The sequence below is a fragment of the Convolutriloba macropyga genome, chromosome 2 (genome assembly GCF_964194025.1).
Source record: "Convolutriloba macropyga chromosome 2, txConMacr16.3, whole genome shotgun sequence".
Classification (NCBI taxonomy): domain Eukaryota; kingdom Metazoa; phylum Xenacoelomorpha; order Acoela; family Convolutidae; genus Convolutriloba; species Convolutriloba macropyga.
This window is the reverse complement of record NC_134469.1, coordinates 7,174,750-7,318,928: the sequence shown is the minus strand read 5'-3', so window position 1 is coordinate 7,318,928 and position 144,179 is coordinate 7,174,750. Positions and strand designations below refer to the sequence as shown.

General features: G+C 35.7%; 2 protein-coding genes across 2 annotated transcripts in view; both read right to left on the bottom strand.

Moving 5' to 3' along the window:
• The window catches only part of LOC142355367 (uncharacterized), a 91,155-nt gene extending 68,462 nt beyond the window's left edge, over positions 1–22,693 (bottom strand). The window contains exons 1-5 of the mRNA XM_075407568.1: positions 22,672–22,693; positions 20,656–20,874; positions 8,508–8,672; positions 5,731–5,841; positions 4,284–4,458 (exon numbers count right to left, since the gene is read on the bottom strand). Coding sequence (XP_075263683.1) covers positions 4,284–4,458; positions 5,731–5,841; positions 8,508–8,672; positions 20,656–20,874; positions 22,672–22,693 — 692 coding nt within the window. The remainder of the gene's footprint in view (positions 1–4,283; positions 4,459–5,730; positions 5,842–8,507; positions 8,673–20,655; positions 20,875–22,671) is intronic.
• Positions 22,694–62,562: 39,869 nt separating this feature from the next.
• On the bottom strand, positions 62,563–113,311 carry LOC142355357 (uncharacterized). The gene is made up of 6 exons (XM_075407561.1): positions 113,294–113,311; positions 98,885–99,077; positions 98,123–98,276; positions 86,097–86,156; positions 63,931–63,987; positions 62,563–62,927 (listed from the first exon to the last, which is right to left on the bottom strand). The coding sequence occupies exons 1-6, from the start codon at positions 113,309–113,311 to the stop codon at positions 62,732–62,734; spliced, it is 678 nt and encodes a 225-aa protein (XP_075263676.1). The 3' UTR covers positions 62,563–62,731.
• Between the last annotated feature and the right edge of the window lie 30,868 nt (positions 113,312–144,179).

Sequence of the window (144,179 nt, the reverse complement as noted above, 5' to 3'; positions counted from 1 at the left end):
AATAGCTAAAACTTTTTACAAAAATCTGTTCTTAAAATGGCTTGATCTTTTCGATTATCCAGTGACTTACCCGAGTTTACAGATTGTTACAGAATTGGTTCGAAAGTTTTGTTTCGGATGTGTGTTTATTCAGTTTTCTTTTTTAATACACATTTCGAACGTTGACTTCACGAAATAGAGTTAAATATAGTTCCTCTCTATTCAGAAAAACAAGAAGAGAGCTCTGTGCTTGATGGAAGTTAAGCATATTTTACGTTGGATGATCCTTGTATGTGTTGACAAAGCCCACCGTGTGATGCCATTTGTTCAGTTGTGCTTCATTTTTTATTTACCGAACAAACGTTTACTGAAACAACATTTATGGTATGGCCAAAATTGTTGTTATATTAATGTAGGGAATAATGCAGGGTATCAATTTTAAATCCTATGGTGTAGAATTTTTACTTCTTTTATGCATTGCTTTTCCATTTCGGAGTTTTTTGACTTTTTTATGCAATGTTTTGCATTTCAGAATGTTTCCTAATTCTATTTGTTTGTTCGGCGAAGCTTTGATTGTCTCTGTTGTAATCAAATCACTTTTCATAACATAAGGACATCCAAAGTCTTTCGAGATTTGGAAATCAAAATTTTGTACGTTTTCAAAAACAAAACTAAAATATTTTATCAAAGAATCAATAAAAGCAATTATGGTTTTCTGGCCATAAAGAAAGCAACTTTATTTTTTACCCAGCCAAAAACAAATATCTAAAAAGAAAAAGGTTTATTCTTTTTAATAAACATTTTGAGAATAACCAACAGATACTGCCTTAAGGTAAGCACTTGCGTATGAAAACCGCAACAGAAAAAGATACCCTGCTACTCTACCGAAATAAGCAATCAGCTCGTCCGGTACCACTTGGTAGCTAAATTAAATTCAATTTGAGAAAATATGTCTCAAGAATGTTTTTCTAAACTGCACTCTACAAAAATTATACTATTCATAATTTATAAGTTTTTGCAGACAAAATAAAATAGAAAGGATATCCTCACTCTTACATTTAAGTAAAGAAGTCGAATAAGAGTTAAAACATCTTGAATCGATAAACAAGGTAACCCAAAAAAACTCAACAACAGACAAAAATTCTCGAAAGAAGCAATGCATAGATTGTACATAATTTAACATCAGAAATTTGCAAAAAACTGTTGCCATCAACCTAGTTGGTTATTGTATTATAAATCCCGGAAACATTATTTACATATTAATAATAATTATTAACATCTTAAAATTATTAACATAATATATATCAATATATATTAAACATATAAATCAAAGGCAATGACGACTCGAATCGATTTTTTGTCGAGTATTTTTGTTAGTCCACATATTTTTTGAAATAGAGTGGCTTTATTAATGGTTTAAGGAGTCAAGCGTTTTTAATTTTTTCAGAGGAGTTTTTTGGTAATTGAATTTTTCCTCTGAAAAAAATTAGGGTGCCGTTATATTTAAGGCTCACTTTTTTTTCTATGAATTATTTTAATGAAAAACTGAGATGGAGATAACTAATGAGGATATAACTCATATAGCTCTAGAGGATATAACGCAATTGTTGGCCTTAATTTCATTTTAGGGACTTGTGATAAACGAAACCTCCGTTAAAAAATAAATTATATCGATTGTATTAGTAGATAGAAATGAATTCCATATACAAAAGTTAAAAGCAGGTAAAGTAATCAAAATACGGTACTCCTATCAAGTAAAACTGAAAATTTGAATGTGCGTTTTTTTGTTTTGAGTTTATGTTTTATTTTTTTTGTCTCTTTCAAATTTGCAAAACTTTCATTTAAAACGAGTAAGGCTTCTAAAAAATTTTGGCATTTGAGATTTTTTGGCATGTAAAACACGATTCAAAGAGTTTATTCTTTTTTAAAGTTTGTTCTTAAAATAAAACTGTTCAAGATTAGCCCTCAAAACCTAGCGAAGTAATTAAGTTTCTGCAAGTCGAAACTGCCTGAGAATTTAAACTCATATCGTTTGCCAATTTGATTTGAGCTATCATGCGTAATGGATTTTCAAATATTTCACGAAGAGGAACTTTTGCCATGCTCTGAAAAACCAACGGTGTGGTGTTAAGAGGAGCTGATTTTTCGTAAATTTAACGAAGGAACATTTTAGCTCAATTTTTTTGCGGAGGGATCCAGCAGGTACTATTTACAAAATCGTCAAAAGCCATCTCAAATCCCCACGAACTCAAAAAGTTAGCTGCTAAATCAAACCAAAAACTGAAGTGTGGAAATGCATGACAGAAAAAAAATTTTTTGCAAGCCATGTGTTTTTGTTCATTTCAGACTCTTTTTGTATGTTTGTTTGTTCAAAGATGCTTCGATTGTCGTCATTGTTATTAACTCCTGATGAAAAACGAAGAAATTCTTTTAGAGCATAAAAATCCAAAAACTTATACGATATCGAAGAAAAACCAAAAAACAATAGAAAATATGTAAAACAAATTTTACTTCTTCGTCTGATATGAAACAAAGCGAAAAAAACCCACTAAATTAATTACCCAGCCAACACTAAGCTCCAGGGACAAATTGATTCAATCATTTCAATTTTTTAAAAAAAAGTTGATGTAATGACGAGCACACGAAAGAACAACTGAAAACGTTATATTCCTAACTTACAAAAAGCAATCAGCTCTTTCCGGTACAACTTGTTAGCTCTACTATACTAGACTTTTTACACTTTCATCAAACTAAAAAAGTCGAATAAGGTAATAAACATCTTGAGTGCATGAACAAGGTAATCCAAAAAACCCAACAACACAAAATGTGCTCAAAAGAAGAAATGCATAGCGTGTATTTGATTTAGCATCAAAAATAGCAAAATTAGTGCCACCAATCTTCTTAGACCTTGAATTTAATGTCCTTGAATTTAATGTCCTTGAATTTAATGTCCTTGAATTTATTGTCCTTGAAATTAATGTCCTTGAATTTAATGTCATTGAATTTAATGTCCTTGAATTTAATGTCCTTGAATTTAATGTCCTTGAATTTAATGTCCCTTGAATTTTAGTGTCCCTGAATTTAATGTCCTTGAATTTAATGTCCTTGAATTTAATGTCCTTGAACTTAATGCAGAACAAAATAGAAAAACGTTTGAATAAGGTTTCTACCTTATTCAAACATTTTTCTATTTTGTTCTGCATCCCATAGTGCCATCAAAACCATCGGTGTTTTTTGGTTTCGCAAATGATCTACAGAGTTATGAATCAAAATTGTTCTTCAGCCGCATGATTAGAAACAAATTGGAACCGTAAATTTGGAACCAAGCACACAAATCAAACGCAAAGAATTCTAATCTATTTTAATCCAGTTCTGTTTTTAGTTGAGAACAAAATCTCTTGCGTAATGACTTTCAAAATTAGGCAAAAAAATGTAGGGCTATTATTTTAAAACTTAAATACAATGAGCAGTCGCAACGGCAATACCAACTTTTCCTGTTGCCTCCTGTCAGATGCGCTGACATTTTTGGCTATGTCGGACACGTGATTAGCAAATCTCATCAAAAATTTCGTAGCCAGACTTGTGGAAAAATGGATTAGAGACAACTGATTGATTTGTTGGTTGAAACTCCTTGATTAGTTTTCCTATCAAACCAAATACTCCTTTGGTTTAACAAGCAGTTATAAAAAGAAGAAATCCAGCTACCTTTTAACGACTAATTGAAAAAAAATGAAAATCAAAGCAGTTATCTTTAAAAAATACTTGGATTCAATTTTATTAAAAAAAGTAAATGAAAGTTAATTTTTATATTTGATGCTCGGATTCATAAAAATTACAAAAATAAAAATTACAAAATATTTCAAAACTATAAAATTGCAAAATATAAAGAACATAAATTTATTTTTTCATGATAACAAAGTGGCGGCAGCTCCACTTTTGATCTCGGATCACTTTTGTTGCAAATTACCCATTCTTGCAACTCTCAGAAAAATGACTAGATCGTGTTCTCATAATAAGGAAAACACATTACTGATGAATATCCTGCCACTACAAAGCTGCTTCAATGCAATTGTGATTTTTGGTTTTCTGTTAGCCCAACGTTTTCGTTATGATTGGACCTCGACTAGGAAAAATTTTTTCAAATTGAAAGTTTACATATATTTTCATTGCAATATTTTCTTTTCTTTTTAAATTTATTGAATTGACCTGGACTGATTGCTGCGCATGCTTAACCAAATTTTTGTACCCTGAAAACGTAAAATGAAAAATATAATTTGAAAACAATTCGATATTTCAATACTCACAGCAGAAGTCGGCCTTTTTCGTTGCATTCAATGCTTTGTCCATTCGAATTGAGACAGAATAGATCTGCCGGTCCAATTGGCTTCAATGCACACTTGGAGTAAACTTCACCTCCAAAATTGAAAGGGAATGAACACATGTCGGCTAAGTTGTCACTCGGACAAATGTCACACTCATCTAATTGATCAAATTGGTCAGAAAATTATATCATATTGGTTAAACATTAAAAAAATGGTTTTAACTTTCTCACCAAAAGCTTGCGGGAAGGCAGCTAAAAATAAAATATTTTTTGAAGATGAGAAGAGAAGAATTGAGAATGGAGAACTGTCCCCCCCCCCCCCCCCTCCTCCCCTCACTGAATAAAAATTTTCGTTTTCATTTTAATGTGTGAACAAACTAGTGATTGATGAACTTGCGCTAATACAATGATTCGCATTACCCAATAAGAAACGGAACTAGCCATAAAAATTGATATGAGGCATTGAAAATTGTACATCGTAAAGGTATAAAAATATCATTCTATATTCTACGGGGGGGGGGGGGGGGGGGGGGTACTTTAGAGAATTGCATCGAACTTACTGTATATATTGGCGACTGTACCAGGATCGTGCCCTAAAAAATTCATCTAAGTTTGCTTATGAAACAAGTAATGGACAGACCACCGCTGCCATGAGCTTTTATTAAATTTTGAAATTTTAAGAAGACCAGACATAAAATAGAAAATAATATTGGTGGCAAGCGAGGACATCAAAGATCTTTGGAAACCAGGAGTTGACTTAAAAAGATCTTGCCAAGATCTTGAAAATCTTTCTAATTTTCTTGGAAAATCCATGACGTAGTAGGACATGGTGTGGGTGACGTCCCTTGACCGGACCTCTGGGTTTGGTCCTCGAGCGACTTTAGTGGCTCCGGGTCTGAACTCTTTTTTAAAATTTAAGTTTGGCGCGGTCTTGAATTATTTTTCTCTTAAACGACAATTAAGTTAACGAAATATTCACAACCAATGTCAATATTATCAGTTCAGTTCGAATCATAACTCTTTTTTATGATTATGATTATAGCAAACTGACAATTATGACTCAGTGTCGGGGATTCTAATTACGGCTCGTAGAACCGTGCTCAGAAAAAATACACCACATGAATGTCCTTGTGATCACGCTAATTTTTTCACGTGCAAAGCCCAAATGGGGTTTTGAAACACCCAAGACACATTTTATCTGACTTTTCCCTATTATCACAGAATCATTCCTTACTTTCTTGACATTGTACAGACCACTCATGCAACCCATTTTTGGGTCACATAGCATGTATTTTTTGAGTTGGTCCCTAAATGGTCCTAAGACGTCAAAGTCTGCAAAAACCTCAGCCTGGGCAGCATTTTGAAATATAGCATTTGAAATCGAGTTGGATACGTAATATTTAACAAAGAATAGGAAGTTAATGGCTTACAGTTTCTTAATTGCATTGACGTGGCATCAAAGTTCTCGTCACCTGAAGATGGCTGAATAGTTACATTGTATGATGCGCAGAGATCTAGATTGCTCAATGTCACACTCAGGTCTAAACAATAAACACAGATTACAGGACAATTAGGCCGGTTGTCGAATTATATTTAACTAAGTGGAAGTGACCAACCCGGGTCCAGGCTTGAGGGTGAATTTTCGTAAGAAATGCGGCGAAAGAAATTTTTCACCGCGTATTTCTTACATCATTTTGCGGTGAATCGCGGTGAATTATTTATTTTCACCGGGTTCTCAGTATTCTTGCAAAAAAAAGCTTCAAGACACGGGTTCGAACCTTTGCCCTCCTCCATGCTTTCAACTTCTTATTCCACTGCGCCAACTGTCACAGTATTCTTTGATATTTCTGGTGAAGTTAAATCAAGTTGAGTAAACGTTGGAAAGCAAATGCTGTGAATTTAATACGAAATGCGGTGAAATTCGGTGAAATATTTTTTTCACCGCATTCACCGTTTTCACTGCATTTCTTACATTAGTTTTCCACAAAAGTCGATGCAGTGAATTTTTGTAAGAAATTCGATTAAATGCGGTGAAATATTTATTTTCACCGCATTCACCGCAATCACCGCATTTCTTACAAAAATTCACCGCATTCACCGAATTTCTTACAAAAATTTACCCATAAACATCGACACGGGAATATACATCTATGAAAGTTATAAACGATAGTTAGGACTGAGACACCTTTACAGGCGATCATAAACTATAAGTTTCAGAGGCAGGAATTTCAAGTGCGCGCTACAATCAGCACAATCAGAATTTTATATTTACTACGGTACCTTCTTTTTAAATCGATGTAAGTCTCAAGCTTACTCGCTATAGACTTGCTAGTTACAATACTATTTAGATATCTTAGACGAATAAAAATAAACAGATTGTATAGAAATAATTTCGAAAGGTCGGAAAAAAGCACAATTTTAGGATGTATTTTTGTAAAATAAACAATGGTGAGTATAAAGTTGAGTCTTTCCCATTATAGCCCCCAGCTTAGGGGTCAGAGAACCTATAGACCCCATCATGCTAAGTTTATCATAATGGGAGGCTATAAATTCATGGGGGTGGCTATAACAGGAAAGAGCCTAAAATTGCTGATATTAATAGCAAAAAAAGCACAGTTATTTTCTATCGAATTGTCTCTATTGGTGGATACTAAAAATAGTGTCGGCTTAGCGTAAAAAGGTTAGAGAGCCACTTAGTTTGTGCATATTAGATGGTGGTTCTGTTTTTTCTATCCTAGGCACATCCGTGCTCGTAGGAGTTCTTAGATAACTCTACGCATTAATTAATCAGCAGTCCTATGATTAATTCAGATTTAGTTCTAAAATCCTTCCTGAAGATGGCTAGTATTTGTAATTAGTAAATAGGTAAGAACAATTTGAGAACGGCTTATATGGCTTTTGCATCTATCATCAAAAGAACGTAATAAACAGGGTAATGAATCGGTCCTCATAGCCTAGTCAATAGTGTATAAAATAGTACACTGTTGTATTGTCAATAAACAAATATGCTGCACAGCTCTCAATTTTTGCTGAACAAATTCTCTGCGCAACAATACTGCATTCGGGAAGTTTGAGGAAAACATGACTTAAGTATAATGAAACGTTTTATGCTGAAGATGATATCTTTTAAGTGCTTTGTTTTCAAGATTATCTATTTCCCAAGCTTGGATGAAAAAATATTGTTTTTCAACAAAACATTAACGAACAAACTCGTCATCGTTTTCATCGGAAACATCTAAGTTAAGCGCAACAAGAGTCGGGATTACTGACAAAGTTTAAACATCATGCAAATTTAAATACAATTTTTCAAATCTGAGAACCTTTGCATATGATGGTGAAATTCAGAACTGAACAGTGTTTTTGTCACAAGAATGTGGTTGAACAAAAGAGCACCATTTTTCTGCAAACAAATTTTTTCCTGTGCTGTCCACAGATGGGATAAACTAATTCGACAAAAATCACGGAAGCATCAAAAAAAATCTCAAGTTGTTTCGACTACAAAATCAAATAGGCGAAACGTGGTGACTTCTCAAACACACATTGTGTTATGTAACGTCTACGGAAATGAAGTGGAAAGAAAAACCATCACAAAACGTCAACGAATTTTCAGCAAAACAGGATTAAAAACTATTTTTCTATTGCTTATCACTTGCAGGGTATATTTCATCCACTAAAAAGTCAAAACACCACAAACCGTTCCAAATAAAAATGTCGTCATCATTTAATAGTAAATAAAACTATACAGCTTTTAGGTTATTGCCAACAAATTTGTATTAACTCCGTAAATCATCAGTTGTTGACACTAGTCAACACCAATACTTCATTTAATGATTCTTAAACGGTTAAGCATTTTTATATACATAATTATTACTGTGTGATTTTTTTTAAAATGAAACTTTTTCTACTTAGCAATTTTTTTGGTATCAAAATAATTTCGATACAATTCTGAAAGTTTTAAGTTTTTGAAAAGAAGTCAATTGAAAATTATTAAAAAATTTACACATCTTTCGTTGAAAACCAAACATACCAAAGATTTCTTTCGTTGTTTTCGTTCGGACGTCTGGATTAGGGCTATATCATACTTTAGCACTCATAATATTTCTTATAGAGGTGGGAGCTAGGCATTAGAATTTATTAACAAATATAACTGTTTGAAAATATTACCAAGAAATGGAAAACTTGGGATAATATTAAAAAGGCAATTAACCTTGTTTGTCAGCTGCCGTCTTAGTCGCCAATTGTCCATTGAGGAATATATTGTATCCGTCTTCAGGTGCAGAACTGATGAAATATGGATTGGCAGTCCATTGAACTCTGCACACTGATGACGTCACAAAAGAGAAGCGAACATTCGAGGGAGACGTAGGTCTGACTGAAATCATTTATTAATTCATTATTTTCTAAGTGCAATAAGTTTCTTACATTATTTTTCGCAAATGGGATAAGTTTACCTTTAGTTATGGACCACATCAGAGCATATAATTGCCTGGCAAGACCCCAGACCCCCCCCCCCCCCCCAAAAGTTTAGAAGGCATATAACAATTATCTTCTTCTTCTTCTTTGTGTGCCATCAATCGCCATCGGCGACCAATTCTCTCGTATAACAATTATACTCCCAAGCTAACGTGCTGTATAACAGCATATGTTTTGTAAATGGGGCATAAAAACACGAAGGGCCGAATTCAATTTCACTGTATAATATTTATTATTTTTTGAACTGCCTATTGAAATTCAACATCAGGTCATTTTTCATAGAAGTTTTTTTTAGTTATTTTGCACCATTCTGTAAATAAACTCTCAAATTCAAATTTTCGAAAAATATTTGAGCTTCAAATTTTTTTTTCTTCTATATTTGGAGTAAGACATTTTAAACTGGAAATTCGAAGTTTCTTACTCGTTTTTTGTAGAATTGTCTTTGAAGAGCTGACGGTTCCTGGAGTGCAAGAGCGAGAAACAGGATCTAAACATAAAATGAGTATCTTAACAAAAACAAAATCTACATCATATGATAATTGAGACTCAGCCGAAGAAAACATATAAGTGCTCGAACCCACGACATTACGCAAGAGCCCACGCAAGATCTTAGATTCCCACGACATCTTTTCAAAAATCGATCAATTCAAAAATTAAAAAAACGCTGATGAAATGAGAGTCATAAACTGTTGATCTGTTTTATTGCTAACCACCGTTATGTTATCCAAGTTAATTGTCAAGTTGAAAGATAACCTCAAAAAAATCAAAAATTCAAGATTTTGAACTTTCCATGAACCGCGCTAACGGATCCAATATCATGCAAAAGTATATCCAAATATCGAAATATTTGCATGCATCATTAGCCAGCTGTTATCATTACTGGCTAGTGTGATACCGGCAGGGGGTGAAATTCGACGCCATGACAGAGTCTGGAGCTCAAGATTTATAGGACCAGTTTACCTGTTAATGAGAACTCTATCAATTAATTTAGTATTAACACTGAACAGAATTAATTCTAGCAATGTTAATTGAAGCATGGATCTTGAAATGACGGTATCTTTTCGAACCTATTAGAAAATCAATTGTATAGACTTTTAGATGAAAAACACCGTAGTAGGTTTTCAAAGACTGAAAGTTAATTGAGCAAACTTCATTCCCACCTATTGTTGAAATATAGTATTTTTCGTAAATGGTACTTGCTTTATTTTTTTTGCAAAACTTCCAAAAATTTCGCATTTCTTTCGCTAAACAGAAGTGCTAAACGTTATTGTCATTCGCATTGCAATTTACCTTACCATCTAATCGCATTAAACACAAGTCAAATATGTCAAAATCAACGCAATTGCCCTTCTTAAAATCATACAACAATTTGCACTAAATACTAAGCATTCAAATAAATCACACTCCAGTAACTAATTCACAACAATTGCCCTGCAAAAGTCAAACAGCAATTAGTGTGAACAATCTGATCAATTGAGCCCAATAAGTCTATATATTTGACAACAAATCAATTAATCACAACAAAATATTTAATTTGAGCGCTGAAACGGAAACTCCAACTAAAATTAACAAGCGCCCAAAAATACCTCGTTTCTTGCCCATAAATTTTTCTCAAGTAATTACACAAAATCAAAAGTGAAAACGTTATAGTCAAAAGTGCCTCATGGAAAACCATCAAAAATTACGACTCCGACCAAATCACGAGCTACGTTCTCCGACAACTCCCCGTATGAATAATACATAAAATATGAACACCATCCCCTCAACCATCACATTGGACAATGCAAAAAAATCACCGATTTTCGGATACAACGAACAAAGAATCAGCAAAAACTTGTGGCAATATTGACAGGGAAGAACGCAAAACATAAAAAAGTTCGTGACTGTGTACTACGAATTGACGAAACCAGATTAAAGGAAGACAAAACCTCACACTCACTGTAGTGGAGATATATGCGTGTAAAAAACGGCTGCCGCTGCCTGGACGAAAGAACTGCCATTCCAAAGACAATTAATTATGCAGTTCTCGAGGACATCCACTTTAAACATCCGGGGAGTTTCGCGCAGCCGAGAACATTTGGTGGCCTTATATCCATTGCGATATACTAGCAAAAGCTAATGAAAGTAAAGTCTGCACAGATATTGGTAATTACATAAAACCAGTGATTTTGCTAATCAAATGGTCACCATTAAGTAATTGTACTGAACGGAACGAAGTAATACCAACAGGTTTTGGTGGCACCATTCACTATGAAAACGGACTAGAACAATACATTTTAGTAGTCATTGATAGATTCTCTAAATACCCCACAAAAGAAACAAAAAAAAGCATCCAGCACAAATGTGTATATATATATATATATATATATATATATATATATACATATATATATGATAATGGAGACCCACGATCCATTATATTAGATCGAGCTAGGTGCTTAACAGGCAAAAAATTTGAAGAATTTCGTTCAGAAAAGATGTTGAATCAAGTTATGCGCCTGCACACGACGATTGGGCTATCGAACTTGATGAACGTCTCATTCTAACTAAAAAAACTCCATTATCACGCAAGAAAATTCTTTTAATAAAAGAAAATTCTTTTTTAAAAAAATTTAATTTACAAAATGCACTACTTACAATTGAACAATCATTAAGAGTAACAAAACAAAAATCAACTAACACAACACCATTGGGGATAATTTTGGCAGAAACTGTAACACAACAGGATCTAAATTTACAACTAAACCAAAACTTAAAAGTAAAAATCTTAAATATAGTTAAATAGTTAACTGTTGTTTAGACGAGGATACATTTCCCGGGCGATCATACTTATCAGACACACAGAGGGCAGACACAGCTATGCGAGCTATGTGCAATGACTTAGAAGTGGAATTTGCGCCGCGAATGACAAAGCGCTCGCCCAGCAACAGAAAATGCAAGACAATGAGAGCCAATTGATGTTGTCGGAAGGAATTTCGAGACCAATTCCCAGGAGAGAGCGCAGTGTGCAAACCACATTAGCTCGAAAGGTCCAGGCTACGGTGAGACAAAAACGAAACCTCGACGGACTTTATGATGTCCTAGCACCTGGTAACACTGTGGGAAAACTTAGCCCCACCACAAGTGATATTAAAGAGCCGAATAGACCAGAGGTCAGGGTTCAAAATTCTGATATAGCAAAAATTGGCACAAAACACGAGCGAGCAACAGGTTTGGCATCATATTTGGAACAAAGACTGCCAAAGATAAATGGAAAAACGTTGGAGCAGAAAATTCAGAACCATAAAAAAGACTTACTGCGAACATAATCTTGGAAGCAAAAAGATAGCAAGCAAGAAAGCAAGCAGACGTTGTAAGTGTTGTTTCTTCCGCTGGATCCTGTATATCCACAACAAGCACCGTAGCACAAGCCTAAATGCGCATACCAAAACACAATCCCAAATACAATGATGCATTTAAAGATAGACACGACTTAACGAAAATTGCAGCGCCTCCAGTCCAATCAACTACTTGAGCGTCATCTGCAACGCAACTGACGCCAATCTTACGAAAAGAAAAGAGCAATTCAAAAAACTAACGACACATTGGACTCTGAAAACTCTTAGATTAGAAGAATTAATCGCCAAAAGGAAAAAACCAACCAAAAATCACAGATTCAGCAAACTCAATTAATTGTTGAAAACATACTATCTACACAAGGTTATTCAACAGAAAAGCCAATTACTGACACAACATTGTACATTGTTACCACGTCATTCGATCGAAAAATGGATTTGTTACCCCCATCTGAATATACCTATGGAAAGAGAAATGACCGTGTTTGAGGCAGAACAATGCCGAGATGGTGAATCTGATTAAAACTTTATTAGAATCTGACATAGACTATATGTTTAAAAAAAGATTCGAAAATTGTTTTAGCGGCGAATAGTTGCTAGTTTTCTAATTTTTGTAACTATATATTTTATCATTTCTTCACAAAGGGGGAAATACCATACGGACTGAAAATTGGTATCAAAATTCATTACAGTGTTTAGTTCAGTTCCTTTTAATTCACTTCAGGTTTTAGTTAAATTTCCCTTTCAATTATTTTAGTTGAAGAAACTGATTTGATCTTCAGTTTGTTCATGTATTAAACAAGAAACTGTCTGTTCACGTTATAAACAAATTCGAAATTCTTGTCGATCTGCGTGATTCGAAAATCGTTTTAGCGTCGAATAGTTGCTAGTTTCATCCTATTTTTCTTTTGTGATGATCATCCTATTTTTCCTACATCATCCTACATGATCATACTATTTTTCTGTTGTGAATAAAACTGTTAAAATTATTTCATTCTCTCACCTGTACTGCTAACTTTCAGTTGTAATTACACATTGCAAACCGCTCTTCAAAAGTGAATTAAGAAACTCAAAAAGTCAATGGTGGCGTGAAATCCCGATACCAAAATTAAAGCTCAAAGTTTCACTTAAGTAAACTAGCAAACGTGACTCAATCTCCTCTTTCTGAGGAGTAAACGTCAGACGCGACGCAATTGGATCAAGTATGAAGTCAAGCAGTACAGCAGAGTTAATGCCAAAAATCGCTAATTGATGTTGCAAATGGACTCACCTGCTTCCGGTTGTTTTTGTATCACATCATTTTTTGGCCGGTTTGTTTTTCGTACTATATGAAAAATAACAAAAGCAGAGAATTGGTTCGGAGAACAAAATTTCATTATTATAGTGTTTTTGGGAATTTTAAGGAGGTAATGGTTTCGAAAAATATTGAACTTCTTTGTTTTTCAACAAAAGTATGATATAAGTCTCTGAAAAACAGCGCTTAAAATTGAGTTTTCTCTTCATAAATTTTTACGATAGTATTTTAAATCGACCACCAAGTGGCTAATGCAGAACAGATGCATTTTTTAAGAACTCTAAAAAGAAATCTAGGTCGTTATTTTTGGAAGATTATAAAAATGGTGTAGATTTGCAAAAAATTGGTTATTTTTCTGTACAAATTCGATAATGAAAGTCAGCATACGTTTTGTAGCATTAATCCAACAAAACGAAAGTAGCGATAAAAGAAAAAAGTGAATCAGTCTATATCTGCATCTGATATGTAAGTTATTTGACTTTGAAAATAAAGAGTTTTCACCATGCCACTGTTTTACTTCTCCATCGATAAAAATATCTCCTCTGTAAAAACCTATCAACGGTTTTTAACTTACACTTAAAAGAATTTAAGAAAACGCATTGAATTCCCATTATGTTATTAACAGCTAACAACTAAATGGGCTATGTAGGTCAAAGTATAAATGAAATAAACTAAATATTTTACGGTTTAAATAGAGACAGTGGTACTATGAAAACTTAAAATTTTTCAATGATGACTTGCCGTACGACGAATTATTCCAGTTTTCCTTAAATAAATGAAAAAAAAAACGTTTCCAGATGCTTCTTTAGAGCTATTGGTCTTGCATCCATTTCAATTATATTTTTTAAAAAAACTCACCTTAAGAAATTTATTATGAAGGAATAAGCCGACATTCAGGATAGAGTTTTCTAGTGCAGATGTGTTTATTTTGTGATTGAAGCAGTATTTTTTGGTTCGCTGGCTGTAGCGTAGATTTGACGTTGGTAAGTGTAGATTTTTGAAAATCGGCAGCTGGTTACTGGTTAATTTCATAAAATAATTTAGTACTTTGTATTCCAAGAAAAATTTCATTGGCAGAATTTGATGTTTTAGTTTCAGATAAGAAGAACTGTAGTATTTTTTGCGATTGAAGCACGTCTTTACAGCCCAGCTTAATTGTTTCTCCAAAGTAATAAAGCAATAGTTTTTTGAGCTGGCCAGTAAAAAGCCTGAGTAGTGTAAATGAATTATCACTAAGGCACTCAGAAGTAGTAGTCTTGTCTGGTCAGGGAACGGGAGTGATATAAGTTTTAATGTTTTTTGCTGTAGCCATTTTGCGTAATACGTGTTTTAGTTCTTCTTGAAAATTTATTGCAATCAAGGTATTTTCCGAGGTATTTCACGCAATTGGCGTTTGGTATTTTGTAATTACCAATTAACAGATTGTTTCTTTTCGTTTCTTCTAGTTTTGATTTTGTTGAGAATGTAATTAATTCAGTTTTTGAGTGGTTGAGCATTAGACGGTGTTTTTCGTAATATTCAGATATATTTCTTAAAGATTGTTCAAGATTATATGTTGTTACTTGTAAGTCCGTATTGTATGCAAGAATGATAGTATCATCGGAGTAATAAATTATTTCTGTATTAGCAGGTATTTGTTTTTTCAAGTCATTAATGTACAGGTTGAAAAGAAGGGATCTAATATTGCTCCCTGTGGGACACCTTGGTATAACCCAATCAAATCGGATTCCACATGATTCACTATGGTTTTTTGTAGCCTGTGTGATAGATAACTTTCTATTGGGTTTAAGTCATTTTTGGAAAATCCTAACTCATACAGTTTATGAAGAAGGATCTTGTGATTTATCCAATCGAAAGCTTTAGACAGATCTAGTAGAGCTGCAGTGATAAAATTAATATTATTTACATGGTACCTTATAGTTTTAGTACAATAAACGAGGGCGTCAATAGTTGAGACTTTGTTACAGAAACCAAATTGAGTATTGGGAAGCAGCCCAAACTTTTCAAGATATTCTAAAGTTTGCTGACGAAGCAAACGCTCAACAACTTTTGCTAGTGAGCTTGTAATTGATATTGGTCTGTAGTTCTCAGGCAAAGAGTTTTCTCTTTTTTAAAAAATTGTAGTAACAATAGCTTTTTAAGATCTTCAGGAAATTTCTCTTCAGCTAAAAATTGGTTAAAAAGCAATTGAATTGGATCAGCTAAAAAGAGAAACCCATCTTAAAGAAACCATGATAGGATATCTGAAGGACCTGATGGCTTGTTTGAGTTTAAATTTTTTAGAGTCAGTAAGACTTCTTTTGTGGATACGAATCAAAAATCGAAACTGTTTTTAGATGATCTATGGTTGGTGGGAAAAAGTTGCAAGCGCTTCCAATGTAATCACCTAATTTAGAATATTAATAATTGAGTAATTGAGCCATTTTGTAGTTATCAGTAATGACATCATTAAAACAGTTTTTGAGGTGGAAGATTTTTTGTGAGAACTTCGTACAGTTTCTTGAGTCCTTTGTAATATTCCGTTTTGTCTTTTCCGAATCTGCTTTTTTAAAGATGCTCTTTATGAAATCATTGCTCTCTAGTTTAATTTTGGATTTTTCATTCCGTATGAAGACAGTTTTTAGAGGGGCGTGATAGCGGATTACTTCAGTAAAAATTTTTTTAAAGATACGACACATGTCTTCAGCGTCAGGTGCCGTGAAAAGAATACCGCGTCATCCCAATCAATTTGTTTCAGGTCTTTTAGGTAAAAACTTTTACACTATTTTGATTTGTCGAAGATTGTTTTTCTTCTTGGAGGCTGCTTTTCATTCAAAGTTACATTCGTTATCATTGCCATAGCTTTTTGATCCGATGTAATGGGCGATTCAAAAGTAAAATCATTGGAATGAGGCAGCTCATCATCTTTGATTAATAAATCAATCAGATGTTTTCTCCTTGCAGGTGTTTTGTTGACTACTGATAGACTATAGGGTACAGAATTGTGTCCATTTTGTTTCTTTCGTTGGGGTGAATGTAATATTTATTGAAATCGTAAAAGTAATAGAATTTTTTGCTTTTTGGTTATTCCATAATCTATTTGCATTGCTAATTCTTCGAGAAAGATGTCAGTTTTAGATTTTTCAGGATTGTATGAAACATTCACGAGCAGCGAAGGAAATTTTTTGTAGGATAGAGTGAGCTCAACCCAGAGTGTTTCGAAGTCTTTGTTCATTTTTGGAAAAATCATTACGGTTTTTTGGGTTGAAAATTTTGGGGATTAGCAGCATTACGCCATCCCCCTTTGACATTTCAGATATTCGGTCACATCTGAAGCAAGAATAGTAATTGCTGTCTATGCACCATAGGTTAATATCATCTTTATTAGTCAACCACGTTTCCGTAAAAAGCAAATACAGTATTGTTTGAGCATTATTTTAACATCTTTTTCAGTTGTTCTCTTTTATTGACTAAACTCCGACAATTTAGTTGAAAGAAGCATAATGGATCCTAAGTTTTTTTTAATTTTTGGAAAGGAAACTGTCATAGGTTAGCAGTGGCCCAGGATTACGTTGAAAATCACCACAAATTAGCAGGTAAATGAATAATCCAAATAGACCATAACTACTTAAAAATTTCTTAAACATAATCAAAGCGCTACGTCGTAGAGCAAGGCATTTAGTTTTTAATGAATAGAAAAACGGTTTACAATTCAGATATGCCCGTAGTGGTCGCCCCACTGCTGTCAGAGACGCAGGAAGAAGAAAAGCCTCAAACAGCAGCAAGGAAACCAGAATGAACAAATATTGTTTATTGTTGATCATAAGGAGGATTTCACGTTTTTCTACTCATTTCGGACCTCAACATAGCTCACGTTAGTAAGGTGAATATCTACAGAAAACAATGTTGTTGTATGGAAATACATATGAGGTGTTAGGGTACTGACTGTTTACAAGAGGGTTTCTCGACGAAATTTTTTTAATAGCTTGAAGTGTTACAGATGAATGTGTTTGTCGTATTGGCATAAGTAGGATGTGTCTCTCGAGTTCTCGAGATTAGACCATCGGACGTGTCGATTAGACTTCGCACTAGATGGTTTTTTAGAAAAGGAGTCCCAATTCGATAATTTAGGAGAACGTTGTCGTGATACAAATTGTTGTATTTGCTGTTCTCGTAGTCCGTTAAATCAATTTCACGACCAATCTTATCTGTTTTCGCCCCAATCTTTTTAATCATTTAACTGAAATCCAAAATATTGAAATCAGGATCATTTTCGTAGTAAGTTTTGATTAAGTCATTGAACTCATCATACATCCTGTTTTCTGCCATAATCACGCTTGTATTTTACATCAGGTTTACTGTCATCAGGTAAAATTTGTCTGGATTGAATTTTTCCCGACATAATTTGACCAGCTGTTTGTGTTGTTCAAATATATCTCTGGGTTTGCTTTCGAATTTGAGAAAACTGTTTGTTCCATCTTGCAATATTACTGATTTCATTTTGTGTCCGTGAAATTCTTCAGTTATTCCAATTTGTCTATTGTCGTCGTGTCCTTATATGCATGAAATGTTATATCGGTTGGAACAGTTTTGTCGGTTTCTAATTTTCCGATAATGCTACTCCCCAAAATAATATTTTTTGCCTCCGGGGGTTTCTATTATTGGGAACGTTCTAACCATTTGCTCCTCTTTTGATACTTGTGTGGTGCTACTAAAGCTTGCCTCGTTACTCCCGAGGCTGGATAACTTTTGGTGGACAGAATTAGTGTAATCTTCTATAAACTTTTCTTTCTGTTCTTATTTTTTCATGGACTTGCTTGTATAAATCATACCTTTGCTCTCGATTGAGCTTCATGAAGGCTTCTTGAGGGAGTTTCATTTCTGATGGGACTTAAATTTGATTATGGATAGAACAAACGATGGTAGAATTTGAGAATAAATCAGAAAGAATAAATAAAATTGGGAAAAAATCAAAAAGAAGCTATGTTTAAGTCAGAGTATGAATGCAGAAAAACAATGAAATTAGAAGGTCATTTTAGATGTGAAGAGATCAACTAATCAATAGAAAAGCGCAACTGTCTGTGAATTGTTAATGATTAATTTTAGTTAAGGTTATATTGCTTGGTTATTTGATTGCAACTGTTTTGTGTGAGTTCAGTTTCAGTTATGTTTATATTCGGCTGCAAAGTCATCAAATTTTTTAAGAGTTTCGTATTCGAAACATTTCAGCGAGACAGTTGTTTTTTGAGCGCTGTTTTTCTAAGAACATGTTTGTGCGATACAAAAATAATGTGTCCGTTTGTGAACAAAATAAATTTTCACTTGCTCTTTGATATAAAAAATTATTTCTGAAGAGGCAAATACATATACTGGACGATAAAAAACTATTTTTTAATTTTTTATTTAGAATTTTTAGTTTTGTAAACTATTTACAATTTTCTTTTACATAATTTTCTATTAATTTTTGTTCTCAAACTGAGTAGTTCGAAGCTCGAGCTACGCATTTGATGCCAAATGTCTTTTTTTGTGGTTCTTGAAATACTTCATCAGTTTGAAATAAATATTTCTCTCTCCAGCGGCACTCACAAACAACAGAGCAAGAGACACCTGGAATTTTCCAATAAAAGCGTTGTGCAACTTCATGATCAAATGGCAACTAGATTGTAAAATATTGAATTCTTGGTCCAACCGATAATTAGATAGGTAACAGAGAATTCACACGTAAACCCAAGCACACTCACAGCACACTCATAGACGTAGCGCACATACAGACACACACACAAACAAACACACCATCTAAAATAAACCCAAACACACACACACACACACACACACACACCTTATACGTGATGTGTGTATGTGTGTGTTGTACGCATGTATATGTGTGGTATGTGTGTATGGATGTGTTATATGTGATTTATGTGTGGTGTTTATCTGTGTGTGTTTGTATGGTATGTGTGACGTCTACTGTATGTATGTGTTATGTGAAATCTAAGTGTGTGTGGTGTGTGTGGTGTGTGTATTTGATGTGTGTGTGTGTGTGTGTTGTGTGTGTGTGTGGGTATGTGCGTTGCATGAGTAGCGTGTGCGGTGTGGTGCAGGTTGTGTGTGGTATGAGCCGTATTTGTGCGTTTGTATGTCTGTGTGGTGTTTTTGATGTGTGTGTGTGTCTTTGTGCTTGTTTGTGTGTTCAATTGTTGCGTGGTGTAAGTTTGCGGTGTGTGTGTCAGATATTTGCGTGTGTGTGTTCGATGGGTGATGGGTGTATGTTGTGTATATATGTTATGAGTGGTGTTTGTTGTGGGTGGTGTGTGTTTGGTGCTTGTGCTTTATGAGTAGTGTTTATGCTATGCTTATTTGTAGTGTGTTTTCGTGTCCGTAATTTATGTGGTTCGTTAGTTGTGTGTGTGTGTGTGTGTTTGACATGTGCGTTTTTTTGTGTGGTGTGTGTGGAGTGCGTGCATTTCGTGTGTGTATTGTATGAGTGGCCCGTGTGACGTTTTGTGTTGTCTGTTCTATGGTTTGTGTGGTATTTGAGGTTTGTGTGTATCTGTAGTGTGCGCAATGTGTGTGTTTGTGTTTGTATGGTTTGTTTAATATATATATATATATATATATATATATATATATATATATATATATATATATATGTATGTATGTATATGTGTAATGTGTTGTGTGGTTTGTGTAAGTATGTATAGTGTGTGTTTTGTATGTGTGGCGTGTATGGTACTTTTTGTGGTGTGTGTATATGGCATGAGTGCTGTATGTAGTGTGTAGTGTCTGTGTGTGTGTGTGTGTTTGTGTTTTGCGTGGTGTATGGTGTTTGTTTGTGTATGTATGTTCGGGTGTGATATGTGCGTATGATGGTATGTGTCGTGTGCAGGGTCATTTCGTATGTGTGAGTGGTGACCGTGTGGTATATGTGGTTTTTGGTGTGTGTGTGTGTGTGTGTGTGTGTGTGTGTGTGTGTGTGTGTGTGTGTGTGTGTACGGTATGTGAGGAGTGTGTGTGTGTGCGTATTTGTGTGTGTGTGTGTGTGTGTATGTGTGTGTGTGTTGTGTTTGTCTGTGTGCTGGCATGATATGTGTTTGTAAGGTGTGTGTATATGTGGTATGTGTAGTGTCTGTGTTTGTGTTTGGGGTATCTCATGGTGCCTGTGGGGTGTGTGCGTGTGCGTGGTAAGTGAGGTGTATGTGCGTGGTATGTGTTGTTTGTGTGTTGTGTGTATGTATGTGTTTGAATGTATATTTATATATGCTTGTTCAACATACCGATAGATAGAGTAACAGTAATAATGTATGCCGTGTTTGGAGTCAAAGTATTCCAAGTCGTTGATTGGTAAGGAGAACTGAAGATTTGATTGGAAGAGAATCCATCCTCTCCACTCATCTGCAGTTGAACAGAATCATATAGACTTGCACCTGTCTGCAAACTCAAACTGATTTCGGTTGCTGACAGAGACACCACTGAAACCGTGGCAGCAGGTGGAGCTGAAATTTACTTTAATATACATCAATTGACTCAACAATTTAGGAATAAGATCATGCACTATCATACTAAATATTTTTTAGAAAAACTGAGCAAAATTTGACATGATAGAAAAAAGGCCCCTAGTTTAGACCTCGACCTATGAAAAGACCAAGCTCGACCAAAATTGAGTATGATTAGACATTGCAGGACCCAAAAGGGCTATGAAAAGAACTTCGCTAGCTTTTATTATCACCGTGACTAAATTTGTCACTCTGGACATATTCTTGACTCAAAAAAGTTACGCTGGAATATTGCTCGACCCAGGTTGTGTCACCCTGGACATTGAATTGACCCCAAAAAGTTATGCTGGAGATTTGCTTGACCAAATTTGGGCACTGGAGTTTTCCTTCACCAATTTTTTGAGCAAAACTTGGTCGAGCAAAAGGCAAATCATAAATCAAGAAAAAGTCTTTTTATGTTTCCTTTTTTGACCAGAGCATATCTATTGACAAATAATTGGTCGAGCAAAAGTCTTCATGAGTCTACATTTTTTCCAAAATGTTTTACGCGCGTTTTTGATGTTTTCTATTGCTTATAATGTAGTCAGCATGAATGCTCTTTCGTCTTTTGCGATTCTGAAGAACCATCCATCTGTCGAAAATAGGCACTTTTTAAAAAAAACTATAATTCAAAAATTTAGGAAGGAAACAACTGAATAACGCCATATTTTCATCATTTCTAAAGCAAAGAAGATCATTATAATTAAACTACCTAGTTTCATTCAGGCAAGTAATGTGATAATATAATACAGCTGAGAAAAAGCTTTATCTTAAGAAATGCAGATTTTCTTAAGAGCCTAGGCAACTTTGCAACTACGTCTCAAGTTGGACTGCAGTGGAGCAATGCTGTTGGAACGCAGTTTTGCTCCGTACCTGCTTCATTGTGTGCAGAAGCAACAAAATAAATTTTTTTCCAAAATTGCAAAAAAGGAGACTAATGGAAAGATATTTACTCAATCCATGAAAAGACCATATTGACCATTAATTCCTATGAAAAGATTTTCACTAGATTCATGAAAAGACTTTTACTGGACCTTAACTAAGAACCTCGAATGTGTAATTTTGGTCAATATTGACCCCCTACTAGACTATTTGGGTCTTTTCATAAGTCACGGTCTGGACTAGGGGCTTTTCAAGTACATTGCGATCAGTTTCCATGCACTGGTTTCCATACAACAGAACGTTACACCTGCAACTGAATTTCAAGAAAAAGCTTAATAAACAGTTAAAAAGTAATTTCAAAATTTTTGATGCAAATATCAGCTTTTCAAAAATAGAAAAAAAACATTAGTTTCTTAATTGAAAGTGTAGCTTCGGAAATGCGGCATTGGCCCATTAAAAAAGTGGAACGAAACAAAAACTTAGGCTAGAAAGTTTAGCATAGTCATTGACATCTGTAGGCCTAATACAGAGTGAACAACACTAATTAACCAACACTAATTAAGCGAGGGAACCAGCCACACTTTTGCGTCAAACCGATTTTGACAAACAGATATCTTCATTGAAGAGATAAAAATGAGGTAGCTTTCGCAACACCTTGAAACTATTGATCGATTACTGAGAAGACTTTTTCAATCTCTTAGTTCTCTTAGCAGAAATTGTTTGGTTTAAATTTAACAAAACGTCTCAGTTTGATCAAAAATCTGCGCTGATGAGCTTCGGAATTACAAGGAAAACAGAAGTGCTTTTTGTTCCAGAGTGTGCATCTGAGGTGCCTTGTTCGTGGCATGTTCCTCCACTATCCGCTTATCTAACTACCTCCGACTAAGCAGCTACTCATGGGAAAATCGAGGTAGCGGATCACGTCTTAATATCCATCCTCCAAACAATTAGTCTCATTATGGCACTTCCATGTCCCCCAGGATAAAAAATTAACCGTTCACAAACCCAAATGACCCATATCAATTATTTACCGTAAATTATTTTACTGATTTTGTGTTCTAAGTTTTTGAACCGTTTCAAAATTTTATTGAAACTCAAAAAACGTACCAAATCTCTTCAAAATTTTTTTTAAAATGCAATTTTTAGAAATTTATCAAACAAATAATTCTTTTTTTACTTTATTAACTCAAACTTGTTTCAATTGCAAAAGATCGCCCTGGCCCATAATATAAGCAGCAATTTTTTTGGAGGAATTTCACACCAAATCATCACAGATTGGGCTAATCCGGTCAAAAATACATGATTAAAACACTAAAACACTAGGGCGAATGAAACAAAGCAGTGTTTAAAAAGTTTGTTCTTGTCTGCTCTAAAATTCTGCGAACTGGTTATATAGAAAAACAGGATTTATTTTAGTTGAATAAAGTAAATCCTGTTTCTCTATCATTTAGAAGACACTATATCATTACGACTCAATAGACAATTTTTTAAGACAATTTTTGTTGCCTGTATGTAGAAGTAAAAAGACATAAGGTGTTCAGCTGATATGCACAAAATCAAGGAAATACTGGAAAAACTGCTTTCGATTAAAAAGACTCAAATATGAAATGGTTTAGAAAGGTGACTAACAGGGCTGAAAACTACACTTTTATCCTCGTGAAATAATGGTTCTATGTGAAATACAATGGCAGATGTTTTTATATATCAAAACTCCCTAGAATACACTGTTTATACCAATGAGGTGAAAAATGGTTAACAAGTCCCGCCATCTTAGTTGGGGTTACCTCCAATTTCAACTATTAAAAAGACATTCTTAATCTTTTTCTCCGTTTAAAACAGACGACTTGCAAGTTGTCTCTTCTTTTTTTTACTTCTCTTTGGGCAAAATTATTGGTTGAGATTTTTCATACGAGAATGTATATAAGATAACCAACGTCTTTAGTTGATTGCTCAGGGACATTTAATTCCCAACATTGATGTCGACATTGATGACATAAAAACGTGATTTTTCCGAGATTGCAACTACCAATATCAATGCGGGGCGAGAATAAATACTAGTGCTACAATTAAACTTTTTGAAAGCACTTGCACACTAATTCTGTAGTGAAGTTCAACATTTCAAAAAAATTTCAAGGAGATGATATTTTGTGATAATTTCCAAGATTTGATATTTTGAGCAGCGTGCCCCTTCTTTTCATAAAATCTGTGCAATTTGGGCATTTTCCTGCCTTTTTAAACGAGTAACTTTTTAGCTGGGGCATTGTTTTTTTTACCTTGTTCCCATAATTTTCTCATTGTTCTGACAAATCTCAGCCCAATTTTAGCAATTTTCCGACTTTTTTATAGTTTTTCTGGTAGTTTCTGGGCGGTCTTTTGAACGTTGGGCCTGCCAAATATTGTCTATGACAGCAATTGGGCTCATTGGTGTTTTTAAGAAAGAGATTACGAATTGTCTTTTTTGGGGTCAATTTCGTACAGTTTAGATTATTCTCAGTCAGATTTTGTGTACTAATTATCTAGTTTATTGACTAATCCCAGGAACCCTTTCGCCATTTTTGATTCCACTCTACAGTCTAGAAAAGACATCAAAAGATGCAACGGACTCACACACATGGTAGTTTTAGAGTTAGGTAGAATTCAACTTAATTTTACCTAACTCTAGCCCCCCTCCCCCGGCACGCGACCCAAGTTGGTCTGATCAGGGTTTTGCTTGGGTTGCGCTCCTTGTCTTGGAACTGGCAGCAGTTCACAGAGTCTGACACCATTACCTACGGTCTTGATAGTCTGACCAGAAACCAATCCAAAGTCTGCGTGGTCTGCTCAGGGCACTACCTTTGGTCTAGACAGTCTAATCAGAGCCCCTCCCAGAGTCTGGAGAGTCTATTCAGAGCCCCACCAAGAGTCTGGATAGTTGGACCATAGAATGTTCTAGGGTCTGGATAGTTTTGTGAGAATGATATGGGTAATCTGAACAGAGCCTTTTCCGGAGTCTGTACAGTCTGATCAGAAACCTTTTCAGAGTTTTGAAAGTTTGCTCAGAACTAAGAGGTCTAACCGATGAAACGACCAATTCCCCGTAAAAACGAAGAGATAGTTGACCCATGAGGCAACTGTTTTTTGAAGAGCACTTTGCATTTCATTTGATTAACATCAAATACCACGCCAAAAATAAGTTTTGATCAGTGCCGTGAAGCTAAAAAATTTTTAGGAACTTACATTATTTCCTGAGAAAACCGTATAAAGTGGGTCCTATTTTTCCGAAAATAAAATATTATACCAAAGATCAGTGCTGCTTCAAGAGTTAAAAAATGTTATTCGGGGTACCCCAAGTTCCCAACCGAACGGGTCAGGGAAACCCCAATGCGCAAATCAAGCTGATATGGCACCCCAGTGCACGACTGAAATCTGTCTGATCAGAGCAGATTTTGGTCTGGATGGCATGATCAGAAGTGGCTTGGGTCGCGCACCTGATCCTGGGTAGGTCTGCTTTGGGTAAAAAAATTGTGGAAATGGTATTAGATAGAAACGGCAGTCAGGTACTGTTTGTCTTATGAGTTTGGAGGCCGTTTTGGTGTAGAATGTGCATAAATGGCAGGCACCGAATCAATGCAATTTTTGGCGCTAAAAAAGTATACACACATATATATATATATATATATATATATATATATATATATATATATATTATATATATATATATATATATATATATATATATTCTTTTTTAAAGAAGATTTTTTGACATTTAATTTTTTTGATGTCAGCATCAGTTCATCAAAGTCGTCTGTAAAGAAGAAAAACACTAACTTTTTAGAAGAAATTTAATTGAGAAGATAATTTTTATAGAAAAATTTTGCTGAAATTTTAAATAACTTAAAATTGCCTCATCTTAAACATCTGCGACTTTTGACTTCATTGAGAAGCTATTGATAGTTGCTTTTTCCTAAAAATTTAAGCCTAAAAGTCAATAATTTAGCGTGAGTTCAGTATAGCGCTCGACAACATAGTCAACATTGATAGCAACTAATTTAAGGCTAAATATTGAAATATGAAAAAATATGCAAAATTAAAATGCTGTTCTTTCTTTTTGAGCTTAAAAGGCAGACAAAAGATTGAATTTTCTTATATTGTTTTTATGGAATAAAATTGGCTTTAAAACTTTATCGCATCATTAATCTTTAAGAAAACCTAAAAGTTTTTCGAGGATTTTTTAAAAATCTGCTTAGCTATTATGATAAAAGCCGATATTTATTTTAATTGAGATGCATTTTGCTTCGGATGCATCATTTGTTAAACTTTTGGCTAAAAGGATTTTGATTCATCAAGTTTGAATAAATGTTTATTCATTCAAAAGTTTATTTGGTTTCTTTTCTGATTTTTGAGATATTTTAGTAATTGCATTTACTTCTTCAACATCTTTAGTAGCAGAACAAATAGGAGCTTAGTAGCAGAACAAATAAGCGCTAATCATTCAGAAGAAACTCTGATTTCCTGGATGGCTAGCCAATATATACTGTCTAGTCTATTTTCGGTTAAAATAACTGAGCTAAAGAAAGACTTTGCTTCCGTCATCAGTCCAATTCTATTTTGCATTCCTTTGCTAATTTTAATCAGTTTTTTGTTTTTCAGGTCTTCATGCATGCTTCCTAATTTTTATGCCATAGAGATAGGAAAAAAATCACTAAACATTAAAAACCAGGAAATAGCCAAAATAAAAAAAGAGCACCGCAAATTAGTAAAAACAATGGAACTCATAGAATCAGTTGCTTAACAGAAAAATCCCAATTTTTGGTTGTTTTGCAAATATAAGTGCAAAAACTGACAAATTTCGTTTTACTTGATGATAGATTTCAATACATAGTAAACCTACACGTTTACCAAGAAAGATTATCATTTTGATTATTTGTATTTTGATTTATATTTTGCGTCAATATGACAAGAAAACGCGCGGATTTGAGGAGATAAAAGACGGTCATGAGCAATAAAAAAGGATTTATTCGAGCAATCAATTTCACATGAAAAAAATGGCAGAGAAATATCAGAGAAGAGGCTTGTAGTTTCGCTATTCGAAAAAATCACTGCCAAAAATTAACAACAGAGGCACAAGCAGAAGGAAAGTAATTCGTTGCAATTTTTTTTCAATAATCAATATCGCTAAGTTTTTTGCTTTCAGTTTAAGAAATTGTTCAAATCAATGGTTTGCCAACCAAGAAACCCCTTAAGAAGAATACGCTCTCAGCAACATTTTTAAAAAGTAGGTAGCTCAGTAGAAATCATGTTTCTGTCGATTTGCAACTTTTATTATGAAAAGTCTGAGTTCACCTTAAAGCGTACACCAAGTTAACTTCGCTTGAAAATTTCCTACTGATTTTAATTTTTGGCCGTTAATGCATTGGGAATAATTTTGAAAGTGCAAAATCTCACCAGAACATATCTGGACAGGGGTCTGTGTTATTGGTAAGGGCAAAGTTGTTGTTGTTGTTGTTTCTGTCCAATGGGTCGTTATTTGGTCTGGGTGTTTAGTCGTAGATAGTGGTGTAGTTGTTTCTGTCCAATTCGTCGTTATTTGGTCTGGGTGCTGAGTCGTAGATAGTGGTGTAGTTGTTTCTGTCCAACTGGTCGTTATTTGATCTGGGCGCTGAGTCGTGGATAGTGGGGTAGTTGTTTCTGTCCAATTGGTCGTTATTTGGTCTGCATGCTGAGTCGTAGATACTGGTGTAGTTGTTTCTGTCCAATTGGTCGTTATTTTGTCTGGTTGCTGAGTCGTAGATAGTTGTGTAGTTGTTTCTGTCCAATTAGTCGTTATTTGGTCTGGTTGCTGAGTCGTAGATAGTGGTGTAGTTGTGTCTGTCCAATTGGTCGTTATTTGGTCTGGGTGTTGAGTCGTATATACTGGTGTAGTTGTTTCTGTCCAATTGGTCGTTATTTTGTCTGGTTGCTGAGTCGTAGATAGTGGTGTAGTTTTTTCTGTCCAATTCGTCGTTATTTGGTCTGGGTGCTGAGTCGTAGATAGTGGTGTAGTTGTGTCTGTCCAATTGGTCGTTATTTGGTCTGGGTGTTGAGTCGTATATACTGGTGTAGTTGTTTCTGTCCAATTGGTCGTTATTTGGTCTGGGTGTTTAGTCGTAGATAGTGGTGTAGTTTTTTCTGTCCAATTCGTCGTTATTTGGTCTGGGTGCTGAGTCGTAGATAGTGGTGTAGTTGTTTCTGTCCAATTGGTCGTTATTTGATCTGGGCGCTGAGTGCTGGTTAGTGGGGTAGTTGTTTCTGTCCAATTGGTCGTTATTTGGTCTGGGTGTTGAGTCGTATATACTGGTGTAGTTGTTTCTGTCCAATTGGTCGTTATTTGGTCTGGTTGCTGAGTCGTAGATAGTGGTGTTGTTGTTTCTGTCCAATTCGTCGTTATTTGGTCTGGGTTTTGAGTCGTAGATAGTGGTGTAGTTGTTTCTGTCCAATTCGTCGTTATTTGATCCGGGCGCAGAGTCGTGGATAGAGGGGTAGTTGTTTCTGTCCAATTGGTCACTATTTGGTCTGGGTGCTGAGTCGTAGATAGCGGTGTAGTTGTTTCTGTCCTGTTGGTTGTTATCTGATCAGTGCGCTGAGATGTAAATACAGGTGGGGTTGACACTGTCCATGAATTAGTCGGGAAACAAGGATTGGGTAAAGGCCAAAAGGCCGCTGAACTTTCGTACAAATTCACTGGCTGGTGACTAGTTTGATGTAAATCCTTGGTTGTAGATAACGAAGGTGTCGGAATCGACTGAGAACTTGGTAGCCAGTGGATTGTGGGATTTTGATAAGTTGTCAGCCAAGGAGACGTTGGATCTGAATAACCAGTTGTTGGATAGGAAGAAGTGGGATCTGAAAGACCAGTGGTTGGATAGGGAGAAGTAGGATCTGAGTGACCAGTTGTTGTATAGGTCGATGTAGGATCTGAAGGTCCAGTTCTTGGATACTGAGGTGTAGGATCTGAGTGACCAGTTGTTGTTGGATAGGGAGAAGTAGGATCTGAACGACCAGTTGTTGCATAGGGAAAATTAGGATCTAAAAGACCAGTTGTTGGATAGGGAGAAGTAGGATCTGATTGACCAGTTGTTGGATAGGTCGATGTAGTCTCTGAATGACCAGATGTTAGATAGGGAGATGTACGAACGGAGTGACTAGTTGTTGGATAGGGAGATGAAGGATCTGAGTGACCAGTTGTTGGATAGGGAGATGAAGGATCTGAGTGGCCAGTTGTTGGATAGGGAGACGAAGGATCTGAGTGACCAGTTGTTGGAAAGGGAGAGGTAGGATCTGAATGATCAGTTGTTGGATAGGGCAATGTAGGATCTGAATGACCAGTTGTCGGATAGGGAGATGAAGGATCTGAGTGACCAGTTGTTGGATAGGGAGAGGAAGGATCTAAGTGACCAGTTGTTGTAGATGGAGATGATGGATCTGAATGACCAGTTGTTGGATAGGGAGATGAAGGTTCTGGGTGACCAGTTGTTGGATAGGGAAATGAAGGATCTGAGTGACCAGTTGTTGGATAGGGAGATGAAGGATCTGAGTGACCAGTTGTTGGATAGGGAGACGAAGGATCTGAGTGACCAGTTGTTGGAAAGGGAGAGGTAGGATCTGAATGATCAGTTGTTGGATAGGGCAATGTAGGATCTGAATGACCAGATGTTGGGTAGGGAGAGGAAGGATATAAGTAACCAGTTGTTGGATAGGGAAATGAAGGTTCTGAGTGACCAGTTGTTGGATAGGGAGATGAACGATCTGAGTGACCAGTTGTTGGATAAGGAGATGAAGGATCTGAGTGACCAGTTGTTGGATAGGGAGACGAAGGATCTGAGTGACCAGTTGTTGGAAAGGGAGAGGTAGGATCTGAATGATCAGTTGTTGGATAGGGCAATGTAGGATCTGAATGACCAGTTGTCGGATAGGGAGATGAAGGATCTGAGTGACCAGTTGTTGGATAGGGAGAGGAAGGATATAAGTAACCAGTTGTTGGATAGGGAAATGAAGGTTCTGAGTGACCAGTTGTTGGATAGGGAGATGAAGGATCTGAGTGACCAGTTGTTGGATAGGGAGACGAAGGATCTGAGTGACCAGTTGTTGGAAAGGGAGAGGTAGGATCTGAATGATCAGTTGTTGGATAGGGCAATGTAGGATCTGAATGACCAGTTGTCGGATAGGGAGATGAAGGATCTGAGTGACCAGTTGTTGGATAGGGAGAGGAAGGATATAAGTAACCAGTTGTTGGATAGGGAAATGAAGGTTCTGAGTGACCAGTTGTTGGATAGGGAGATGAAGGATCTGAGTGACCAGTTGTTGGATAGGGAGACGAAGGATCTGAGTGACCAGTTGTTGGAAAGGGAGAGGTAGGATCTGAATGATCAGTTGTTGGATAGGGCAATGTAGGATCTGAATGACCAGTTGTCGGATAGGGAGATGAAGGATCTGAGTGACCAGTTGTTGGATAGGGAGAGGAAGGATCTAAGTGACCAGTTGTTGTAGATGGAGATGATGGATCTGAATGACCAGTTGTTGGATAGGGAGATGAAGGTTCTGGGTGACCAGTTGTTGGATAGGGAAATGAAGGATCTGAGTGACCAGTTGTTGGATAGGGAGATGAAGGATTTGAGTGACCAGTTGTTGGATAGGGAGATGAAGGATCTGAATGACCAGTTGTTGTAAAGGGAGAGGTAGGATCTGAACGATCAGTTGTTGGATAGGGCGATGTAGGATCTGAATGACCAGATGTTGGGTAGGGAGATGTAGGATCTATGTGACTAGTTGTTGGATAGGGAGATGAAGGATCTGAGTGACCAGTTGTTGGATAGGAAGATGAACGATCTGAGTGACCAGTTGTTGGATAAGGAGATGAAGGATCTGAGTGACCAGTTGTTGGATAGGGAGATGAAGCATCTGAGTGACCAGTTGTTGGATAGGGAGATGAACGATCTGAGTGACCAGTTGTTGGATAAGGAGATGAAGGATCTGAGTGACCTCTTGTTGGATAGGGAGATGAAGCATCTGAGTGACCAGTTGTTGGAAAGGGAGAAGTAGGATCTGAATGACCAGTTTTTGGATAGGGAGATGAAGGATATGAGTGACCAGTTGTTGGATAGGGAGATGAAGGATCTGAGTGACCAGTTGTTGGATAGGGAGATGAAGGATCTGAGTGACCAGTTGTTGGATAGGGAGATGAACGATCTGAGTGACCAGTTGTTGGATAAGGAGATGAAGGATCTGAGTGACCAGTTGTTGGATAGGGAGATGAAGCATCTGAGTGACCAGTTGTTGGAAAAGGAGAAGTAGGATCTGAATGATCAGTTTTTGGATAGGGAGATGAAGGATCTGAGTGACCAGTTGTTGGATAGGGAGATGAAGGATCTGAGTGACCAGTTGTTGGATAGGGAGATGAAGGATCTGAATGATCAGTTGTTGGATAGGTCGATGTAGGATCTGAATGACGAGATGTTGGGTAGGGAGATTTAGGATCTGTGTGACTAGTTGTTGGATAGGGAGATGAAAGATCTGAGTGACCAGTTGTTAGATAGGGAGATGAAGGATCTAAGTGATCAGTTGTTGGATAGGGAGATGATGGATCTGAATGACCAGTTGTTGGATAGGGAAATGTAGGATCTGAGTGACCAGTTGTTGGGTAGGGAGATGTAGGAACTGAGTGACTAGTTGTTGGATAGGGAGATGAAGGATCTGATTGACCAGTTGTTGGATAGGGAGATGAAGGATCTGAATGATCAGTTGTTGGATAGGTCGATGTAGGATCTGAATGACGAGATGTTGGGTAGGGAGATGTAGGATCTGTGTGACTAGTTGTTGGATAGGGAGATGAAGCATCTGAGTGACCAGTTGTTGGAAAAGGAGAAGTAAGATCTGAATGATCAGTTTTTGGATAGGGAGATGAAGGATCTGAGTGACCAGTTGTTGGATAGGGAGATGAAGGATCTGAGTGACCAGTTGTTGGGTAGGGAGATGTAGGAACTGAGTGACTAGTTGTTGGATAAGGAGATGAAGGATCTGATTGACCAGTTGTTGGATAGGGAGATGAAGGATCTGAGTGACCAGTTGTTGGATAGAGAGAGGAAGGATCTAAGTGACCACTTGTTGGATAGGGAGATGATGGATCTGAATGACCAGTTGTTGGATAGGGAAATGTAGGATCTGAATGACCAGTTGTTGGATAGGGAGAAGTAGGATCTGAGTGACCAGTTTTTGGATAGGGAGATGAAGGATCTGAGTGACCAGTTGTTGGATAGGGAGATGAAGGATCTGAGTGACCAGTTGTTGTATAAGGAGATGAAGGATCTGAATGACCATTTGTTGGATAGGGTGATGAAGGATCTGAATGACCAGTTGTTGGATAGGTAGATGAAGGATCTGAATGACCAGTTGTTGGATAGGGAGATGAAGGATCTGAGTGACCAGTTGTTGTATAAGGAGATGAAGGATCTGAATGACCATTTGTTGGATAGGGTGATGAAGGATCTGAATGACCAGTTGTTGGATAGGTAGATGAAGGATCTGAATGACCAGTTATTGGATAGGGAAATGTAGAATCTGAATGACCAGTTGCTGGATAGGGAGATGAAGGTTCTGGGTGACCAGTTGTTGGATAGGGAAATGAAGGATCTGAGTGACCAGTTGTTGGATAGGGAGATGAAGGATCTGAGTGACCAGTTGTTGGATAGGGAGATGAAGGATCTGAGTGACCAGTTGTTGGAAAGGGAGAGGTAGAATCTGAATGATCAGTTGTTGGATAGGGCGATGCAGGATCTGAATGACGAGATGTTGGGTAGGGAGATGTAGGATCTGTGTGACTAGTTGTTGGATAGGGAGATGAAAAATCTGAGTGACCAGTTGTTAGATAGGGAGATGAAGGATCTGAGTGACCAGTTGTTGGATAGGGAGATGAAGGATCTGAGTGACCAGTTGTTGGAAAGGGAGAGGTAGAATCTGAATGATCAGTTGTTGGATAGGGCGATGCAGGATCTGAATGACGAGATGTTGGGTAGGGAGATGTAGGATCTGTGTGACCAGTTGTTGGATAGCGAGATGAAAGATCTGAGTGACCAATTGTTGGATAGGGAGATGGACGATCTGAGTGACCAGTTGTTGGATAAGGAGATGAAGGATCTGAGTGACCAGTTGTTGGATAGTGAGATGAAGGATCTGAGTGACCAGTTGTTGGAAAGGGAGAAGTAGGATCTGAGTGACCAGTTTTTGGATAGGGAGATGAAGGATCTGAGTGACCAGTTGTTGGATAGGGAGATGAAGGATCTGAGTGACCAGTTGTTGGATAGGGAGATGAAGCGTCTGAATGATCAGTCTTTGGATAGGGAAATGTAGGATCTGAATGACCAGTTGTTGGATAGGGAGATGAAGGATCTGAGTGAGCAGTTGTTGGATTGGGAGATGAAGGATCTGATTGACCGGTTGTTGGATAGGGAGATGGAGGATCTGAGTGACCAGTTGTTGGATAATGAGATGAAGGATCTGAGTGACCAGTTGTTGGATAGGGAGATGAAGCATCTGAGTGACCAGTTGTTGGAAAGGGAGAAGTAGGATCTGAATGACCAGTTGTTTGATAGAGAAATGTAGGATCTGAATGACCAGTTGTTGGATAGGGAAATGAAGGTTCTGAGTGACCAGTTGTTGGATAGGGAGATGAAGGATCTGAGTGGCCAGTTGTTGGATATGGAGATGAAGGATTTGAGTGACCAGTTGTTGGATAGGGAGATGAAGGATCTGAATGACCGGTTGTTGGATAGGGAGATGTAGGACCTGAATGACCAGTTGTTGGATAGGGAGATGTAGGATCTGAGTGACCAGTTGTTGGATAGGGAGATGAAGGATCTGAGTCACCAGCTGTTGAATAGGGAGATGTAAGATCTGAGTTACCAGTTGTTGGATAGGGAGATGAAGGATCTGAGTGACCAGTTGTTGGATAGGGAGATGAAGGTTCTGAATGACCAGTTGTTGGATAGGGAGATGTAGAATCTGAATGACTAGTTGTTGGATAGGGCGATCTGTGGTATGAATGACCAGTTGTTGGATAGGGAGATGAAGGATCGGAATGACCATTTGTTGGATAGGTAGATGAAGGATCTGAATGACCAGTTGTTGGATAGGGAGATGAAGGATCTGAATGACCAGTTGTTGGATAGAGATATGTAGGATCTGAGTGACCAGTTGTTGGATAGGGAGATGAAGGATCTGAGTGAACAGTTGTTGGATAGGGAAATGTAGAATCTGAATGACCAGGTGTTGGGTAAGGAGATTTTGAGCCTCTATGACGAGTTGCTGGATTAGGAGTTGCTGAACCTGGATGTGGAAGTGTAGGCCAAGAAGTTGCGGTAGCCGATGACCACTGTTGCAAAAAAGTTGCACAATCAATTGATGCCACAGTAGGGTATCTAACAGTTGTTGATGAAGAATTTCCTGCAAACGAAATTTTGTCGCCATGGCAGTGTTGTTTTTTAACTGATTGCTCAAAATAAGAACGATCGAGAATTCAGATCTATAGTTTTGGCGTCTTCATCTTTCAAAAATTTGAATTCAAATTATAATTGACCTTACATAAATTCGTCGCTTAGCTCTTCGAGTTGATCTTACATACATTAGTGCGTAAGTTAGCGTTGACATTATATAATTTCAAATCGTAGTACTAGCGTTATGTTCGTGCTTACATACTGCCGGTTGTTGAGTCTCATCAGCTTTATTAGTGACATAAATTCAGAACATTTTTATGTAAAATTCGTGTGACAGGAAAAAGAATCCAATTAGTTATGATCACAACACGGGTCGAGATTTAGCGCTGAATTTCGGTAAGAAATGCGGTGAAATGCGTTGAAAAAAAAGTAATTTTCACTGCGTATCTCTTACATCATTTTGCGGTGAATGCGGTGAATCGCTCTGAATTGTATATTTTCACCGCGTTCTGAGTATTCATACACAAAACAAGCTACCGCAAACGGGTTATATCCTCTTACCTCCTGTAATGCCGTCAAATTTTTATTCTACTGTGCCAACTTTCTCTTACTTTGATCATATTTCTTGTGAATTTAAATCAGATTGAGTAAAGTTTGAGAAGCAAATGCGGTGAATTTGTAAGAAATGCAGTAAATTTCGCGGTGAATACTTCTAAGACATCCGGTGAGTGCGTTAAAAAAATTCCACAGCTAAAAGCCGCAAATCCTACAAAAAAGCAGCACTTTCACCGCATTCAGCGGTAAAAGATGCGGGCACTTTGCTGTGAAACTAAAGTTTTGTTGTTCGGACACCACTTGTGTTGGGGAGGAGGAACTATATACTCAAAAGGTTTTCTTTTGTTCAAACAATTCTGGCCGAGCGATATATTCATCGTAGAGAAATGTGGGTGGTATCATTAGAAAGCTCGTCCAGCGTAGAATTCGAAATTAAATAGATTTTTTCAAGATTCAGTTCTATAAAAGATTTATTTCTATAAAAATAGAATTTCAAAAATACATGTGCGCCACAAACTGAATCAATTTTGTGTTCTTAATAGACAAAAGGCGATAAAAATGACTAGTTCTGGTCTCATAGGGAAGTTTAATATAAAAAAATCGAATTCTATTGAGAGCTCTTTTTTTGAAAAATTTTCATATTTTTTTGTTTTCTTTATGTCACCTAGAGACTAGTCTCTTTTCACATCACAATTCCGTTAACGAAAAACCTCATTTAGTGTCATAGGAAACCCAATGAACAAGAAATTTGTTTCCAAGGAATCGCTTATTTTTTTCTTCGAATATGAGTTTTCGTAATTTTAGATGAAATTTTGATTTTCTTTTTCGGTGAACCGCTCTGAATTGTTTATTTTCACCGCGTTCTGAGTATTCTTACACAAAAGAAGCTTCCACAAAGGGGTTCAAACCTCTTATCTCCTGTAGTGCCGTCAAATTTTTATTCTACTGCGCCAACTTTCAATTACTTTGATGATATTTCTTGTGAATATAAATCAGATTGAGTAAAATTTGAGAAGCAAATGCGGTGAATTTCTAAGAAACGCGGTAAATGTCGAGGTGAATATTTCTAAGACATCCGGCAAATGAACTAAAGAAAGTTTCGCCGCTAAAAATCGCAAATCTTACAAAAAAGCAGCACTTTCACCGCATTCAGCGCTAAAAGATGCGGGCACTTTGCGGTGAAAAAATTTTGTTGTTCCGACACCACTTGTGTTGGGGAGGAGGAATTATATACTCAAATGGGTTTTTTCTGTTCAAACCATTCTGACCGAGCAAATTATTAATCGTAAAGAAATGTGGGCGGTATCATTAGAAAGCTCGTCCAGCGTAGAATTCGAAATTAAAAAGATTTTTTTAAGATTTATTTCTATAAAAGATTTATTTCTATAGAAATAGAATTTCAAAATTACATGTGCGCCACAAACTGTATCAATTTTGTGTTCTTATTAGACAAAAGGCGATAAAAATGACTAGTTCTGGTCTCATAGGGAAGTTTAATATAAAAAAATCGAATTCTATTGAGAGCTCTTTTTTTGAAAAATTTTCATATTTTTTTGTTTTTTTATGTCACCTAGAGACTAGTCTCTTTTCAGATCACAATTCCGTTATCGAAAAACCTAATTTAGTATCATAGGAAACCCAATGAACAAGAAATTTGTTTCCAAGGAATCGCCTATTTTTTTTCTTCGAATATGAGGTTTCCTAATTTTAGATGAAATTTTGATTTTCTTTTTCGGTAAATCGCTCTGAATTGTTTATTTTTACCGCATTCTGAGTATTCTTACACAAAAGAAGCTTCCAGAAAGAGGTTCGAACCCCTTATCTCCTGTAGTGCCGTCAAATTTTTATTCTCTGCGCCAACTTTCAGTTACTTTGATGATATTTCTTGTGAATTTAAATCAGATTGAGTAAAATTTGAGAAGCAAATGCGGTGAATTTCTAAGAAACGCGGTAAATGTCGCGGTGAATATTTCTAAGACATCCGGCGAATGCATTAAAGAAAATTTCACCGCTAAAAGTTGCAAATCTTACAAAAAAGCAGCACTTTCACCGCATTCAGCGCTAAAAGATGCGGGCATTTTGCGGTGAAAAAAGTGTTGTTGTTCCGACACCACTTGTGTTGGGGAGGAGGAACTATATACTTAAATGGGTTTCTTTTGTTCAAAAAATTCTGGCCGAGCAATATATTAATCGTAGAGAAATATGGGTGGTATCATTAGAAAGCTCGTCCAGCGTAGAATTCGAAATTAAAAAATTTTTTTTAAGATTTATTTCTATAAAAGATTTATTTCTATAAAAATAGAATTTCAAAATTACTTGTGCGCCACAAATTGAACCAATTTTGTGTTCTTAATAGACAAAAGGCGATAAAAATGACTAGTTCTGGTCTCATAGGGAAGTTTAATATAAAAAAATCGATTTCTATTGAGAGCTCTTTTTTTGAAAACTTTTCACATTTTTTTGTTTTTTTATGTCACCTAGAGACTAGTCTCTTTTCACATCACAATTCCGTTAACGAAAAACCTCATTTAGTGTCATAGGAAACCCAATGAACAAGAAATTTGTTTCCAAGGAATTGCTTATTTTTTTCTTCGAATATGAGTTTTCGTAATTTTGGATGAAATTTTGATTTTCTTTTTCGGTAAATCGCTCTGAATTGTTATTTTCGCCGCGTTGTGAATATTTTTACAAAAAGGAAGCTTCCTCAAAGGGGTTTGAACCTCTTATATTCTGTAATGCCGTCAAATCTTATTCTACTGCGCCAACTTTCACTTCCTTTGATGATATTTCTTGTGAATTTAACTCAGATAGAGTAAAATTTGAGAAGCAAATGCGGTGAATTTCTAAGAAACGCGGTAAATTTTGCGGTGAATATTTCTAAGACATCCGTTGAGTGCGTTAAAAAAATTCCACAGCTAAAAGCCGCAAATCCTACAAAAAAGCAGCACTTTCACCGCTTTCAGAAAGATGCGGGCACTTTGCGGTGAAAAAAGGTTTGTTGTTCCGACACCACTTGTGTTGGGGAGGAGGAAATATATACTCAAATGGGTTTTTTCTGTTCAAACCATTCTGACCGAGCAAATTATTAATCGTAAAGAAATGTGGGCGGTATCATTAGAAAGCTCGTCCAGCGTAGAATTCGAAATTAAAAAGATTTTTTTAAAGATTTATTTCTATAAAAGTTTTATTTCCATAAAAATAGAATTTCAAAATTACATGTGCGCCACAAATTGAATCAATTTTGTGTTCTTAATAGATAAAAAGCGATAAAAATGACTAGTTCTTGTCTCATAGGGAAGTTTAATATAAAAAATCGATTTCTATTGAGAGCTCTTTTTTTGAAATTTTTTCATATTTTTTTGTTTTTTTTTATGTCACCTAGAGACTAGTCTCTTTTCAAATCACAATTCCGTTAATGAAAAACCTCGTTTAGTTTCATAGGAAACCAATTGAACAAAAAATTCTTTTTCAAGGAATCGCCTATCGACTTCTTTTTGAGGTTTTACTAAATTTCTGCTTCCTATGGCATAGACTCATTGAGTAAACGTGCAATAGTTTTCGTAGTGAGCCTTAATTGAACACATCCAGTGGTTTGAGTGGACAGCTAATGGCTATTAACTCTTTAAAAATAATCCTCCAACAATAACCAATCATAAACATATTTTTGTGAAATGTAAGTCAGTTTCAGTAATGACAGCACCCACCTACTTCAAGTTCCTTTGAGACCAGTCTCTTTTCAAGTCCAGGTGCTGTACACGACAAACCTCATTGACAGTCAAACGATGCCCATTGAACAAATAATTCGTTTTTAAGGACTTGCTCATTTTTTATGGCTCCGACTCTAATTTTTATTGAAATTTTGATTTTCTTTTTGAATCTTTAATAAAGTTTTGTAGTCCTATGACATAGACTCGTTGATGAAAAGTGCAATAGACTTCCTAATAAGCAGCAAGCGAACCGATGTAGTAATATTAGTGGACAGCTAATGGCTGTTCAGACTTTAAGAATAATTTTTCGAAAAAAAACAATCTTTTGAACGTTAACAGATCTTAAACTTGTTTCTTTGAACTGTAAGATAGTCTCTTTTTTGACAGGGCCCCACTCCTTCCAACTGCAGACAAAATTAATCTGTTTAGCGGTTTTATCTTCTAACTATTGGTTATATGACTTCAATGCCACAAGACCTCAAACTTTTTTTTAAATATTGGATATTTTTGCATTTTTGGTTCCCTTTGAAATCTTAGCACGTTATCCTAATAATGATAGCTCTCATTGGTTTAGAGAAGATTTTCAATGGATCAGAGACAAAGTTTTTAGAGAAAAACTCAGGGTTTAAATGACCTTGACACATTTTTTCGCACTTTTGTACGGATTTTTTGGTTTTTGACTGTGTTTTTAGTGGTTCCCATAGTCCATGAATTGTTGTAATGTCTTTTTGATTACCTATGCATGGCAAACATCCATTTTCCTCCCATAGAGACATAACTGAGCGTATTTTGTGAATTCCGTTGAAAGCCTTTGAATTTAATATCTGTTTTCAACATTCTGAATTTAATGTCTGCTTTTGAATTTAATGTCAAATTTTTTCCACATTATCCAATTTCAAAATGATTTTCGTGAACTGTAGGTCATTTGCAGTAATGAATGCACCCCCTTCATTTCTACTTCAACAAAAGTTTCTCTAGTTAGTTATTTTATCTACTAACTATAGGATTTATGACTTCGATGCACGAGTTTTTTTATAAAAAAAAAAAATTTTGGATACATTCTTTTCGTATTTTTGGTTCCTTTGGAAATCTTATCGCATTATTTTATAATTGATAGTTCCCATTGGCTTACATAATTCGTTCAATGGATCATAGATAAAGCTTTCAGAGAAAAACTTATGGTTTAAATGCCTTCGACACTTTCTTCTGGCACTTCTGAGTTTTTAGATTTTGCCTGTAATTGTTTTTGTTTTCATAGCCAATGATTTGCTGTAATGTTTTATTTATGACCTAAGATTGACAAAGTTCCCATTGAGGCATTTTTAGTGTACTTATTGGCTACCGTTGAAAACTATTGAAAATAATGTCGTTGATATTACGGATTTACTCAAAATTTTCTTGGATTTAATGTAATTTTTCATATTGCTTTTCTGACTACATATTGTTAAGAAAATAATAGTCACATTGCTCTAAAAAAGTAAATGAGAATAGAAAAATTTTTTAATGAAATGTTCATTTTTACTGGCTTCAAATCTTCTCTCGCTTCATTTGTTTTGAAATTGCCGTTTTTGCCTGTTTTTTTTTAAATTCCTTAGGTAGCCGTAAAATGGTCTCATCAGCTTGTAATTGAGGATTAAACGAATGATGTAAACCGAAGCAGTCACCTTATAGTGAATAGTAATAATGTTTATGATATTACAAATTTTTGGAGATTTTTCAAACTTTTTCTCCACATTGAGACGTCCCATCCAATTCCTTGTATTTAGAAAAATTAACATATCTAATGATATTATGTCGTAACTGATGTTTGTTTGTCGGACAATATGCGTCCTTATAAAACTTTTGTGGTTGGTCAATATTTGTGTTTCTTTTTCTCTTCTCTTAGCACATAAAACAGATCCCAATGATTTTCAACCGTGGCCCAAATGAACTTATTTATTCTTTCAGTATAAGCTGCAATAGTGCAAATGAAAACTGAATTAATAATTCATAATATTCACGAATTAGCTAATGATATTAATGGCTTCAATAATTTGCGTTTTCGCAAATTGTTTGTAATTTTTTTAATTTCTCTGCATCTTTAGTCCGTTCCTATAGCTTATTCAAACCAAATACAGGTCCTATTGGTTTCATATTGAATTTTTAGGAACTATTTCGTTAAAAGCTAAAGATTTTCAAAACTTTTGAAAATATTTGGTTTAAAAAGTATTGATTGATTTTTGAATTTCGCCTCATTAATTCTTTTTTTTCGTCGACTTGTTACCTCGTCTCATTGAGGAAAATTTCCATCTGCTGTATAGTTAGGAAAAATTAAATTTGTGTAGTTAAAGTTTTATCTGATTGCATGTTGACGTTGTCACTAGGTGCTTTCAAATTTAGATTTTGAGTTTTTGTCGTGTAATTTTTGTTTTTGGTTATTTTCTTGTCTGTTTATTTTCTCGTATTCTTTTTAACGGCAGATCTCGTGATGATCTTCGCTGTAATGAGGCTTGGCATTATGTAATTCAATTAGTAGTTAGGTTTTGTAACAATTTTTTCGAACTCAAACATCTATTTTTGTTTTCTCTTCATTTGGTTGACAATTAAGTCAAAAATGTAGATGAGCTCGGGTCGGAACATCGACCCTGGTAAGTGCGCAGGTGAAAAGAATGCAGGAGTTCAGTGGTTCATGTCTCATTAACATATGTCTAATCATTGAAATTATGTACAATCACAGATTAGAAACACAAAAATTACGTACAATCTGCGCATAGAAACAATTACAAAATGTAAGATCTAAGGTTGGAAACTACGTAATATTTTACGCAATATTACGTAATATTTTACGCTTTTGCTTGAAAATGAAAACGCCAAAATAAGAGATGACCAACGCTTGGAACCGCTAAATTTCTGGACGATAACGGTAACTATAGATGATAAATTAGAAATTTCCTCGCAATAAACTCTAAATTTAAATAATTCATCGATGAATTATATGAAAAAATTGCAAGGATTTTTGTTCCGACCCCACTTGTGGGGCGGAGGAACTATATATTCAAATGTTTTTTTTTTGTTCAGTCAATTTTGGCCGATCGATATATTCATCGTAGAGAAATGTGAGTGGTATCGTTAAAAAACCCGACCCGCGTAGAATTCGAAATTAGAAAGATTTTTTTTAATTTCGTATTTTTCGAGGAGTTATCGAGGTTTAAATTTTTGTGTGAACACGGGATATTTGCATGATTTCGTTCACATTCAGTGTAAATTTCATTCAAATTTAGATCTTTTTTTAAAAATTATTAATTCAAAATTACATTTCACGCTACAAAATGAAACAATTTTGTTTATCAATAAACAAAAGAGGACAAAAATGACAAGTACTGGTCTACTGGAAGTTTACTATAAAAAAAATTCGAATTCAATTTGAGAACTACTTTTTTTGAAAATTTTCCTATTTTTATTGTTCTTTAATCAATTTGAGACAAAACATTTTAATATCAAGGTTCCGTTAATGGCAAACGTAAATTACAGTCAAATGATGCCCAATGATTAAAAAAATCCGTTTTCAAGGAATCATTTTTTTGTCTTCAATTCAGAGTTTTTGAATTTTTTAATTAATTTTTGAATTTCTTTTCAAGATTTTGTAATAGTTTTGGAGTCCTATGGCATAAATTTACTAACAGAAAGTGCATTGGGTTTCCTGACATGCTTTTAGTGAACCTATATAGTGCTTTCAGTGGACATCTAATGGCTTTTAAGTCTATAAAAATAATTGTTCGTAATTTTTCTTGAAGATTGACCGATCTTAAAATTTTATTTTTGCGAACTGTAAGTTCGTCTCATTAATTTTAGAACCCATTTCCTTTTTATTGCAATTAAAGTACTCTGGTTAGCGGTTTTATCTGCTAACTCTTGGTGTTATAACTTCGATTCATTGAGTTTGAACAATTTTTTAAAAAAAGGATTTTTTTCGTAATTTTGGTTTTTTTGAAGTCTTATCACCTGATCATAATATTGATGGTTCCCATTGACTTAGAGAGATTGTCCAATGCATCGCGAGAAAGTCTTTAGAGAAAAGCTTATGGTTTAAAGACTTTGACACCTTCTTCTTGCACTTTTCTGATGAAACTTTTGAATTTTCCCTGTATTTGTCGTTGTTTTCACTGTCATAATACTTATTGTGATATCATATTGACAACCTATGAATATTAAACACCTTGTCTTCACATCGACGCATAACTTAGCGTATTCATTGTCTTTCGTTGACAGCTAATGAATTTAATATCTGTTAGGACTTTAAGATAATTTTTCGAATTTTTTTTTAAACATTAACCAATCCTAATCTTATTTTCGCGAACTGTAAATCAATCTCAGCAAAATCAAGACCAACTTCTTTTCTACTGCACACAAACAAGATTAATCTGTTTAGCGGCTTTATCTTCTAACTATTGGTTTTATGACCTCGATGCCCCTGGTTTTCACAATTTTTTATTAGTGTTTGGATACTTTTTCGTAATTTTGTTTCCTTTTGAAATCTTATCACGTTTTCCTAATATTCTTAGTTCCCGTTGGCTTGGAAAAGACGTTCAATGGATCATAGACAAAGTTTTCAGGGAAAAGATCATGGTTTAAATGGCTTCGACACTTTCTTTTTTTTTTCATTTTTTTCCCATGTTTTCTTTTGAAATTTTGGATTTTACCTGTGTTTTTGTTGTACTTTTCATAGTCATAAGGCTTATTGTGATTTCCTATTGATCATTTATGTATGAAAAGCATCCTTGTTTTTTCATCGAGGCATAACTTAGCGTTTTTACTGACTTCAGGTGAAAGCTTTTGAATTAAATTGTGTTGATACTATTCGTTCTCTCAAAATCTTAGTGGTTTTAATATAGTTGTTCATACCTTTGAAGTCATATTGTTTAAAAAGAAGAATTCTATTGCTGTTAAAAACTGTAATTTTGTAACGGTAATTAAGATATGAAAAGGAAAAGGTTTTACTTAAAAGTTTTTTTTAATGGCTTCGACCCTTTTCTCAAACATTTTTTTTTAATTTGCTGCTTTTGCCAGGTTTTTTAAAATTTCCCATGTAATCGTAAAATACTGACAGATCTCAAAAGCTTCTAATTAAGGATTTAATTAACAATGTTACCCAAACACTCAATTTATAGCGAATTGTCCTAAAATTTATGATATTCGTTTTCAAGGATTTTTTAAACTTTTCAGTTTTCGTTCTTTTCGTCAAGTTGTAACTTGATCTCAACATTGAGAGGTCTCATCCAATTCCCAGTAATTCAAAATTTAACTTATCTTTTTGACATTTTTCCCTAATTGATGTTTTTGTCGGACAATATAGGTTTTCAAAAAGCTTTCTGAGTGGTCAATATTTTTGTTTCTTTTTCTCTTCTTTTAGCACATTCGCGCTATAACAGATCCCAATAATTTTCAAATGTGGCCCAATTGAACTTATAAAATTTTTTGGTATAATCTAAGCTGATTCATTTTAAATTACAATTGAATTAAAAATATATGATTATCAGATAAAAGCTAATGATCATAATGGCTTCAATAATTTGCGTTTTCGCAAATTGTTTATATTTTTTTGTGTTTTTCGGCATCTGTAATCCCTTTCTGTGACTTAGTATAACCAAAGACACTAGCAATGACTCTTAGTGTACTTAATAAGAAATTTTTTGTTAAAAGCTAATGATTTTTGTGATGATTTATTTAATTGGTTGAAAAAGAGTTTGATTGTTTTTTTTTGGATTTTTCCTGACTTTTTTTTGGCTTTGTCGAATTGTTACGTAGTCTCATCAAGGAAAGTTCCCATCCGCTGCGTAGTTAGGAAGAAGTAACTGTGTGTAGTAAAAGTGTCATCCGATTGCATTTTGACGTTGTTACTAGGTGCTTTTAAATTTAGATTTTGAGTTTTTACCCTGAAATTGAAACTTTCGTTTCTGCTTATTTTGTTATTTGCTTTTTTCTCGTAGTCTCTTCAAGGGCAGATCTCGTGGGTGCTGTAATGAGGCATGGCATTATGTAATTCAATTTGTAGTTTGGTTGTGTAACGATTTTGTCGAACTCAAACAAATATTTTTGATTACCTCTTCATTTGGTTGACAAATAAGTCAAAAGTGTAGATGAGCTCGGGTCGGAACATCATGTGCCAACGCACATTAACGAGCATCCTTGTTTTAATATGACAAAGCCTGATACCCCTTATGCTACCTAGTTTTGCCAAAATTCATCAGACTGCGGTCAGAGCAGTTTCCAGGTCGAGGTCACAGACGAAAAGTTGATTTATCCAGACCACCCGTCCCAGACGAAAACTACCTAACTATAGTGCGTTCAAACTATAGTAGTGCGTTCAAAAGTTTTCAGGCGTTCATCGTGCGTCCCAATTTTTGTGCATTCAAAATTGGTGATCCAAACCAAAATTGCTGATTTCGTGCGTTCCAAACCAAAATTCGCGAGCTCCCACCCGGACCGAACGGCAAGTCAATATCAGTACTGGGCACGTCAAATTGCAAGTCTTATATCAGTAGTGATTCAGAGCTATATGATCATGTCACTTTTTACACTTGTCAGTATAAATGCAAGTCTTGGCCAAGACGTGCACGTCTAAATGCAAGTCTTGGCCAAGACGTGCACGTCTAAACGCAAGTCTTGGTCAAGACTTGGCACGTCTAAAAAACGTCCAAAATAGCCGAAAAAACGTCAAAAAACACCGAGAAAATGTCCGAATTAGGTCCCAAAAATGTCAAAAATAGCTGAAAAAAAAACGTCAGAAATGTCCGAAAAAACGTCAAAAATAGGTCCAAAAACGTCAAAAATAGCCGAAAAAAACGTCAGAAATGTCCGAAAAAACGTCCAAAATAAGTCCCAAAAACGTCAAAAATAGCCAAAAAAACGTCAGAAATGTCCGAAAAAACGTCCAAAATAGATCCAAAAAACGTCAAAAAATTTTTCCGCTTATGACCAGAATTATGTGCCTTCAAAATCAACCGTGGCCAGACTTTAGTGCTTTCAAAGTTGCCTATGTTCAACGAAAAAGAAATACAAAGTGGGGCATGGAGTGCAATTGCAGATTGAGTCAAGAGAGTTGACTCCAAAAATACATATTTTTTTTTCTACAGCAACCTGAGTTGCATCAACATTTAAATTAAAAAATGAAGCACTCCTTTATGCTACAGGAGCAATTAGAATTAACAAAATTTATTTTAAAATTAGTGGCTCATTATTGGGTTAAAGAAATAGTTTAAAGAGAATCAAGGTTGATTTGGAGCATGTCTGGTGTAAGTAGAGTCTGAAGCAAACGTTTTTTTTTTTGAGTGGTTATCCAAGAATGCCTGATATTTCTCAAACGGAATTTTTTTGATCGTTTCAAGAAATTGTCCAAATGAAGCCAAAAACCATCCCAGAAGCCACCAAAAAAATCCCTGTTGTATGTAGAGTGTGTACTTAGAATGTAAAACAACACAGTTTTTGCTATAACTTGTCTAGAAAAAAGTAGGTTTTTCTTACGTTATTATACGGTTTTCCGTTTAAGCATTTAAGCATTTCCGACTGTACAGTGGTTTTTCATGGCGTCAGCGATTGCTCAAATCAAAAAAGGAGTTGTTCAATTCAAACAAAAATTGACTTGAAGTTTTCTTGGTCTATGCAGAGTGTAATACAAAAAATTGCTATAACTTGTCTGGAAAAAAGTTCTGGAAAATAACATGCTGAAATTGGCTATTTCCTCAATTATTTATTTAACGATTTACTATATTTTCTGGGAAAAAATTGAAAATTCAAGCCAACCTGAGCTAATTGACAGAATGACGTATTTTAACGTTGGGTCGTATTTCATAGGCTCAAGGAATTAATCCAAACAATCCAAACTTGGTATGGAGTATCCCCCATTTAACTAGAGAACAAAACACGAAAAATTTATGCTATAGTTTGATTAGGAAAGAAAATAGGTGACACTTTCGCCTTTTCTTCGGTTAAAAAATTTATAAGCTGATTCAAGGTTTTTAAATCAGGTCTCATTCAATAAGGTTAAGGGTTTTTAGGAATAAATCAACATTCGCTCAAATTGTGTTGCGTGTACTTAGAATGCGCAACAACAACCTTTTTTGCAATATGTACTGGAAAATTAGGTTTTCTGTTACGTTCTTTAGACGTTTTTGCTTATTTATTTATTCCTACGTCATTTAAGCGTTCCTGATTATTTACTCCTGAAAAAGTTGGTTTCTCATAGTTACATAGGCATTTCGCTTACCTTTTTTGAAAACTTTTCAATTCTCATGGCGTCATGGAGTTGTTAAAATCTCACTAAACTTGACATGAAGTTTACTCGGTGTATGGAGTTTTATATTAAAAAAATGCGTCAACTTATCAAGAAAAAAGTTGGCATTTCAAGCTGAAATTAGCCAACTGTTCGAATGACGTACTTTAACATTAGGTAAATTCTTAGCGCTAAAGAGTTTTTCAAAATAAACCAAAGATGGTGTGCACTAGCCTTGGTTTCTGTCGATAGAATAAGTGAGAACTGTTCCTTTAATTTTCCTAGGCAATAAATTTTTGTACGGAATTTTGCAATTTAGTTGAATAACTAACTTTAAATAGATACTTTTCATCAGGTCACGAAGTTGTTGAAATTGATCCAAGCTTGATAAGGAGTTTCAACAATACAAATAGAGTCCGAATCAAAATTCATTTTTGTTTTGACAATTCTGGAAGAAATGTGAGGTTTCGTGCTTAACTTTGTGATTCCGTAGAATAACTAATTTTGAAATCAAGTTTTTCTATGAGCCCAAGTAAGTAATCGACTCAATTCAAACTGACATGAGGTCATCCCTTTCAGTGTATGTACAGTTGGTGTGGGTTATCCTCCGTGTAACCAAAGTGCAGAGCAGTAAAAACAAAACATTATAAACCGTGCCTAGGATAAAAAATATGTACTTGATTCTTTGTTCGGTTATAATATTTATGAGCGCATTCAACATTTTTAAAAATATATCATTCAAACAGTTTAAGGATTTTTAAAAATAAATCATGCTTCGTAGGGATTGTATCATGTGTACTCACAATGTAAATTAAAAACAATTGGCTATAGTTTGTTGAGACTAAACACGTTTTCAGTACGTTCATAAGTTTATACAGCTTATTTTTTCATAAGTTATTTTAGTGATTCTAATTGTTTACACTCTTACAAATAGTGGTTGTTCATGGATTCAGCGAGTTGTTCAAATCATATACGGATTGTTCAAATCAAATCAAAATTGACTTGAAGTTTTCTTGGTCTATGAAGAGTGTAAAACAAAAAAATGCTCAAACTTGTCTGGAAAAAAGATAACAATTCATGCTGAAATTGGCTATTATCTCAAATTATTTATTTTACCATTTGCTATATTTTCTGGGAAAAATGGAAAATTCAAGCCAACCTGATCTAATTGACAGAATGACGTATTTTAACGTTAGGTCGTATTTCATAGGCTCAAGGAGTTATTCCAATCAATCCAAACTTTATATGGAGCATCCCCCACTTAACTAGAGAACAAAACAGGACAAATTTATGCTATAGCTTGATTAGGAAAGAAAATAAATGACACTTTCCTCTTTTCTTCGGATAAAAAATTTATAAGCCGATTCAAGGTTTTTAAATCAGGTCTCATTCAATAAACTTAAGGATTTTTTGAAATATCCCAATAATCTTATGGAATGTGCCGCGAATTCTTAGAAAGTAGAATGTAAGTTTATAGCTATAACATGTTTAGAAAAAAGTAGGTTTTCATAAGTTCTTCAGACGTTTACACTTGTTTTTTTTTTTCATAAGTCATTGAAGCGTTTCCGATTACTTACTCCCTCAAAAACAGTGGTTTTTTATGAATTCAATGAGTTGCTCAAATCAAACACGGAGTTTTTTAATTCAAACCAAACTTGACAAGAAGTTTTCTTGGTGTATGGAGAGTGTGACACAAAAATTGCTGTCTTTTCTCGAAGAAAATTTGGCGTTTCCAGCTGAAATTAGCTATTTATTCGAATGATTTATTCTAGTTTTTGGTATGTTTGTGGGTCAGCGACTTGATTATTTCACAAAAATTTAGTACGGAGTAATTGCAGCGATTGTAGAAGGTAAAAAAGTGGAATTTTTTGTTTAGTTTGCCTATAAATAATATAGTTTTTTTGTACGAAATTTTGCAATTTTTTAATAACTAAATTTAGTCAGTTATTTTTCATCAGAATACTAAGTTTATGAAATTGAAACAAGCTTGTTGATGAGTGTCAATATTATAAGTAGCATACGAAATAAAAGGAATTTTTGGTATGACAAACCTAGAAAAGATTTTAAGGTATCATGCTTAAAGGTGCAATTTCTTCGGATAACTAATTTTGAAATTAGGTCTCTTTATCAGCTTAGAGTAAATCAAATAAAACCAAATTTGGTATCAAGTACCTCCAATTTAAGTAAATTGTGACACAAAACGATATGATCTGTCGGATCAAGGATTTATTGAAATAAACCAAAACTGACATGAAGTGTGCGCGGTGTATTTAGAATATTAATCAAATTTACAGAAACAGAAGATAACATCGGGCCAAAAATTTATTCAAATCAAATCAAACATGGTATTGAGCATCTACGTCTTAAAAAAATTGGCATTGTTTGCATTGAAAAAATTGGGTATACCTAAAGAAGAATTTGCGATTACTTCTGAAGAATACCTTTGAAACTACGTTTTTATAGGATCAGAAAATTTTTCATTTCAAGATATACTTGACATGGAATGTTTACGACGTATCTAGAGCTCAGAGCAAAAGTTCAAAAAATTTTGTATTGCTTGCCTATAAAAAGCTGGTATTGGAAGGAAATTTGCATTCTCTTCGGAAAACCAATTTTGAAATTACAGATTTTTTAAATCTGATCAAGTTGTTGAAATTAAACTAAATTTGGTATCGGTTATCTATGTTATATGTAGAGTGTGAAACCAAAAGACTTTCTGGCATAGCTAGCCTAGAAAGCAATGAGTTTCTCTTACGGATCTATGCAATTTCTTAACTTATTTTAAATTAGGTTTTTTATGGGGCCAAAGAATAGTTTTAATTAAAACAAAATGAGCATGGAGTATGCCAGATGTATGTTTAGTTTAACGTAAAACGAATTTTTGGTTTCGTTGGTCTTGATGCAGATCTTACGTGTCTTAAGTGCTGCTTGTTTTCTTTAACGCAAAAATCATATAATTAAAGTTTGATGTCAGGCGTCTAGATTTCTCAGTGCTCTCTTTTCTCTTGCTCTTTTCTTTACCTACCGGACTCTCGTTTGTCTATGGTTCGTCATCTTGATTGATTTAGAGAAAAAATTATAGCTTTTGTGATGTTAAATGGTTCCCAATATTCAATATTGCTAGATTAGCACCTTCAATGCTGCTCGTCATAGCAAACAAAAATGTTTTTCTATCAGTTTTAAGATGTTTTTTTTGCCTCATGTTGCTAAAAAAGATTATTAATATATGGATTTGTGGATTTGTGAAACCTTCTGATCTTCATATTCAATTTTCATGCACCCCATGGAATTTTCTGTCTGAAGAACGCGCGAAATTCTTTAAAATAGGCAACTTGGAACAGACATAGTCTGTTCTAATCATGAGCACACGAAAAATTTGTGTGTGTTCATAATCAGACTATCGTGCGTTTGAAATTGTCTACGTCCGGACTTTCGTGCGTTCTGAATTGCCCATGTCCAGAATTTTGTGCGTTCAAGATTACCTGTGTCCAGACTTTCGTGCGCTCAAAAACACCTATGTTCAGACTTTCATGCGTTCATGCTTCTTTCCAGACCGTGTATATTTGAACGCACCCTGGTGTGATCATTTCGGTCTGGACATAACTACTTTCAGTCGGGAACTTCAGCCTGGGATCACACAATGGTTCGGGGAGTTTCGGGAATGTTTGTAACAATTAATGAGGAAGCGTGGGTGGTAATTTTTATCTGAGTGATCATACCTGTGTCGAGTAATTGCATCACAAAGCACGCAATAAACGCAACAAGTAGTCGCTGCGGTCTCTTCAGTGTCCATTTGTTGTGAAGTAGCGTCATTTTTTAATAAAATGATGAATGGTCAATTAGGGAAACATGAAGTAGCAGAATGCGAAACTTTACCTGGGTCTAATTAGCACGTTAAAGATATCAAATTATATATTTCAAAATGGCTTTTCAATGACCTCTTTTAATGACCTCATAATTGCCTTAATACCCTTATCACTCGAATTTGCATTACACGACACATAAGAGCAATTGCTATTACTCTTGTATCCTAAAAATTAAATATGTATCAATAAAAATAATAAAAAAATTAATTCATTTGGTTGTTTTCTCGCACAATATTATAAAATCGTAGTTATACAATTGAGGGTAAATACCAACAGGACAAGGAACGGGATTAAATAGACATCTTTTCCGCATTAATACAAACTTATGATATCACCGATCTGAAAAAATTCAAATTTTCCCACTTGGATATTGGAAAAATTAAGATAGCAAAAAGGGAAACGCTTACTGGTCCGGGTAAGTTTACTATCGGCTCTAAAATGTGCCAATTTGACCCTGATGTAACCAAATTTTTTAAATTTTTTTTCTAGTTGAAGTGAGATATTGACGGTGGCATGCAGTTATCTTTAAACATAAAGTTATCTTTAACTTTAATTAAAGTGTCCGAAAATTTTATCGATTTGATTGAGAGGCTCAATATACAAGATAATTACATTTGATTTAAAGATTTCAAATTCTTCGGTAAGATTACTTTTTGTTTTTCAGATGAATAATTATTAAGAGCATAAACTCAAAAAGTTACAATATCTATAATACGTTTTTAGATTAAAATACAACAACAAAAATTCGACAATTCAGGCCTACTTTAGATGTATTTTTTGTCTATGAGCATTATCAAACCATTCGTTCTTCAAATTTTACACTCAATTACATTCAAATTTTGGGTAGTCATAAATTCAGCTGCTTTGAAAAAATATCTATTCAATATCAAATTATAAGCGAAGCATTGCTTGTTGTGCTATTTTGATCAGAAACGTTGATATTGTGGTCTGTAAAAGCTTTCAGTTATAATAGTCAAAAAGCATGTTATTGCTTAGCTCTGCTTTTTATAAATCACACTCTCTTGTATGAAAATTCTTGATTTGGTCAACAAAATCACTGCATGCAAAGTTGCAAGAGAGTCATTTATCTCTCGAAGGAAAAAAGTCGTTTGAATTAATACTCGTACTGCGATAAAAATTGTTAGTGTTTTCTATAAAAATATCAAATATAAGTCCTATTTACACCCAGGTTGAGGTCCAGAACGAAATGTCCTCTGATTAGAATATCATGCGCTCGAAGCTCCGTGTGCGCTTAAAATGCGCTCGAAAGGCTTCCCCTTTCAGATCATTGTGCGTTCAAAAGTCATTCCATGATCAGGCTACTGTGCGCTCGAATCCGCCTCTGACCATACTGAAGTGCGCCCGAAATTGACTCTGATCAGACTAAACTGCGATTGAAATTGCCTCTTATTACACTACAGTGCATTCAAAATAGTCTTATCAGAGAATGATTTCGAACATGAGCGAATATCTATAATATATTCATTTCATGAAAATTGGTGATTTCAATCATATCAGTCAACTAATAAAAAGCCAATTTTGAAAGTATTTCTAATGAAAAGAAAACCCAGAGTACCGAGAAAATAATTGATTTTGCATTTAATTCTTGTTTTAATCTGAATAGATGAACTTAGACAGTTTTGCATAAAAACGATTTCATCTACAGTGATTCCAAATCATTATATGAGGGGACCGGCAGTTGCTGTCAGCTGCACCCCTTGGTTTCGATCAGCCCTGATCAGACTTTCAATGCGGTTCTGATCAGAATGCTGCTGTATTGTTGACTATTAGCCGAGAAATTATTTGTCAGTATGAAGAAAAAAAATCAGTTTTTGCTGACTTGGCCAATGATCAGACTATTGTGCGTTTGAACCTGCCTTTGATGAGACCATCCAAGACGAAATGATCAGACAAGTTCCAGTCATTTTCCTGACAAAAATCTACTCGAAGCCTTTTCCATACAATATAATTCGGGCGCACCGAGAACTTGGGTGCGCTTAAAAATGGGGTGATCAGAATTGAATTTGGTCTGGCCACCTCGACTTGCGTAGGACAAAGTATGTTTTTACAAATTTAGAACTTAAATGCACTTTTCTTTACTTCAGACTGACATTTTAAAACCAATCAGACCGATCGAATTTGTAAGAGACTTCCGTTTTTTATTGTCTTTAACCGTTTTTATGATTTACCCAACACAAGAAGTCAGGAACCCACTTACCAATGAGAGCGGATTATGTAACCGGGGTAAGGAAGTCACAGCAAACAACCAATCGCTAAAATGTGTAAAAATTGCGGTCAATATAATGAACTTTTTAAGTAAAACTTTCGTTTTGTAGCAACTTTACCAAAAAATGCGGTCCAAAAAATTGCTTAAATCTCACAAAATTTGATTAGTAGCGGATTTTAGCAAAGAATTTGGTCCAAACACTGTCATAAATGTTTCAAATCTTACATAAATTGCTTGCCAAATGCATCGCAAATATTAGTCTGAAACTCAAAGCCTTGGCAATAATTTGTGTACTAAAAACATTTTATAAGCTATACAGGACTTTTTTGCTATAAATTCGTTTAATACTGGATTTCAAATAAAACAACAACATATACTAATGAAAACAATGCTGACGTAAGATTGTTACCACCCAATTTTTGAATCAGAGCGATTTTAAATATCACGCTGTTCTATGAAAAAAAGAGGCAAGAACGAATTTTGTGAGTGCTTAGAGTGTTCTAAACCGGCAATTTTTAGGGGAATTTAAAATGTTCAGTTCATAAAACAATTGTCGAAAAGTTCATCACCTAAAACTAACGTTCAAAATTGCTCATACCTTAAGTTTAAAAAACGGTAAGAAACAGTTATTCTCTTAAAGAGAAACTTTCAAAACCGGGCATTTCTCTCTCTATTTTTTTTCTCTTACTATCTCTCTATTGTGACTCATGAGACTTCTATTCTCTCTCAGAGTAGGAGTTTCTCTTCTACACACACTTCAAGAGTAAGTGTTCCTCTCTCTCTCTCTCTCTCTGTGTGTGTGTGTGTGTGTGTGTGTGTGTGTGTGTGTGTGTGTGTGTGTGTGTGTGTGTGTGTGTGTGTGTGTGTGTGTGTGAGTACTGATTCGGGATACACCAATGAGTGTCCTAGTTGCACGTAAGATGTGACCGGATGCTAGCTGGAGGGCTATTGAAGCAGAATAAAAAACTTACCAAAATTGAAAGAAATCTTTCTCTCTTTCGCTCTCTCTCTCTCTCTCTCTCTCTCTCTCTCTCTCTCTCTCTCTCTCTCTCTCTCTCTCTCTCTCTCTCTCTCTCTCTCTCTCTCGCTCACGCACACACACTCTCTCTCTCTCATTCAATCTCTCTCTCTCTCTCTCTCTCTCTCTCTCTCTCTCTCTCTCTCCTCTTTCTCTCTCTCCATCTCTCTCTCTCACACATCAAAATCATCAGACTTTCAATAGGGTTCTGATCAGAATAGTTCATTTTTGTTGACTCTTAGCAGACAAAACGTTCGTTAGTAAAAAAAACTGAGAAAAACTTTGCTCGAATCTGCCTCTGATCAGACTAGTGCTTAAAAATGCCTCTGATGAGACCGTCCCAGACCGAAAAAATCTATGATCGGACAAGTACCAGACCATTGTTCAGAAAAAAAGTGGGCCCGAAGCCTTTTCCACACCATGTAACTCGAGCGCATCGAGAACATGAGTACGCTTGAATATGGGCTGATTAGAGCTCAATTCGATCTGGCCACCTCAACCCGGATAGACAGAGCATGTTTTAACAAATTCAGAATTTACATGCATTTTTCTTCATTTCAGACTGACAATTTATGACAAATTAGACGCCGGAGTTTTTTCATTGTAGTCAATTCTGTACAACTGTAACAAATCTGAAACTTTTTGACGAATATTTAATTACCAATAAGCAGCCTCTAACAGCAACCTCTTACCAGTTTTGAGTTTTGGTTCCCTTAAAAGATTAACTTTCACTATCTGATTAAATTAAAAACCGACGCATGCATAAAAACTATCAGGACAAATTGGCCATGGGCATGCCCATCAAATTGTGCAAATCAGTTTACATGAAAGCCCTTATTGGTCTGACCGATCAAAAACGGTCAATATGTTGCGTGTCTGCGTGTCTTTTGACCGGTAATCTTAAGAAATGGACGTTTCGAATTGTTTTTGATCGTTTTTTATCTGTAAATTACAAAAATTTTGTTATCGATTGATTTTGTATGAGACTGCCGTTTGTGATTGTCTTTGACCGTTTTTACGTTTTACTCAGCACAAGAAGTCAATGCCCCAATTGAAATCACCAATGAGAGCGGATTATGTAACTCCGGTAAAGATGTCATGATTTAAAATCAATCGCTAAAAAGCGTAAGAATTGCGGTCATTGCGTTGACTTTCAGTAGTGAAACTTTTCTTTTACTAGTAGTTTCTAGCAAAGAATGCGGTCCGAAAAAATTGCTTAAATATTACATAATTTGTTTATTTCAGCAGGTTTTAGCAAAAAATGCGGTCCAAAAATATTGCCTGAATTTTTCAAATCTTACGACAATTTCTTGGTAAATTTATCGCCAATCTCAGTCTAAAACGCCAATCCTGTGCGATAGTTTGCAAAACGGCAATTTTTTTAAAGAAATTAAACTGTTCATTTAATAAAAAAATTGTCAAAAAAGGTCATCTCCTAAAACTAACGGTCAAAATCGGTTAAGCGGTCATCTCTTATTCTTTCGCAATCTATGTCTCTATAGTGATTCATGATATTTCAATTGGAAGTGCCCCAGTTACACACACTCTCTCTCTCTCAGAGTAGGCGTTTCAGTTCCACATACCCTCTCGCTATGATTCTCTCTCCCTTTCTCTATGCTTATCTTTCTCCTCTCTTTCTCTCGGTGTGTGTGTGTGCGTGTTTGTGTGTGTGTGTAAACGTGTGTGTGTGTGTGTGTGTGTGTGTGTGTGTGTGTGTGTGTGTGTGTGTGTGTGTTCATAGGAAATAATTGATTTAAAGTACGTTAACTGATCATAATATTTTCAGAGATCTACTTTTTTGTTTTGCGATAGTACCTTTTTCATAAAAAGAGTGGCATAATCAGATTATGTTCAAAGGAAAAATACAGACTAGGAAACACTATGATTCAGCGCTAATTTATTATGTTATTATGATACGGAATTGGACAACTTCAGACTGACAAAGTTTAAGGTAAATTGTTACCATAATCAACGAGTCTAGGAAAGTCAACCCCACCAGACTATTTAATTCCGCGAGAAATTGTGATTCGTAAAAGTTAAAAAACCGTTTATTGCTATTCAGCTATCTTGCTGTTATAATTTTTTCAGAGCAATAGTTTAAACCTCCTTTTTCAGACAAAAAGCCCGTTTCTCCTCGCCGAAGAAGCCAAAACTTTTTTGCACCGTAGATTCTAATAACTGGGCTACGTTCGGTGGGTTATTTTTCTTTATCAATTTAAAACAACTTCCTTCGATTGACAAAAACAATTTTGCATTATATGCTAAAGTCAAATCTAGTTATTCAAAACAGAACTAGTTCGAAACATCAATTATTTGTCTTATTTTTCAGGACGGTTTCCAACCTGTTCAGTGGGTCATATACAAGAGACAACTATCTAGGATCAATCTTGAGATGGCTATTGTTTGGTAAATTGGTTTTTTCAACACTCACAAAGTTTTATGCTCAAAAATTTTATTTAAATAAAAAAAATAAAATTTTTCAATCTTTTTTCAAACGCAACCTTTTTTTGCCACAAAATGTCCGTCAAATTAAAACTAAATTATCAGGTTATTTACAAGCAGTTTCAGACATATTTTGTTTTTTGTTTAGGTTTGCAAAACATACGCAAGTATATTATTAAATTTGCAAAATGGGGTTAAATATAGATTGAAGTGCTGGAAATAAGCAATGAGAATTTAATCGCAATAACTATGGAGGAATCCTATCAGATAATAATGTAAACAAAAGATTTTTCTAAGTGCCGAATGGACAAATTTTGACCTTAATTACGTAGTCGAGGACGCTGATAAAGTCAACTTTATTTTTTTTAAAGTCGAGCCAAAGTTTTTTTCATAAAGTTTTTTTCATAAAGTCAACTTTAAAGTCGAGCCAAAGTTTTTTTCATAAACAAAATTGTGTCTTTCCAAAGAATTCCTTATGGCTCGGGTTTGTTCCTTCCAACTACCCACGCTTTTAGTCCTCATGCGCCACCACACCTACATAGATTTTGTGCTCAACATACAGTTTGGAGACATAGCCGCAGATTGCCGGAAAATAGCCACGATAGACGCTTGTGACCTTCAATTATTTGAAACAACTAAAAAAATAAGAAAGACAGATCGACCACCAGGCCTTTAATAGACCACAAAATTTTTTGGGATCGGACTGTTAATTTTATGACACAAACGATCAATAAGGCAGAGCCCTAAAAGAGCTTTTTCAAAATTGATTTTGGAAATCAAAAACTCAGACTAATACTCAAGAAGTAGGGCATACACTATTGATATTTAACTAGTGAAGCTTCGTAGAAATAAAATTCCATAAGTGAGTTCAGAAGTCTTTTTTAGTGAGGTAAGTCACGCAACTGACTTAAAAGCAGAATTGACGTCACGCACACAAATCTTAACTGCAAAGCAGTAGCAGTCACTGAAGTCATTGAAAAAATCGATTCCAAGAAGTCAGGTCGTTAAAATCAGCAATGTAGACGACGAGTTAAAAAACATAGCAGGACAAGTCCTGACGTACAATTCAAAGAATTTTCATTGACTAAACAGAAAACTAGACCTAGAACAGACTATGAATGGATTCGTAAAACCATTTGGAAAAAAATCCGATCCAAAAAAAAAACGAAAAAACAGTAAAAATCAAAGTCAAATTGCGGCATGTGAACAAAAAACCACTAGCGAGAAAGCGAATTTTTGTTCAAACACCGTTTTCTCACTACTTTAAATTTGGAGCGAAAAAAATTCACGCCGCAAAACCGGTCGCTTTTTCGCTCCACTTCCTGTTTCGGCGTGATCAAAATCACTACTCCAATTTGACTTCAAAAATCATGAAAATGTGTGAACAGATCTTAAAAAAAAGACAGCGCCCCAATACAATTCAAATTGTTTGAATTGTAAAAACACGAAGTCCCCAATAATAAACGCTATCTTTTCGCGGCTATTATACTACAATAACAACAAACATTAATTACATCGAAAACTTTATATCCGTTTTCTTTAAAAAATCTTATAAACAAGGTTAAATACAACTGAAGCTAAACAAAACACCTCGTACTTCACTCGACAAGATTTGTGACAACTCCATAATAAGGCTCGGTAACAATTAGACAAAAAACAAGCAAAAAATTTTCAAAGTTAAAAAATTGCCTCACGTTCCTCAAACAATTAATTTCAAGTTAATGAAAAGAATTAGTTAGCAGTTGAAAACATCCAACTCCGTGGTGATCACAAACGCAACTATAGGAAGACATCAGAATCTGTCGTTATTAAATTTTGCGTGCGGTTACCAAAAGAACAACAAATAGAGACAACAAACAAAAATTCAATTAAAACTTGCTAGAAGACGCTGTCGAAGCCGTGAAGCCAAATTTTGCCCCTCAAAAAATGTTTAATGGATAAATTTTGACCTTAATTACGTAAGCGAGGACGCTGATAAAGTCAACTATAGTTTTTAATAAGTCGAGCCAAAGTTTTTTTCATAAACTAAGTTGTGTCTTTCCATAGAATTCCTTATGGCTTGGGTTCGTTCCTTCCAACTACCCATACTTTTAATCTGCATGCGCCACCACACCTATATATAGTTTGTGCTCAACATACAATTGGGAAACAGTACATAATTAATAACTAAAAAATTTGTAGTTTGGTGTCCAGGTTTTCAAACTCTACAGCCATCTAAGGAGGACCTTGTTTATTGTCAATCCAAAGCTAAAGAAAACATACTATCGAGCCGAAGTTAAAATCGAACTTTTTAGTCCAAGCTTGAGGTCTACCACAACGTCTAAGGTTGATTCAAGATGCAAACAAATTTCATGCGAAATGTTTGTGGAGCACAACGTTTTAACACCTAGTAATGACCCAGGACGTTCTTTTCTTAACTCGAGCTCCAGATTAGAGGTTGGATATGTGTCCAAACCAACATTCTGATAACATGTTCTGGGATACTTGTTTCCTTGCAAGATGTTATTTTTTAAATTTGTCCTATGATATCTTACAAAACAGTCATGCCGTTCAAACTGTGGTGTCTTCAGGCGCTGTTTTCAAATTGAACCAGAGAGGGATTTCACAGAAACGTTATCGATTTCAAATCATTAAGTTGTTCAATGGAACCTCAGAAAAACCCCCTAAGATCCTAGATGAAATCTTAGTAAAAAGAAAAAATTATGCTGCAAACGTAACATTTGTTCGGCTGCTGCATATACACTGTTCGACATAGTCGAATGGTCAAGTTTTTGTATAATATACGAAAGAGTCATATCTGGGGGAAATTTTTTTTGAAAATCTGATCGCCTGTGTAATACTTAACATAAATGTTAAATAAATTAATTATTAAAATAAAATTTTCCAAGAGTACATTTACTTGCATTGCCACTGCTATTACAGCTGAGCTTGCGTGTAAGGAAAATCGGAAAAAACCTCAAGGACAGGAAAATAAGAGCGAGACAAAAATTTGCTTAAAAAGAAAAAATTATGTCTTGGCAATTATTGCGTTAGTTTTTTTAGGTTCCTCGCAAGCCTGTCAACCTATTTAGCCACAGCCATTTGGTTCTAACCTCGTTTATAGTGAGCAATCAACGAAATCAGTAAAGCAAGAAAATTAACAGTAATATTAGAGTTCTCCTGAGCAATTTGGGCAAATTAACTTATGTGATAACGTGAATTTCTGGAGCAGTAAATTAGATGTGACTGTATTCTGTTTGGTCCAATAACATGAGCAGTAATTTAACTGTTACTGATTTTTTTCTGTCGTTTACCTGGTGAATACATAGACGAAAAATCCTTATTTTTACGTTGAGACTGATAGCTTAAGCATATATTTTAATTCAATTTGTTTCGATTTATGATTGCATTGGTATTAATTTAAGAAAATTTAGGATAAATTTTCGTAATTAAGAGGCTTACTTAATCCCATGTTCGGTCGTGATAGGTTCAAATCAACGGAGGCATGCCCCAAATGATTATTTTACTAAATTAATATTCCTAAAATTATAAAAAAGAATAAAATTAGTGTGAAGTGATAGAAGGGTTGAATGACAGTGGATTTAAATGATAGAGGGGTGGATAAATCGGGGTGATATGATATTGGGTTAAATAAATAGGGGTGAAAACGCAATGCAGGACACTATTTATGATTCAAAGGATCAGCTTTTGTGTGACCTCTAGTAATCCCATTAGTTCAAACTGATATTGCAAAGGAGCTGAATCACTGACTTTGTTCAAGTTAACAAAAAATGAAGTGTGAGGTAGTTTCTCAGATCCAATTTGAAGGAAGTTTGACCAAAACCTGAAAGTCTGCAGGTTGATAGCCCAGAGAAGAGTGTATCTAAAGAAGTGGAGGTGGAAATCACAATTAACACCCATTTCTGATTAGTTTTTACTCATAGCTATTCTCCTGACAAAATTTGGCACAGAAAAGGACTTTTATGCCAAGTCAACTTGTTTATGGGGAAAACTATTGGTCCCTTTAATCCCCATGATACTATGGGAAAATAAATCCTATTTTCGAACTGAAGGTTATATCCATCCAGAAATGCTAGAATACTTTGTTGACGTCTTACTTTGCAAAAGACTTTGTTCGTCTTATTTTTGCGCAAAGAAATAATTACCCTGAAATCAGTGCTGAAAAATTTACTAATACTTGTATAAGAAATTCCCTGAATTGCGCTGAAGTTTCAGAAATATTAGCGCAAGTTCTTACACAATAATGCGCTGAAATATTCTGAAATGCGTTGAACTTTTGTAAGTCATGCGCTGAAATCCGTTTATTTTTCAAAAAATTGCAGCTGCTTGTCAAACTCTTCTCACGTTGCCTGAGTCTCGAACCCTCTTCTACTGTTTGATTGTTATCACCTAATCCACTGTGCCACTGCCTCTATATATATTTTATATTTTATATTACTGCCTCTATATTACTGTCTCGAACCCTCTTCTACGGTTTGATTGTTATCACCTAATCCACTGTGCCACTGCCTCTATATATTTTGATATTATATGAAGGAACATGCGCTGAAATCCGTTTATTTTTCAAAAAATTATATATATTTTTGCCTCTATATATTTTGATATTATATGAAGGAACCGTTTTGTTTAAAATGCGGGAAGAAATGCGTTGAAATTATGCAAGAAATGGGTGGAAAACTCAGCGCATTTCCTAAATAAGTTCAGCGCGTTTTGATGTTTTCCAGCACATTTCATACAAAAACGATGATTATTATTAATATATCGAAATAAGCGAAAGATTTATGGGACAAAAAACCTGCATTATAAGATGCTGAAATCCACTGAAACTGTGTAAGAAATGCGCTGAAAGCCGCTGAATTTTTGAGTGATGCACTAAAGCTTTAAAAGAAAAGCGCTGAAAAGGGTTTTAAAATTTATGTAGGAAATATGCTCTAAATAAGCTGAGTTTATGTAGGAAACAAGTTGAAGTTGCGCTGAAATTTAAAATATTATATATAATAATAATTTTGGTTCCTGCGTAATAGCAGCGGAAGAGCATTAGGCCTACAGTTCCCTGTTCGCAGCTACCCTTTTTCTTATTATTCCCCACATTTCAGACTGTTCTTTTTATGAGCAGCTTTGCTCTTTTTTTGGTGACTTTGGCCACTTTTTTTGCTTCTGAGATTTTCACGTGGTACCCATTATTGCAGCCAACATTGGTCAGGCTATGCTCAACCTGAAGCTATGGTTAAATAAGAGTTCATCTTCACACAGACAGCTTCACGGAGGCAGGGGATTGAAATCTCAATCATTGGCGTGTGAATCACACACCTTACCTCTCGGCTATCACGACATTCTACATATTCTAATTATTTCAGCGTATTCAGCGGATTTCTTACATAAAAATGAGCTGAAGCGGCGCTGACATCTAGACCCGGGTACTAGTGATCCAAAACCGAAAGCGTTTGACGAAGACATTATGATTCTTAATATATGTCGGACGTTAGCTGTTTTCTCAACTGTGAAATCTGAGAAAAAATTGCTATTTGGGCAGGTGAGAGGACTCAATTGGAAATTGTAATGAAGGAAAAGAAGGAAAAGTTTGGATATTTCATTATTAGCAACCATTTAAAAGCCAAATATTGTTAATATTGGTAATCAGTCAAAAATCATATAAGAATCATAACAGCACAGTGAATGGATTTTATGGGGTTTATTCACTGCACCCTGTACTGACAAGAGCCTAGGTCGAGGGTCATCGTCATTCAACGCAAAAAATAAGCAAGAAAAGCGGTGAATGCGGAAAACTTTGTAAAATAAGCGATGAATGCGTTGAAATTTTATAAATCAGGTGGTGAATGCGGTGCAAAAAAATTTATCGGCTGGTAGCGGTGAAATTACATAAATACACCGCATTCACCGCATTTCACTGCAAAATTATGTACGAAATTGCGTTGAAAAAAAAACAGCTTTTCACCGCTTATCTTACAATTTTTTTCCCGATTTGTCCTCGACCCGGGAGACTGATATTCTATAGGGTTTGTATTCCATATAGGATAAAAGTTTGGGCAATAAAAGACCTGTGCAGCAATACCACCCAGGTTTTGCCATATTGAAGTATGAACATAATTTTAAAATCTTGGATCTCGTTCACACTCTCTCAAATTTTGACCACTGTCAGTTTTTTTGTGTACATAGGAGTTGACTTGCCGCCCCCGAGTTGACCGACTACCCTATAAGGGAAGAAGACTTTTAATTGGCGCGGATTTAATTTGGGGGGGGGTTAGGGTGGGCTATAATGACTGCAGTCTTTTCATTGGTCCAGCTAAGGTCTTTTCATATGTCTGAGCTTCAGTCACTCAATTTCAGTTAATTTCAAAATGTCTTGATAAGTTCAGCTCTGATTAGCTCTACCATTTGCAACATTCTCTCTATAAAAGAAAGAAGTTAATTAGTCGTCTAAAACAGTCACTGAAACAACACTATGGTTGCTCATTCGATCGTCGTCAATGTTTGATCCTCCCGAAGACTGGGGTAGGTCATAAGTATCAGGATAAATTCCAGAGTTTAGGTAATCAAGAGAGTGGCGCCTCAAATCGTATGCAATTGTAGAGGTTTTCAGACGGTCTGCAGGTGCCATTGATGCTCTGAAATGTCAGAAAGTTTAAAAATGTTTTGTCTACCCTGTCAATTATAGTTGTTGTCGCAAGCTTTTGTTTCACTGACAAGCGAGAGCTTTTGCATTGATAACGGTTCCACCAGCTATTTCTTTATGAAAGTGAAAAATTATCAAACATAAATGACTAACGGCGAGCGAATTGCTCTCAAACAACCGGCGAAGGGTTGGTTTCGGCAGTAGACAGCTGGGGCTTAGGGATGCTAGCTTGGGGGAGGGAGGGACTGGAGTGTGTGTGTGTGTGTGTGTGTGTGAGTGTGTGTGTGTGTGTGTGAGAGAGAGAGGGGGGGGGAGCGTTGGGGGTTCAAATCGACAGGTGGAAGAGGGTGGACAATGGGAGTGTTGGGGAGGGGGGTGATGGGGGTGGTGGACCATGGGGGTCAAATTTTAAAGATAATGAAACTGCCCGTCACACCAAGAAATTGTTTCCTCAAAACAGTTTTGATGAATTGCATTCTTAGATTATTTTAAGGCTCATGGCTTTAAGATATTTTATTGCCCTCCAATCGCTACCTGTTTATCCCGTTTCAGAGGACGAAAAGTCAAATGGGTTGGACGAAAAATGTTTCACGCCAAAAATGGCATAAAAAAGACCACAGGACTAATATAATTGCTACCAACTTCATTTGAGAGTAGTTAGTTATAAATGCGGCCATTGTCTACCAGGTTGGGGGAAGTTGTTGGAGGTTAGGAAACACTCCCCAAAGACTGCACTAAAAATATCGGATATTTGTCCGAGCTCCTGCATTCTAAGCATAGCTTTTTCTTGTGTATTTTCAACATAATTTCACATGTATTTTGATCGTAAAATACACAAATAATTACTATCAAGGGATTCCGATAGAAAGACTTTTAATCAGGGATTATGCGAATGAAGAACTTCAATGGTTGTCGTTGGCGAGACATGACGTTTTGACGAGAATTTTTTCTCATGTTGTCATTTTTGCAGAGAATGTAATAGTAAATTTGTTGACCTTTTCCATCTAGCCTTCAATCGGAGGTGTTCTCTTGCTTGTTGCTCCATAATAGACCTAAAACAGAGAAAGATAGGCTAACTTCAAAATAGACTAAATTCGTAAAACATAAAAGTATTAGCTTTTTTGTATCTTTTAATAAAAAAAAAAGTTTTGAGACAAAAATTTCAATGTCCGCTAAAGGGATATCTCGGTTTGCGGTCCCCCAGGTTTTCATCAGGGATTCAACTAATTGAACAAGTGATCTCATCAGAATACCTACACATCGAAAAACTAAATCACAAACAAAGGGTTATTTTTTGTTTAACTTCACTGCTTTGTGTATGTTTACTACTCCGTGCGTTCATTTCTATTAGAAAAAGAGGCTAGAGAGAGAGAGAGAGAGAGAGAGAGAGAGAGAGAGAGAGAAAGGGAGAAAGAGAGAGTCAACTATTTGACAAACTGTAGATCTTCGAATACTGTTCTAACTGATTTATCAATCTTTTCGCAAAGATTTTTTTGGTGAAAAGCGTTTGCGTTATATTGTCCCCCAAAATGAGGTCCTTGACCCTAGACAGGTATTGGCCCGACCGACTTGAGTCGCAGACAGTGCGGGCTTCAGATCGACCATATCCAAAAAAGCTACTGACCAGATCAAACAGACTTGGGCCACGATCGGCCAGACTGGACAGACCTTTGGCCAGACAATGGTTCAGACCATTGGTCAGACAAAATCAAACCACAAGCCGGACCCATTGAAATGCGTAAAAGCAACCAATAAAAATAGAAGTCTCTTAGAAGTAGATGTTGGTTACCATTGATTGGCTATAATTTTGAAAAACAGTCAAAACAGCACTCATTTTTATAATTTATGGGGGACAATTCTTTTGGGTGGATCGCCAGGACTGAGGTGTGAACGTTGTAGGGCTCAGTTTCTACAACTTCTCAGCTTATATTGCTAGAAAAATTGATGTTCGTGTAGGGTCTCATAGAACACCTGTCAACAATTTTATTGGTGAGATAAAAAATTTAGTGTCTTGTAACTGATACGCGACCAATGAAGTCAAATTTGATAACTGTTCCGTTTAATTTGTTTTATTAGGAATGTATATCCAACTGGATTATGGTTATTTTTGCCATCACTAATGCTATCATATATATATATATATATATATATATATATATATATATATATATATATAAACCTTCACCGCTTAAAAGTTTGTTTTTCACCGCATTCATTGCATTGAACGCAAATCTTACACTTTTACTCAAATTCACAGTAACACTTTATCTATCTATCTATCTATCTATCTATCTATATCTATCTATCTATCTATCTATCTATCTATCTATCTATCTATCTATCTATTCTATCTATCTATCTAATCTATCTATCTATCTATCTATCTATCTATCTATCTATCTATCTATCTATCTATCTATCTATCTATCTATCTATCTATCTATCTATCTATCTATCTATCTATCTATCTATCTATCTATCTATCTATCTATCTATCTATCTATCTATCTATCTATCTATCTATCTATCTATCTATCTATCTATCTATCTATCTATCTATCTATCTATCTATCTATCTATCTATCTATCTATCTATCTATCTATCTATCTATCTATCTATCTATCTATCTATCTATCTATCTATCTATCTATCTATCTATCTATCTATCTATCTATCTATCTATCTATCTATCTTATCTATCTATCTATCTATCTATCTATCTATCTATCTATCTATCTATCTATCTATCTATCTATCTATCTATCTATCTATCTATCTATCTATCTATCTATCTATCTATCTATCTATCTATCTATCTATCTATCTCTCTCTCTCTCTATATATATATATATTATATATATATATATATATATATATATATATATATATATATATATATATATATATATATATATATATATTATATATATATATATATATATATATATATATATATATGCTCGATGCGCGATTAAGGCAGTTAATGTTTCCCAGACAATTTTTTCCAGACATCTGTTCCAAATTTTTTGAAGGCAAGTGTAAACATTGAAAGTTGGTTTTTTGTTGAAATCTGTATGCCTGTTTGCGCCCGAGTCTGTTGATTTGGCCTTTCTTTAGACTAGAAGATATTTAAATGGACACATTTTGCCAAATACAGATTGCTGTTTGCAAGAAACAGGTAGTTTGTCATGGCAGAACAGGTATTTTTTAAAAAAAATTGGCCTCAGTTTTTATCAATTCTAAACAAAAACATCTTCAGCCCTAGTGTAATTTGTCTAAAAAATTGCTGAAAATAGTAAGAATTAACTAATTTTCATAATTCATAACTCTGTTAAGGTCGTTGTCTAAATAAAATACTGCCGCTATTAGAAGTTAATTTAACTCAGCTGAGCAAATGCCTGAACAGCGGTCAAAACAAGCAACTTAGAAAATTTTTTGGTCAAGTTCTCACAGCATGAGAAATTTAAAAAACTGTTTACAACCTTTTAATCAAAACTTTTTTGCTATCTTGCTGACAAAATTGACAGAGGTTTTTTTTAAAAGAATTACATTTTTTTAAATAAAAATTTAAGAAGTGAATTTGTACTGACGCAATGTTCAAAATTAAAATTTGTACTAATTTTGCAACAGATGCAAAATGAGGTTCTAATACCTGACACGTTTTCTAGTCAGTAACAATTTAGACGTGCTCGTCAGCAAAAAATGTAACTGTGGGAATGGAAACAACAGTGAACTGTCTGAAATTTCTTGAGAATTTTTTCTTATTTGTATGGTAAGTTTTGCAGTTTGAAAATAGATTTAAAAGACAACCAACACAATGATATCAGCCAAATACTTTTTATTTTGTGCCACTAATTTTTATTTTTAGCCGCAATTTTTTTGCCGATTAAGAAGTTTATACCCTCAGACAATAGTTGAGTAACTTTGTTTTTTAAAAAAATCAAACTTTGAGAAATATACTGAACTTAAAATTGTTCCCAAAAGTAAACTATACAAACTATACAATTATTGTTCGCTTCGTTCGATTTTGTTCATTTTGGTATCAAACGTTCTGTTTAGTGCACAAAAAATAATTATATTTGTCAGACAAAGATTTTTTTGTTTTCTTTTTTGTCCGTTTTCATTGTGTCTGTTTTTATCGTTCGAAGAAATTGGATTGTTTCAGATCTTTTTCTGAAAGATGTGGTTTCATTAATTGCAGGTGTCTGAAGGCTTAAACTAATACTTTTTTGCTGTATTTTATGGTACTTCTTTTAAAGTATCACGAAGAACATGTTTTTGATTTCGATAAATTCTTTTTGTTTGCGAGCTGATTCTTTTATCTGATTCTTTTAGCTGCTGTTTCTCAATTTTTGAAAAACCGTTTGCAGTTTTTCATAACTGCATTATGATGTGGTTTTTGAATTACAATGGCACATAACTTAAATTAGGTTTAAGGACTGTGATAACAATGCAGGATGGTATTCAGGACTGTGATAACAATTAACATCGGAGAAGGGTTGATTTTTTGACGTTGGAACAATTTAGGTACATAAATGAATAAAAACTGCTTTATAAAGTGAAAAATTACATATCTGTTTAAATGTTTGAACCTGTTTGCAGCTAGATTTTAGCGACAGAGGAAAAATTCTGTCGTTCAAATCATTGAATAGCAGTTTGAGTTTGGGGCTTTTCTGTTAGTTAATAATGCTTAGCTTGTTGTATTTAAAAGATGTGGTTATTTGATAATGATTTTGACAACTCATACCCCGATCTCTTACTAAGAAGTGTCACTAAAATTGTAAGTTCTGCCATCTTAATCTCCCTTTTGTTAGCTTGTTAGCCGTCAACAGCAAAAACGTTTTGCGCGCACCAGTAGTAAATATAGGGAGCACTAGGAAAGAGGGGGGGGGGGGTTATCATGCGATATAATACATGGGATAATAGGGAGTGGGTTATCCTTCGATATAATACATGGGATAATAGGGAGTGGGTTATCATTTGATATAATACATGGGATAATAGGTAGTGGGTTATCCTTCGATATAATACATGGGATAATAGGGAGTGGGTTATCATGCGATATAATACATGGGATAATAGGGAGTGGGTTATCCTTCGATATAATACATGGGATAATAGGGAGTGGGTTATCCTTCGATATAATACATGGGATAATAGGGAGTGGGTTTGCATTTGATATAATACATGGGATAATAGGGAGTGGTTTATCCTTCGATATAATATATGGGATAATAGGGAGTGCGTTATCCTTCGATATAATACATGGGACAATAGGGAGTGGGTAATCCTTCGATATAGTACATGGGATACTAGGGAGTGGGTTATCCTTAGCGGTGATACATGTAAAACAATTCACTTGCTTGCTTCCGATTTTATTCTTTCTTAATACATGGGATAATAGGGCAAAACCGTTACATGTACAACCGCTACTTGCTACAGTCTGGCCACTGGAGTTAAAAAAACGCTTAATGCATGGTATAATAGGGTTTAATTTTTCCATTGGGAAAATAGGTTATAGAATTAACCTGTTAAAAGGGTGAGAATTTTATCTTTTAAAAGGGTCAAAAATTGAATGGTGATAGTAGGGTCTAAAAATTCATGCGGATAACTGGGTAGAGTTTTGATATGGATATAGTAGGGTATAGATTTCAAAGTATGCCAGCTGGTATTGGGGTGAAATTTGAATCAGAATAGTAGTTTAAAGTGTTGCATGGGATAAGAGGGTATAATTTTGCCTTGGGGATAATAGGCTATATAAATGAATATCAGCAAACGGATTATAGAGTGAAGATTTGAATCAGTATAGTAGGGTATTGCGTTGCGTGGAGATAATACGGTTTAGATTTCATAATCTGCAAGTGGGTATTAGGGTGAAGATTGGAAACAGGATAGTAGGGTCGAGTATTGCATGGGGAGCATAGGGTATAGTTTTGCCAAGAGTATAATAGGGCAAAAGTTTGAATATCTCAATGCGGTAACAGTGTGAAGATTTGAATCGGGAAAATAGGATATAGTCTTGCTTGGGGGTAATAGGGTATAGTTTTGCAATGGAGATAGTAGTGTATAGTTTTGTATGGGGACAAAAAGATATGCATTACAATATCTGCATGCGAGAAGAGAGATCAGAAATTGAATTAAGATATTTTTGGTATTGTGTTTCATGGGAAAGTATGTTAGGTTTTTGCCTGGGGGATAATAGGCTATATATTTTTATATCTGCAAACGAATTATATAGTGAAGATTTGAATCAGTATAGTAGGGTAGTGTTGCATGGAGATAATAGGGTATGGATTTCATAATCCACAAATGGGTATTAGGGCGAAAATTGGAAACAGGATAGTCTGCAAACGGTTTATAGGGTGAAGATTTGAATCAAGATTGTGGGGTTCAGTAGCGTAATGTAACAACGTAATGTTTTTTCCTTGGGATAATAGGTTATAGATTTTAAATTCTGCAATCGAGTATTGAGTTGGAGATTTATGAAAGGGGATAATAGGGTATAAATCCCTTGATAATAATGAGGAATAGCTTTTGCACGAGGATGTTAGATAATAGCGGCTACATATACACCGCTAAAGCTACAGTTTGTCTATTGGAAATATAAATCATTTTCAGCGTCTGGATGATTCTGTGTATTTTTGCCCTGGGGATAGTGGGGTATGAATCTGAACATCTGCAAAAAGAATAATAAGTTGAAGTTTGATTCGGGATATTTGAAAAACTCTATACGGGTAAAAGGGTAAGTATTTGAAAAGATATAGTAGACGTAGTATGGCACTAAGAAAAGAGGGCATAGCATTTTCACGGTTATGGTGGGGTACAGGATTAAACGTCTGCAGAGCAATAGGGTGAAAAATTGGTGTGTCATATTTGTGTGAAATGTTGCATGGAGTTAAAAGGGTATAGTGTAGATGGGGTTTTAGAGTTTAGTTTTGCAATAGGGATGCTAGTATACAGAATTAATTTTTTGCATGCGAGTCATGGGTTTGAAGTTTGAAAGGGATTATTATGCTACAGTATGGCATGGGATAAAAAGGAATATATTACTACATACAACTTACTGCAGGCTACTTAATAGATTCTATTTAAAAGATACTAAATACTACATACTACCTACTACATACTACTCACTAAAAACTACTGGCTACAAACTACTTACTACAAGCTACTTGCCCCCTACTGCTTGCTGGTTACTACTCACTACATACCACTTACTACATACTATTACTACTTAATACATAATACATGCTACTTACTACATTCTACTTACTTTTACTAACTATTACATACTACTTACTATCTAATACTTACAATTTATTTTTCCTTACATCCTACTTACCGCTTAGTAATTACTAATTTAATTTATACTATCTACTACTTAACTACTTACTATTTATAACACACTACTTACTGCATAAAACCTGATAAAAACTATTTACTAAAACTACTTACTACTTACAGCATGATACCTACCACTGACTAATTAATTCCTACCAAATACAAGTTACTACGTAATACTTACTACTGAACACATACTACTTACTACGTACTTCTTTTTTCATAGTACATACTACTTTCTACATACTACAAACTATTTACCACAAAACTGTTTACCACCTCCTAGTTATTACTTACTACAAATTATTTACTATTTATAACAGAATATCTACTAAAAATTTTTTACTCTATACTACTTAATACATACTAGTCACAACATACTAATTATACACTACATACCATATAATACATACTACTTACCACAAACTAAATACCATTTACTAAATACTACGTGCTAAGTACTGCTTACTACATACAACCACATACTACTTTCTACAAACTACACACTACTTACCACAAAAAGATTACTAGTTACTACTACCTGGTAGTTGCTTCTTACAACACTACAAAAACTTACTAATTATTACAAACTACCTACTAAATACTACTTAATGTATACTAGGTAATGCATAATAGCCGCAAAATACTATTTTCTAAATGCTACATACCATATACTACAAGCTATCTACCACAAATTACATACTACTTACTACATACCACTTACTACTTACTGGTTATTACTTAATAAATACTGCCTATTACATTGTACTTACTATATACTACCTACTACCTAACTAGTTACTAATTACAACATACTGTATTTACTGCATACTACTTATTACATACTAATTACTTCATACTAAAAACTGCTAAATATGAATTACTTACTACTAAATGTATACTACTTACTTCGAAATACATACTAATTACTACATTCTCTTTACTACACACTGCATACTAATTACCATATACTAATTACAACCTACTTAATAGATCTTGCAACATAATACTTACTACACTACATACAACTTACTTCATACTACTTAGTAAGTACTAAGTAAGCAAAAGTTAGTAGGTGGTATGCAGTATGTAGTAAGTAATGAAAAGTATGTAGTAAGAATTAGGTAGAAATTGATACATAAAATGAAGTAAGTAGTATGTAGTGAATAGTCTGCATCAAGAAGTAAGTATTTTGAAGTAGGTACTAGTGCTTACGAGGTATACATAGTGCTTTCTACAAACTACTAATTACGTACTGCTTACCCTTACTACATAAGAATAACTAAAAAGTACTTACTACTCACTAATTACTGCGTACTAAAAACTACCTACTATATACTAGTTACTTCTTGATGCAAACTGTTCACTATATATTACTTACTTCATTTTATATTTTACTTTCTACTTACTGCTTACTAAATACTTTTCATTACTTACTACATACTACCTACCACCTACTACTCACCACTTCCTACCTACTACAAAATACTTACTACTTTTCACATACTACTTACTACATACTAACTTTTGCTTACTACTTAATAGACTGATACGAATACCTAATACAACCATCAACATAATGCTAACTACTTTCTACAGTGTTACAAAATACTACTTACTTCATAATACTTACCACCTAGAACGTACTACTTTAAACTTACTAATTGCAACTTACTACTTACTGTGTTCTACCGACTGCTTTATTCCTATGACTATTTTGTTCCTACTACTACTTAGTGCTTAGTTCTTACCACTTGTTTTTTATTACCTACATTTACCTACTTAATAGTCACTACTTACAATTAATTCTTAGTATTTACTACACACTCTTTACTATTTAGTACTTACTACTTTTTACTCACTTTTTACTAGTATTACTTAATTACTTTATACCTACATTTTTACAATTACTACTACTACTAAGTTTTCGAAAATTTTGTTCGTGTATTTGATTTCAATATCGTTTTATCTTTATTCTTTTTTCATATTTAGCACATCGGAGTCATCTGCACTTCTTGTACTTTTTTCAAACAAGATTTACTAAACAACAACTGGGAGTCATGCGAAATAGTTCTTTCATTGGCGAAATCAAACATAAAGAGCCTCTACAGGTTTCCTTTTCCGCTCAGAACTTATCCATTAGGGTAATCACTGGTCAGCAATATGGCATTTTATATTTACTAATTTGAAAATTCTCTTAGAATAATCAGAAGATTAGTTTGAAAATTAAACAATGGTGTTCTTGTAGAGTTCAATCAGTCCTCAAGAATCATTTGTTTACCTTTTTAAGCTCTTTTGTAAAAGATGTGGTCAAAAGCATTATTATTATTAAAAACTGTTTGTGAGGTGAAAACTAACTGCAAAAAGTAATATAATTTCACCACTTCGGATAAAATAAATATAGTAGAAATATTTAATCAACATTCAGTTGTACTCGTTTAAATATGAGAAATTAAACCTGTATCGATAGTGGAAACTAACACAAATCTGGTCACCTTTGATCTCTTGCATAAGTGTATCAACAACGAAAATGGAATCTAAAGATTGTTTAAGTGATAAAAATTAAAATTGGTGAAAGTTTCCTCGATTTTGGTGTCAAAGTGTACCTATGAGAATAACCGACGTTATGAGAATAACTGAAGTTATGAGAAAAACTAAAGTTAAAAAACGGTTAGATGGCAAAGCTAACACAAAATTGCTTGCAAAGGCCCATTTATAGTCAAATAACACTACTCGTTTCTTTTGCTGACAGATTCTTCGAAACTAAAAAACAAGATTTTTCTGGTTTTCGACTTCCTCGAGAACTTTATTTTAACTTCATAGCATCAATTCACACAAGGAATTCCTTTAAAAACTATAAATTAACCTGATTTTTTTTGCGGGGGTAGAAAAACTCTCAACTTGCAATTGTGTTCTTTCTACTCAACGGACTGTCTTCCCTGTAAAAAAAACACTGATCCTTGCTGGACAAAATAACAATTAATGAGCTCAAAGTTTCAGTAGATTACTGTCCTTAAGAATGCTTTTTTTGTTCTTTTTTGACATAAACTCAATTGAAGAATTATTCACTTGTCTCTATCGTGTTCGAACTTGTTGTTTTCGAGTACGAATTTTGTCAAAACTTAATACGTCTGAATTTTATGGCTTGTTGTTTAGTAAATGAAAGGGAAGTCTATTAACAGTCTGAACAAGACGAGTTCAAGTTTGAGTTTGAGTTTGTGTTCTAAAAATAGACCATATGTAATGTTTCCATCAGAATGTAGAAAGCGTCCTACCTAGACGTTTTACATGTAGTTAAAAAATATTATCTTCAAAGTGAGTCTGCATATGCAATACCAATAGATAAATTATTCACATTAGACGCCCAGACTTCTGGTACTGCGCAAAAGTTTTCACTGGATTTATAGCCCTCAGGCATTTGTCGAGTATACAAACAGTATTCTCAACAGTGTGTTAATTTTCCGTATAAACTTGTAAAACCTTGTGCTTCAAAATGGAGTAAAGGTAAGTCCATTACATATTGGGGCAACAATCCTAACATATAGGGAATAATTGCCAAAAACTTTTCATCCGCCCGCATGATCGAACATGTTTGGGGAAAAAGAGCCAAAAAGTGTCATCGGGTGCACTGGTTTGTTACTACTAGTGACCTCTGGTCACACCGTTCATTGCCCCGATAACCTTGGAAATAATCGGCCAGGACTGAAGAGATTTATGTTCAGACATTTCATTGCTAGAAATGTTTGTAAATTCAAAGTACTCATGATGTAATCTTTAGTTAGGTCCGTCCCACGCTGGAGTAAATTCTGGTTAGATTGAATCCAAATCTTTTTAAATCCGAATTTTTTTGACAGAAAATATACAGCGTTGGTTTTCCGTATGAAAGATGATTTTTGATTTATCAAACTTTTAATTTGCAATAATCGTTTAACGTATGCAAACTTGGTCTATTACGTTCCGTGGTGCGGGCAATTTAACTTATGATGGTCAAACAAACTATGATCAAATTTCCGTGTGTGTCTCAAGAAAACTTTTGTAAACTTGAAAAATCTGATCCGGGTGTAAAAAAACGAAATGGCCACATTAGATAGGGGACAGAAAAAACATGCCATCTAATATCCCGAGTCGGATTCGGATGTTAATCTTGCAAGATTCTTGCAAAAGGATGTTAATCTTGCAAGATCTTTCAAGAATCTTGCAAGATTAACATCCGAATCCGACTCGGGATATTAGATGGCATGTTTTTTCTGTCCCCTATCTGATGTGGCCATTTCGGTTTTTTAAGCCTGGATCAGATTTTTCAAGTTTACAAAAGTTTTATTGAGACACACACGGAAGATTGATCATAGTTGTTTGGCACAAAGGTTTTATTGAGACACACACGGAAGATTGTCTGACCATTATACATTAAATTGCCCGCACTATTGAACGTAATAGACCAAGTTTGCATATGTTAAACGATTATGGCAAATTAAAAGTTTGATAAATCAAAAATCATCTTTCAAACGGAAAACCAATGCTGTATATTTTCTGTCAAAAAAGTCGGATTTACAAAGATTTGAATTCAATCTAATCAGAATTTACTCCAGCGTGGGACGGACCTAACTAAAGATTACATCATGAGTACTTTGAATTAACAAACATTTCTAGCAATGAAATGTGTGAACATAAATCTCTTCAGTCTTGGCTGATAATTTCAAAGGTTATCGGGGCATGGAATGGTGTGAACAGAGGTCACTAGTAGTAACAAACCAGTGCACCCGATGACACTTTTTGGCTCTTTTTCCCCAAACATGTTCGATCATGCGGGCGGATGAAAAGTTTTTGGCAATTATTCCCTATATGTTAGGATTGTAGCCCACATATGTCATGGACTTACCTTTACTCCATTTTGAAGCACAAGGTTTTATAAGTTTATACGGAAAATTAACACACTGTTGAGAATACTGTTTGTATACTCGACAAATGCCTGAAGGCTATAAATCCAGTAAAAACTTTTGCGCAGTACCAGAAGTCTGGGCGTCTAATGTGAAGAATCTATCTATTGGTATTGCATAGGTAGACTCACGTTGAAGATAGTATTTTTTAACTACATGTAAAACGTCTAGGTAGGACGCTTTCTACATTCTGATGGAAACATTACCTAAGGGCTATTTTTAGAACACAAACTCAAACTCAAACTTGAACTCGTCTTGTTCAGACTGTTAATAGACTTCCCTTTCATTTACTAAACAACAAGCCATATGATTCAGATGTAATACGTTTTGACAAAATTCGTACTCGAAAACAACAAGTTCGAACACGATAGACACAAGTGAATAATTCTTCAATTGAGTTTATGTCAAAAAAGAACAAAAAAAAGCATTCTTAAGGACAGTAATCTACTGAAACTTTGAGCTCATTAATTGTTATTTTGTCCAGCAAAGATCAGTGTTTTTTTACAGGGAAGACAGTCCGTCGAGTAGAAAGAACACAATTGCAAGTTGAGAGTTTTTCTACCCCCGCAAATAAAATCAGTTTAATTTATAGTTTCTAAAGGAATTCGTTGTGTGAATTGATAATATGAAGTTAAAATATAGTTCTCGAGGAAGTCGAAAACCATAAAAATCTTGTTTTTTTAGTTTCGAAGAATCTGTCAGCAAAAGAAACGAGTAGTGTTATTTGACTATAAATGGGCCTTTGCAAGCAATTTTGTGTTAGCTTTTGCCATCTAACCGTTTTTTAACTTTAGTTTTTCTCATAACTTCAGTTATTCTCATAACGTCGGTTATTCTCATAGGTACACTTTGAAAACAAAAATTGAGGAAACTTTCACCAATTTTAATTTTTATCACTTAAACAATCTTCAGATTCCATTTCCTTTGTTGAAACACTTATGCAAGAGATCCAAGGTGACCACACTTGTATTAGTTTCCACTATCGATGCAAGTTGAATTTCTCATATTTAAACGAGTGCAACTGAACGTTGATAAAATATTTCTACTATATTTATTTTAACCAAAGTGGTGAAATCATATTACTTTTTGCAGTTATTTTTCACCTCCCAAACAGTTTTTAATAATAATAATGCTTTTGACCGCATCTTTTACAAAAAGAGCATAAAGTGGTAAACAAATGATTCTTGAGGACTGATTGAACTCTACAAGAACACCATTGTTTAATTTTCAAACTAATCTTCTGATTATTAAAAGAGAACTTTCAAATTAGTAAATATAAAATGCGGTATTGCAGACCAGTGATGACCCTAATGGATAAGTTCTGAGTGGAAAAGGAAACCTGTAGAGGTTCTTTATGTTTGATTTCGCAAATGAAAGAACTATTTCGCATGACTCCCAGTTGTTGTTTAGTAAACCTTATTTGAAAAAAGTACAAGAAGTGCAGATGACTCCGAAGTGCTAAAAATGAAAAAAGAGTAAAGATAAAACGATATTGAAATCAAATACACGAACAAAATTTTTGAAAACTTATTAGTAGTAATAATTATAAAAATGTAGGTATAAAGTAATTAAGTAATACTAGTAAAAAGTGAGTATAAAGTAGTAAGTACTAAATAGTAAAGAGTGTGTAGCAAATACTAAGAATTAATTGTAAGTAGTGACTATTAAGTAGGTAAATGTAGGTAATAAAAACAAGTGGTAAGAACTAAGCACTAAGTAGTAGTAGGAACAAAATAGTCATAGGAATAAAGTAGTCGGTAGAACACAGTAAGTAGTAAGTTGCAATTAGTAAGTTTAAAGTAGTACGTTCTAGGTGGTAAGTATTATGAAGTAAGTAGTATTTTGTAACACTGTAGAAAGTAGTTAGCATCATGCTGATGGTTGTATTAGGTATTCGTATTAGTCTATTAAGTAGTAAGCAAAAGTTAGTATGTAGTAAGTAGTATGTGAAAAGTAGTAAGTATTTTGTAGTAGGTAGGAAGTGGTGAGAAGTAGGTGGTAGGTAGTAACTAGGTGGTAGGTTTGCATCAAGAAGTAACTAGTATATAGTAGGTAGTTTTTAGTACGCAGTAATTAGTGAGTAGTAAGTACTTTTTAGTTATTCTTATGTAGTAAGGTTAAGCAGTACGTAATTAGTAGTTTGTAGAAAACACTATGTATACCTAGTAAGCACTAGTACCTACTTCATAATACTTACTTCTTGATGCAGACTATTCACTACATACTACTTACTTCATTTTATGTATCAATTTCTACTTACTTCTTACTACATACTTTTCATTACTTACTACATACTGCATACCACCTACTAACTTTTGCTTACTTAGTACTTACTAAGTAGTATGAAGTAAGTTGTATGTAGTGTAGTAAGTATTATGTTGCAAGATCTATTAAGTGGGTTGTAATTAGTATATGGTAATTAGTATGCAGTGTGTAGTAAAGAGCATATAGTAATTAGTATGTATTTCGAAGTAAGTAGTATACATTTAGTAGTAAGTAGTTCATATTAAGCAGTTTTTAGTATGAAGTAATTAGTATGTAATAAGTAGTATGCAGTAAATATAGTATGTTGTAATTAGTAACTAGTTAGGTAGTAGGTAGTATATAGTAAGTACAATGTAATAGGCAGTATTTAGTAAGTAATAACTAATAAGTAGTAAGTGGTATGTAGCAAGTAGTATGTAATTTGTGGTACGTAGCATGTAGTATATGGTATGTAGCATTTAGAAAATAGTATTTTGCGGCTATTATGTATTGACTAGTATACATTAAGTAGTATTTAGTAGGTGAACTGTAATATTTGTAAGTTTTTGTAGTGTAGTAAGAATCAACTAGTAGGTAGTAGTAACTAGCAATCTTTTTATGGTAAGTAGTGTGTAGTTTGTAGAAAGTAGTATGCGGTTAGTATGTACCATGAAGAACGAAGTACTTAGGGAGCAGTATGTATTTAGTAACAAGTAATTAGTAAGTTGTCAGTGGTATGCAGTAAGCAGTATTTAGTATGTAGTAAGTAGTATATAATTAGAAGTAAGTAGTACAAATTCAGTATTATTTAGAAAGAAGTAACTAGTTTGTTTTAAATAGTGTACAGTAGTTGTAGTATGTTGTAATTAGTTAGTAGTTAAGTAGTATGTTGTATGTAGTAAGCAGTACTTAGTACGTATTAATTAGTAAGTGGTATTTAGTTTGTGGTAAGTAGTATGTATTATATGGTATGTAGTATATAATTAGTATGTTGTGACTAGTATGTTTTAAGTAGTATAGAGTAAGAAGTATTTAGTAGATATTCTGTTATAAACAGTAAATAATTTGTAGTAAGTAATAACTAGGAGGTGGTAAACAGTTTTGTGGTAAGTAGTTTGTAGTATGTAGAAAGTAGTATGTACTATGAAGAAAGAAGTACATAGTAAGTAGTATGTGTTCAGTAGTAAGTATTACGTAGTAACTTGTGTTTGGTAGGAATTAATTAGTCAGTGGTAGGTACCATGCTGTAAGTAATAAGTAGTTTTAGTAAATAGTTTTTGTCAGGTTTTATGCAGTAAGTAGTGTGTTATAAATAGTAAATAGTAAGTAGTTAAGTAGTAGGTAGTATGAAGTAAATTAGTAATTACTAAGCGGTAAGTAGGATGTAAGGAAAAAGAAATTGTAAGTATTAGATAGTAAGTAGTATGTAATATTTAGTAAAAGTAAGTAGAATGTAGTAAGTAGCATGTATTATGTAGTAAGTAGTAATAGTATTAAGTAAGTGGTATGTAGTGAGCAGTAACCAGTAAGCAGTAGGGGGCAAGAAGCTTGTAGTAAGTAGTTTGTAGCCAATAGTTTTTAGTGAGTAGTATGTAGTAAGTAGTATGTAGTATTTAGTATCTTTTAAGTAGAATCTATTAAGTAGCATGCAGTAAGTTGTATGTAGTAATATATTCATTTTTATCCCATGCCATACTGTAGCATAATAATCCCTTTCAAACTTCAAACCCATGACTCGCATGCAAAAAATTAATTCTGTATACTAGCATCCCTATTGCAAAACTAAACTCTAAAACCCCATCTACACTATACCCTTTTAACTCCATGCAACATTTCACACAAATATGACACACCAATTTTTCACCCTATTGCTCTGCAGACGTTTAATCCTGTACCCCACCATAACCGTGAAAATGCTATGCCCTCTTTTCTTAGTGCCATACTACGTCTACTATATCTTTTCAAATACTTACCCTTTTACCCGTATAGAGTTTTTCAAATATCCCGAATCAAACTTCAACTTATTATTCTTTTTGCAGATGTTCAGATTCATACCCCACTATCCCCAGGGCAAAAATACACAGAATCATCCAGACGCTGAAAATGATTTATATTTCCAATAGACAAACTGTAGCTTTAGCGGTGTATATGTAGCCGCTATTATCTAACATCCTCGTGCAAAAGCTATTCCTCATTATTATCAAGGGATTTATACCCTATTATCCCCTTTCATAAATCTCCAACTCAATACTCGATTGTAGAATTTAAAATCTATAACCTATTATCCCAAGGGAAAAACAATACGTTGTTATTTTCCATGCATTACTGAACCCCACAATCTTGATTCAAATCTTCACCCTATAAACCGTTTGCAGATACTCGAATCTACACCCTAGTATCTCTATAGCAAAACTATAACCAACTACGTCCATGCGAATCTTCACCCTACTACACCCATGCAATTCTATCCCTACTATCTTGATTCAAAGCATCACCCTATTAACCGTTTGCAGATACTCAAATCTACATCCTCATATCTCTACGGCAAAACTATATCCTATTACCACCATGCGAATCTACGATCTATTCCACCCATGCAATTCTGTATCCTATTATCCTGATTCAAAGTTTCACGCTATTACCCGATTGCAGATACTCAATCTATATCCTATTATCCCCACGGCAAAAATATAACACACTTTCCCATGAAACACAATACAAAACTATCTTAATTCAAATTCTGATATTTTTCCCGCATGCAGATATTGTAATGCATACCTTTTTATCCCCATACAAAACTATACACTACTATCTCCATTGAAAAACTATACCCTATTAACCCCAAGCAAGACTATATCCAATTTTCCCGATTCGAATCTTCACACTGTTACCGCATTGAGATATTCAAACTTTTGCCCTATTATACTCATTGCCCACCTATACCTATGATCCCATGCAATACTCGACCGTACTATCCTGTTTCCAATTTTCGCCCTAATACCCATTTGTGGATTATGAAATCCATACCCTATTATCTCCATGCAACACTACCCTACTATACTGATTCAAATCTTCACTATATAATTCGTTTGCAGATATAAAAATATATAGCCTATTATCCCCCAGGCAAAAACCTAACATACTTTCCCATGAAACACAATACCAAAAATATCTTAATTCAACTTCTGATCTCTTTTCCCGCATGCAGATATTGTAATGCATATCTTTTTATCCCCATACAAAACTATACACTACTATATCCATTGCAAAACTATACCCTATTACCCACAAGCAAGACTATATCCTATTTTCCCGATTCAAATCTTCACACTGTTACCGCATTGAGATATTCAAACTTTTGCCCTATTATACTCTTGGCAAAACCAAACCCTATGCTCCCCATGCAACACTCGACCCTACTATCCTGTTTCCAATCTTCACCCTAATACCCACTTGCAGATTATGAAGTCTAAACCGTATTATCTCCACGCAACGCAATACCCTACTATACTGATTCAAATCTTCACTCTATAATCCGTTTGCTGATATTCAGTTATATAGCCTATTATCCCCAAGGCAAAATTATACCCTCCTATCCCATGCAACACTTTAAACTACTATCCTGATTCAAATTTCACCCCAATACCAGCTTGCATACTTTGAAATCTATACCCAACTATATCCATATCAAAACTTTACCCAGCTATCCGCATGCATTTTTAGACCCAACTATCACCATTCAATTTTTGACCCTTTTAACAGATAAAATTCTCACCCTTTTAACAGGTTAATTCTATAACCTATTATCCCAATGGAAAAATTAAACCCTATTATGCATGCATTAAGCGTTTTGTAACTCCAGTGGCCAGACTGTAGCAAATAGCGGTTGTACATGTAACAGTTTTGCCCTATTATCCCATGTATTAAGAGAGAATAAAATCGGAAGCAAGCAATTGAAACGTTTTTACATGTATCACCTCAAAGGATAACCCACTCCCTAGTATCCCATGTACTATATCGAAGGATTACCCACTCCCTATTGTCCCATGTATTATATCGAAGGATAACCCACTCCCTATTATCCCATATACTATATCGAAGGATAACCCACTCCCTATTATCCCATGTGTTTTATCGAAGGATAACCCACTCCCTATTATCCAATATATTATTTCGAAGGATAACCAACTCCCTATTATCCCATGTATTATATCAAATGAGAACCCGCTCCCTATTATCCGGTGTATTATATCGAAGGATAACCCATTCCCTATTATCCCATGTATTATATCAAATGATAACCCACTCCCTATTATCCCATGTATTATATCGAAGGATAACCCAATCCCTATTATCCCATGTTTTATATCGCATGATAACCCACTCCCTATTATCCCATGTATTATATCGAAGGATAACGCACTCCCCATTATCCCATGTATTATATCGAAGGATAACCCACTCCCTATTATCCAATATATTATATCGAAGGATAACCCACTCCCTATTATCCCATGTATTATATCAAATGATAACCCACTCCTTATTATCCCATGTATTATATCGAAGGATAACCCACTCCCTATTATCCCATGTATTATATCAAATGATAACCCACTCCCTATTATCCCATGTATTATATCGAAGGATGACCCACTCCCTATTATCCCATGTATTATATCGCATGATAACCCACTCCCTATTATCCCAGGTTTTATATCGAAGGATAACCCACTCCCTATTATCCCATGTATTATATCAAATGATAACGCACTCAATATAATCCCATGTATTATATCGAAGGATAACCAACTCCCTATTATCCAATATATTAAATCGAAGGATAACCCATTCCCTATTATCCCATGTATTATATCGAAGGATAACCCACTCCCTATTATCCCATGTATTATATCAAATGATAACCCACTCCCTATTATCCCATGTATTATATCGAAGGATAACCCACTCCCTATTATCCCATGTATTATATCGAATGATAACCCACTCCCTATTATCCCATGTATTATATCGAAGGATTACCCACTCCCTATTATCCCATGTATTATATCGCATGATAACCCCCCCTTTCCTAGTGCTCCCTATATTTACTACTCGCACCATTTGATTACAGATTAAAATGTTAATTTTTTGTGCTCATTTTTCTTGATGGTTTTGCAACGTATGAATTTAATTGTGCTTCCTCTAATTATGAAATAATTTGAATTAAATTTTGTTTCATTTGGCTGATCTTGGTTCTAATATTGATGCTATTCATTAGCAGAAATGCTATTAATGAGTTTTTGTGTTTCCATAGTCTGGTGTGATTTTGCATTGAAACACTGTAGTCTTTGACACCATCAAAAATGTTAAAATTGATGCACTAACAATTTTAATGTTTTTAGTAACAGCTATACTTTCATCTCTGGTCATAGTTATAGCCAAATTTTGAAGACTAGCCACGTAACGAGCTCGACCATGAAGTCTGTTTCTTTTAGAAAAAAATTTTGCGGACTAACTATTTTGGTTTTTTAGTTTGGAGTCGGAGTTTTGATTTCGGTCTAATCATCATTTTTCTAAAACCTTTCGGATTGAGTGATTATGAATACAATAGGTCTGAATGAAACTCATTTAGGCAGACAAAGGCCATCGGTATATACTAGCAACTCTGTGTATACTAACAACGAGGCTCGGTGGAGTGCGTTCGAATATAATGTTCCAACCCCGCTCAACCAAATTCTTGACTTAATTGTCCACCAAATTAGGAACTTTCAAAAAATCACTTTTTGTTCGAAAATAATTGTTGTATCGTTTTGAATAATCGCTTTAGGCTCAAACCATCATTCAAATCAAACAATCAATTATTATAGGGCCAATGAAAACTGCCGTTCAGGAGAGTAAGAGACAAGACAATCAACAATATCAAATAAAAACTACAAGCATTACTTATGACAATTACTCAATCTCTACTATTTTTCTCTAAATAAAAAATTAATGAAAAAGTCAAAATAGCATCAGATAAAAAATATGCGAAACCAAATGGGGTGCTTTTCATCAGAAAAATTGTCTTTTATGCCGCCTGTCTTTACTAAGAATAATTACCACGTAGACAAAAAAGGAAAATTTAGAAAATACGTTTACACCTTTGATAACAATTTTATTCATGTCAGGACACGTATTAGCTATCAACTGAAATCATTCAATGGCTTTGCTAATACCTTCACAAACAATCATTGAGACCTGTTGTTATTCGGAATGTTTTTCTAACTACAAACAAAAGCAAACTTAGGCAAAAATAAAAAAAAACACTCCAACTTTGCGAGGAAGCGTTGTCGAAGCCCATAAGATATAAATCTATTCACTAAAAATTTTGACAACATTCAATTTCGCCCTACTTCAGCGCCTTTGTTTTGTTGTGCAAATTGTCAAAAATGTGATAGCACGACAAGACAGCAAATGAGAACCGCACAGAAAATGCCGAAAAGTGAATACAAAATCTTTGAAAACTTGTAGTATCAACGATAAAAACAATTCTTCAAATAAAAAAACAGCAACGAAAACTGCATTAAAATTCACTGGAAAAAGAATCTGACTTTTTGCTGAAACTACGCTGAGAAGTAGCAGCAGTGAGGTTGAAATTGGGAAATCTCAAATTACCATTAATATTCTTTGAAGCTTTCAAAGTAAGCTTCAATTAGAAACTGGAAATACATTATATTTTTACTGCTTAGGAAAACAATAATGCATGTCATCACTGAGACTATGTCGAAAGAATACACATTAACGCTGAATACAGGCAGAACCCAAATTTTCAAGAGCAATTCTATGCGAAGGGTGTTGAAGCCAAAAAACCATGTGTTTTTTGAGATATGTTCGTTAGCCTCCGTTTACACGTAATATTGATCTGTCAACAATTGTGGTTTGATTTGAGAGCTTTTTGGTCTGTAACTAACATAGACAACAATAAGGCAAAATTAAAGAATAAATATACAGGGCCCCATTACAGTTCGAAGAGTTTTTTATCTATGAAACTTTAGAACTGAACCAAAACTTGTCCTGCTCCTGCTGATTTGCCATTCAAACAAAAAAGTGACCCAAAAGTGTTACCAAAATAGCCCATTTGGCCAAAATTTTAACATATCCACATATCCAAGATAAATGATGAATCGTGGATACTTATTGAGTTTTTCAGCAACAAAGCATTGTGTCGACGAAAAGCGTTAGATAATCTTTTTAATACCTCCCTCAAAACCAAATTGAAAATTGTCTGAATTATATTTAGTCATAACACTGCAAAGAGAGCATTGCATGCTGGCAAAACAAAGGAGATAAGTAAAAATTTGAGAAAACAATTTGTCGGAGCCATAAAAACCGTGAATTTTACACATAAAACACAATATTAGTTCATTTGACCGTACTGGAAAGTAAAAAAACTGTTTTTATGAGAACCTTTAAATGAAAACAGACATTGTTTGAATTGGGATGAAGGAAATGCAAAAAAACTTACAAAAAATGACAGAACCAAATTACCATCAGAATCCTCTCTTATTGAAAAATCAACGATGAGACTAAAACTGATCTTGCATTCGCAGCAAGGATGTTAAAAAATTCATTTTTGAAAAATGAATGCGTAATAGGGTTTTTGGCAAACGGAAATTTTTAAATAACAAAAAATAAAGAGCTCATTTTTTAAAATAAATATCGGTTTAAATTAGCGAAAGACCACAAAAAAATTATTTCCCGAAAACTTTCTCATTAACCGGAGATAAAAATAGGCCATGTCTGATTGAAAGAGAATTGGTTCACCAGATTTGATGTCTGTGCCACCGGTCAAATTAGACAAAGTGCAACAAGGTGGCTCATTGATGCCGTTTTTTATAGAAAAAAAGGAACAAATGAGGAATTATCAAAAATGTAGCTGCAAATTTTGCCAAAACAGTTTGCTCAAATTATTCGTCACATCTGTTGTATATTAAAAAGTAAAATCAATGAGACCGTCGTTAACAATTTTTATCAAAATTTAGCAACAACTGATCAAAACTTAAGCAAAAATTACGAAAAATGTGAACAAAACAACGCAAGTCAGGCTCCCGTTCACATTTCTTTAAACCTGCGTAGCTCCTCGGAAAAAGCAAAAATCAAAACAAATTAATTTGAATTCTACGTTTCAGAAGTTTTTCATTGCGACCACTCACAATTCTCTACGATGAATATATCAATCGGCACAAAAATTGACTGAGCAAAAAAACAGTTGAGTCTATATTTCCTCCCCAAATAAACAGTAACACTTTTTTCCTTACTTTTTAGAGGGTCGGGGAGCAAACGCTTAAGTAGTGCCTCTGAGGATCAATGATTTTTTTCCATTCATTGTCAAACAAATTTCTAACAAAACTCACACACAATCACTTAACAGATAATGCTTCGCCTGATTAAAACTTTAACATTAAATATTATATTCATAAAAGTAATATAACTGTCAAAAAATTAGTTTTCAGTTTGTTCGCGATAAGAATGCAGGTTTCTAAGATCATCCGGATAAGAATACAAGATTTCCGGAAATTATAAAACCCCTTTGAAGATCTGATACAGTTGAAAAACGTTTAACATGTGCGAAAAATTTTTAAAAAGGCATTCCAACCTTTTGTTCTGATCTGGAGTGCCAATTGAGTTCACGCCAACAGGATCCTCTCGTCCTTGTCTGCAATTTAAAACAAAATAAAACACAGTACATTCGATCAGAATAGAGCCATATCTCCCATTTTCCATGTATGAAACAGAGTAAAAAAAACTAAAACTAACCGTGCTTATTTTGGCGTTGCCTTCCCGGCTAACAAATTTCTTGAATTTTTGCCATTTTTGATGAAAATAATGCATGTTTCTGCACTACTAAGCGGTTGCTTGTATAACTTTATAAGAGGAGTATCATTCCATTACATTTTATAAATTCCCATCCCGGGTCGAATGTCCTCCCTAAAATCCTCCCATTTTGATGTAAGAATGGGGGGTAATTTGTCTAGGGGGGGTAAATTGATGTAAGAGTGTGGGGGTAATTTGTTCAGAGGGGGTGAAATGATGTAAGAGTTGGGCTGCAATGGGAGGAAATTCAAGGAATTACCCCCCTGACTGAAATTGCCATGTAAGAGTGGGCTGCAATGGGCTGCAATGGGAGGACTTTTAAGGAATTACCCCCCATGACTGAAATTGCAATGTAAGAGTGGGCTGCAATGGGCTGCAATGTGAGGACTTTTCAGGAATTCCCCCCCCCCCCCTGACTGAAATTGCCATGTAAGAGTGGGCTGCAATGGGCTGCAATGGGAGGAGTTTTCAGGAATTACCCCCCATGACTGAAATTGCCATGTAAGAGTTGGCTGCAATGGGCTGCAATGGGAGGACTTTTAAGGAATTACCCCCCATGACTGAAATTGCCATGTAAGAGTGGGCTGCAATGGGCTGCAATGGGAGGACTTTTAAGGAATTACCCCCATGACTGAAATTTCAATGTAAGAGTGGGCTGCAATGGGCTGCAATGTGAGGACTTTTCAGGAATTCCCCCCCTGACTGAAATTGCCATGTAAGAGTGGGCTGCAATGGGCTGCAATGGGAGGAGTTTTCAGGAACTAGCCCCCATGACTGAAATTGCCATGTAAGAGTTGGCTGCAATGGGCTGCAATGGGAGGACTTTTAAGGAATTACCCCCCTGACTGAAATTGCCATGTAAGAGTGGGCTGCAATGGGCTGCAATGGGAGGAGTTTTCAGGAATTACCCTCCATGACTGAAATTGTCATGTAAGAGTGGGCTGCAATGGGCTGCAATGGGAGGACTTTTAAGGAGTTACCCCCCATGACTGAAATTGCCATGTAAGAGTGGGCTGCAATGGGCTGCAATGGGAGGAGTTTTAAGGAATTACCCCCTGACTGAAATTGCCTTGTAAGAGTGGGCTGCAATGTGGGGTAAAATGGTGTAAGAGTGAGGGGGTAAAATGAGGTAAGAGTTGGGCTGCCAAGTGGCGTAAAATGGTGTAAGAGTGAGGGGGTAATTTGTTCAGAGGGGTAAAATGATGTAAGAGTTGGGCTGCCAAGGGGGGTTAAAATGGTGTAAGAGTGAGGGGGTAATTGGTTCAGAGGGGGTAGAATGATGTAAGAATTGGGCTGCCAAGGGGGGTAAAATTGTGTAAGAGTGAGGGGGTAATTTGTCCAGAAGGGGTAAAATGAGGTAAGAGTTGGGCTGCCAAGGGGGGTAAAATGGTGTAAGAGTGAGGGGGTAATTTTTTCAGAGGGGGTAAAGTGAGGTAAGAGTTGGGCTGCCAAGGGGGGTAAAATGGTGTAAGAGTGAGAGGTAATTTGTCCAGAGGGTAAAATGAGGTAAGAGTTGGGCTGCCAAAGGGGGTAAAATGCTGTAAGAGTGAGGGGGTAATTTGTTCAGAGGGGGTAAAATGATGTAAGAGTTGGGCTGCCAAGGGGGGTAAAATGGTGTAAGAGTGAGGGGTTAATTTGTTCAGAGGGGGTAAAATGATGTAAGAATTGGGCTGCCAAGGGGGGTAAAATTGTGTAAGAGTGAGGGGGTAATTTGTTCAGAGGGGGTAAAATGATTTAAGAATTGGGCTGCCAAGGGGGGTAAAATTGTGTAAGAGTGAGGGGGTAATTTGTCCAGAGGGGGTAAAATGAGGTAAGAGTTGGGCTGCCAAGGGGGTAAAATGGTGTAAGAGTGAGGGGGTAATTTGTTCAGAGGGGGTAAAATGATGTAAGAGTTGGGCTGCCAAGGGGGGTAAAATGGTGTAAGAGTTGGGCTGCCAAGGGGGGTAAAACGATGTAAGAGTGAGGGGGTAATTTGTTGTGATGGGGCAATTTTAACAATTATTATTTATATATATAGACCGTCAAGAGTCGGACAAGCATCGATGGTCTGGAGGATAAGGCGACGCAGCTGAGGGTACAGAGGTTGTGGAATCAAGACTGCCAGTCTTCTGGTATGGGGGCTAAAAATATAAGGTGGTTTGAGGGGGTAAAATGATGTAAGAGTTGGTCTGCCGGGGGGGGGGGGGGGGTAAAATGATGTAAGAGTTGGGCTAACAAGGGGGGTAAAATGGTGTAAGAGTGAGGGGGTAATTGGTTCAGAGGGGGTTGAAAGATGTAAGAATTGGGTTGCCAAGGGGGGTAAAATTGTGTAAGAGTGAGGGGGTAATTTGTCCAGAGGGGGTAAAATGATGTAAGAGTTGGGCTGCCAAGGGGGTAAAATGGTGTAGGAGTGAGGGGGTAATTGGTTCAGAGGGGGTAGAATGATGTAAGAATTGGGCTGCCAAGGGGGGTAAAATTGTGCAAGAGTGAGGGGGTAATTTGTCCAGAGGGGTTAAAATGAGGTAAGAGTTGGGCTGCCAAGGGGGGTAAAATGGTGTAAGAGTGAGGGGGTAATTTGTGCAGAGGGGGTAAAATGAGGTAAGAGTTGGGCTGCCAAGGCGCGTAAAATGGTGTAAGAGTGAGGGGGTAATTTGTTCAGAGGGGGTAAAATGATGTAAGAGTTGGGCTGCCAAGGGGGGTAAAATGGTGTAAGAGTGAGGGGGTAATTTGTCCAGAGGGGGTAAAATGAGGTAAGAGTTGGGCTGCCAAGGGGCGTAAAATTGTGTAAGAGTGGGGGGGTAATTTGTCCAGAGGGGGTAAGATGACGTAAGAGTTGGGCTGCCAAGGGGGGTAAAATGGTGTAAAAGTGAGGGGGTAATTTGTTCAAAGGGGGTAAAATGATGTAAGAGTTGGGCTGCCAAGGGGGTTAAAATGGTGTAAGAGTGAGGGGGTAATTGGTTCAGAGGGGGTAGAATGATGTAAGAATTGGGCGGCCAAGGGGGGTAAAATTGTGTAAGAGTGAGGGGGTAATTTGTCCAGAGGGGGTAAAATGAGGTAAGAGTTGGGCTGCCAAGGGGGGTAAAATGGTTTGAGAGTGAGGGGGTAATTTGTTCAGAGGGGGTAAAATGAGGTAAGAGTTGGGCTGCCAAGGGGCGTAAAATGGTGTAAGAGTGAGGGGGTAATTTGTTCAGAGGGGGTAAAATGATGTAAGAGTTGGGCTGCCAAGGGGGGTAAAATGGTGTAAGAGTGAGGGGGTAATTTGTCCAGAGGGGGTAAAATGAGGTAAGAGTTGGGCTGCCAAGGGGCGTAAAATTGTGTAAGAAAGAGGGGGTAATTTGTCCAGAGGGGGTAAAATGAGGTAAGAGTTGGGCTGCCAAGGGGGGTAAAATGGTGTAAGAGTGAGAGGTAATTTGTTCAGAGGGGGTAAAATGATGTAAGAGTTGGGCTGCCAAGGGGGGTAAAATGGTGTAAGAGTGAGGGGGTAATTGGTTCAGAGGGGGTAGAATGATGTAAGAATTGGGCGGCCAAGGGGGGTAAAATGGTGTAAGAGTGAGGGGGTAATTTGTTCAGAGGGGTAAAATGAGGTAAGAGTTGGGCTGCCAAGGGGCGTAAAATGGTGTAAGAGTGAGGGGGTAATTTGTTCAGAGGGGGTAAAATGATGTAAGAGTTGGGCTGCCAAGGGGGGTAAATTGGTGTAAGAGTGAGGGGGTAATTTGTCCAAAGGGGGTAAAATGAGGTAAGAGTTGGGCTGCCAAGGGGCGTAAAATTGTGTAAGAAGGAGGGGGTAATTTGTCCAGAGGGGGTAAAATGAGGTAAGTGTTGGGCTGCCAAGGGGCGTAAAATGGTGTAAGAGTGAGGGGGTAATTTTTTCAGAGGGGGTAAAATGATGTAAGAGTTGGGCTGCCAAGGGGGGTAAAATGGTGTAAGAGTGAGGGGGTAATTGGTTCAGAGGTGGTAGATTGATGTAAGAATTGGGCTGCCAAGGGGGGTAAAATGGTGTAAGAGTGAGAGGTAATTTGTCCAGAGGGGATAAAATAATGTAAGAGTTGGGCTGCCAAGGGGGGTACAATGGTGTAAGAGTGAGGGGGTAAATTTGTCCAGAGGGGGTAAAATGAGGTAAGAGTTGGGCTGCCAAGGGGGGTAAAATGGTGTAAGAGTGAGGGGGTAATTTGTTCAGAGGGTTAAAATGAGGTAAGAGTTAGGCTGCCAAGGGGCGTAAAATGGTGTAAGAGTGAGGGGGTAATTTGTTCAGAGGGGGTAAAATGATGTAAGAGTTGGGCTGCCAAGGGGGGTAAAATGGTGTAAGAGTGAGGGGGTTATTTGTCCAGAGGGGGTAAAATGAGGTAAGAGTTGGGCTGTCAAGGGGCGTAAAATTGTGTAAGAGTGAGGGGGTAATTTGTCCAGAGGGGGTAAAATGAGGTAAGAGTTGGGCTGCCAAGGGGCGTAAAATGGTGTAAGAGTGAGGGGGTAATTTTTTCAGAGGGGGTAAAATGATGTAAGAGTTGGGCTGCCAAGGGGGGTAAAATGGTGTAAGAGTGAGGGGGTAATTGGTTCAGAGGGGGTAGAATGATGTAACAGTTGGGCTGCCAAGTGGCGTAAAATGGTGTAAGAGTGAGGGGGTAATTTGTTCAGAGGGGGTAAAATGATGTAAGAGTTGGGCTGCCAAGTGGGGTAAAATGGTGTAAGAGTGAGGGGGTAAATTTGTCCAGAGGGGGTAAAATGAGGTAAGAGTTGGGCTGCCAAGGGGGGTAAAATGGTGTAAGAGTGAGGGGGTAATTTGTTCAGAGGGGGTAAAATGATGTAAGAATTGGGCTGTCAAGGGGGGTAAAATTGTGTAAGAGTGAGGGGGTAATTTGTCCAGAGGGGGTAAAATGAGGTAAGAGTTGGGCTGCCAAGGGGGGTAAAATGGTGTAAAAGTGAGGGGGTAATTTGTTCAGAGGGGGTAAAAAGATTTAAGAATTGGGCTGCCAAGGGGGGTAAAATTGTGTAAGAGTGAGGGGGTAATTTGTCCAGAGGGTGTAAAATGAGGTAAGAGTTGGGCTGCCAAGGGGGGTAAAATGGTGTAAGAGTGAGGGGGTAATTTGTTCAGAAGGGGTAAAATGATGTAAGAGTTGGGCTGCCAAGGGGGGTAAAACGATGTAAGAGTGAGGGGGTAATTTGTTGTGATGGGGCAATTCTAACAATTATTATTTATATATATAGACCGTCAAGAGTTGGACAAGCATCGATCGTCTGGAGGATAAGGCGACGCAGCTGAGGGTACAGAGGTTGTGGGTTCAAGACTGGCAGTCTTCTGGTATGGGGGCTAAGAAATGTAAGGTGGTTTGAGGGGATAAAATGATGTAAGAGTTGGGCTGCCAGGGGGGGGGGGTAAAATGATGTAAGAGTTGGGCTGCCAAGGGGGGTAAAATGACGTAAGAGTGGGGCTGCAATGGGAGGATTTTTTAGGAAAATGCAGCTCAAAACTCTTACGTCTTTTTGGGCTGCATTGGGCTTCCAAGGGGGGTAAAATGGTGTAAGAGTGAGGGGGTAAAAGACAAATTACCCCCAACTCTTACATCGTTTTACCCCCCTTGGCAGACTAAAAAAGATGTAAGAGTGGGGGGTTAATTTGTCTTTTACCCCCTTACCCCCCTTGGCAGACCAAAAAAGATGTAAGAGTGGAGGTTAATTTGTCTTTTACCCCCTCACTCTTACACCATTTTACCCCCCTTGGCAGACCAAAAAAGATGTAAGAGTGGGGTTTAATTTGTCTTTTACCCCTTCACTCTTACACCATTTTGCCCCCCTTGGAAGCCCAATGCAGCCCAAAAAGACGTAAGAGTTTTGAGCTGCATTTTCCTAAAAAATCCTCCCATTGCAGCCCCACTCTTACATCATTTTGGGCGGAGAAATTCAACCCGGGAGGTTCTGATCTAAATTGTAGCAGCCTTCTGATCAGACCGTTCCAGAACAAAGTGACGACAGAGAAATTTTGGGCTCAAAGTCACCTGTGATCAGATCATCATAGCCAGATAAAATAACTTCTGAAAGTGACTTCCAAAGTCACATTGGTCTTCCTGGCTTTGTCTGATCACAGGTGGCCTCGAACCAACAATAGTCTCTTTTTTGTGATCACTTCGGTCCTGAACGATCTGATCACACGTCACTTTTGTGTGGGACGTTTTGATTAGAAGCCGCTACATTCTTGAACTCACGTAGGGTATGTAAACAAAAAATCGGGTCACCAACGGCTTATAACATAATACTAGTACTGAAATATTCATTATGATCGAAAATGGTAATGAAGATCATTTCAGACAGAAAAAAAATTGATCAGACCATCTCAGATGACAGGGACTACAGATTAAAAAAAACAAAATTTTTTGAGTGGGCATGCAATACGAAGCGTTTTTTCTATTGGGATGGTGCCTATTTTTTCTTATGGGAAATTAAACAACAGTTAACAAAAATATATATTCCTATTGCGCTCCTAGGGGGTTGTCTGCGATCAGATTATGATGCGTTTGAGAGGCCCTGTGTTCGGGCTTCTATGAGTTGGAATTGCCAATGACCAGACATTAATGCCCCCCCCGAGACCTGCTTTGATCAGATTTTAATGCGTTTGAAGACTTTTTTAGACCATGTAACCCAAACATACAAAGCAATGCGTAGGTGTATGAACAAAGGTAGCCTGCTCAGATGTCTGTTCGGTCTGCACACATCAACTTGGGCTCATGTAGAGGTTTTTTACACTAAATTGAACTATTATCAGAACATGATGGGTCGCACATTGTTGCATGGTGCTCACGATTTTTATGGTCAGGAAAAAATTTCGAGAGCACAAAAGTCTGGACAGAGGTCTGAAACTATGTTATTAGATGTAGTTTTGGTTCGGATCAGAGGCGGTTCAAACCCGCAGTAGACTCTAAAATGACCTTGGAGCTTGTCTGGTGAGAGATAACATTGGTATTTCATGCTCACTTCCAACACACATAAAGAGCACGCAGTTTTAAGCTCATAATAGTGTGATCAGAGTTCATTTCCTTCAACGACAGTGTTTGATCAGATTTTACTTTTGTATAGGACGCTATGATCAGAACATATTCGAGTCTGAATTTCAATGTGGACATTTCGGTATCATTGTCTTTGAGCTCATTCAATTTCAGTCAGCTAGCAAAAACTTTACAGATACAAGGCTCACTTAGTTTTAATAGATATAATTGTATGATATTGTTTTTTTATCCAAATTGTTAACGAAGACGATGTTGCGCTTTTCTATTCGGGTGCTTTTTCGTTGTGCCTTCGTTGTGCTTTCGTTGTGTTTTTCGACAGACAGTTGCGCTTTTCTATTCACAGACAGTTGCTCTTTTCTACACAGACAGTTGCGCTTTTCTATCACAGACTGTTGCGCTTTTCTTTCACAGTCAGTTGCGCTTTTCTACACAGACAGTGGCGCTTTTCTCACAGACAGTTGCGCTTTTTAATTCACAGACAGTTTCAATTTTCTCTTCACAGACAGTTGCGTTTTTCTATTGAACAGTTGATCTCTTCTCAGCTAAAATGACCTTCTAATTTCATAGTTTTATTCTGCATTCATACTCTGACTAAAACATAGCTTCTCTCTGATTTATTCTCAAATTCTACCATCGTTCTTTCTATTCAAAATCAAAATTAAATCCCATCAAAAATGAAACTACCTCAAGAAGCCCTCATGAAGCTCAATCGTGAGCAAATGCATGATTTATACAAGCAAGTCTATGAAAAATTTGAACAGAAACAAAAGTTTATAGAAGATTACATTACTTCAATTCACCAAAAACTTTCCAGCTTCGGGAGTAACGACGCAAGCTCTAGTAGCACCACGCAAGTATCAATAGAGGATCAAATGGTAAGAACGTTCCCAATAATAGAAACCCCCGGGAGGTAAAAAATTATATTGGGGAGTAGCCTCATTGGAAAATTAGAGACCGACAAAACTATTCCAACCGATATAACAGTTCATGCATATAAGGGCACGACGACAATAGACAAATTGGAAATACTGAAGACTTTCACGGACACAAAATGAAAACAGTAATATTGCAAGATGGAACAAACAGCTTTCTCAAATTCGAATGCAAACCCAGAGATTTATTTGAACAATACAAACAGCTGGTCAAATTATGTCGGGAAAAATTCAATCCAGACAAATTTTACCTGATGACAGTAATCCTGATGTAAAATACAAGCGCGATTATGGCAGAAAACAGGATGTATGATGAGTTCAATGACTTAATCAGAACTTACTAAGAAAATGATCCTGATTTCAATATTTGGATTTCAGTTAAATGATTAAAGAGATTGGGGCAAAAACAGATAAGATTGGTCGTGAAATTGATTTAACGGACTACGAGAACAGCAAGTACAACAAATTGTATCACGACAACGTTCTCCTAAATTATAGAAGTGGGATTTTTTTCTAAAAAAAAACCATCTAATGCCAATTCTATTGGACACTTCAGAGGGCCTAATCACGAAAGCCCGAGAGAAACATCCTACTTATTCCAATACGACCAACACTTTCATCTTTAACGCTTCAGGATTTAAAAAAAGTAGAGAAATCCTCTTGTAAACAGATAGTACTGTAACACCTCATATGCATATCCATACAACAACAATTGTTTCTATAGATATTCATCTTACTAACTTGAGCTATGTTGATCGAATCACAAAGCCATTGCAATGATAACAAATGTAACTGTGAAAAAACAGCCTCCAAAAAGAAAAACATTCTTCCACAAATCAAAATATTGTAAAAATTTATACCTACGAGACCTGCAACAAATTGATTAGGATGTTCTTTACACGGCATCTGTCGCTCAAGACATGTATTGTACCTTGAAGAAAACTTTGATTGAAGTTATCCGCTATCACGTCCCTCTAATAATGGTCTTCATACGGACTGAAAAAACCAAAATTAATCCAGAGAGCAATGATTTCATAAAGAGTATCTTTAAAAATTCAGATTTGGAATAACCAAAATAAAATCTCATAACCGGCTCAAAATTTTCTACCGAGTTCTCCCAAAATATCGTCTGCCTCAAAAACTGTTTTGATGATGTTTTTCCTGGGAAATACAAAATGGCCCAATTGCTCAATTTTAATTTTCCTAAATTAGGTGAATACATTGGAAACGCTAGCAAATTTTTTCCCACCAACCATAGAACATCTAAAAACAGTTTTGATTTTAGATTCTTAAGCACAAAGGAAGACTCTAAAAAATTCAACTCAAACAAACCATTTGGTCCTTTATATATCCCATCATGGGCTCTTAAAGATGGGTTTTTCTTTTTAGTTGATCCAATTAAATTCCTTTATAACCAATTTTTAGCTGAAGGAAAGTTTCCTGAAGATTTTGAAAATGCTGTTGTTCCTCCACTTTTTAAAAAAGGAGAAAACTCTTTGCCTGAGAAATACAGACCAATATCAATTTCAAGCTCACTAGCAAAAGTTTTTGAGCGTTTGCTTTGTGAGAAAACCTTAGAATATCTTGAAAAGTATGTGCTGCTTTCCAATACTCAATTTGGTTTTGGTAACAAAGTCTCAACGATTGACGCCTTCGTTTACTGTACTGAATGTATATGAAACCACATATATAAAAGTAATTTTATCACTGCAGGTCTACTAGAACTAGAAGAAACCAAAAAGAATAAATCGGTTAATTGGTAATTGTAAAATAGCGAACGTCAATTGCGTAAAATACCTCGTTGTCTATCTTGACTGTACAAAAAAATTTCAAGAAGAATTAACACACGTATTACACAAAATGGATACAGGTATAAAAACATTAAGTGTTAATTTACGCCTGTTCACTGAGCAGAAAAGACTACTAAATCTGAACGACTTAGGGATAAATCATTTACTCTACTCAGGCCTTTTACAGGACCGCTCAAAAAACAATTGCTTTATTAATTTGGAGAAACAATTAAGCTGGGCTGTAAAAACTGCTTCAATCTCAAAGAATACGACAGTTCTTGTGATCTAAAATTTGAACATCAACTTCTGCCAATAAAATTTTTCTTGGAACGCAAAGTACTAAATTATTTTACGAAACTTACCAGTAACCAGCTTCTGATTTTCGAAGAACTACACTTACCAACATCAAATCTACGCTAGAGCCAGCAAACCAAAAACTTTTGATTCAATTGCAAAATACACTCATTTGCACTGGAAAACTCTATCCTGAATATCGGCTCAACCCTTCATAACAAATTTCTTATCGTTAGTTTTTTTTAAAAAAAAAATTAATTGAAATGGTTGCAAGACCAATAGTTCTAAAGAAAAATCTTAAAAAGCTTTTTCTTTCATTTATTTAAACAGATTTCGAATAAAGCATCGTACGGAAAGGCATAATGTAAAAGTTTTTAAGTTTTCATGGTACCACTGTCTCAATTTAAACCGTAAGGTATTTAGTTTATTTCATTTATACTCTGACCTACTCTGCCCTTTTTGTAGATTGCTGTTATTAACTTAATGAGAATTCAATGTTTGTTTTTGTTACAAAATATGGAAAATGCTTCATCACACGACTCAGTCTATTATCTAATTTGAGATCATTCTAGTATTTAAGATGAAGCTTGAAAAGATAGCTCAATAAACAAGACATAGTAGGTATTTCGTAGTGTGGCCCAGTTGGCTCAGTAGCGAGCGCGGGATTGCAGTCATTTAAGAGATTGCGGGGATGCGAATCACAAAGATCTAAAACTTTTCTCCCACTATAATTAACAGAGGCATTTACAAAGAAGCAATGTAACGAGCGCAAGAGCTACTCTAATTTAAACAAAAAGGTACTGAAAAGATGAAGTGTGAAAAATTGACATGACTGTTAAGAAAAAATACAATTTCCCATAGATTTTACTACGAATGCGAAGAAAAAACGGAACAGTAATGTTGCCAAATTTGCCCATTGTTTGGTAGGCAGCGCTTCTATTTCAGCTGACTCATTGTTTTCACGAAAACAAATGCTAAAGGATTAATAATTTCATTTTTGAATACTTACTCTGATATCAAACTTGTCGTTAAAGTTTGCCAGCAACTTAGAAAATTAGTTTACTAAATTTGTAATTCTGCCACTGGGCCTTAGACTGCGCTAAATGTTTCTGAGGAAACAAAAAGAGTTTTTTTGTTATATAGAGATAAAATTTTTAATAAATTTGTTTTAGCGTTTCCCTACTAACAAAAGAGTTGGAAATTTTCAAGAACCAAGCAAAATTTTCAATTCATCATGAAGAGTAGGCTGTATTTCGTCACGATAAACAAAAGTCACGTTTCATTAGCAAAAATTTTTGCAATTGTTTTAAAACAAACTTATTGTTAAAAATATTCAAAAAAGACGTTGTAAGCCCCCAAAGTATTTCAGACAAATTTCTGGCCGTCTATTTGGCGCTGCGGTAAATAGATTTTTCCCTTTATATTGTAAATATTTTTTCAGCGAAAATTCAGAGCACTTTTTGAAATGATTTCAAAATTCTGCAGGATTTTTGCAAGTTTTGTATTTTTGAGTTAACGCGTTTAATTTTTGATTTATAAAATTTGCATGACTTTTTCCAAAATATACCGCATGCCAAAGCTTGCAATTATAGTGAAGAGTGTAAAACGTGACATGATCAAGGCTCTGAATCAGTACTGATATAATATTTGCAATTTGACGTGCCCAGTACTGATATTGACTTGCCGTTCAGTCCGGGCGTAGTCAACCATTTTCAAACCGTGTCGTTACTGTGTCCAATTGGCACGTGTCGTTAATGTGCCGATGTAAACAAAATTCAAGCATTTTATTCCTCTGTAAGAACAAGAATGGAAACTAACCGTTGTCGTTCTTTTCGGTCAAACTGACGCTTCAGACAGCAAACAGATATCGCCACAATTGTCAAAATGATTGCAAGTGAAACCACTCCAATTACAACATAATACCAAAGTACAGCTAATAAGCTATCGTCGCTCTCCTGATTTTCTGCCGTGCCTGAAAAGTCATAAGAATAGTTAGGCCCGGAGGTTGGTGGCAGAGTAAATCAGCGCTGAATCAGTATAGAGACATTCTGTTTTTTAGGACGGCTAGTACTCTGTTCATGACCCAATTTATTCGGGCCAGTATGATATTACTCTGCTCAGACTTAATTTTGGGGTATGAGTAATTTTCAGACTATACAGAATAAGTTTAGCTTGGGCTAACTCAATGACTTCAAAACAATCATAATGAAGAAGAACTGCACACAAAGAAACATAAAATATTCTGGAGATACAATGTTTCAGAACTGAATCAAGTTTTTTCACTTGAAATGTGCTGGTTCAGCGCTGAAATGCACTGAGACTCAACTCCGGGGGGCTATTTTGAAAGGTACGGTAAAATAAAAGAGTATTTTGAAAGGTACGGCAGTCTAAGAATCTACATCTCAAAATTGCAACCCAAAGAGCAGCCACAAGTGAAGTGCAAGATTTAGTAACAAAAGTTCAAACAAAATTGTCCGGTATATAGAAGGTTTCTTGTTAAATACTTTACGCAATAGATCATCATCTTAATAGATTATCTGATTGTATCTTGTATTAAGAATATCACTCGAATTCACTAACTTGCTGTTTTTAGAATGAAAGAATTCTCCACTGGTAAAGACTGGCCAGAAACTGTAACAATCACAGTCGCCGAATAGTTTCGTGATTCCTGCAAATCTCTAAGCTCAAAAACGCATTTTGCATGATCAAACGAAGTATCACAACTTTTGTTGTTAATCAATTCTTCAGCAACCAGCTCATCATCCAGGTAAATCTAAACGGACAAAATACACGATGATACCGAAAATCTACGTACACCTAAAGATTTTTTAAAAGCATTGCAAACTTCAAATAATACAGAACGTTGAATTGAACTTTGCTCTCTGAAAATGGTTCCTTGAACCTTTAGATTTTTAAACGTCTAGCAGATGGTTTGTATAGTTTTCTTACAGGTTTCTTACAGGGTTAACGTTATCTGCTTCAGTTTCATTCCAAATTTCTGATTAATTTTCTACATTTTCTTGAAAAAATTGTCTGTTTTCGTAACCGATGCTTCAAAATCTTCTATAAATTTCAAATTGGGATCCGAATCTGGACTGTATGCCGGCCATTCTAGTACCTTCCAATCGTTTTCTTGGATACATTTGCAGATAATATCGGTTAATGTTCGGATAGAATTCTTTCTTAGTATTTAATGAAAATTTCTTCGTAACCTGCAGCGTTTTTTTTATTGTTTGAAAAAATAACAAGCATTTTCTATTAATGTGATCGTATTGCATCCCAAAAACATAACATAACGCTTGTCCAAACTCAAATTTTTTGTTTTTAAGAAATCTTGTACCATTTCTTCAAAAAACGCTCAGACCATTCCTTCACTTAAGACTTTAGTTTCAGCAATAAAAACAATGTTTTACGGGAAAGAGAAGGATATTTTCAGCATATTGATACGCCATTTTCAACGAAAACACCTAAATTTTTAATCAAATTGCAACATTTAGCATTTTTTGAGAATTCGTCTGAATCCCTGGATTTAGAATCGAAGCATGAAAAGGCATTTTAATCCAGTTGGAGACGCTCCAGTGAGTTTCTGAATTTTTAAAAATCTCGTTCACTAAAAGCATTTTGGAACTTTTGGACAATTTTGGGGGGCTCTGCCCGATTTTTTGCCTGGAAACTGTTATTTTTCAGGTAACTTTTGTATGCTTAATCTGCACAGGATCTTGATTTCAAGTTGAGTTGTTTTCGTATTTTAAACCAGAAAATTCCAACAACTCATATCGAATTTCGCAAACAATGAAAGAAAACAGCGCTTTGACCGTTTTTCTGTTCTATCCTGCTTCAGGAGTAGGAATCATGATTAAAAAGCAGCAATTGTGTTGTGGATAGCAGTTTTGTACCATAGTGTATATAGATTTTTTGCGGTTAATTTTTTTGATAAATTGGTAATCATTAATCAAATTCTAAAAAGGCCAGAGAGCTCAAAGCTGCAGATAGTTGCGATTCATTGTGTTTACTGCCTAAAAGTCACAGACCACGCAGAACCGAAGACACTGATAACTCCGATAAAATTCTATGACATGGTACAAGAATTCAACGCTCCCCACGCGCACGTTTTTATACATATCTAAGCGCTATGCAACATCAGCTAATTCGTAAGTTGGCTGAGGAAAGTAAAGAATCTAAGAATTATCTTCTGACTGAAAAAGAGATTGACTCAAATATCAGGTGACAGAATTTTGAGGAATATTTTTTTAAATTTAGCTTGCGAGGCCTTATATTCACGTCCTTCAAATATTAGAACCACGAGAGCAAGTTCACCAATTGTAGAAACAATTTGATGGTAACCAAGTGAAATAGTTTAACACTTTCTGTGAGATTTCGCATGTCCTTCTGGAACAACTGCTCAGATGGTAATTCTGGCAAGCCTCTGTTTTTTTCTTGTTAGAATGCTATTTCAGGCTCTTGTGTTTTTCTGCTGCACGGAGGCAACTTCAGTGCTTCGTTGGCTACTGAACTCAATGAAAAAATTGAGAGGGTAGCTAGAAGTGTAAGTTGGGTTCCTTCCTTCTGGAGAAGGCGGCTGGAGAGAGAGAGAGAGAGAGAGAGAGAGAGAGAGAGAGAGAGAGAGAGCAAAGTCCAATGCGCAGTTTATGAAACAAATTTCTACAAAATTTACTTTCAATATTTCCAGAATCTTTTTTTTTCTAGTTGTTCAAATGACTTAAGCTTACTCAATCAAAAGCATTCATGTCAGAACTTTTCTGGCTTTCATTTGCTGATACTTACCACATGGAGCATGAAATTATGGTTACCTCTTCAGATTCTTACCTAATTGTCTACGTATTTGAAAAACTTAAAAGGAAACGCTCACAAATATTTCGAGAAGATTAATTTCCTTTAAAAAATTACATTTGTGTTTCCATTTAATGAGGGGTAAAAATCGGTTTTCAATCCGAAACCAAAAATGAATTCTTTAACGGTGCTCTCAAGTCCCGAAATTTTATTCTTATTTTTTTTGATATAATTTCACGTTGGAATTTTACTTTAAACTATTTCTTTTTGACGTCAACGGGACGAAATTCAACAGATAAAGACTTATCAGATGCCTATGAAATGGAAAATATCATTGCGCCATTATAAAAAACTTTATCAAACATCTTTAGATTGAACTTTGAAATATCTGTTTACTCAAATTGAGGCTACAAGCTGTTTTTGCGGTTTTCGGCTTCCTATAATCTTTAACCAAACTAATACTCTAACCAATTTTGTAAAATTTATGTTTTCTGTTAAACCAATTTTTTGTACTTCCTTCCTTCTGGAGAGGGCGGCTGGAGAGAGAGAGAGAGAGAGAGAGAGAGAGAGAGAGAGAGAGAGCAGAGAGAGAGAGAGAGAGAGAGAGAGAGAGAGCGAGAGATAGAGAGAGAGAGGCAGAGAGAGAGAGAGAGAGAGAGAGAGAGAGAGAGAGAGCAAAGTCGAATCCTTAGTTTATACACCAATTTTCCACAAAATGATTCTTCAAAATTTTTGCAATCCTTTGTTTCTATTTGCCCATATGACTTAAGCTTAATCAATCAAAAGCATTCATTTCAGAACTTTTCTGGCTTTCTTTTGCTGTTACTTACCAGTTAGAGCTTGAAATTATGATTACTTCTTGAGATTCCTCCCTAATTGTCTACTTATTCTAAAAACTTAAAAAGAAATGCTCACAAATAATTCGAGAAGATTACTTTTCTTTAAAAAAATTACTGTTATTATTGTGTTTCCATGAAATGAGGGGTAAAAATCAGATTTCATTAATCAAAAATCTAAAAAAAAGAATTCTTTAACGGTGCTCTCAGGTCACGATATTTTAATTTTGTTTTTTGTTGGATATAATTTCAGGTTGGAATTTTACTTTAAACTATTTCTTTGACGTCAACGGGACGAAATTCAACAGATAAAGACTTATCAGATGCCTATGAAATAGAAATTATCATTGCGCCATTATAAAAAACTTTATTAAACATCTTTAGATTGAACTTTGAAATATCTGTTTACTCAAATTAAGGCTACAAGCTGTTTTTGCGGTTTTCGGCTTCCTATAATCTTTAACCAAACTAATACTCTAACCAATTTTGTAAAATTTATGTTTTTTGTTAAACCAATTTTTTGCCCTTCCTTCCTTCTGGAGAGGGCGGCTGGAGAGAGAGAGAGAGAGAGAGAGAGAGAGAGAGAGAGAGAGAGAGAGAGGCAGAGAGAGAGAGAGAGAGAGAGAGAGAGAGAGAGAGAGAGAGAGCGAGAGATAGAGAGAGAGGCAGAGAGAGAGACAGAGAGAGCAAAGTCGAATCCTTAGTTTATACACCAATTTTCCACAAAATGGTTCTCCAAAATTTTTGCAATCCTTTTTTTCTATTTGCCCATATGACTTAAGCTTAATCAATCAAAAGCATTCATTTCAGAATTTTTCTCGTTTTTTTGCTGTTACTTACCAGTTAGAGCATGAAATGATGATTACTTCTTCAGATTCCTCCCTAATTGTCTACTTATTCTAAAAACTTAAAAAGAAATGCTCACAAATAATTCGAGAAGATTACTTTCCTTTAAAAAATTACTGTTATTATTGTGTTTCCATGAAATGAGGGATAAAAATCAGATTTTCATTAATCGAAAATCTAAAAAAAAGAATTCTTTAACGGTGCTCTCAGGTCACGATATTTTATTTTTATTTTTTGTTGGATATAATTTCAGGAATGAATTTTACTTTAAACTATTTTTTTTTCGACTCCAACGGGACGAATAATTTTTGAAATTCAACAGATGAAGACTTATCAGATGTCCAAGAAATGGAAACTATCATCGCACCATAATAAAAAACATTATTAAACAGCTTTAGATTGAATTTTGAAAAATATGTTTACTCAAATTGAGGCTACAAGTTGTTTTTGCGCTTTTCAGCTTCCTATAATCTTTGGTCAAGCCTATACTCTATCCAGTTTTGTAAAATTTATGTTTTCTGTTAAACCGTTTTTTGCCCTTCCTTCCTTCTGGAGAGGGCGACTGGAAAGTGAGACAAGAGAGAGAGAGAGAGAGAGAGAGAGAGAGAGAGAGAGGCAGAGAGAGAGAGAGAGAGAGAGAGAGAGAGAGAGAGAGAGAGAGAGAGAGAGAGAGAGAGAGAGAGAGAGTAGCAAAGTCCAATCCTTAGTTTTTGCACCAATTTTCCACAAAATGTACTTTCAAATTTTTTACAATCTTTTTTTTTTCCCATATGACTTGAGCTTAATCAATCAAAAGCATTCATTTCAGAACTTTTCTGGCTTTCTTTTGCTGTTACTTACCAGTTAGAGCAAGAAATTATGATTTTTTTCTTCAGATTCTTCCCTAATTGTCTACTTATTTTAAAAACTTAAAAGGAAATGCTCACAAATAATTCGAGAAGATTACTTTCCTTTAAAAAATTACACTTGTGTTTCCATTAAATGAGGGTTGAAATTCAGATTCCAATAATCGAAAATCTAAAAAAAGAATTCTTTAACGGTGCTCTCATGTCCCGAAATTTTATTCTTATTTTTTGTTGGATATAATTTCACGTTGGAATTTTACTTTAAACTATTTCTTTTCGACTTCAACGGGACGATTAATTTTTGAAATTCAACAGATGAAGACTTATCAGATGCCCAAGAAATGGAAACTATCATCGCGCTATTAAAAAAACTTTATTATACATCTTTAGATTTAACTTTGAAATATTTGTTTACTCAAATTGAGGCTACAAGCTATTTTTACGGTTTTCGGCTTCCTATAATCTTTAGTCAAACTAATACTCTAACCAATTTTATAAAATTTAATGTTTTCTGTTAAACCCTTTTTCTGCCGTCACATCTCCGATAACCAATCTTGAGATGCCTGCCAGGGTAAAGATGGCATGCTCTGACATTACCAGGAGGAGTTTGGCAATATTGCTGCCGAGGCCGCATGAGGGTGCCCACGTCCGGAGGTTAATGCCGTTAAATGCTGTTGGGTTTTTTATTCTGATCACAAAATAATTGCTTCTAAACAAGTGCAGGTATAATTTTTGCATGCTCTAAATTTTTTGCTTTCACTCTTTGACTTCCTGAAAGTGTGGAATCTGTGCTATTTTGAAAGGAAAACCTTGGAAAAGATTATCTCGATTGATTGGCGAGGTCTTTGCTTTGGTAGTGGCTACCTTGGGGTTAGGAAAGGTAGTTTCACTTAAGATGTGGATTGTTGAAAGTATAATGTTAATTGTTTAAAGTATGGAAAGATATACGTACCTCATCCACGTGCTGATTTACATCTTGGTTATTTATGAAATGAGTGAATGCAACAAGGAGGTAACACGTGCTATTTATACTGGATTTGTCCCCAACTTTTCATATTGTTATAGGTGATATGATGACCCTTGATCTTTTGGAGATGTAAATTATCATAGTAAATAGCTAGTTAAGATCGGATGTCATAAGAAGTCAAGGAAGTTATAAATTAAAAGTGATCACCATGAATGTAAAAGTGCGGTAATTTAGGGTAATAAATATGGACTGAATTTCGTGTTAATCGCCACAGTTGTCAACCATTATTTCTAATTTAACTATTCGATTACAAGAGTTGTCTCTGCGTTCCCATTAACCGACAGGTTATGGGCCCAGAGCTTTTCTAAGTTAAGTAATCAACCCCCATCGTAAATAGAAAAACGTTATTGCTGCGCCTCTTTAATACATAAGAGGATCGCTGAAATCACTGGGGGAGGAAGACAGAGAAGACAAGGAGAGACAAGCCTTGTAGTCAAGAAGTGGCCAAGTGAGGCCAGAAAAAGCAAGAGTAAGAAGCTTGTGTAACTGGTTGGGAGACCTCAGTTGTGGAGTTGAAGGCTTGTGTGACTGGTTGGGGGACTTCAATTGTGGAGTTGGAAGCTTTTCTAAGTGGTTGGGGGACTTCACTTAAGAAGTGAGCAGTTTGTGAAGCTGGTTGGGGGACTTCATCTGTTGAGTCGAGAGCTTGTGTACTTGGTCGGGGGACATCAATCGTGGAGTGCTAAGTGTGTGTAGCTAAGCAGTGGATTCTGCTTGTGAAGAAGAGTGAGTGGAGCTTTTGTGGGGAATCAAAAAGGAGCGCGGAGGTTCAATTGTATAACAGAGCTGTCGGGGAACCAGGATTGCTTAGTATAGCTGAGAACAGCTCAGCTTAAACAACTGTTTCATTTTCAATTGTGTGTGCTGTGCTTCTGTAAGATACAAGTTTGGTCGAAAGACACAAAAGTTGGTGGTAAAACATTTCTTAAATAGGACTAGGATTAGGGTTCAAGTACATTATCCTCGGAGGGTGTTGGTATCCTCATCGTGCTTAATCGCGGCAGAAAAACCCTGGCTCAATGTCAATGTCCTGCTTTCGATTTTGTCAAGGATATTACAGAACTCGAACAGAACACCAACTTCTAGATTAATTTAGTCGACCAAACTCTTTTTGCTTAGTGTTTTTTTCCTTACAAGTGCTACCATATTACAACAAGTGCTAACCTGGTGCTATAAAGCATTTTTTTGATACACAAACATAACGACTCACCGCTTCGTTGCTCTATAACACAGCCACCAACAGGCAACAGATTCAAACACGCGTAGAAAAGAAAGCAGTTTTGATCTAAGTCCGAACAAGATTTTTTTTCTCAGCCCGACCCTTTTCACAAAAGAATATTTACCGAGAGCAGTACTAGCTTAGAAAAACAAAGGAAATAGTTGGGGCATCATAAGTCTTTGGTTCAGTAGGGAACAATTAAAGCTAAAGAGTTAATTTGAGGCGAACGGAAATTAAACGAAAGTAAGACATGCCTAACAATGAGCTCAAAGTTAGAAAGATTGGTATTCAGCGGGCGTGAGGATGATTTCTTGTATTTTGCTGAACAGTTTGAGGCTCGTATGCACTCTTTAAAACTTGGTAAAGTTCTTAGCGGAGAAGCCACCTATCTAGATTATGTGCCAGCTGTTAGAAATAATTCTTCGGAGGAGCAACGTAGGCAAGCTATAGAAAAAGGGAGGGAAGAACTAGAAGAGAAAAAGAAGACATTGTGGTACGAGTTAGTTCAGGCTTTAGACAAAATATCAGTTCTTTTTCTTAGATCACATAAGGTTGATGGCACTAGAGCTTGGGATGTACTGTGTAAACGCTTCAAAAGTTTTGAGAGACCCCAGCTACACAAATTGATAGCGCAATTAACTAGCCTTAGGAAGACTTCAAGTGAGAGTATAGTAGATTATCTCACCAGAGCAGATGATATGCAATACAACTTAACACTAGTGAATGAAGGAATTAGTGAAAAAATTTTTGTCTCAATAATTCTAAAAGGGCTCCCGAATGAATATGAAAATTTCGCAACACTCGTGAAATACAGCAAAGACGAGAAAACTCTAGAGGAAATAAAACGAGACCTGATAAACTTCGATAATGAAAATGTAAGAACCAAAACAGAGAGCGTATTCTTTAATAAGGAACAGAAATGTTTCAACTGCCAGAAAATGGGACATATCGCAAAAGAATGTAGGTTTAAGAAAACGATTCCTGAACAAACCAAAGCTTCTCAAATGAATTGTTTAAAGTGTGGTGAGCACGGACATATATCTAAATTTTGTAGAAAACAACAGAAATATGAGAAAAGGTTTGTAAGTCAAAGCAGGAGAACCAACCAGAGGGGCACGCAAAATTTAGTTGAGGAGCAGAATTTAGAAGAAGAAGAAGAAGAGATCTTTTCCTTCTTTCAAAGGTCGGAAAACAACCTTGCAAATGAGCTAGTTTTAGACTCAGGTGCTACCAGTCATATGATTAGATATGAAAGTTTAATCATAGATATAGACAAGGAGTATTCTGGTACCATCATTAATGCAAACAGCAGTAAAAGTTCAATTAGTGGGAAAGGAACAGTTGAAATTAGGGTTTTGGATTCCAATGGTTTAGCGCGAAAAATAAGATTAAATAAGGCGTTGCTTGTTCCCAACAACACAAGGAATCTGATATCAGTGTCAAAACTTAGAGCAACAGGCAATGAGGTCGTCTTTGGTGTGACTTTAGAAATACGAACTAAGAACGGAACAGTTTTCCCTTCCGAGGAAAGAGATAGTTTATTTATCTGGCACAACATTGATTACGGCGAGCAGTGCAACTTAGCAAATGGAGATCCCCTTAGTTTGTGGCATAAGCGTTTGAGTCATAACAATGTTGAGTACATATACAAATTAAAAGATCACGCAGTGGGTCTAAAAGTAAGCGAGCATGATTTAGCAAACTGTGAAATATGTCAGCTAAATAAATCAAAGAAACTTCCAGTACCAAGAGACTCAGGAACAAGAGCAAGTGAAGTCATAGAAATTGTTCATACCGACATATTAGGGCCCATCCAACCGGAAGCGGTTGATGGTCATAGGTATGCAATAGGGTTCGTGGTTAGTTTTAGCAGATATCAGAAACTATATTTTTTGAGGACAAGGGACGAGGCCTTTGAAAAAGTTGAACAGCTCTTTGCAGACATAGGACAACCAGGAACCTTAGTTTGTGACGGTGCAGGGGAATATGTGGCAAATGACATAAAAAAATTATGTAGACGAAAAGGCGTTAGGCTTGAGTTCTCGGCACCGTATACACCACAAGGAAACGGAAAGGCTGAGAGGAATTGGGGGACAATGACCCCAATGGCTAGATGTCTTTTAGAGCAGTCAGGTTTAGAAAAAGAGTATTGGCCATATGCACTTAACATGGCTAGTGAGATTAAAAATTTTTGTTTCCATTCAGGTATTCAGAAGACACATTTTGAGGCAATGTACAAGAAGAAACCTAACTTAGAATCTATCAAAGTGTTTGGTTGTTCAGCTTTCGTTCATGTTGAAAAAAATTTTCGTGGTAAGATTGATAGAACTTCTCAAAAAGGAATATTCTTAGGGTCTTCAGACAATAGTAAGACTTATCTGGTAGGTATTCCAAATGACAAAGGGGTCTTTAAGGTTAGAAAATCTCGCATTGTAACTTTCAACGAAAACGAAATGTTTATTGAAGTCAAAGAAAAGAAGGAGGAGATAGTCAACAGGCATCATTCAGATGGTGATAGAGATTTAAACCCGGTAGCTTTCCTTGGTGAAATTGTTAACAACGAATTGCTACCTAAGTCTATTGATGAAGCAATTAGGGATAAAAACTGGTACGAGGCAATGAAGTTGGAATAAAACTCATTAGTGGAAAATAAAGTTTGGGAACTGGTAGAGAACAAAGGAAATAAACCCATTGGTAGCCGCTGGCACTTTGCTCTTAAGTTTGGTCCTATTGGGGAGATAACAAGGTATAAGGCAAGATTCGTAGCAAAAGGATTTAGCCAGGTTCCAGGTCGGGATTACAACGAAACCTACTCACCAACAACACGCCTCTCAACAATTCGAGTACTAATAAGCTACGCAGTATATAAAAACACCGAGTTAAAACAAATGGATATCAAAACAGCATACTTAAACGCTGACATCGAAGAAGAAATCTTTATGCAACAGCCCGAAGGGTTTGAAAAGTTTGACAGGCAAGGAAATCCATTAATTTGTAAGCTGAGGAAAAGTTTATATGGATTGAAACAGTCCGGTAGAAATTGGTACTTAACAATCAAAACTTTTCTCAACCAATTAGGTTTCACGCCGGCTATTCAAGATGAGTGTCTTTTCATAAAGAAAGGAGAAATTGGTATAGAGGGATTCGTGTGTCTTTGGGTAGATGATATGGTGATATTAGGATTGCAGGAAGACTTTTGTGAAAACTTTAAAAATAAAGTTAGTGAGCAATTTCAAATTAGCAGTTATGGAGATCTTAGCTGGTTCTTAAATATAAAAAGTGAGCGAACACAAAACGAAATTATGCTAAGCCAAGAAGCATATGTAGAAAAATTACTAGAGAAGTTTAGCATGAGCGAATCAAAGACGCTGGAAACACCTTTAGATGTTAGCCTGAAACTATCAAAACTAGATTCACCAGAAATAGGCAGCAATGAGCATAGAGAAATGCAATCATGTGATTATAGGGGTATAATGGGATGTTTGAACTATTTGGCATTAACAAGTAGACCAGATATTGCGCACGTAGCCAATTTATTGAGTTCGTTTGTTGAAAATCCTGGAAGGCGATACTGGAATGAGGCAAAAAGTTGTTTACGTTACCTAAAAAGTACAAAATCAAAGACGATGGTTTTTAGAAAAAGTGAGAAACTGGAGTTAACAGGATTTTCAGACTCAGATTGGGCAGGCAACATAGACAATAGAAAAAGTACAAGTGGTTTTTGTTTTAAACTTAATAATGGTTCAGGCGCAATCAGTTGGGCTAGCAAGTTACAAAAGTGTGTATCTACTTCAACAGCTGAGGCTGAGCTTAACGCCGTAGTAGAGGCCAGTAAAGAAGCAGTACATTTGGTAAACCTATTACGAGAATTAGATTTAGAATTCAAGCAGCCAGTAAACGTCTTTGTAGACAATCAACCTTGTATTGCTCTTAGTAAAAATTCGATGAATCACGGAAAGACAAAGCACTTTTCATTAAAAGTGCACTTCGTTCGGAACTTAGTCGAAAGTCGCTAAACTACTTATTAGAGCTAAACTACTTACCTACCGATCGCATGCCGGCAGACACGCTTACAAAAGCATTGGGGAGGACCAAAGTATCACTTTTTCGTGATGTCCTTCTCGGAACAAACACTTTACATGATAGGAGGAGTGTTGAAAGTATAATGTTAATTGTTTAAAATATGGAAAGATATACGTACCTCATCCACGTGCTGATTTACATCTTGGTTATTTATGAAATGAGTGAATGCAACAAGGAGCTAACACGTGCTATTTATACTGGATTTGTCCCCAACTTTTCATATTGTTATAGGTGATATGATGACCCTTGATCTTTTGGAGATGTAAATTATCATAGTAAATAGCTAGTTAAGATCGGATGTCATAAGAAGTCAAGGAAGTGATAAATTAAAGGTGATCACCATGAATATAAAAGTGCGGTAATTTGGGGTAATATTTATGGACTGAATTTCGTGTTAATCGCCACAGTTGTCAACCATTATTTCTAATTTAACTATTCGATTACAAGATTTGTCTCTGCGTTCCCATTAACCGACAAGGATGAACGACAACAAAACCTGTGGAGAGTAGGTTGCCCGGGCCGAGGTGTCCACCCCTAATACACCGTTATTAAGCGAGATTAGGGTGTAAAGCGTTTTCCACTCTTAAATAGCAGGGAAAAGAGTGTAAGAGTGTAATTTTTTAGAAAATAACACTCTTTTTACACTCTTTACACTCTTCATTCCACTCTTTTTACACTCTTAAAAATTACACTCTTTTGTTCAATTTTTAGTGGGGAAAAGAGTGAAAAGTGTAATTTTGAAGTGATTACACTCTTAGAAATACACCGCTATTTTTAAGAAATTACACTTTTAGAAATACACTACAATTACACTGTTTTGTCCACTTATTTCCTTCTTTTCAACGGGTGTAAATCTTATCCAGGCTCCGCACGGAAAAAAATTACAGAAATTTGTGCTGCAAAAATAAAAATTTGATCTACGTCTTCAACCCAGAATGAAGAGGAAGAGGATACAGATGACAATGAAGCCTTTTTTTGTTAGTTTTTTTGGTTTGGCTTATTTTTGTTCTTCTTTCTGCAGTAGAAGAGACTTCTGCAGGTTAATGGCATGTATTATTCATCGCATAATGAGATTCAAATGCACCTTTTCAATGCCGTCGGTTGCAATCTGTTTGTTTTACTGTCCTTGATACCACTGAATAATACAGAAAAGACAACGAATTAAGATTACGGGTTAATGAACCGTCGAGTTAGGTGAAGAAAATGTCGAACTTCATGAAAAACAATTGTTAATAACTTTTTGAAGATGACGGGTTAGAAAGTCTATAATAGCTCATTTTGTTGCCGTGATAACGTACTTTATGAGTTTGTGTAGAAGTAATTGCCCATATTTTGATTTGTTCACAAAATTTGAATGAACCGTCTAATTAGGTGAAGAAAAAGTCGAAATTCATGAAAAACGTGTGTTAATAACTTTTTGAAGAAAACGAGTTTGAAAGTCTATGTTAGCTTTTAGCCCTTTTTGTTGCCGTGATAACGTACAAAATCAATTTGTGTAGAATTAAATGCCCACATGTTGATTTGTTCACAAAATATTAATTAATCATCGAATTAGTTGGAGCAAATGTCGAACTTCAAGAAAAACGTCTTCAAATAACGTTTTGAAAAAGACGAATTAGAAGATCTATGTTAGCCCATTTTGTTGCACTGGTAACGTACTTCATGAGTTTGTGTACAAGCAATTGCCTAAATTTTGATTTGTTCACAAAATTTTAATGAACCGTATAATTAACTGAAGAAATAGTCGAACTTCATGAAAAACGTCTGTTAAAAACTTGTTTAGGAAAACGAGTTAGAAGGTCTATGTTAGACTTTTTTGTTGCCGTGATAACGTACTTTATGAGTTTGTGTAGAAGTAATTGCCCATATTTTGATTTGTTCACAAAATTTGAATGAAGCGTCTAATTAGGTGAAGAAATAGTCGAACTTCATGAAAAACGTCTGTTAATAACTTTTTGAAGAAGACGAGTTAGAACGTCTCTGTCAGTTGTTAGCCCATTTTGTTCCCGTGATAACGTACCCAATGAATTTGTGTAGAAGTAAATGCTCATATTTTGATTTGTTCACAAAATTTTAATGAACCGTCGAATTTGGTGAAGAAAATGTCGAACTTCATGAAAAACGTCTGTTAATAACTTTTTGAGGAAGACGATTTGGAAAATCTATAATAGCTCATTTTGTTGCCATGTTAACGTACTTTATGAGTTTGTGTAGAAATAAATGCCAATATTTTGATTTGTTCACAAAATTTTGAAGAACCGTCGAATAAGGTGAAGAAGAAGTCGAACTTCATGAAAAACGTCTGTTAATAACTTTTTGAAGAGGACGATTTAGAAAGTCTATAATAGCTCATTTTGTTGCCGTTTTAACGTACTCTTTGAGTTTGTGTAGAAGTAAATGCCTATATTTTGATTTGTTCACAAAATTTTAAAGAACCGTCGAATTAGGTGAAGAAAAAGTCGAACTTCATGAAAAACGTCTGTTAACAACTTTTTGAGGAAGACGATTTAGAAAGTCTATAATAGCTCATTTTTTTGCCGTGTTAACCTACTTTATGAGTTTGTGTAGAACTAAATGCCAATATTTTGATTTGTTCACAAAATTTTAAAGAACCGTCGAATTAGGTGAAGAAAAAGTCGAACTTCATGAAAAACGTCTGTTAATAACTTTTTGAAGAAGACGATTTAGAAAGTCTATAACAGCTCATTTTATTGCCCTGTTAGTGTACTTTCAGAATATATATATATAGATCTTTTTTCCACTTTGTTTCTTTGATTTCAAAATTTTCAATAATTAGCGATTTAGGGGCCAAAAATTTGACAATTTTGAGTTACTTTGACTAAATTTCCCACTTTATCAAGACAAAACATACAAGTTTTTGGTATCATGGTAAACTAGATTTTACGCTTCCAACAACCATGTTATTATCTTTTTAAAGTATTGCCAAACAAGAGAATGCGAGAGCAATGTAGAGACCGAAATCAGGGTCGATTTTCGCAAAATTTTCGAATTTTCAAAGTTGTTTAGTTTAATAACTTTTTTGTTACCCGACGTATTTGAAAGTATATTATATCATTTTCTTGCCCATTTAATCCTCTTTACGAATGTATATTGGTTGAAAAGCTTCGGTTTAATTTCATTGCCTTATTTTCCAATTTTCCAAACTTTGCTTAAAATAGGCAAAATTTAGCCAAATTGTCAAAAATTGAGTTTTTATTCCTTTACTTTTTTATTTTTTTGAACGCCAGGTTGATGCCCCAGTTCATGCTGATTCCAAAATATATTCATTTTTTAAATTTGGTTCAGTAGTTTTCGAGATATAAGCCTTTTTCGGACGCATACCAGGCCCATGGGTCCCATAACCTCCAGCCCCCCCCAACTGCAAACCTTTTTTTAAATGTGTTCCCGTTCGATTTTTGAAATCCCGTTTACTTAGTTAGATTCTATATGAATCCAGCTTTCCAATGATATACTTTTTAAATTTCAAGTTTTTAAATGCTCACTTCATAGTTGTTCACCATAAAGCAGGGTATGAAAATTTCGTTTGGTGTGTTGCCTCAGAGGTAACGTGACATGCTAATTGTGAGTCAACACTGGTGGAGACGGCATCACCTGCATCCGCTCACTGAACTGCCATGGATAGAGCATTTGAAATTGCGCAATGTATACGAAAGTTCCAAAAGCTCAGACAGTAAGCCGGAATTAATTTCATTAGTTCCAATAGGTCGTTGTACGATTTCACTGCAAAGACGGATCGTTCGGACACAGGATCGACACAGGGTCGCGATGGCGTGTTGCGATACACAGGGGACGGATGTGTTGCGATGGCGGCACAGGGTCGCGATGGCGGCACAGGGGCCTGGCGCGGCCCATTGCTCCGTTTCGATGGGACCCATACAAAAGTTATATCGTTGGAAAACTCTCGTCAAGGCGAATTCGATAGGCTATATGCCAGTACCCAATACGCGCTTAATACTATATCTGTACTATTATACTATTGGTGGTTTGCTGCTGTTGTGTTATTGAGCTTTGTAAATATTTGTTTCGCTTTCAGTTGAAATGGATCGCAGTCGACTGGGTAACCTCCATGGGAACAACAACTCAGCCCCGCCTAAGAAAAAGCTAAAACCGCTGTTTGCTAACCATCAACAGCATGGACGGCTTGTGAAGGACAACATCGACGACGCCACAACTGAATTTATTTATAATAATTTTGTTGTTGAAGAAGAGGTCCATACCGCGATAGTCGGCGATTCTATCTTCGACAGCATATGTGTTCAGAACTGTGTTGCCTATTCCTTATCTGGGGGAAAGTTAATCAGTTTTTTGTGTTGCTGGATACCTTGGCCGTCTACAGAAATGTTATCCTGGCTGTAGGTGGTAACAATCTGGCTGCGCGCAATGGACCGGGCGAAGATCCAACTGATGTATTGGAGAAAATACGGGCCTTATACAGTGCCATCAGAAATTTGGCGAACCGTCCAAAAGTGATCGTGTGCACTGTACTGAAGCGAAACTGCACTCACTTTAACATCCAACGTTTCAACGCGCAACTAAGCCAGTCAAACTTGCCTTTTTTCAAGCTGCACAAAGAAGTGCACAAAGCGAGGTCTTTTTTACCTGACGGCGTCCATCTAAACGAGAAGGGTAGAAAGGAGCTTGCTTGCGCAATCAACAAAGCCATGCGAGAAAATCATTTGAATTAGCTTAAATTTGATTGCTTTCTTTGACTACTTGTACCTTTGTTTTTTTTTATTACTTTGATTTATTTGTACTATTGCAATTTGATTGCTTTCTTTGACTATTTGTACTTGCACTATTGCAATTTGATTCAATTTACATTTGACCGATTTTGACAAAAAAAAATTGATTACATTAGTCGTAGTAGGTGCTAGGTGTATTAGGCGACACACAAGTTAGAAGACACGCCAATTAGCTGGCAGTTTTCATCAAGACGACGTGAAAATGACCAAAATCGGAACTGTATAATTAAAGTTGTGTTATTAGAAGCGTCGACTTAATTACGTTCGGCCATCATAATTTGTTCGGTTGTGATAGATTCATATCAAGTCCCACGGGCCACGGAGGAATGGCTATGTTAGCTAGCAGTAATAGCCGATTAATGTTTGTTTCACAACTAAAGAGTGCTACATTTACCGCTTAATGCGCGGGTAATTATCGTGAATTGCGGTGTTCGAGTTGTTGTATTTGCTCAAGTGTCGGCTAAAAGGTGTGTCGTCTAACTTGTATGTCGGCCATATGACCGGCCACGGTAGTGGTAATAGTAGTAGTAGAAAATTAAAATTGACGAACGTTAGCGGGTGTTTCTGCCCGCTTCGAATTTTCACTAAGCGGATCTTTTCCGCTTCGACCGTTATTGTAAAATTTCAATAAAATTAAAATTGACGAACGTTAGCGGGTGTTTCTGCTCGCTTCGAATTTCCACTAAGCGGATCTTTTCCGCTTTGACCGTTATTGTAAATTTTCAATAAAATTAAAATTGACGAACGTTAGCGGGTGTTTCTGCCCGCTTCGAATTTCCACTAAGCGGATCTTTTCCGCTTCGACCGTTATTGTAAAATTTCAATAAAATTAAAATTTACGAACGTTAGCGGATGTTTCTGCCCGCTTCGAATTTCCGCTAGGCGGATCTTCCGCTTCGACCGTTATTGTAAAATTTCAATAAAATTAAAATTGACGAACGTTAGCGGGTGTTTCTGCCCGCTTCGAATTTCGACTAAGCGGATCTTTTCCGCTTCGACCGTTATTGTAAAATTTCAATGAAGTTAAAATTGACAAACGTTGGCGGGTGTTTCTGCCCGCTTCGAATTTCCACTAAGCGGATCTTTTCCGCTTCGACCGTTATTGTAAAATTTCAAAATTAAAATTGACGAAAGTTAGCGGGTGTTTCTGCCCGCTTCGAATTTCCACTAAGCGGATCTTTTCCGCTTCGACCGTTATTGTAAAATTTCAATAAAATTAAAATTTACGAACGTTAGCGGATGTTTCTGCCCGCTTCGAATTTCCACTAAGCGGATCTTTTCCGCTTCGACCGTTATTGTAAAATTTCAATAAAATTAAAATTGACGAAAGTTAGCGGGTGTTTCTGTCCGCTTCCAATTTTTAGACCTATAATTTAAGATGAAGTAGAAATTAGCAGTTATAATTAGTTGAAATTAGAATACCCATAACTTCTTGAAGATTGATGGCGATGGTGGATTTAGGCGTGAATGTACTGCGGTAGGACACGAGGTGAAAATTTTTTTGAGCTGTCATCTTTTATTACATGTTGTGCTTTTTAAGAAACCTTTTAGAAATTTTTATAATTTTTTTTTCTTTTCGATATAAACTTTTTTGGAAATCAAAAATGTTTTCAGTTGAACGGCTGATATGCTGAAACAAACAAAAATTGTGTTCAGACAGAATTTTCTGGGTTTGGAAAGTGGTACTGCGATTGAAACCAGGTTTCTTGAAAGTCCTTTGTCTGAAATTGAGCAACTGTGGCAAGAAATAAAACAGCTACGTGAAAAAATAGATGGCTTAAGGCAACGAGTAGAAGATCTAGAAGTTGAGTATATTGAGTTCTCGGAAAACAATGAGGAGTTCAGCTACACGACAACTGCTTCCATATCAAGTGCTGAAAATATGGAGCCCATGAATGGATTTTATTAATTTTTGTTTCCTCAAAGGTGCAGTGTGAAACTTTCGTAGTGTTACTTTGTTTGACTTTGTTTTTCTTATTCTCAGAGCTTGATCTTTTTGATAATGATAGTCGCAAAGCAATTCTTTTGGCTGTAGAGTTTGATTGAAATTGTTAGTAATTGTGCATGAAGTAGATGTTTTTTTGTCTTTTCGCTTTCTTCGTTGGATTGCAATTGACTCTCAATTAAATGAATGTTGACTCGAACATTTTTGACAATTTTCTCCGTTATTTTTTTAAATTTCTGGATTGATCTGTTTTTACTGACCTAACGATTTCAGAAATGCCAATGAAAATCGAGTTTGTTTTCCTGACAGCAGGTTGTCAGGTGTTAAAAATTGGGTTATTTGATGGGTGTTGGCTCAAGAGCTTTCAAATAAATGATCGATTGAAATTAGAGATTGATGGAAAAACTAATCTGTTGATCGATGGTGTTGAAATTGAATGCGTGTTGTTAAAACACGGGCCTCCTGCGGCAATGCAAGTTGAATTCGAGCGATACCAAGAAATTTATGGGGCTTTCGCACAACAGTTTGAAAACCCAGTAAGTGGTACCCCACCTACAGGTGCAAAGTGGACCCTCAGCCAAGGTGGGACACCGACTACAAGGCTAGCAACTGCAAGTCCAAGAGTTTTGGTTAGAGCTCCTCTTTTTTCTCTCTGTGAAAGAGTTATCGCAATAAATATAAAACATTTGCTGTCTAAGAAGTCAATAAAAGATAAACATTGTAATTTTTTGCGAGAAATTTAAGCAGATAAAATATCATAGCGAGTGACTACTGCAATCGTTAAGCTACGATCCGAAAATATGGTTGATTCGTTATCAGTTCTTTGGTTTTGTCAGTTAAAAACATTCTTGTTTAGAAATGCGCTAATCATGAAAGATTGCTGGAAGTTCTTAATGAGGACAAAAAACTCATCGCAGAGGTTATACAAGCATATGAGAAGACGGTTTTGTCCTGCAACAGAAAGCTGGAGAGCGAGCTCCAGAAATTGAAAACCATTGTAAGATCTTGCCTCAGTAATACAAAAGTTTTGACCAATTTTTTGGTAGAAGTGGTTTCTAGCAAGTTTTTATGGAGTTTGCTCAATTTTTGCGCTCAGACTTTTCTTTCAAAAAATGTTTATTTTGCCAAGTTTTGGATAGATTCCAAACAATCTGTATTTAGAAAGATCTCAAGAAAGTTGATGCAGACAATGACACAGAAGAGGCAGGTATAGCTATACCAAGCTTTTATGAGGAAGTTGATTTGGATAATTTCCCAACAACTTCAAATCCGGAAGAACTGGGAAGAAATCTGCGAACAGCATTATGGGGCGAGAAGGGTCTACAGAGGGATATCATATCCCCAACCCGAGAAAGCGAAGTGCGGAAGCCTGCATCTCCCAAGAGAACAAAAATCTTTAAAGGTATAATGATCAAAAACTAAGTTGTCAAAAACTGGGTTTCAAGAATAAGTTGTCGGAAGTTCAAACTGATTTTCTCAAATGATTTTTTTCGGTTTTCGTTTTTGAAGTTTTTTGTAACCATTTTTTATGATTGATTTTCCTAAAAAGCTTAGCTTAGGTGTGTTTTCCTCTGCTTAAGGCCTTGTACAGAGACAGTTTCCACCTCGTCTTTGGCCAGATGCGTACAATGAAGCTCGTTTGGCTGCCAACAGAGCTGGCATGGATTCACTTCGATACAACAAAACGAAAATCTGACCCTTTTTGGGTGAATCAAATGAGGGAAAAGGCAGCGGCCAAGAAAAAGCGACAGGGAAAGAAACTCCCCGAGACTTGTGTCGATTTTAGCGAATCTGAGACCGAAAGCAATGAGTTTCCATCCAATAATCAGGAGTAGCAATTGTTGCGAGTGAATTTTGAAATTTGAAAAATTGTAATTGAATCAGACGTTAAACACGGTAAATTTGAGTTCCTATATGTAAGTGTTGTCTTTTGCGGAAGCACGCAAAAGTGTTACAGATGAGAATTGGTGCTACTTTAGTTTTAATTTGTCTTCTTAAAGGTGCTATTTCTCGAATTGGAAGTTTTGGATGAAATCAACTCATTTAAGTTGTTGAAAATCAAATCACTTTTTTTTTCAAATGATTTAACACAAGAACAATTTTATGCAAGAAATACTAATTGCAGATTCGCAGAAAAAACATAGAAGTAATTTCGCTCTAGCTAGTTTGAAAGTTTTAAGATAGTTAAGAATGAAGAAAATTGAATTGTAATCAAGATTAGGAACCGTTTGTAGTGATTTTAGAATCGGCTGTTTTTCTTTAGTTCTGTTTTGAAATAAATTGTAATTGAGTCAGACGTTTAACACGAGGTTGATTTGGGTTCCTATATCCTATACGTAAGTGTTGTCTTTTGCAGAAGTACGCCTAAGTGTTACAGATGAGAATTTATGCTAGTTAGTTTCAGTTTGTCTTCTTAAAGGTGCTATTTTTTGTATTGGAAATTTTGGATGAAATCAACTCATTTAGGTTGTTGAAAATCAAGTCTTTTTTTTCAAATAATTTAACACAAGAACAATTTAATGTAAGAAATTCTAATTGCAGATTCGCACACAACTTAGAAATAGTTTCGCTCTACTTTGTCTGCAAATTTTTAGATCGTTGAAAATGAAAAAGACAACTTGAGATCTGAACCAGCGAAATGCCATAACCTATTCGACTCTGAGGCTGAAAGAGAGGATAGTATAAAGGATAGCATTTTGAGGGACAACTTAGCATGACTTTTTGTGAAAGACAATTTGGTTTTTATTACTTACAGCAGCACCAAGTGGCCTAAGAAAAAAAACCCCTCAGAAATGTTGAGTTTAATTGAAGGAGAGAGTTACAACCTGCAATTTAAAGACCAATCTGTTTCTTGTCGTTTGTTGTCTAAAGGAAATTATAAAAAAGTAGAGGAAGCGATGAAGAGTTTTCAAGCAGAACTAGACGGTGGCAAAAGTCCTTCAGAATTGCGCAAAAAAGTTCTAGCTGCGCCGAAGGCTCCTGTAGTTGATGATGTCAACTTTTTGAGTCATTCCCGCGCTCCAGTTATGAGCAGCAGAGAAGTCTGCCTAGGACAATCAACTGAGCGGAAGAAATCAAAAAAGGCTAAAGTCGAAAAGTTAACGCAGCCAGCCGTTCTCCAGGGCAGCCAGAACAAGAACATGGTAAAAATTAAAGGTTTTCAATAATTTTAATCACAAACCAGATCATATGGTTCCAGTTGTTTCTAAATCAAAATCAGTCGCCAAATTAAATAAACATTTATGCATACATACATACTTCCATACATAAATACATACAAACAAACATACATATATAATAATTTTAATCATCGCAGACGTCAGTGGGTGTTTCTGCTCGCTTCGAGTTTCGAATTGTGGTGTGATTGGAAAATTTGCTCTTTGCGTTTTTAGCAGCCCTCTGATAATCTGAGTTTCTCACAACCTTGCTCCAGTTCTTTACCTGAGATCAGCGCCAACATGGTTTCAAACAGTGGAACCAACAAAGACGATTGCGGCCCCAATTGCTCTTTTTTAAAAGAGTATCTTGATAATCACGTTCTGGAGATGAACGAGTTGATGAAAAGCTTTGAAGAGAAACGAAAGATCGACGACAAGAAGCGCGCAAACTTGTGTGCAAGAATTGACGAGAAAGTTAGATTATTGTTTGCTTAACAATTTGGTATCACTCAGCCTTAATTGCTAGACCTTTTTGGCCTTACCCATGACAACTGGTAGTGACAAGTGGTAGTAGACAAATGAGTTTCTGCAAGAAATAGGCGCAGTTGGTTACATAAAAACTTGTTTCAGACTGCAGAGTTGAAAGAAATTCGCTTTGTTGACCATCACGGCTACCAGAGCATAGACGATCATCCTTCCTGCGGCACATCTATAGTTGCTGTTATACACAACGATGAAGATCTGATGACAATGCATGCCGGATCTGAAGTCGGGAAATTTGCGCGGGCCCTCTTTGAGAAATTGTTGCCAGAAAACGAGCGTGCAGGTGTTATCCTTGAGCCGAGAAGACGTGAAGCTGACGGCCGCAAAGAAGCGCCAAATGAAATTCTCGAAAAGTTCAGGAGTAGGTTCTTTTAGTAAAACTTATTCGTCAGCTTCACCGTAGGAGTCATCATTGCATAACAGCCTTAAATAGCATGAATTAAGAGATCGATCTTTCCTTGACCTGAAAACCCAAAAACCTAAGTTAATTGATGAGCAAAAAATGACCAGGTTTTTCTGCCTGTTTTAGAAGTTGTAGAGCAAAAGTACCCAGATACACCAAAACTGGCTTTCGAGACTGCAAGAAAAGCTGACAACTAATACGGCAAGGATTGTCGGAAACGACATTCTAGTTTAGAAGCTTGTTTATCGTACTGATACGTTGCTTCCTATTTGTAGAAATACAGTTCCTTAGAAAATACTCGCCTTTCTGCCTTTACTTCTACTGGAGTGTTTAACCTAATTCCCTGTTTAAATCATTTGATATTATATTGTTTAGTTGATGAGTTTGCCGTTTTCTGAAGCTCGGTTTTCGTGTTGTGATCATAAATTCAAAGTTTACTTGATAGTTTTTCATACATACAAATTTAATTTCGTACTTACATAAATACATATATACATTCACATTCAAAACTTTAATAATGTTGAAATACGCAATAAACGTTAGCGGTTGTTTCTGCCCGCTTCGACCGCGGATTTAAAACTTTAAATTTGAAATTCCGGGACTTTAGCGGGTGTTTTTGCACGCTTCGAAGTTTTATTACTTGTTCTGCTTTTAACTTTGTTACTTGTTTAAGTTAATTTTAATAATACTTAAAAATTTAATAATGTTGAAGTACGCAATACACGTTAGCGGGTGTTTCTGCCCGCTTCTACCGCGGATTTAAAACTTTAAATTTGAAATTCCGGGACTTTAGCGGGTGTTTCTGCACGCTTCGAAGTTTTATTACTTGTTCTGCTTTTAACTTTGTTACTTGTTTAAGTTAATTTTAATAATACTTAAAAACTTTAATAATGTTGAAGTACGCAATACACGTTAGCGGGTGTTTCTGCCCGCTTCGACCGCGGATTTAAAACTTTAAATTTGAAATTCGGGGACGTTAGCGGATGTTTCTGTCCGCTTCGAATTTTTATTACTAGTTCTTCTTTTAACTTTGTTACTTGTTTAAGTTAATTTTAATATTACTTAAAAATTTTAATAATGTTAAAGTACGCAATAAACGTTAGCGGGTGTTTCTGCCCGCTTCGACCGCGGATTTAAATTTTTAAATTTGAAATTCCGGGACTTAAGCGGGTGTTTCTGTCCGCTTCGAATTTTTATTACTAGTTCTGCTTTTAACTTTGTTACTTGTTTAAGTTAATTTTAATATTACTTAAAAACTTTTATAATGTTGAAGTACGCAATAAACATTAGCGGGTGTTTCTGCCCGCTTCGACCGCGGATTTAAATCTTTAAATTTGAAATTCCGGGACTTTAGCGGGTGTTTCTGCACGCTTCGAAGCTTAATTAGATAATAGATAATTTTATGTTAGGTTTGGAGAGTGCTCTTTTGCATACATACGGTAATCCCTTCATGCATTCATTCGTTTATTCATTCATTCACCTTGATTAAATTCTAATTAGGTTTTTCAAGTCATATGATGATAACTTGCGAAGAATTGGTAATTGTGGACGGACAAGTAGTGCGTCAAATCTTAAGCAAATTCGATGTGGTTCCTCAAACAATGCTTCCGTTGATCAGTTTTGATGAGTATGAGAAACGTTTGAAAGCAGACAGACGACTTTTTAAAGCATACTCGTCTTTAAAAGAACTCTATGAGGCCTCTATTGAGAGGGGTTTCAAAATCTTGCCAGACAGTTTCGGTGGCTTTGGCCTCTTCAATCATACAGAAAAGACCTTGAAGCCTTCGCTGGAACCCCTAAGACTTTTTCCTGTTGGGCCTATTGAAAGTGTTCCTCAGGAATTACAAAACGAAATGTCTGATTTGTCAGTCGTGCGCGGTGAGTTGGAAAGGGATGAACTAGTGCTATTGGGTCCAATTCGTTTTGCCAACCACTCCTGCTCCCCGAACACCAAATTTTTTATGAGATACACAAGCTCTTTCCTCCCCCACAATAGATGCATTTTTCTCCAAGTTATCAAGTCTATAGAAGTTGGAGAAGAAATCACAGTGAGCTACGGTAACAACTATTTTAAAGATGGCCGATTGAAATGTAGATGTCCGCACAAAGAGAAGCATGAATCATATAATGAAATCTTGCCACCCACGACACCCCGAGAACAACGCCTGGGTGATATTTCGACCCAATCTTTACATGCTTCAGGAAATTCAAGTGAAATTTTTCATTCCGGAGAAAGTTTTGGTTCAAATTATGGAGCAAGTCAATCGAGTGTTGGTACGCCTACCGATTTTGGAAGTGCCATAAAAACAAAATTCCAGAATCAACGGAAGAGGCGCGTGAAAAGAAGGTTGGTGGACAGTTCAAGTAGACACATTCAAACGTACATACACCAAGTTGATTCTGTGCGTTCTTCAGATGTTGAAACTGAGGAGAATAGTACCCATGGGAGTATGCCTGTTTCTGCTGATGACATAATGTCCGATCCATCTTGTGAAGTTGCTTCTATAGGTGAATCGTCATCGAATCGGCTAGATATCATCTCAGACCACGACAGTGAAGACGTAGTCGACACGGAAAAAGACTGTTACGACCATAGCAAAGATGGCTTTCAATTTTCTTCTCAGCCTCTATTGTTTAATTCAAACGTCACTGTCCATAATGCTGCACTTGGTTTAGTTGCAATTTCTGCAATTTATTGTTTACCCGACGAAGCGCTGTATGACCTTTTAAAATTTCAAAAGATTATTCATCCAAATGACCGTCTACCTGCTCCAAATTTTTTGAAACAAGAGACAAAGAAACTGACAGAGCAATACATAAAGCACAGAGAGAACAATGGCAATGGGGAAGTTATTTATCTAAATTTTTTCGACAAATTGGTGCAGAATGTTCAAAAGTACATTAATGAAATAGTGAAATACGCAGACCCAGAAACAAAAACAGATCTAAAACTCTCGAGTCTTTTTGAGGAAGGTACAATCCATTTGAAACTTATAATTAACGTTGACGGAGTTCAGGTTCGAGAATCTAGTGATTGCTCCGCTTACCCTCTCTGGGTTGCTTTGGCTGACCTGCCACCAAAACTCAGATCATCATTCGATAATATTTTTCTCTGTTCTTTGTGGTACGGCAAAGGAGAAATTTCGTGGGATCCCATTTTTGATCACTATGCTTCTGAGATATCAAAAGTAGAGAAAATTAAATACAATGAACGTTCTTACCAAATCCGCTTCACTACAATTTTCTTGATTGTCGACCTCGTCTGCAAACATGATGTTCTGAAAATGAAAAAATTCAACGGTTATTATTGCTGTGGGCTGTGTACTATGAGGGGAATTCAGAGATTTCCAGGTAGTCATTCGTACCAGAATGATCGCACCTTCACAATGAGGAATCCTGCAGAGCATGAGCACTTGGTTAGACTATTTGAGAGCGGAGTCGTTGACGAAAGAAAGGGAAGAAAAGAGAAGGATCCAGAAGTTGACACCTTGGGTGTCAAAGGACGCTCGAAAATTTTCGACATTGTTCCGAACCTGCCATTGACCTGCCCTATAGACACCATGCACCAATGCCTTAAGGGTGTTGCTCACGATGTCATCATATTTTTCGCTGAACAACTCAGCTCGATTGAAATAGCCGAAATTGACAATGCAACTGAAAAAGTACGTTTACCAAGCGAGGTCAAGCGGTCGATCAGATCACTGCGCTCACTTGACCATTTCAAAGCAAATGAATTGAAAACTTTTCTTCTTTATTTTTCACCCATAGTTTTTCGTAAGTTTTTCGAAAGTTCTGTCGCCCATGAGACTAACATTCAAAATCTTGATTACCTAGCATTTTCACTACGATCCATGTACGAGAGTGTATCACAAGCAAGCCTATGCGGACATATTTTAGAAGCCCTTTGCTATAATATGTCGTTTCGCTATCCGCTGAAAAAATTTGATTCTATCAATTATCATTTATTAAGACATCTAGCATGGCAGTGCACTACCTTTGGGCCATTGTGGACTACTTCGGCTACGATGTTTGAGAACGCAAACAACCACCTTATAAGAACTCTGACTGGAACGGTAAATACTTGCAGTCTGATTGTCAGTCGCTATATTCGTAATCGACAACTTGGCAGCTTTGAAACGAAAGAAGACAATCTGACATGTTTTATTAAAAAACTGAAAAACAAACCTAGCGATCTCAAAGAGGACTTGTGCGTAGAAAGGAATGACGTTTTCAATGAGACCCAAGCTAAGTTTCCAGAAGCTCGTTTATTCGGCAGATTTCGAGGGCTGTTCCATCTTGACAGCCAGAGTTATACGAGATCAAACGGTAACAGTTTTGTCGCAATTCGTGAGGATGGTGAGTTTAAGGTGGGTCAGATTCTACTGTTCGTAGATCGAAGTTCAGCGATCTTCTGTTTAGTACAGCTGTACGAGATAATTGAAACAGTCGTTATTGATCTCAGGTCGACAGTATTTGAAAAGGAATCAGGTGTCCTTGAGCCTCTTGCATATCGTGTTACAGAATTGCTTGACATTCAGCTTCTGAGAGTGGATTCAGTTCAAAATAAGCTTATCAAGTTTTTCTTCCTGGGCGATCTTTACTTTATCAACGTGCTAAAACATTTCGAGCACGATTAGATTTGAAGGTTCGTTTAGTTCTTAAAATTTAATTTTTACTTGTTCTGATAGTTTAGTCGAGATTTGCCTACTTGCGTAGGTTTCTGATAGCAAGGGAACTAAATCAATACTTTGTTTAAGTGGAGCTTCTGAGTGAATTTGCTGGTTTCTGAAATTTATTTTCTCAAGAGTACATATATACATTCATTACACACACATACATACTAATTTTAATATTACTTAAAAACTTTAATAATGTTGAAATACGCAATAAAGGTTAGCGGGTGTTTCTGCCCGCTTCAACCGCGGATTTAAAACTTTAAATTTGAAATTCCGGGACTTTAGCGGGTGTTTCTGTCCGCTTCGAATTTTTATTACTAGTGCTGCTTTTAACTTTGTTACTTGTTTAAGTTAATTTTAATATTACTTAAAAACTTTAATAATGTTGAGGTACGCAATAAACGTTAGCGGGTGTTTCTGCCCGCTTCGACCGCGGATTTAAAACTTTAAATTTGAAATTCCGGGACGTTAGCGGCTGTTTCTGTCCGCTTCGAATTTTTATTACTAGTTCTGCTTTTAACTTTGTTACTTGTTTAAGTTAATTTTAATATTACTTAAAAATTTTAATAATGTTGAAGTACGCAATAAACGTTAGCGGGTGTTTCTGCCCGCTTCGACCGCGGATTTAAATCTTTAAATTTGAAATTCCGGGACTTTAGCGGTTGTTTCTGCACGCTTCGAAGTTTAATTAGATAATAGATAGTTTTATGTTAGGTTTGGAGAGTGCTCTTTGAGCCCTGATTTGTATCTAGTGCTCTCCTCATTTCTCCTATAACCTCTAAACAAAAAAATAGTATCTATTTGTTTAGATTTGGAGAGTTTTGGAGCCTGGTTTTGTATCTAGTGCTATGCTTATCTCTCCTATAACCTTCAAACAAAAGAAATATCTGTTTGTTTGTTTACATTTGGAGAGAGTTCCTTGAGCCTGGTTGTGTACCTGGTGCTGTGCTCAATTCTCCTATATCTTTTTGTAACTCCACCACTGCCGGTCCCAAGTCCGGAATGAAAAATGAGGAGGGTAACATGAACAGAGCATACTGGAAAGAATACGAAAAGTTGATTATAAATTCAACTATAGAGACCTTTTCCGACAATTTTTATATTGATTCAGTATAATATTGCTTCAAACTTATTTTCATAAATCAAATATGTTCATATTGCTTGATATATATTGCTTCATACGTAAATTTCCGATTAATTCGAATAATTAATTTTAAATAATTTTTAAAAATAGGTCATTTTTATCGGGTCAAGGAGTTGTCCAAATCAAACAAAACTTGGTATGGAGTATCCCCTGTCAATATAGAGTCTGAAACAAAAAGATTTTGCTGTAGCTTGCCTAGGAAAAAAGTTAGTTTTTCTTACGGAAATTTTGACTTATTCGCTATTCTATTTTCAAAAATATAGAAATTTCATCGGGTCAAGGAGTTGTTCAAAGTGAACCAAATTGATATCACAGACTACCAGTACTATTTAGGTTGTTATGCAAAAAGAATGGTCCGCCTAACTTTCCTAGAAAAAAAGTTAGTTTTTCATACGGAAATTTGCTGTTATTTCAAATAAATAATTTTAAAAATAGGTCAGTTTCGTCGGGTCGAGGAGTTGTCCAAATCAAACCAAACTCGGTATGGAGAATCCCATAGGTATCTAGAGTGTAAAACAAAAAGAATTTCTGCTATAGCTTGCCTAGGAAAAAAGTTAGTTTTTCATACGGAAATTTGCTATTATTTCAAATAAATAATTTTAAAAATAGGTCTATTTCGTGGGGTCGAGGAGTTGTCCAAATAGAACCAAACTCGGTATGGAAAATCCCATAGGTATCTAGAGTGTAAAACAAAAAGAATTGCTGCTATAGCTTGCCCAGAAAAAAGTTGGGTTTTCATACGGAAATTTGCTATTATTTCGAATAATTTTGCGATTATTATTTTAAAAATAAGTCTATTTCGTCGGGTCAAGGAGTTGTCCAAACCGAGCCAATTTTAGTATGGAGTATCCCCTGTATATATAGAGTCCAAACCAAAATGAATTTTGCTATAGCTTGCCTAGGAAAAAAGTTAGTTGTTCATACGGAAATTTTGACTTATTCGCTTATTCTATTTTCAAAAATATAGAAATTTGATCGGGTCAAGGAGTTGTTCAAAGTGAACCAATTTGATATCCCAGACTACCAGTGCTATTTAGATTGTAATGCAAAAAGAATGGTCCGCCTAACTTTCCTAGAAAAAAAGTTAGTTTTTCACACGGAAATTTTGACTTATTCGCTTATTCTATTTTCAAAAATATAGAAATTTCATCGGGTCAAGGAGTTGTTCAAATCGATTTAAACTCGGTATGGAGAATCCCATAGGTACCTAGAGTGTAAAACAAAAAGAATTTTCGCTATAGCATGCCTAGGAAAAAAATTAGTTTTTCATACGAAAATTTTGACTTATTCGCTTATTCTATTTTCAAAAATAAAGAATTTTCATCGGGTCAAGGAGTTGTTCAAAGTGAACCAAATTGATATCCCAGACTACCAGTACTATTTAGGTTGTTATGCAAAAAGAATGGTCCGCCTAACTTTCCTAGAAAAAAGTTAGTTTTTCATACGGAAATTTTGACTTATTCGCTTATTCTATTTTCAAAAATATAGAATTATCATCGGGTCAAGGAGTTGTTCAAAGTGAACCAAATTGATATCCCAGACTACCAGTAATATTTAGGTTGTAATGCAAAAAGAATGGTCCGCCTAACCTTCCAAGAAAAAAAGTTAGTTTTTCATACGGAAATTTGCTATTATTTCGTTTAAATTGCAATTATTGAATTTTAAAAATAGGTCTATTTCGTCGGGTCAAGGAATTGTCCAAATCGAACCAATTTTGGTATGGAGTATCCCCTGTATATATAGAGTCTAAAACAAAAAGAAATTTTGCTATAGCTTGCCTAGGAAAAAAGTTAGTTTTTCATACGGAGATTTGCTATTATTTCAAATAAATAATTTTAAAAATAGGTCTATTTCGTGGGGTCGAGGAGTTGTCCAAATAGAACCAAACTCGGTATGGAAAATCCCATAGGTATCTAGAGTGTAAAACAAAAAGAATTGCTGCTATAGCTTGCCCAGAAAAAAGTTGGGTTTTCATACGGAAATTTGCTATTATTTCGAATAATTTTGCGATTATTATTTTAAAAATAAGTCTATTTCGTCGGGTCAAGGAGTTGTCCAAACCGAACCAATTTTAGTATGGAGTATCCCCTGTATATATAGAGTCCAAACCAAAATGAATTTTGCTATAGCTTGCCTAGGAAAAAAGTTAGTTGTTCATACGGAAATTTTGACTTATTCGCTTATTCTATTTTCAAAAATATAGAAATTTGATCGGGTCAAGGAGTTGTTCAAAGTGAACCAATTTGATATCCCAGACTACCAGTGCTATTTAGATTGTAATGCAAAAAGAATGGTCCGCCTAACTTTCCTAGAAAAAAGTTAGTTTTTCATACGGAAATTTTGACTTATTCGCTTATTCTATTTTCAAAAATATAGAAATTTCATCGGGTCAAGGAGTTGTTCAAATCGATTTAAACTCGGTATGGAGAATCCCATAGGTACCTAGAGTGTAAAACAAAAAGAATTTTCGCTATAGCTTGCCTAGGAAAAAAATTAGTTTTTCATACGAAAATTTTGACTTATTCGCTTATTCTATTTTCAAAAATAAAGAATTTTCATCGGGTCAAGGAGTTGTTCAAAGTGAACCAAATTGATATCCCAGACTACCAGTACTATTTAGGTTGTTATGCAAAAAGAATGGTCCGCCTAACTTTCCTAGAAAAAATTAGTTTTTCATACGGAAATTTTGACTTATTCGCTTATTCTATTTTCAAAAATATAGAATTATCATCGGGTCAAGGAGTTGTTCAAAGTGAACCAAATTGATATCCCAGACTACCAGTAATATTTAGGTTGTAATGCAAAAAGAATGGTCCGCCTAACCTTCCAAGAAAAAAAGTTAGTTTTTCATACGGAAATTTGCTATTATTTCGTTTAAATTGCAATTATTGAATTTTAAAAATAGGTCTATTTCGTCGGGTCAAGGAATTGTCCAAATCGAACCAATTTTGGTATGGAGTATCCCCTGTATATATAGAGTCTAAAACAAAAAGAAATTTTGCTATAGCTTGCCTGGGAAAAAAGTTAGTTTTTCATACGGAAATTTTGACTTATTCGCTTATTCTATTTTCAAAAAAATAGAATTTTCATCGGGTCAAGGAGTTGTTCAAAGTGAACCAAATTGATATCCCAGACTACCAGTACTATTTAAGTTGTTATGCAAAAAGAATGGTTTGCCTAACTTTCCTAGAAAAAAAATTAGTTTTTCATACGGAAATTTGCTATTATTTCAAATAAATAATTTTAAAAATAGGTCTTTTTCATCGGGCCAAGGAGTTGTTCAAAGTGAACCAATTTTGGTATGGAGTATCCCCTGTATATATAGAGTCTAAAACAAAAAGAAATTTTGCTATAGCTTGCCTAGGAAAATAGTTAGTTTTTCATACGGAAATTTTGACTTATTCGCTTATTCTATTTTCAAAAATACAGAATTTTCATCGGGTCAAGGAGTTGTTCAAAGTGAACCAAATTGATATCCCAGACTACCAGTACTATTTAGGTTGTTATGCTAAAAGAATGGTTTGCCTAACTTTCCTAGAAAAAAAATTAGTTTTTCATACGGAAATTTGCTATTATTTCAAATAAATAATTTTAAGAATAGGTCTTTTTCATCGGGTCAAGGAGTTGTTCAAAGTGAACCAATTTTGGTATGGAGTATCCCCTGTATATAAAGAGTCTAAAACAAAAAGAAATTTTGCTATAGCTTGCCTAGGAAAAAGTTAGTTTTTCATACGGAAATTTTGACTTATTCGCTTATTCTATTTTCAAAAATATAGAATTTTCATCGGGTCAAGGAGTTGTTCAAAGTGAACCAAATTGATATCCCAGACTACCAGTAATTTTTAGGTTGTAATGCAAAAAAAATGGTCCGCCTAACCTTCCTAGAAAAACGTTAGTTTTTCCTACGGAAATTTGCTATTATTTCGTTTAAATTGCAATTATTGAATTTCAAAAATAGGTCTATTTCGTCGGGTCAAGGAGTTGTCCAAATCGAACCAATTTTGGTATGGAGTATCCCCTGTATATATAGAGTCTAAAACAAAAAGAAATTTTGCTATAGCTTGCCTAGGAAAAAAGTTAGTTTTTCATACGGAAATTTTGACTTATTCGCTTATTCTATTTTCAAAAATATAGATTTTTCATCGGGTCAAGGAGTTGTTCAAAGTGAACCAAATTAATATCCCAGACTACCAGTACTATTTAGGTTGTTATGCAAAAAGAATGGTTTGCCTAACTTTCCTAGAAAAAAATTAGTTTTTCATACGGAAATTTGCTATTATTTCAATTAAATAATTTTAAAAATAGGTCTTTTTCATCGGGCCAAGGAGTTGTTCAAAGTGAACTAATTTTGGTATGGAGTATCCCCTGTATATATAGAGTCTAAAACAAAAAGAAATTTTGCTATAGCTTGCCTTGGAAAAAAGTTAGTTTTTCATACGGAATTTTGACTTATTCGCTTATTCTATTTTCAAAAATACAGAATTTTCATCGGGTCAAGGAGTTGTTCAAAGTGAACCAAATTGATATCCCAGACTACCAGCACTATTTAGGTTGTTATGCTAAAAGAATGGTTTGCCTAACTTTCCTAGAAAAAAATTAGTTTTTCATACGGAAATTTGCTATTATTTCAAATAAATAATTTCAAAAATAGGTCTATTTCGTCGGGTCAAGGAGTTGTCCAAATCGAACCAATTTTGGTATGGAGTATCCCCTGTATATATAGAGTCTAAAACAAAAAGAAATTTTGCTATAGCTTGCCTAGGAAAAAGTTAGTTTTTCATACGGAAATTTTGACTTATTCGGTTATTCTATTTTCAAAAATATAGAATTTTCATCGGGTCAAGGAGTTGTTCAAAGTGAACCAAATTGATATCCCAGACTACCAGTAATATTTAGGTTGTAATGCAAAAAGAATGGTCCGCCTAACCTTCCTAGAAAAAAGTTAGTTTTTCATACGGAAATTTGCTATTATTTCGTTTAAATTGCAATTATTGAATTTTAAAAATAGGTCTATTTCGTCGGGTCAAGGAGTTGTCCAAATCGAACCAATTTTGGTATGGAGTATCCCCTGTATATATAGAGTCTAACACAAAAAGAAATTTTGCCATAGCTTGCCTAGGAAAAAAGTTAGTACTTCATACGGAAATTTTGACTTATTCGCTTATTCTATTTTCAAAAATATAGATATTTCATCGGGTCAAGGAGTTGTTCAAAGTGAACCAAATTGATATCCCAGACTACCAGTACTATTTAGGTTGTTATGCAAAAAGAATGGTTCGCCTAACTTTCCTAGAAAAAAATTAGTTTTTCATAGGGAAATTTGCTATTATTTCAAATAAATAATTTTAAAAATAGGTCTTTTTCATCGGGTCAAGGAGTTGTTCAAAGTGAACCAAATTGATATCCCAGACTACCAGTATTATTTAGGTTGTAATGCAAAAAGAATGGTCCCCCTAACCTTCCTAGAAAAAAAGTTAGTTTTTCATACGGAAATTTGCTATTATTTCGTTTAAATTGCAATTATTGAATTTTAAAAATAGGTCTATTTCGTCGGGTCAAGGAGTTGTCCAAATCGAACCAAATTAATATCCCAGACTACCAGTGCTATTCAGGTTGTTATGCCAAAAGAATGGTTCGCCTAACTTTCCTAGAAAAAAAATAAGTTATTCATACGGAAATTTGCTATTATTTCAAATAAATAATTTTAAAAGTAGGTCTTTTTCATCGGGTCAAGGAGTTGTTCAAAGTGAACCAAATTGATATCCCAGACTACCAGTACTATTTAGGTTGTTATGCAAAAAGAATGGTTCGCCTAACCTTCCTAGAAAATAAATAAGTTTTTCATATGGAAATTTGCTATTATTTCAAATAAATAATTTTAAAAGTAGGTCTCTTTCATCGGGTCAAGGAGTTGTTCAAAGTGAACCAAATTGATATCCCAGACTACCAGTACTTTTTAGGTTGTAATGCAAAAAGAATGGTCCGCCTAACCTTCCAAGAAAAAAAATTAGCTTTTCATACGGAAATTTGCTATTATTTCAAATAAATAATTTTAAAAGTAGGTCTTTTTCATCGGGTCAAGGAGTTGTTCAAAGTGAACCAAATTGATATCCCAGACTACCAGTACTATTTAGGTTGTAATGCAAAAAGAATGGGCCGCCTAACTTTCCAAGAAAAAAAGTTAGTTTTTCATACGGAAATTTGCTATTATTTCAAATAAATAATTTTAAAAATAGGTCTTTTTCATCGGGTCAAGGAGTTGTTCAAAGTGAACCAAATTGATATCCCACACTACCAGTAATATTTAGGTTGTTATGCAAAAGGAATGGTCCGCCTAACTTTCCTAGAAAAAAGTTAGTTTTTCATACGGAAATTTTGACTTATTCGCTTATTCTATTTTCAAAAATATAGAATTATCATCGGGTCAAGGAGTTGTTCAAAGTGAACCAAATTGATATACCAGACTACCAGTAATATTTGGGTTGTAATGCAAAAAAAATGGTCCGCCTAACCTTCCAAGAAAAAAAGTTAGTTTTTCATACGGAAATTTGCTATTATTTCGTTTAAATTGCAATTATTGATTTTTAAAAATAGGTCTATTTCGTCGGGTCAAGGAGTTGTCCAAATCGAACCAAATTGATATCCCAGACTACCAGTGCTATTTAGGTTGTTATGGAAAAAGAATGGTTCGCCTAACTTTCCTAGAAAATAAATAAGTTTTTCATACGGAAATTTGCTATTATTTCAAATAAATAATTTTAAAAGTAGGTCTTTTTCATCGGGTCAAGGAGTTGTTCAAAGTGAACCAAATTGATATCCCAGACTACCAGTACTATTTAGGTTGTTATGCAAAAAGAATGGTTCGCCTAACCTTCCTAGAAAATAAATAAGTTTTTCATACGGAAATTTGCTATTATTTCAAATAAATAATTTTAAAAGTAGGTCTTTTTCATCGGGTCAAGGAGTTGTTCAAAGTGAACCAAATTGATATCCCAGACTACCAGTACTTTTTAGGTTGTAATGCAAAAAGAATGGTCCGCCTAACCTTCCAAGAAAAAAAGTTAGCTTTTCATACGGAAATTTGCTATTATTTCAAATAAATAATTTTAAAAGTAGGTCTTTTTCATCGGGTCAAGGAGTTGTTCAAAGTGAACCAAATTGATATCCCAGACTACCAGTACTATTTAGGTTGTAATGCAAAAAGAATGGGTCGCCTAACTTTCCAAGAAAAAAAGTTAGTTTTTCATACGGAAATTTGCTATTATTTCAAATAAATAATTTTAAAAATAGGTCTTTTTCATCGGGTCAAGGAGTTGTTCAAAGTGAACCAAATTGATATCCCACACTACCAGTAATATTTAGGTTGTTATGCAAAAAGAATGGTCCGCCTAACTTTCCTAGAAAAAAGTTAGTTTTTCATACGGAAATTTTGACTTATTCGCTTATTCTATTTTCAAAAATATAGAATTATCATCGGGTCAAGGAGTTGTTCAAAGTGAACCAAATTGATATCCCAGACTACCAGTAATATTTGGGTTGTAATGCAGAAAAAATGGTCCGCCTAACCTTCCAAGAAAAAAAGTTAGTTTTTCATACGGAAATTTGCTATTATTTCGTTTAAATTGCAATTATTGAATTTTAAAAATAGGTCTATTTCGTCGGGTCAAGGAGTTGTCCAAATCGAACCAAATTGATACCCCAGACTACCAGTGCTATTTAGGTTGTTATGCAAAAAGAATGGTTCGCCTAACTTTCCTAGAAAAAAAATAAGTTTTTCATACGGAAATTTGCTATTATTTCAAATAAATAATTTTAAAAATAGGTCTTTTTCATCGGGTCAAGGAGTTGTTCAAATCGAACCAAATTGATATCCCAGACTACCAGTGCTATTTAGGTTGTAATGCAAAAAGAATGGTCCGCCTAACCTTCCAAGAAAAAAAGTTAGTTTTTCATACTGAAATTTGCTATTATTTCAAATAAATAATTTTAAAAGTAGGTCTTTTTCATCGGGTCAAGGAGTTGTTCAAAGTGAACCAAATTGATAGTCCAGACTGCCAGTACTATTTAGGTTGTAATGCAAAAAGAATGGTCCGCCTAACCTTCCAAGAAAAAAGTTAGTTTTTCATACGGAAATTTGCTATTATTTCAAATAAATAATTTTAAAAATAGGTCTTTTTCATCGGGTCAAGGAGTTGTTCAAAGTGAACCAAATTGATATCCCACACTACCAGTAATATTTAGGTTGTTATGCAAAAAGAATGGTCCGCCTAACTTTCCTAGAAAAAAGTTAGTTTTTCATACGGAAATTTTGACTTATTCGCTTATTCTATTTTCAAAAATATAGAATTATCATCGGGTCAAGGAGTTGTTCAAAGTGAACCAAATTGATATCCCAGACTACCAGTAATATTTGGGTTGTAATGCAAAAAAAATGGTCCGCCTAACCTTCCAAGAAAAAAAGTTAGTTTTTCATACGGAAATTTGCTATTATTTCGTTTAAATTGCAATTATTGAATTTTAAAAATAGGTCTATTTCGTCGGGTCAAGGAGTTGTCCAAATCGAACCAAATTGATATCCCAGACTACCAGTGCTATTTAGGTTGTTATGCAAAAAGAATGGTTCGCCTAACTTTCCTAGAAAAAAAATAAGTTTTTCATACGGAAATTTGCTATTATTTCAAATAAATAATTTTAAAAATAGGTCTTTTTCATCGGGCCAAGGAGTTGTTCAAATCGAACCAAATTGATATCCCAGACTACCAGTGCTATTTAGGTTGTAATGCAAAAAGAATGGTCCGCCTAACCTTCCAAGAAAAAAAGTTAGTTTTTCATACTGAAATTTGCTATTATTTCAAATAAATAATTTTAAAAGTAGGTCTTTTTCATCGGGTCAAGGAGTTGTTCAAAGTGAACCAAATTGATATCCCAGACTACCAGTACTATTTAGGTTGTAATGCAAAAAGAATGGTCCGCCTAACCTTCCAAGAAAAAAAGTTAGTTTTCCATACGGAAATTTGCTATTATTTCGTTTAAATTGCAATTATTGATTTTTAAAAATAGGTCTATTTCGTCGGGTCAAGGAGTTGTCCAAATCAAACCAAATTGATATCCCAGACTACCAGTGCTATTTAGGTTGTTATGGAAAAAGAATGGTTCGCCTAACTTTCCTAGAAAAAAAATAAGTTTTTCATACGGAAATTTGCTATTATTTCAAATAAATAATTTTAAAAATAGGTCTTTTTCATCGGGTCAAGGAGTTGTTCAAATCGAACCAAATTGATATCCCAGACTACCAGTGCTATTTAGGTTGTTATGCAAAAAGAATGGTCCGCCTAACCTTCCTAGAAAAAAGTTAGTTTTTCATACGGAAATTTGCTATTATTTCAAATAAATAATTTTAAAAATAGGTCTTTTTTATCGGGTCAAGGAGTTGTTCAAAGTGAACCAAATTGATATCCCACACTACCAGTAATATTTAGGTTGTAATGCAAAAAGAATGGTCCGCCTAACCTTCCTAGAAAAAAAGTTAGCTTTTCATACGGAAATTTGCTATTATTTCGTTTAAATTGCAATTATTGAATTTTATATAATTGTTTATATAATTGTTTTATTTATTGTTTGCTCTTATTTTCTTTGGAGATAGAGTTTAGACCTGGTTTTTTGGCCAGTGCTTTGTTCAAAAATCTTCTATAGTTGATAAATAAATTCTTAGAAAAATGTAAATGCTCCCTATATATTGTATCACTTACAATTGATTTTCAGCAATTTTGCGGAAGCAAATCAAATTGGGTGACCATTGCAACACCTAATACAATCGATGGTTCTAAGTTTAAATTTGTATCTTTTTTGCATTTATAATAAGCATTTATAAAACTGATTTCAAGTTGTTTTTCAACGTCAAAATCAAACCAACGTCTTGCTCTATTAACCAGATGTCTCCTGTAAATCTCTAAATTCTACTGCATAAAAGATTACAATTGTGTCGTGGATAGCAATTTTGTACCATAGTGTATATAGATTTTTTGCGGTTTAATTTTTTAAATAAAGTAGTAATCATTAATCTAATTCTAAAAAAGCCGGAGAACTCAAAGCTGCAGGTAGTTGCGATTCAATTTGTTTACTGCCTAAGAGTTGACAGACCAGGCAGAACCGAATACACTGATAACTGCGATAAAATTCTAAGACATGGCACAAAAATTCTACGCTCCCAACGCGCATGTTTCGTAAGTTGGCTGAGGAAAATAAAGAATCTAAGAATTATCTTCTGACTGAAAAAGAGATTGACTCAAATATCACGTGACGAAATTTTGAGGACTATTTTTTTCAATTTAGCTTGCGGGGCCTTGTATTCACGTCCTTCAAATATTAGAACCACGAGAGCAAATTAAACAACTGTAGAACCAATTCGATGATAACAAGTGAAATAGTTTAACACTTTCTGTGAGATCTCCCATATCCTTCTGGAACAACTGCTTTGAAAGCAAAGCTATTTTTTTCAAATAATTTTGAAAGCAAAGCTACTTTTTAATGACAGTCATAATACTTTCCTGTTGAGTACTTTTTTTCCACGAATGTTTGGCTTTTTCACTCTACGATGTATCAACAGGGAGTGAAGCTGAAGGCCTACAAAGGAAAGGCACAAGACTTCCAAGCTGCAGCACAAAGTTTGTGGCAATGATGCAGGCAAAAGGACTCTACAATCACTACTGGAAACAGTAGAGCAACACAATGAGGCGCACTGCCGGCCAAATCGGGCAAATGAGAAGAAGAATTACAAGGCACCGAAGAATGCGAACATAACGCGTTGTGACATCTGACTCTGACTATCGATTCAACAACCCTCATGCGACATTAGAGATGAAGCAAAGAATTAAAGGCTTTTGCAGGAGAGATTTGAGACCCCATTCGCGGACAAATAAGGCGACACGGCTAACTCGAATGCAGTTCGAAGAATCTGAGGATCTGAAAATGTTTCCTCATCAGTGCGTAAAAGCTGCTCACAAGGCTATAAAAATCAATGTAAGCAGTATCAAAAACTTTCTGGTAAAGTTTTGTTATACAGGAAAATATTGACACGCCAGCAAACTTAACACAGTTGAGAAAAAAGGCTGCAGAATTTGCATCAGAGCACAGCTGACAGGAACAAAGTCAAAGTGGTTCAGTGGCACCAGCAGTCAAGTGTGACTTCAAGAAGTGACGCAAATAAGGAAATTGATTTCTGTTCATCATCACTGGACACTTCGCGAAGAGCTGCAAGAAGAGCGCTACCGCGCAATGCAGCAAGTGTCGTGAAAAAGTTTATCTGCACAGGGCTTGCAAAAGACAAAAAGTTGCAAACACGAGTCAGTGGCAAGGGGTCCAACATTGACGACACAGAACGAGGAATATTGGGTGGCTCTTGCCCAGTAGAAAACAGGAGGCTTGCTAGTGCAGAGTCATTGTATAGATCAGATAATGACAAAAATCAATGCCTCCTCGAATGCTCTGCCCATTGAATCAGTGGTCTAAAATCCCAACGAAAACGCTTTCAGAGAAGTGGACAGAGGCTGTGTGGGGATCAGCAGCAAACTTTTAAACAGAGGAGAACTCCAGTGCAAACTCAAGAACGCTTTATTTAAGTCCGACCATTTTTAATTCCTTTTGACAGTCTCAAGATGCACGGAGTGGGGACATAGCCTCACTTTCGAGAAACAAAACAGCTACATGGAACTTTGAAGAGAACTCGGGTGAAGCTAACTCAATAGAAGCCTCTGTTTTACTTACCCTGCACCGTTCTGCAGTTCAACATGAGTTCCAACAGCATAAAACTTACCCGTACAAGGATGTGGAACAAACGATTGGGTCAATTGAACCGTGTGGATGTAGTCAGGATTGCATCAACTTAGGAGGGAACCTGAAGGAAGATGTATGCAATGTGTGGGCATTGGACAAGATCATAACGACGCATGTACCAAGCGTGGCAAAAACTCAAGCGGAAGAGAAGCTGGATAAGATGTTCACAGACATGATGTGACCATTCAGAGTAGAGTCACTGCGAAGATTCTACTTGTGCATTGTGCTGGGAGTGTTTGTTGACTTGCCTAAGGCAAAGATTGAAGTACCGGCCAGAATAAAGAGGTTGTTTTCAGGGTGGGACGATCAAGAAGCTGAGAAAAGGCAACGTGAAGGTGTTTTTCTCAAAGTAGTTCGAAATACTGCTTAGATGCAGGATTTCTACAGAAAAAGACCATACCAGATAGGCCACAACAGAATGGGTTAGCTGAGAGGTGAAACAGGACCTTGCTAGAGATGGCAAGACATTTACTCACTGACTCGGGACCTCCCAAAGTGATGTGGGGAGCAGCAATTTTCAACGCAGGGCAAGAAAAAGGCAATTGTGAGGGTAGAAAAAAAACCAAGATATCAATTAGTAAACTATCTATTTTTCGTTGTGCAGTCTTCATGAGCAAGAGAGGCAGAGATACCTGTAAAATTGAACCCAACACACTGTAGGGGAATTTCGTGGGTTACACCAAGGGCAATATTAACCACCTCAAGTTCATAACCAAATCACGCAAGGTAATCTCAGTAAGGTAATCGCGATTTGATCATCAAGGAGTTCGATATGGGCTTAGTTCCCGAAAATACAGAGACGCTTGACCTAATAGATGAGTTTTACAGCGGGAGATCTGGCTGCCAGATGACGGATGTCATGGCAATGGCAACAAAGAAAAACATTGCACCTAAAGCGCAAAAAAGAGGAATTTCATTACACAGAAAGTGTTTACACTCACTCACGGACACTGAGACAAGACGCCTCGGGTGTTGTTTAAACAGCACTAGATGAAAAATCTACTGCAACAGGAGGAAGACTCAAAGTCACTAGCATATAGTGACACAGAAGATTTCTGACAGCCAGAGACAGTTGGCTGCAATAAAGATGCACTGGAGCAAGTGGACAGAGCAGGACCCAGACTAATAACATGAGGAAGGATTCTTCTGCAATTTTGCGCAGAAGTAAGAACGCATCATGCTGTGACTGAAGGCGACTATATAGAACCCAAAACAATCTACGAAGCCAAGCTACGTGATAATTGGGACCAGCAGCACAGAGCAATGGAGGAGGAGGAGGTCAAAGAACTCTCAGACAGGTGGTAAGATTTTGTGGGTTACACCAAGGGCAATATTAACCACCTCAAGTTCATAACCAAATCACGCAAGGTAATCTCAGTAAGGTAATCGCGATTTGATCATCAAGGAGTTCGATATGGGCTTAGTTCCCGAAAATACAGAGACGCTTGACCTAATAGATGAGTTTTACAGCGGGAGATCTGGCTGCCAGATGACGGATGTCATGGCAATGGCAACAAAGAAAAACATTGCACCTAAAGCGCAAAAAAGAGGAATTTCATTACACAGAAAGTGTTTACACTCACTCACGGACACTGAGACAAGACGCCTCGGGTGTTGTTTAAACAGCACTAGATGAAAAATCTACTGCAACAGGAGGAAGACTCAAAGTCACTAGCATATAGTGACACAGAAGATTTCTGACAGCCAGAGACAGTTGGCTGCAATAAAGATGCACTGGAGCAAGTGGACAGAGCAGGACCCAGACTAATAACATGAGGAAGGATTCTTCTGCAATTTTGCGCAGAAGTAAGAACGCATCATGCTGTGACTGAAGGCGACTATACAGAACCCAAAACAATCTACGAAGCCAAGCTACGTGATAATTGGGACCAGCAGCACAGAGCAATGGAGGAGGAGGAGGTCAAAGAACTCTCAGACAGGTGGTAAGATTTTGTTTCTTGGTCGAGTGGTCTTCATGAGGAAGAGAGACAAACATGCCAGTGAATTTGAACCCGAGGAACCGGGAGGAAATTTTGTGTGTTGCACTAAGTGTGACAATAAATATCCTCGAGTTTCCGATGTGATCATTAAGAAATCCGAAGTAGGCTCAGTTACTGATCTTTTAGATGAAAGTCAGAGCAACCGGCTGAAAAATGCGACTGCATCATCTTAAAATTGAGAACCAGTAGCCAATTTGACAAATACAAAGCACACTATTCGGAAAAACGCTTCAGCAGAGTGGAAGGACTTGTTTTTTTTAGTTGTTTTGACCTATATAAAAGCCAATGACAATCAGGATGCTACTTCAGCTATCAGCGAAGCAGATACATCAGTTTGTGGCCCAGACAGCCTTAACTCCCCAGAAGAAGAAGAAGTGTATCCGGAACAGACACAGCCACAGATTTTTGTGTAAAAAGAATCAGACAGAGAGAAGTTAGCATCGTTAAAAAGATGATTTCTGTTAAAAATGAGTTGGCGAACATCCTACTGAAACAGGAGTTCACCAGAAGCAGAAACGATCATTGTCTATTCGCGAGTGCAGGAAAAGATAGTCACATATTCTTTTTGCTCTGATTTGACGACATCAAAGTAACATCAAGAAGCATGACAGCAATAGTCTATGACAGGAAGGCACTCGAGGCAAAATTTTTCATGGAAAACAGAGGCTGACTCTCTTGGTTTTTCAGCCTCAGAATCAATAGAAATGCATGGCAGCAGTAGTTCAAGAGGCACTGTACTCTACGCACCTTCTAGAACAGTTTGGCATCCTACGCAAACGTACAAAAACAATTGCAGTTGACAACCAGCGTAATATCAGACTTTGCTAAACCCAAGTATTGCTCACGAGGAGCCAGATCATGGAGACAAAAATTAGCTGTGATACTTCGTGACACAGCGGAAGATGGGACTCTTTCAATTCACTATTTTTCCTCTGACAAAATTGCAATAGATATCTTCACAAAATCTTCACCCATATCGAAGGTGAAAATACTCTGAACCGTTTGGATGAGAGCAGATATTACGCAATCAGCTCAAGTGTGAGAGGGTGTGTCATATTGTTCTAAACTTTGGTCATAAATTTAGATTGAAATATTAGAAAGTTTAACATACAATTCAATCAGAAAGGAGCAAATTGATTTAAATCTCTGAATTGATATAAATGAATCGTGAAGAAATGCTTCTGTAAATCTTTACTCGGTTCAAACTGATGACTCTAAACAATTTTTTATAAGAGTTAGATTTTTTCCAGTCACTTTCTCAGATTTTATTGAATGACTACCATAGCACCAAAAGTGTTAACAAATTCTTAGAAAAAAGCAAACACCTTCTTTATATTTTATCCTTTGCGATTGACATTCAGGAATTTTGCAGAGGCAAATCATATTGGTAAACCATGCGACACCCAATACAAATCTTGGCTCTAAGAATAGTTTTATTTCTTTTTTAAACCGATAATGGGTATATATGAAGCTTATTTTTGAGTCAATTTTCATCCCCAAGATTAAACCACCATCTTAATTAATAATCAGATCTCTCATGTAAAATTCTAAATTCTACTGTAAAGTATCTTTTTGCTATTCTTTTACTTTTGAAAAAAAAAATATTTTATGCTTAGTTAAAAAAACTTCTAATCCACTTGCGATGGTCCATAACCATACACAAATCATGCACAATTCACGTTGAAATCAGGAAAATTGACCTCCTCAGCTGTTTTGATATTTGAAATATTTACATAGGTACCAGCACAAAACTAAAAGAACTACTAACTTTGTTACTTCTGCAGCAGTTGCTGCAATAGCAAACAAATATAATTTTTGATTTGAAAACAAAACATACCCGGCAGATTGCCGGAAAATAGCCGCCGTTGATTCCAATAAGCATGATTGGGATTGAAAGCATAGAAGATATTGAAAAAAAAAAAGATTTTTGTACAAGAAAATTTTTTAAGTCCGATTTATTTTGATGGCATTTCGTAGTTGAACATAACGTACTTCTGTTTCTTAGAGAGAGGCTACAGGGGCTACTATCAATACGAATAAGCATTAGAGATGGTAACTATGACTAATAGGAACGACGTTCAATTAGCGGGCATCTAAAATTGGGCTTTATGGGTTTATCCAGTTTCTACTTCTGACTTCAATTTTTTATACTGACTCTGTTCATTTTGAATTGCTTTGCTGAGCAACTGATGTTCAAATTCACTTTTAGCAGAATGAGAGAAAAGAGAAACTAGCCTAGAGAAGTCAAAAAGATATCACGCAAAAAGTTGAAAAAGCGGCAAAATGAGGTAAAGCGAAACAATTTTTTATTCGACGAAGTAAAAAAACATAGCAGGACAAGTCCTGACGCAAAATTCAAACAATTTTCATTGACTTAACACACAACTAGACCTAGAACGGACAATGAGTGAATTGGGAAAACCATTTCTAAAAAAAATCAGATGAAAAAAACAAAAAAAAACAGAAAATCTATGTCAAAATGCTGCTATGGAGAACAAAAAACCACTAGTGAGATATGTAATTTTGATTCTAACAAAAAACTAGGTCCAGAATGAGCTGTGAATGGATTGGGAAAACTATTTAGAAAAAAATCCTATCCAAAAAATTGAAAAAACTGTAAAAATCAGAGTGAAATTGCCGCATGTGAACAAAAAACCACTACCGAGAAACCGAATTTTTGTTCAAACACCGTTTTCTCACTCTACTTTAAAATTAGAGCGAAAAAAATTCACGCCGCAAAACCACTCGCTTTTTCGCTCCATTTCCTGTTTCGGCGTGACCAAAATCACCACTCCAATTTGACTTCAAAAATCATGAAAATGTGTGAACAGATCTTAAAAAAAAAGACAGCGCCCCAATACAATTCAAATTCTTTGAATTGTAAAAAAAAAAATAGGAGCGCTATAATAGCCGGCTGAGAAGATGAGGCGGCTATTAATAAACTAACAATTGTTAAAACTACAATTTAATTGTTTCAGCGCTATAAGCCCTACTATGTTTGTACAGTTCACGGAAAAATAAGGACCAGAATTTTTCTGAAAAATTATGTTGCAACGACTGCCAAAATTTTGCACTACTACAAGATTATTGTGGCATCAACTACTATTGCGCCCAAACATGTGGAAATTGCTGTCAAAAGTGACATGTTGCATGTTGGGATCTCGATTCTTCCTTTGGTGAAGCCGCTTATTCATATTTGAGTTTTAGAAACAATCACACGCATTCTGCGGACAGAGGGATTTTCCCATTATAGCCCCCCCCCCGCCCCCCGTTTAGTGCTCAGATAAGCTATAGCCCCCCTTCCCCAACCATGGTAAATATGCCATAATGGGGGGCTATAATTTCATGGGGGGCTTTAATGGGAAAGACCCGGATTTTCAATATTTGACACTTTTCAAAGCAGCTTCTGGTTCGAAAATATTGCGCTGTACTGTCTGGCATGCTATTAAGACAAAGCTAGTTGTTTTGACAATTTTCGATATTAAAACAAGTATCAGCACAAAAAAATTCATGGTTCTGTGCCATCACAGTACCCCCTCCCCAGCTTAGACGTCGTATAACGTATAGCTCTAAATTACCGTAAAGATATCTAGTGGGGGGGGGGGGGGCTGTAATGGGAAAGACCCAAACTCATTCAGTTTTGAGCACCCTGATTTTCTTAGAAATGAGAGATGCTGGTAAAAGATAGCTGAAATCGAAATTGCACTCTTTTGTAGATTCTAGCAAACGACTCTATCTAATCGGAATTGCTCGAATTTCAAAAT

Excerpts from the sequence above, each read along its gene's own strand:
- LOC142355357 (XM_075407561.1), bottom strand. Across the intron at positions 86,157-98,122 it reads GACCGAAAAGAACGACAACG|ACAAGGACGAGAGGATCCTG; the intron begins GTTAGTTTCCAT and ends TTTAAATTGCAG. Across the intron at positions 63,988-86,096 it reads ACTCCAGATCAGAACAAAAG|GTCTATTATGGAGCAACAAG; the intron begins GTTGGAATGCCT and ends TCTCTGTTTTAG.